General features: G+C 32.8%; 2 protein-coding genes, 3 long non-coding RNA genes and 1 pseudogene across 5 annotated transcripts in view; 3 read left to right on the top strand and 3 right to left on the bottom strand.

Annotated features, from left to right (window-relative positions):
* Positions 1–4074, top strand: part of LOC133198707 (multiple epidermal growth factor-like domains protein 10) — a 6131-nt gene extending 2057 nt beyond the window's left edge. Inside the window, exons 3-8 of the mRNA XM_061334726.1 lie at positions 538–786; positions 1100–1234; positions 1354–1491; positions 2814–2954; positions 3314–3419; positions 3709–4074. Of these exons, the coding sequence (XP_061190710.1) occupies positions 538–786; positions 1100–1234; positions 1354–1491; positions 2814–2954; positions 3314–3419; positions 3709–3877 (938 nt within the window). The 3' untranslated portion in view covers positions 3878–4074. The remainder of the gene's footprint in view (positions 1–537; positions 787–1099; positions 1235–1353; positions 1492–2813; positions 2955–3313; positions 3420–3708) is intronic.
* A 12027-nt stretch (positions 4075–16101) lies between these two features.
* LOC133198708 (multiple epidermal growth factor-like domains protein 6) lies at positions 16102–20263 on the top strand. Its single transcript, XM_061334727.1, has 5 exons — positions 16102–16168; positions 16771–17014; positions 18793–18927; positions 19025–19152; positions 20129–20263. Exons 1-4 carry the CDS (start codon positions 16133–16135, stop codon positions 19093–19095), a joined length of 486 nt encoding a protein of 161 aa, XP_061190711.1. The 5' UTR covers positions 16102–16132; the 3' UTR covers positions 19096–19152; positions 20129–20263.
* Positions 20264–26178: 5915 nt separating this feature from the next.
* LOC133198706 (uncharacterized) lies at positions 26179–27935 on the bottom strand. The gene is made up of 3 exons (XR_009722556.1): positions 27770–27935; positions 26325–26495; positions 26179–26209 (listed from the first exon to the last, which is right to left on the bottom strand). It is a non-coding gene; the product is annotated as an uncharacterized LOC133198706 (long non-coding RNA).
* Positions 27936–54290: 26355 nt separating this feature from the next.
* On the bottom strand, positions 54291–108717 carry LOC133198200 (receptor-type tyrosine-protein phosphatase T-like; annotated as a pseudogene).
* LOC133199022 (uncharacterized) lies at positions 84740–85642 on the top strand. Its single transcript, XR_009722721.1, has 3 exons — positions 84740–84787; positions 85133–85229; positions 85594–85642. It is a non-coding gene; the product is annotated as an uncharacterized LOC133199022 (long non-coding RNA).
* Positions 108718–140877: 32160 nt separating the features above from the next.
* Positions 140878–143986, bottom strand: LOC133199021 (uncharacterized). Its single transcript, XR_009722720.1, has 3 exons — positions 143933–143986; positions 141972–141993; positions 140878–141837 (listed from the first exon to the last, which is right to left on the bottom strand). It is a non-coding gene; the product is annotated as an uncharacterized LOC133199021 (long non-coding RNA).
* Between the last annotated feature and the right edge of the window lie 193 nt (positions 143987–144179).

The raw sequence follows: 144179 nt of genomic DNA, 5'->3' as shown, positions 1-144179 counted from the left end.
ATGATAAAAGTGAAATATCGTTTATTTAAAAAAGAACTTTGCAGAAATAAAATGAAAGAAACAGAATGTCTGTGAGGCAAGGCTCACTAGTGACACAATCGCTCTGATGTGAATATACACTTCCATGTGAATATACACAAGTTCAGTTAAAGAAATAGAGGAAGTAGACATGGGATTCGTACAAAAATGAATGCCACGATATGACATACATGTACAAAAACAAAGGGTGTGCTTAAATTTCAAGCATCTGCCATGTGTAGTTGCTGAGAAAACTGTGACGAAAAATTGTTTCTGAAATTTTGTACGGACAGACGTGATAAACGTGATAAACGTGAAGTTGACATCGGATTCGTACAAAAATGAATCCCACCATATGACATGCCCAAACACAGTTTCTGCCAAAATCTCAAGCATGTGCCTGCATAATGCCATGAATAGTTGCTGAGATAAAAGAGAGACACACACACACACAGACACACAAGGGTAAAACAGAAAAAAGGCTCTGTAATATTTGTTTATCTTTGTACTTCTTTGCAGAAACCCATTATAGAGGAAGATTTGCAGGATTTTCCCTGTACGTATCTAACAGCACAGACCGACATCACGGCAGTCTTTGTTATCATGACCAACAGAACAGACCAGGATACCCGACCCCCACCATGACACTGCAGTGTAACACGTGGGGAAGATATGTCATCATTTACAATGAAAGAAATCCGGAATTCACATATCCTACATTTTATTCAAACATGGCCATCTTAGAATTGTGTGAGGTTGAAGTTTACGGTATTTATCTATTTGTTTTTACAATATCTCTTTTTGACCCATTTACTCTTTATTTACCATTTTTCATTTTTTTTCATTTTTGGGAAAACAAATCTATATTTCGGAAAAGGGAAAAAAAGGTTTAAAGTATTATTGCTATTGTATTAAAGCATAATAGTGTATTTTTAATATAGATTCAGTGGAGTTTTCTTTATATGACGGTGAAGTTAAATCGAATGGCTTTAGAATGTTAGAATTGTAATAGTATTACCTCAAAGAAAGGAAATGTTTCGATACTATATTGTGTTTGAACGCACTTTGTATTTTACTCCAGGTTGTCCTAACACTCTACAGAAGGAAGGGGAGTGCGTGGATTGTCCCTCCACGTGTAAAGACGGTCACTGTAATGAAACAAGGGGCACCTGCTTGTCCTGTTCTAAGGGCTTTAGTGGTGATTACTGCAATGAAAGTAAGGTTTATAAATTGTACACCTCATTTATCAATTACAAAAACATCAAAAACAATTTTAACCATTTTCGTATGCCTGAGTTAGAAAAAAAAACACTATAAATGTATCATTTCAAACAGCTTGTGGACCAGGTAGTCATGGACATCGCTGTTCTGGTGATTGTGGATTTTGCAGAGACGGAGAACCATGTGATCACGTAACAGGATTTTGTTTAAATGGATGCGCAAATGGAATGCGAGGAGATAAATGTAAAGATGGTAGGTTCTAATCGTATTAACTGTTCAATAGGTGACGGTTTCAGATTCTTGTTCTATCCAATTCAAGATGATTAAATTAGAAAAATACATAATCATAATTTCGTTATATAAAGCTTTAAAAAAAAGTTCCTGTAATTTAAAATGGATTGAATATCTTAATAGTTCTGAAATCGTTAATATTTACAAACTTTTAGAATTTAACATCTTTTGTGCGCGAGTATCATTAACAATAGTGGTACAGTGAAACTTGGCTTATCTGTATATTTATTCCAACATCTTGTTCAATACGATATAAACCTTAAGTCCTTTTCTGTAACTTCTATTGTTTAAAATATTGTCTAATCCGAAATATGGTCTTATCCAGCCAATTTCTATGGAACTAGGGGTCCCCGGATTAGACAAATTTTTACTGTAATGTTAATAGATGTTCCATGTTTTTATATTCTTTCTGTAATAACATTAGCATCATGTTTACGGATAACGTATCTTTTGGCGTCTAATACCGATAAAAACTTTTAGCTTTAAAAAGTAAATTGAATTGTGATTATTTTTAGAAAGATATTCATAGAGAATGACTTCAGTTTTTAGAAAAAGGGAATACTTTTTTGATATGCATAACAAATACAAATTCTTTTTTTGTTTATAATGATCATAACCTACATGTTTTTGATGAAATAATTGGAGATAACGAACAGTATTCGAGCTCAAAAGTCCATTAAACATTACAAAGTAAACATAAACCTCTATCACATCAGAGAGCATCCCTGCTGACCGGTCACACCCGCCGTGTGCTCCTTGTCATGATCGGGAAATAGCGGGAAAATCCGTCGAAATTTAAGTGTGTAAATAATGGCCTAACAATTAGTAGGAAAAAAGTCGGTCAGCGTTTGACTTAATGATAGATTGTATTTGCTGACAAGGTCATTGTATCGACCATAGAATTTACGAAATGATGCCTTTAAACGAGACTGCTGATATTCTTTTTACATCAACTTAGTTTGCCAATAACTTACCTCGTTTAGAAATTGTTCTTACGTAGAGCATGCTCTGGCGTATCGAATCAACTGAGAGATATAAACTCCGTATGCAGGTGATAAGGGTATATTGCTGCACAGATAAGGGAAGTTGACGATTGAAAAGTAAAAGTCATCACGTTTATCATAAAGCTTGGTTGTTAGATTCCATTAACGTCTTTTTTCTAATAAAATATCCAAATATGAAACAGATGATTTTCTCAGCTTTCGACTACTGTACGCAAATTCTAACTTACAAGGTAAGCTAAAAAAAGTTCATATGTAATACTTACTTCTCTTCATATATAGTCTGTCAACCTGGCACGTATGGACCAAATTGTACAAAAGAATGTGGGATTTTCTGTAAAAGATCACGTGTTTGTCATCACGTGACAGGAAAATGTCAAAATGGATGTAAACAAGGCTTCAGTGGAGATACGTGCGAAGATGGTAAGATATCCTCGTAGTATTTCTAGATTAATTTAAAAAAGGTCCTTTATGTGGACAAGACCCAAACTTTTCAATTTTAAATACATATAATAAATTGATTTGAATTTAACCCAAACTTTTCAATTTTAAATACATATAATAAATTGATTTGAATTTAACGATTTCAACATTACGAATGAACGTCGAAAACTCTATAAAGTACATAATTATGAACATAAATATTGTAATAAATGATTAATAGTTCAATTTCATGGTAATTTCTTTAAATTCCAACCATTAAATTAATAAGTGAAAAAATAAATCAATACTTCCGCTTCCGGACAGAAAAATTATTTATAATCACATTTTAATATTTGCAGCTGAAGGATTACCTGTCAGTGTTGATTTTATATATGGTTTACTAGTAATGATCATAGCTGTTTTCGTCATGAATGTTGTATTCTTCACTGTGTTCTTGGTTAGGAGGTGAGTCGCTTTTGTGCCTTCATTTTTATGGACTAACCCATTAACATATGATCGCAATATTGTAGTAAATTAAGAATATCTTAATATAAAATTATCAGAGGTTAAGGAAGGTTTACGTTGCATATGACCATAAAAATGACAGCGGGAAAAATTCTATAAAATGCGACAAAATACATGTATTTGTTGACGTAGGATAAAATTTGTATTAAGACACTTTTGTTAATAAACCAAACCCACTGATAATGAACTTCCTTCAATTTGTAATCAGTTAAGGACTTTATCTTTGCAGATTTAGAAAGAAAACTAACCACATCGTAACAATAAATTTTAAACATCCAAAATATACATTTGACAACAAGGCGTTCAAGGACGAAGGTGAAGTTTACTACAGTGAACAACTGCAGGAGCTCAATGGTCTCGTTACAAATATCTACGATGGATATGAAAACACTTCATAAAGCTTTCAAAAAGCATTCATGGAACATTCATGCTCCTTGACAAAGAGTTTATTTCAGTGTATTATAAAAAGTCTGCCTCTCCATGATTTGTATATCTTTTGAGACTATTAATGAAATCATTTATAAATAATTGATTAATTATTATATTATTGATGATACAATAATATATCAGTTGTTAAAAAGCATAAGAATATATGGAAATCTTGTAAGCTTTTAAAAATTTCACATTTTTTTGTGATTCCAATTATCCCTTTTAGATATTTATACGGTTCACATTTTGTTAAAATAACGAATTTTCCCCCTTCCACACACAAACACACAATACATAAATTATCTGTTTTTAAATCAAAAGAATGGGGGAAAAGGTACAAATTAATGGTCACTAAATATCTGAAAAGGTCACTGAATGGCAGTGCTCTGCCATTGTTTTATCTTTCGGTAGCCTTGTAGTCAACATTTAGCTAACTGAATGGCTGAATTTTATCTTGTGGAGCAAGTCGATTTTATCAAGATAACTATTTTTAAAATTGTTTTATGCATTGCCTTTCTTATGATATAATATGTCTTCAATATTCTTTTCAATGAAATGAATTGCTAACATCAACTCCCAAACTGCTTTTTGATTTTAGAAAAAGGTTTCAAGAAGAAAAAGAAAATTATTTATGATATTAAAAACATGAAAAGACAAAAATTCACTTTAATTATACATGTATATTGACTAAGGTGTTGAAAGCTTGAGTCCAGTGGTTAAAGTCATGTAATAGTAAATATTTAAATAATTGATTTTTTTATATTTGCTACACTGCTGACAAAAAGGATGAAAAATATGAACGTTCACCATGTGATTTTTCAATCATTTATTCATTCAGGCTATGGAGGAAGTATTAAATTTTCATTTGCATATTTGAATGAATTACAAAATTTGTGTGCACAGCATATACTTTTGCTTTAAATCATAAATGAGCAATTCTGCAGAATTAATTTTACTTGAATGCATTTTTGAAAGACAATTTCGTAAGGATGTTGTTGTTTCAAAAACAGCATTTTTCGTACCTGGTTGCTCTTTAAAAATATAGATAACACCCCTAAATTCTCCATTGCACTATATAAAAAGCAGGGAGATAGATACATTATCGTGGAATTTTGACAACACCTTCTAACTCTGAATCCCCTTGGTATTCATACTGGTATAATGTTTATTTATATTTGTAAAAACAAAGCAACAGTTTTCCTTTGAAATGATAAAGCAATAAATAAATATTAATTAATTATTAGTAATGAAAAAAGAAAATGTAGGAAAGATCGTTTTTTCTCTTCAGATTTTTAGGTCACCTGAGTCACTCAGGTGACCTATTGCTATCCGTTCTCGTCCGTCGGCGTGCATCGTGCGTTAACATTTGAACATTTTTAGCTTCTTCTCTGAAACCGCTGAACCAATTTCAACCAAATTTGGCATATAGCATCTATGGGTGAAGGAGAACAAAAATTGTGAATTTCATGGTCCCTGCCCCCCTGGGGCCTGAGGGGTGGGGCTAAAACCACCAAAAATAATGCAATCTTTAAAAATCTTCTTCTTTACTCCTGGACATCAAGCAGTCAAACTGTTAGCATCATTGTAATAAGCATTGAGCCCTCTACCAAAATTGTGAAATTCATGACCCCAGGGTCAGGGGTTCTGGCCCCAGGGTGGGGCTATATAGATCATATAGTGAAAGTGCATTATTTCTTTGAAAATCTTCTTCTCTGCTCCTGGGTATTAAATAAGGTAACTAAGTACATAGTTATGATGAGCAAGAGTGCCTCTTCCAAAATTGTGAAATTCACGGCCCCAGGGTCAGGGGTTCTGGTGTTAGGGCGGGGCTTTATTGATTATATAGTGAAAATGCATTAATTCTTTGAAAATCTTCTTCTCTGCTCCTGGGTATTAAATAAAGTAACTAAGTACATAGTTATGATGAGCAAGAGTGCCTCTTTCAAAATTGTGAAATTCATGGCCCCAGGGTCAGGGGTTCTGGCCCCAGGGTGGGGCTATATAGATCATATAGTAAAAGTGCATTATTTCTTTGAAAATCTTCTTCTCTGCTCCTGGGTATTAAATAAGGTAACTAAGTACATAGTTATGATGAGCAAGAGTGCCTCTTCCAAAATTGTGAAATTCATGGCCCCAGGGTTAGGGATTCTGGTGTAAGGGCGGGGCTCTATTGATTATATAGTGAAAATGTATTAATTCTTTGAAAATCTTCTCTGCCCCTGGGTATTAAATAAAGTAACTAAGTACATAGTTATGATGAGCAAGAGTGCCTCTTCCAAAATTGTGAAATTCATGGCCCCAGGGTCAGGGGTTCTGGTGTTAGGGCGGGGTTTTATAGATTATATAGTGAAAAAGCATTAATTCTTTGAAAATCTTCTTCTCTGCTCCTGGGTATTAAATAAAGTAACTAAGTACATAGTTATGATGAGCAAGAGTGCCTCTTCCAAAATTGTGAATGTCATGGCCCCAGGGTCAGGGGTTCTGCTGTTAGGGCGGGGCTCTATCAACTATATAGTGAAAATGCATTAATTCTTTGAAAATCTTCTTCTCTGCTCCTGGGTATTATTTAAACAAACTAAGTGCATGGTTATGATGCATAAGGATGCCTTTTCAAAAATTGTGAATTTCATGGCCCCAGGGTCAGGGGTTCTGGTGTTAGGATGGGGCTCTACTGATTATATAGTGAAAATGCATTGATTCTTTGAAAATCTTCTTCTCTGCTACTGGAGATTATTTAAACAAACTAAGTGCATGGTTATGATGCATAAGGATGCCTTTTTAAAAATTGTGAATTTCATGGCCCCAGGGTCAGGGGTTCCGGTGTTAGGGTGGGGCTCTATTGATTATATAGTGAAAATGCATTGATTCTATGAAAATCTTCTTCTCTGCTACTGGAGATTATTTAAACAAACTAAGTGCATGATTATGATAGGCAAGGATGCCTCTTCCAAAATTTTTAAATACATGGCCTCATTTTTTTGGGGTTCTTGAGGGGGGGGGGGAGGGGGGCTCTATTGATTATATAGTGAAAATGCATTAATTCTATTAATTAATCATTAACTAATCCTGTCTGCTCCTTAGTATTGAGCTGATAAATAAATTGCTTAGCTATGATGAAGATGGGAGCTTCGAACAGAATTTTTAAATTTTGTGGTCCTAGGGTCAGGGGTTCTGGCATAACGAGGAAGGGGGGGGGGGCTTTTGATAATATAGTGGAAAAGTGTTAATTCTTTGAAGTCCATAGTTATGATGATGAGGGTAACTCTTCCAAATTTGTAAATTTCTTGTCAATGACCTTTGGTCTTGGGTTCTGGTGTTAGGGTAAGGCTTTGTTGAATCTGTAGTGAAAATGCATTGTACCTGTGAAATTCTTCTCTGCTTCTGGGCATATCGAAAGCAAACTGAGTAAAAGTTTAAATGATATAAGTAAGCGTATTTCTACCAGATTTTTGAACATCTGGACAATTTGTCTAAGCATTCTGGTCCTGGACAGGGCTCTATTAATTTGTATTCTACTGAGAGAAGTTATTCCCCTTTTCCATTCACCTTTGATAATTAATCACTGTAAATAATGTATTTGAAAGATTAATAGAATAAGATTATTATGCAAGAATGTTTATCGTATAATTCAAAAAGTACTTTCTTAGTTTTAATAATCAGGCAGACCTGTAAGTAATAGATAAATAAAAATGAGGCAAAAATAACTTACCTTATTAAAAGTTCTTCAAAGACCCTAAGAGAGGTCAATGCTAAAGGTCTTAATATGGGTTTAAAAATAGTACAGAAGCACTAATAGTTTGTTAATAGTCTGCATGGTGATAATATTAAGTGGGGGACAGATTAGAACTTAAAGTTATGAGTTGATGCTGAATACTAGACTAATTATTTTGTTGATCCTGATCTTCCTACTTCTCTTGCTTTAGGGCAACAAAGCTTCATCTGTCAGTGTATTAAACTTCTAAATTGTTGTATTATACTCAGGTGACCGTTAAGGACCTTGGGCCTCTTGGGTTTTTTTTTTTGCTACGTCATTTTGCAGACACCTACATATATCCAAAAATGTAGGATGTCAAGCCTGAATTTGTGTCCGGTTTTTTTATTATTATTATTTATTTTTTTATTTTTTTATTTTTTTTTTATTTATTTTTTTTTTTTTGTTTTGTTTTTTTTTTTTTTTTTTGTTTTTTTTTTTTTTTTTTTTTTTTTTGTTTTTTTTTTTTTTTTTTTTTTTGTTTGGTTAGTTTTTTTGTTTTTGTGTAGTGAAAAACAAAAAGTTTTGACAATCATGCTGTTAAAACGAACTAAAAAATCTTGTCAACTGACAGCGTTTTTGGTTTTTATGATTTGAGATTTGTAACCGTTAAATGCCTTTTAACAGGGAAAAGACCAAGATGCACAAAATCTCAATTATAATACTTTCTACATGTTTGATATCTCTCATCTTCATTACTGGTAAGCAAAATTATTTCAAAAAAAGTCTTTTATTGAGAAAGCAAATAATGTGAAATGAACTGTAATAACTATTTGATCTTTCATTATTTATGAAGTGATGCCGAACATTGTTCGTTTACCTATATGTAGCTAGACAAGTAGAAATCTATAATAGATTTTGTTTGTATTCCTATTACCATTAAATTATTTAGAACAATTCATTAGATTTATTACGCCATATATATTTGCAAAATGATGTGAAAAAATAAATAGAATCTTAACTTTCAGAATAATTTTGTAAAACAAATAAAATAAAATGAAATATTAAAATATTCTCCAAACTTCCTCTTCATCACAAAAAAATTACTTATAATGTTGCATATTTTCTTTAAAAAGTAGAAATTAAATTTTAACACACATATTTATTTCAAAATATTGTTATTGTTCTCTTTTTTAGCAATCAGTTTTGGTTACTAAATTCCTGACTTGACTTTATCCTTAAATACTATTTTTGTTTTAAGATCAAAAACAATGAAAGTGATATGTGATGATTTGCAATGATGACATATGCGTTTTACACTAAATATTACAAATGACTTTAATAGAACCTTTTTTCTGTATACCTAGAAATCAATTTTAAAAATATTCCTAATCAATTTTCAATTATAGATGTATTATTGATGCATTCATATAATTTTTCGGAAAATTTACTTGAAATTTGATAAATCTACAAATATAATATGATTAACTACATCGAAAAAAAAACATGGGCATACTTTGTAAAATCAGTGACATTTGTGTACGATTTCTTTTACTTAATTTCTGATTCTCAGAACTTGAGGAACGTGCTACCATGAAAGGACTAAACAGAATCGGAAAGATGTCAAAATATTTACGTACCAATCAGACGATCCACTTAAAACCTTCAAAATTTTTATAAGGAGAACATCGGTATCGGGTATCGTGTACTTTCTGAACTCTGAAGTATATAACACAATCTCATTATTAACCCATTATTTAAAACTAAGAAAATACTAAAAGATGAACACAAGTTAAAAAAAGAGAGAACAAATTATTTCTGATAATTTGTCTCCCACAAGTTAAGGGAAAAAAGAAGATGATTAAATTCAACTTAAGTACCCTTCGTGTAGAATCAGAGTGAGTTTTAATAAAGAAGCTTTAGTGATGCCCAGTCACAGGATTTGACTGTTTCCAAGTTCCTTTTTTTGTTTAAAATGCAGTTGTATTTGATATTAAAAAAGTCTAGTTTTTGATTTGAAATTTATCGTGAGGAATGGTTGAATTACTTTCCTTTTATTTTCATAAAATTGACTTCTGGAAAAAGAAATATTTATATTTTCCAAAAATCTTTGTTGTTTTTGAGAATCATATCTGATTTACATGATTTGTACAATACAGTGTACAAAACAGGCTTAGAAGCATGGTATATTGCAATTATACTAAATGTGCATTTTGATACTTGGCCCCGAACTTTTGCCTGCATTAATTTCTTAAATATTCTATGACATTTTTTTTTAAATATTATTATTTATTTTATATTTTCCTCTAAGCAACTCTTTTTAAGTATTGATTTATCTTTTTTTAAAAAAAAAAAAAAAAAAAATAACGGTAAAGTGTAAGCTGAAGGAAAAACACTGAATTAACAACCTTTGTTGTACCGAGCAGTAATAATCATTTATTTAAATATTTATTGCTCTGCTAAATATGAAAATTTGTGAAATATTGGAAAAAAAATTAACATCGCAAATGTTTTAGAACGCTGGCACCTCAACAATTGAGAACGGTATATTTCATACCTCTTGAAGCTCCGTTTAATTTCACAATTTATGTTTTCGAATTGACTTGATTAATACGAGGGTTGTTCGGAAAGTTCGTGGACTATGCCAGTCTTCGTTATACTATCTTCAAGAAATTAAAGATGAGCACATTACCATTTGTAAAAATATTTAATTTCTTGATGTATAAAGTTTCATTTCATGTGCTTTAATAGAATTCATGTTGTTTAATTTTAAAATCAAAACGTTTTGTAACCACGGAGCGAACTCAACAACACTGTAACGTCAAAAACATACCGACATAATGTTCTTAAAAATACTATCCCTATACATTCCACCGATATTGCCCAATACCAGTGCACTCACTAAAAACGTTTCTCTATCACTTGAAATATATTTTGCTAGTTATTGCTCTAGTAGCATCATTTTGATTGTCAATGTTATATTTTTTTTCCACTGTACAAGTGTGCTTTCACAAGATCAGAATCTGTGAAACGCCAAACTCTTAGCGTAACGTTACTAACTTTTAAATGTTTCGATCAGATTTTTACAGATAATCCATTTTCTCACAGATCACCGTCGTCTAAGCCAAGTAGTCTATCATTCAAATACCACTTGTATCATGTACACACACATGCATGGCTTGCTTTTGACATATTTCCTATTCCTCTGGCATTTTCTGAGTTTTTTTCTGGAGTTTTCCAAAGTATAACACAAAATTGTGTGGTTAAATGCTGCTCCGTCACGTTCTAAGGCGTCATCTTTCTTGCCTTTTTCAATGAGGACTACCTATCTTCTGAAACTGGTTTCTTTTCAACTAAGCAAAATATTATGTAATAATTTGGAATCGGAAACGATGAAACAATTCTTAACTTGAAACGTTGAATTTTTCCTTTTTTGTGTCATTTTACAGAAGATATGACTTCAGACATTTATTTAGTGTTTTGATTGTAAATTACAAAGTTTTGACCTGCTCCAGGGTCCGATTTTCGCATTTTTTGAGTCTAAATAAGTTTAAAATAAACCACGATATTTAAAAAAAAAATAATACACATCATTTGAATTTACTGTAGAAATATATCTTCCAAATTTGGATATAATATGACGTTAAGCAAAAACGTTGTGACGGTAGTCCACGAACTTTCCGAACAACGAACTAATTTGTAAGTAAATGCTTTAATTATTGTCATGATTTTTTTCTCTATAACGGGTGTTTCGATTATAAATATACGAGGGTTGTTTGAAACTTCGCGGACACATTGATTTACGGACACTTTATTGTGTACTTTTGAAAAATGAAGTATGTCTGATTAAAATCTTATATTTTGTTTATTAGTACATGTATGTAAAAAAAAATCAGGCCCGTATACTATAATTTGGAATATATACAATAAATTTTTAAATGCAGTCAAAGGATTCACATACCAAAACCTTGGGGTAACGTGACAACTGTTAAGCTTTTACACAGTTCTAAATATCTTTCTTTTTTTTTTCTTTTTTTTTTTTTACTTTTCATGTTTTTTCCTACTTAAAAATTGAATAACTATAACAGGCCATTTTACTTTTTTTCGCGAAAATCTTCTTCTTTTTTTTTTGGCCTATCGGATGATAGTGATATCTTTAAATCAATATCAAAAACTATATAGGTATGAAAAAATGCAAACCCATATGTGCAAGTCTGTGCGATATGCGAGGCATTGGTTATCGCAGGAGTTAATCATCAAAAGTATCAATCCTTCCATTCTTACAAAGCTACTACTATTTGAATACTTTGGTCCAAGGTACGTGAAGGCAATTCCTTGCAGCATCGAAAACAGTAATGTTTCTTTCGGGTATTTTCCTGTCTGCACAGACAATTTTTGAATAGCTCGATGCTCCAAGACGTTCAATGACGTTGCCTTTCTTGAATTTGTTTTTAAGCATTTATCAATTTTAATTAGCAATAAAACTGTTATAACCCCTTCAGTTTAATTCAAATTTACGCCAAATGACTTTTCATGAATATTGTAGAGACAGGTGAATTATCAGAAATATATATTTATGCGCTACAACAGTGCGAGGTTTTATTTTTAAAATGTGTATGCATTGTAAAAGTGCGAAAAAGGGATATGCTCCGTGAAACAAATTTTAATCTAAATGATAAAGTTTTATATTTTTCAAGGATCATCTGCAAACACCAAATATTTCCATATTAATTGGAAAATACGTATAACTTTGATCTGCATATTATAACTTGTTTCATGCAAATAGAGCGCTCACAATAGAACTTGTCTTCGAACTTTTCTAACAGCCCTCGTATATGCTTTTTTAGTTTGATTGACAATTATGTAATTGGTAATTTAAGTGACCCTCACACTCAATGTTTTATAACTTTACTTAACAAAACCTTTTTATAACCCTTTCATATAAAAGGCTAAAATCTGATTGGTTTACATACACTGAACAATTTGAAATATCATTTAAATATTATAAAATGACATAATTGACGAAAATTAAATTACTTTGTTTGGTTGTTCCTTACTCCTGTATCAGGCTTAATTTTTTATAGGAGGCATAGATCGAAATATGTTGAATGTATGATTTGATTATTAAATCATATGTTTTGTCAGTTATGCTGACTCTTATTAGATTGCTTTCGGTTATGCGCAGTTACAATTTTAAAATAGAAAAGCAAACCATTATTTTATAAATCGTAATTAAACTAATTTTTTAAAACAGATTTTTTTCTGGTTGTTTTAATCACGCCACTGCAACGGCCTCTTACACTTATACCGATGCGTATCTATTTATAACTTAGTGTGGCCTAGATTCATTGACATTTCTGTTTTATATCTCAGATTCTCAGGAACACATGGAAAACCCTCTTCAGTATGTTAAGTGTTGTCTACGCTTATGTGATTGTTTTCGGCATTTTAAGGGATTCCGATGGATTGGGTAAGTTTTGGATGTGGTAAGGAGTATCTTTCTTTCTTAAATTAAAGAAATAATTCTTCAGAAGAATTCTTTCGATTGACTCATACTGGAAGTTTTTTTTTTACCGTTTCTGGTTTAAGGATAAGTAGATTAAACATCAAAAAAAATAAAAAAAAAAAAAAAACTTACCTGCCTCATTTAAGAACCATGGCTGTTTTTATATGCCCGTAATCGAAGGTTCGGGGGCATAAAGTTTTTGTCCTGTCCGTTCGTCTAGCTGTTTGTCTGTTATTCTGTCTGTCCACAAAAACTTTAACCTTGTCCATTTTGATTTGTTGGCACTATGGCTTTTATATTTTACATGATATATCTTGTGACAAGATCTTTCTTGCGGTACCATCACATTTGACCTCTTGACCTGGACCTTGGAATTTGACCAACTTTTGCAAAGTTTTATTAAACTTAACTATGACTATAACTGTTGAACAATTAGTACTAGCGCTTTCGTTCTTCAAATCTGTATTCCGTGTGGTAAGACCTCATGGGGTATAATATGTTTGACCTTGACCTTGGAGTGTGACCCACATTTTCAAAACTTTAACCTTGGCAATAACTTTGAAACGGTAAGTAATAGGGCTTTCATATTTCACGGGTGTATTTCTTGTGACAAGACCTTCCATTGTATATCAACAACTTTGACCTTGAAGTTTGACCTAATTTCGAAAAACTTACACCTTGGTCATAATTTTTGAACAGACGGTGCTAGGGTTTTCATCTATCACAGGTGTTTTCCTTATTACATGATATTCCCCTGGGCACCAGTAATCTTGACCTTGATGTTTGATTTTTTCTTTAAAAAAAACTCTAACCTTTGCCATTATATTTCAACGGTTGGTGCTGAGGCTTTTATATTTCACAGTTATTAGTCCCCTACCGGTGAAACCGGAGGGGACTATAGGTTTTCTCTAAGACTGTCCGTCCGTCTGTCTGTCTAGCTGTCTGTCTTTCTGTCCGTCTGCCTGTCCCTTTGTCAGTCTGTCCCACTTGGTTTTCAGCATTTTTTTTCTAAACGCTTGCATATATTGAGCTGATATTTGGTATGTGAGTTTATCTTGATAAGTTACAGACCAAGTCTGCATTTCCTTCCGCTTCAATGATTTTTGACGGAATAACGACCTTTTCAAATTGTCAGGGTTTTCCGCAATTTTTTTCTACACGCTTGCATATATTGAGCTGAGTATGGTATGTGACTTTACCTTTATGAGTTATAGATCAAGCTTGCATTTCGTTCTGCTTCATTGATTTTTTATGGAATTATGGCATTTTCTATTTTTAAAGGGAACCAGACTAAACTTGCCGGTAGGGGACTAGTATTGCTAATGCAATACTATCAGAATGCTTGTTTACCTTGTGACAAGACCTGTCTTCGAGTAACATTTTCTGTCTCTTGAACCTGACCTTTGAGTTTGACTTGCATTTGAGAAACTTTAACCTTCGCCATAAAATGCCATACGCGTGCAACATTAATTCACAAACACATCTTTTTTTAACAAATGTTGTATATATTGAATTTCAAATAAGATTTTAAAGAAAATATTACAAGTTTACAAATAACTGTAAGCCAATAGCGTAGGACAGTAAAAATTTTATACTGGAAAAATAAATCTGCCCCATTGGTAAAAGTGTTATTCAGTATTTAAGAGTTAGTTGTATCTGTTATAAATGATTTCTCACGTGGCTAAATGCTTTGAAGTAGTTGCTTTAAAAGAACACTTATAGTCATTTATTTGGTGAAAAATATCTGACACAGTTCATAAAGTAGGATACACCAATCAACACACACACAATGAATTCAAAACAACATTAGGTTTCCAGTACAAATTTGAATCTTTTCAGAAGTAAATGATAAATACAAAAGAAATCAATGTATAACTTTGATTTCAAAATAATAAACTTTTTTTTTATTTTAAAACTGATAACACTTAACAGTTGGTATATTTATTTTTACTCTTCCAACAAAAAAATAACCCTTTTAAACGCAGTTACTGATCCTATGAAGTAAAATGCAATAATTGTTTTCCAGAAAATCTAGCTCTGCGGAAACATGCCGTCCAGTCCTCAACTCATCGAATAGCATGGGGAGCCAGTAAAGCCGTGGACGGGGATAAGAGGTCCATATTATAATTCATGTGGTGTGACTCAGACCGGTCAGTCTAATGCTTCCTGGTATGTAGACAGGGATTTATCAGGACCTTCTCAGGGGCCGAAATTCGGCCCCATTCCCCATTGAAAATGAGTTCAATTTTTCCCAATTGGGCAGTATTTTTTCCCAATTGGTGAACAATGTTTTTTTTATTTAATTATCTTGGAAAAAACTTAGTAAAATTGTCAGATTGTCTGTAATTTTCCTCTATTTATCTCATTTAGCAAAGTTACAGTCATAACAAGTTTAAAAACACTGTAAGTAAACATCGCCGACTTTTAATCCGAATTTCCTCCGTTTTTTTTTTTTTTTTTTTTTTGAAAATGATGATATTGTGCAATAATACATGTATAGATTTTTTAAGTTATCTCCACCTATTCAATTGATCTACGAGTGAATGGTAAGAACTGTAGGCATATATTTCAGAGAGAAACATATATTTTCAATGCATTTTTACAAATTAAAAGGGGACTTTGAGAAAATGTGTACTTAATATCATTTTTTGCAGGAGGTTTATAATCTCCAGAAACAGATTTTAATCACCTAAATTGGAGTCTGATACACAGATGTTCTACCCAAGTTGTATAAATACTCTATACTCACTGAAATCAAATTTAGTTTTATTAGTCTATTATTGATAATTGATCTTGTATATGATGAAGTTGGATAATATTTAATTGTCTGTTTGGTTGCCCAAAATTAGAGTTCATGCTGAAATGTTAAATGAATTACACCTGAATACATGACCTAAGCAAGATTCTTTAATTTTTCCCAATTTCAGCAAATACCCGATAATATTTTCCCAATTCCCTAAAAATGGCGTTTCCCAAAATAGGCTGATAAATCCCTGGTAGATCTGGAGAAGGTAGTGGGGACCCATCATGTCACGATTTACTACAGATTCGAGGAAAACTGGGGTAAGAGTTTAAGCTTTATCAATTTACAATTTACTATACTTCAGAGGAAAACTAGGGTAAGAGTTGAGTTTAAACATTACCACCATTTCAATATCCACCACAGAGTAAAGTAATACATAGGAATGACTTCATATATAGATCGTCGTTTTTTTTTTGTTTTGTTTTGTTTTTTGTTTTTTTTTTTTTTGATTTTTTGTTTTGTTTTTTGTGTGTGTGTGTTTTTTTTTTTTTGTTTGTTTTGTTTTGTTTTGTTTTTTTTTTGATATGGAACGTAAAAGTATGCATCAATTAGCGACGGAAATAAAATGTATTTAAAAGAATGTCATGTCTTCATGGAATAGGAAGGGAAAATATCATTGTGTTATATTTTTTTAGTGTTTTGAAATTTTGATTTGTGTAACAAATAGATAAAATACCCTTAGACTGATATTTGAGTGCACACTTACACAAGAAAACAAAATATTATGTACCTTACTGATGACATTTGCTATTCTAGTGTTTGTAATTTTTTTTAGACGTCATGTAGAAATAAAATGAAAGGGAAATTAGTTTTTCATGTTTAAGTGCACTGCACATTTTGATAATATCTGCCCTTTTTTCAGATATACACTATAGTGGAAGATTTGCAGGATTTTTCCTCTACATATCTGACGACACGGCATCACGGCAAGCTCTGTTATCACGAGATACAGAACAGACCAGGAACCCCCAGCCATATCATCATACTGGAATGTAGCATGTGGGGGAGATATGTTATCATTTACAATGAAAGAAATCCTGAACTCACGTATCCGCAATTTTATTCAAACATCGCCATCTTAGAACTCTGTGAGGTTGAAGTATACGGTATTTATTTATTTATTATAGAACATATATATATATATATATATATATATATATATATATATATATATATATATATATATATATATATATATATATATATATATATATATATATATATCAAGAGGCCCATGGGCCACATCGCTCACCTTAGCACTGTAGCTAGGAAAAAAGCAGAAATCAGTTAAAAAATGAAAAGTTTCATATATAGGTGGTCTCAAACTACACCTAAAAGGGGGGTCATGATTTGAAAACCTAGAATCTACACTACCTGAGGATGCTTCCATATCAATATGACCAATTATTGATTTGATATTTTTGAGAAGATTTTTGAAGATTTTTTCCTAAAATATATTCCCTTGTCAAACTTTGATTATCCATTGTTCCCCCCGCCCTACTCCCGGGGATCATGATTTGATAAACTTGAATCTAAACTACTTGAGGATGCTTCCATATACATATGACCAATCATGGCTTTGCTGTTCTTGAGAAGAAGATTTTTCAGGATTTTCCCTTGTGTTCCTGTGAAGAACTTTGATTGTTCATTTTGGTCCCATCCTACTCCCGAGGGTCATGATTTGAACAAATTTGAATCTACACTATGTAATAAAAATTTCAGTTTCAAATTTTCTGGCCCAGTGTTTTTTATTAGAAGAATACCAGGTATTCCTAAAGACTTTTTCCTATATATTCTTTTATAAAAACTTGATCCCCCATTGTGGCCCCACCCTACCCCAAAGGGTCATGACTTAAACAAACCTTAATCTACACTATCTGAGCATGTTTCCATATCAATTTGACTAATCATGGCTTTGCTGTTCTTGAGAATATTTTGACTTTTTTCCTATATATTCCTTTGTAAAACTTTGATCCCCATTGTGACCCTACCCTGCCTCAACGGATTATGATTTGAAAAAAAAATAATCTACACTATATTATAAAAGTTCCACATGAGTTTCTACTTTTCTGGCCCAGTGGTTCTTAAGATTTTTTAAATAATGCCACTAAATTTTCACTTATTCATAATTATCTCCCCTAGAAAGAGGGCGTGGCCCTTCATTTGAACAAAATTGAAATTCCTTTGCCCAAGGATGCTTTGTAGCAAGTTTGGTTGAAATTGACTCAGTGATTGTGGAAAAGGAGTCGAAAATATTAAACGTTTACAGACGGACGTCGGGCAAAATATGAACAGAAAAGCTCACTTGAGCTTTAGGCTCAGGTGAGCTAAACCTACAAACAAAACAAATCTGTTAACAGGCAATAAAACACGATCCACTGGAAATTCCAGAGGTTGAATCAGATTAAGCTAAATAGCTATAATACTCCAAAAGGATTAAATCCCAGTTCTTTTGATTAGTACATATAACACAGAGAATGGAAGTAAGATGATATTTATTGTCAATATGAATCTGGTTGAAAAGGGCAATTTTGTTTTCAGCTGTCCATTAAATAATGGTTTTAAAACTCATTAACCGTCCACCAAATAAAATTTATTTGATTTTCTTTAAAAAATGGAGTTAATATAATTTTTTAATACATGTAGTTGTTACACCTGACATTTAAAGAAAATATCCTTAACTTATTAATGTACTTGACAACTGTATCCAAAACACTATCTTTCCAAATATGTTTCGCAAAAATTACTGTAAAACTAATAGATTTGTAGAATTTTCTTTTTCTGCAAATGATGTTTCAGGAAAAGTATGATTTTAATTATCTTGCAAAATAAAACAAAATTGTCTTCTGTATGTGAGGTATTCGTAGCAATTATTTTTCTTTAGGCTGTCCGAACACTATGCAGAGTGAAGGAGAGTGTCTGAATTGTCCCTCCACTTGTGAGGACGGAGTCTGCAACGCAACGACGGGGATGTGTTTCACTTGTCCGTCTGGGTTCACTGGTGATTACTGCAACGAAAGTGAGATTTGTTAATTATACATCTCTTATGCATGGGCCTTTATCACGTTTTATTATCTCTGAGATGGAAACCATTTCAATTATATAATTTCAAACAGCTTGTGGACTTGGTACTCACGGACATCGATGTTCTGGTTTTGCAGAGACGGAGAACCATGTGATCATATGACAGGCTATTGTTTAAATGGATGCGCTTATGGAATGCGTGGAGATTAATGTACAGACGGTGAGTTCTAATCGTTCATAAGGGTAACAATATTCGATTTTTCTACATTGTAGCTATTCTAGATTAGTGAGATAGAAATACAGATATTTATGAATCCAGGAATATATATGCTTTGAAGAAATTCCTTTAGATGGCGAATCAAAGTTTTACATAGGAATATTTAGGAAAACATCTTCAAAAATCCTCTTTTCAAGAACAGAAAAGGCATTATGGTCATATTAATATGGAAGCATCCTCAGATAGTGTAGATTCCAGTTTGTTCATATCATGACCCCTGGTGATAGCGTTGGGCCACAATGGGGGTTCAAAGTTTTACATTGGAATATATAGGAAAAATAATCTTCCCAAGAACAACAAAGCCATGAGTAGTCTATTGATATGGACATATCCTCTGGCATCCAAATTTGTTCAAATCATGATCCCCGGGGTAGAGTGTGGCCACAATGGGGGCTCAAAGTTTTACATAGGAATATATAGAGAAAAAAAATTCAAAAATCTTTTTCTCAAGAACAACAGAGCATCTTCAGATAGTGTAGATTCAAGTTTCTTGAAATCTTGACCCAGGGGGTTGGGTGGGGCCACAATGTACTATCAAAGTTTAACATATGGATGTATAGAAAAAAATTCTCAATTTTTTTTTTCTCAAGAACATCATAGCTATGTTTAGTCACATTGATATGGAAGTACCTTGAGGTATTGTAGATTCAAGTTTGTTCTAATCATGACCCTGAGGGTAGGGTGAGGCTGAGGCTACGTCTATAAAAATCAGGACCCCGGTGGGGGGATGGGGTCTTAAAGGAAGAAAAGTTTTACATAATATTGTATAATAGAATAAATCTGTTGATGAAAAACAGCAATGCCCACGGGTCTCTTGTTTTAAATATTTTCTCAGATTTTGATTACTGCATGCAAAGTGAGCTTACAAAGTAAGTTCATATATTACTTATTTCAATTACTTCTTTTACTTCATATATAGTCTGTCAACCTGGAACGTACGGACAAAATTGTACACAGGAGTGAGGGATTTTCTGTAAAAGATCACGTGTTTGTCATCACGTGACAGGAAAATGTCAGAATGGACGTAAACAAGGCTTCAGTGGAGATACATACGAAGAGAGTAAGATATATTCATAGTATTCCTGAATTCACTTAGATAAAGGTCTTTCAGGTGCAGAAGATCCAAACCTATCAATTTAGGATATACGTATATCATATATTGATTTGAAAATCACATATTTTCCTTTCAATATTTAGGAAAAAGAGAGTTTTCAATTTTCATTGTTACGTATGAATGTCAGTTACTTCGTATATTACATTCCAAACGATTTCTTCACATCGCAACTTCATACTAAATAAAAAAAGATAAAGTTTAAATAAATACTTCTGCTACCAGCTAGACAAAGTTATAATCATTTCTTTATATTTGCAGTTGAAGGATTACCTTTTAGTGTTGATTTTATGCACGCTCTGTTTGGAATGTTCCTAGCTGTCATCTTTATAAATATTGTATACTTCACGATGTTCTTAGTTAAGAGGTGAGTCTCTTTAGTTCTTACATATTTAAGTACATACGCAAGCTAGTTTTGACCCTTATAGTCTCATTCATTGTATAATTTAAGAGTTCCAGTAATTGAAGGACCTTTGTGCAGCTTTTGTAATGATTTTTACCTTCTCCTAATAAGGTTTTAGGAAATACCATCTACTTGTATATGCTAAACTATACTTTTGCTTATTTTTCCTTGAATATCACAAGAATTTTCTATTAAAAAAATGCATGAAGGTTTATTTCTTTATTGATAAACTAAACCCTCTTATCCTTACGATTTAAAATCATTAAAGGACTTTATCTTTGCAGATTTAGAAAGAAAATTGACAACATCGTAACTATAAATTTCAAACATCCAATATATAGATTTGACAACAAGAGGTTCAAGGACAAAGATGAAGATCGCTACAATGAACGGCTGCAGGAGTTCAATGGTCTCGTTGAAAATATTTACGAAGGATATGAAAACACTTCATAAAGGCTTTATGTAATGGACATCCTGGAGCTTCTTACGAACAGTTTGTTTCAGTGTATTATAGACAGTGTGTCAATCCATGTTTATATCTCTGTAGAGACTGTTGATTTAAACGGCACAACAATATCATTGGTGATACGATACGATATCGGTGATGAAAAGCATTTAGGTATAAATGAATCCTCATAGCTTTAATATTTGAAATGCATATTAGCATTTTAAGTTGCTGAAATATTTTCGATGTACCTAAACTTGATGTGGTTTTTGTATGTCCAGAAATTATTGAACTGCGTAATGATATTTTTGTTTTACTGACCCTTTAAATACAGTTGTAATATCAAAACAATTGAATACTTTACTTACTTGGACATATTTTAACTTGCCAACGGAGCTTTTTTTTTAATGTCAAGGGTGAAATATACATTATGTAGCTTACTATCTTTGTTAAGCTATTGGTCAGGTACATGGCTTCAAATCATCTTTAAAAGGTGTTAATTCACTAAGGGATTGATTTCATGCCATTCTAATCAAATAAAGTAATAACATAAATACAAAACAATTGGAAAAAAAATTTCTCATTTTACACGGTACATAACATGCATAAATTATTTATATATTTTATTAAAAAAAAAAGACCTAGAAAGGGAGACAATTTTAATATTTTTTGTTGTTGATGTGGGGAGATGTAGATGTCGATTTCATGCGTAAAAATACTTGACTAATAAAGTTGCCTTAAAAAATAAAGATTATGTACCAGCGTCATCGGTTTAAGCACAGGTTGCATAGCCCTGTCCGACGTTGCACTTGATTTATAACAACATAGTAAAAAGAAATATATTTTAATCAAATTACATTATTTTTCTATTTCTTTTAGTGTTGTTGAAAAATCGTATATACTAATTTCAAATCAATGAACTAAATACACCAATAATTTCCAGTTTTTATTAATTATATTGTGTCTGACATTGTTTGAACAATAATTAACATAATTTTATGTTTAGACGCTGCTAACTCTGATGGCTGACGTCGCTTTGCCTAACATTTTTTTCATACACAATTTTTACGATTCTGACTATCTGTGGTACTAAATATTCAGAAAATGGCGAAAGTCGCTTTTTGCGACACATAAAACTTTTATTAAGCTTTGACTTGTTTTAAAATAAGAAAATAATCTTTATATAACGAAAACTTTCTTTGAAAAATTATTTTTTTACTGGTCAGTGCGCATTGTGATCTGAAAAGAATTAATCATAATACAAATATCAAGTTCAAACGATTTCAACCCAAATATAATGACTTAAGAGTTTCATAACAAATATTTCGGTATACAAAAAGAATAGCTGCAGAACTGTAGCGTTACGGTTTTATATTTTAGTCGTTGACCATAACACTACAGATCCCGTTATGCAAAAAAATGTGTAATTTACGGCGCAAGATTTTTTGCACACTTTGGGGATGTATTTCGCCATTTTCCAGCATTTGTCAATCAACTACTTTCACTTCCTAATTCTAGACATATTCTGTAACAAATTTGTATATTTTATCCATCTCTTTCCCCTTTCTATTCGTGTACAGACAAATAAACTCGCTTGTTGTGAATTTTATGCCATCCAACAACAAATTCACAACACATCATATATATTAAATTAAAACTCGTGGAAATCAAAAGTATTTACTTGCTAAGAGAATATTCAAAAATTTTAATGAAACACATAAACAAATTGATTGACCTGTTCACGTCCTTCAGAAAGAAATCACAAAATACACTAATTTTGAACATTTTCTTTCATCTAAAATATTTATGTGCCATGTTTTCTTCAAATTATTTAGAATTATATCTAAGGTTAACAAAAACATATTTAATCATGGTTGACCGCATAAAATTTTACAAAACAGTCTTTTGAACATGTAAACCCCAATTTTGGAGAGTTTAACAATCATTACAACGATTACACTCCAATAAAAATAATATAGTTATCTATAGTTAATCATAGTTTACCTTAGTTTAATATATTTAACTAAAGTAAATCAGTTTCAAAGGTATCACTATGTTAAATTAAAGTTTTCAAATTTATAACTATTGTGTCATAGTGATCATTAAAGTTAATCAAAGTTTTCAAGGTTATCACTATAGTAAATCAAGGTTTCCAAATTTATTACTATAGGAAATCAAAGTTTTCATAGTGACCACTATAGCATTTCAAAGTTTTTAAAGTTAACTTTATAGTGTCATGGTGGTAACTATAGTAAAACATTAGTAATGTAAGAGGTAAAAATAACGATCGATCTCAAAAGATCCACAAACAATACAAATATGTGAAGCGGGCATAAAACTCGGACCTCTGGAAATTCAACAGGTGGAACAGATGCTAGGGGTAAGAATTCCCTGTTGACCTGTCTCATCCGCCATGAGCTCTTTTTATAGATCAGGTATAGAAAAGGTAAACGGAACATTCCGGTGTCAAATTCTGTATAAAAACAAACATATAACAATTGGTATAAAACACTCAGCCAAATTACGACCCAATGATAGATTATAATTATGTTATATTTGCTAACAAGGTCATTAAAATGATATTTTACCTGTTCTCTGTATTACTAAATAAACAAGTTTTTTTTAATTAAATACACAGCAGTATCTTAATTGTTATACATCTTGTAATACATATGTACGTGTTAGACTACAGATATTTTAATCTTGCAGTGTGTCTATTCTGGAAAAGGCAGGATTGCTGGGTACAGTTGTGGAATGTGAAGAAGACGGATTACTTACGGTGCATCCCCTTTTCATAAAAACCTCAACAAGTCATTAAATAGAAAATATGCACACACTTAAAACTAATTTCACTTATCGACATGTGCGATGTGCCTGTGAAGTTTATGAAATCATGAATTTAAGTAACTTGACCGCGTCTTTCAGTACTGTATCCGTACTTTGATTATTAAAAGAATGATAATAATATATAAAGTATTCATTTATTGATTTTCTTCTCTCTTTGCTGTTCAAAATGATCATTCTTTAATTGAATTAAATTAGTTTTTGATGTTGTAGGATGTTCTACTTCACACACTTAATCAGATGCTTTAAAAAGATTCACGTTGTATTATTCCTTTATATTCAGATTTTATAACTACATGTACAATCAATTACATTTTCAGTGTCTCTTTATCAATCAAACCAATCGTGATATTTATTTTGTAACAATTTTGTGTACAGTCACTAGTAAGAAAAACATGGAGAAGCTGTACTGTTCTACTTGGATTTGCCAGTGAACCCAAAAATGTTCAAATTTGTGTTAACACTTTAATTTATATATACAAGTGGTCAATATGGAAAACAAGCAACAGTATTAAGTATGAAGATACAAAAAATACTCTGTACTACTTCATTCCTCCAAAAAGCATTCTCGAAAGAAATAAAATTAACACTCCAGCTTAAAATTAACTTCAATGTATATTTTCCCATTTATTCATTATTGCAACACATTTAAGAATCACACCGGATAGCATATACGAACAAGAAATTCGGAACCACCCTAACAAAAAAGAACTATAGTTAACTATAGTTTACTATAGTTAACTATAGTTTACTATAGTATCATAGTTTTTATCATTTTAGTAAATCAAAGTGTTTTTACGATGGATTTCAAAGCGTTATATTTTTGTTCTTCAATTCATACCTGCACATTTTTTGTATTGAATTGAAATATTATTTGTATATTCACACATTATTTCCAGATTTTACATTACTGTTATCGAATTTTAAAGATTTTAAGCTTTGACATCTCAAAAAAAGTTCCACAGTAAAGTTTCATAGTAAATCAAAGTGTCAAAGTTTTCACTATAGTTAACTATAGTAAACTATAGTTAACTATAGTTAATTTTTGTTAGGGTAAATTGAATCCGATAGATACATGTATTCTTTGTTTTGTTATACAATTTAATTAATATACCTGTTTTTAATGTATGATATGAATAAATATATGAGATATTGTATTTAGATATAAAGCACCCTGCGTGATGCTGTAGGGTTTACTATTATATTTTGTTATAGAGGGAGCTTAGTCAGGGCCCCATCCCTGGTAGCTGTCCTATATATCACCTTTAATGTTATAGGCCTGGGAAATAAATGTGAAATAAAAAATCTTCTCTCGACGATATTTAGAGGGAAAATTGTTTTCACGATTTAATAACCACTGAGTATTCTACTTTCTAATAGTTTAAAGTTCCCATGCCAGTGGCTCACACCACTGTTTAAGGTTAATCCTCTCGAACAATAAGCAGGTAAACTCTTTCTTTAAAATGAATACTTATCCTCTTGAACAAAATCATGATTCTTGAGTCCATGATCTAGGATTCGGATATGGTACATTTGGTCATATTAAGTAAACCTAACACGTAGATTTTACTTGATAAAGTCGAGAAATGTTCTAAAAAGCATAAGATTTATTGACAAACAAGTGATTTAATATTATTTTGCAGGGTCGTCAAAAGGTTTGTGGAAAGGAAATACCCCTCCTAAACGCAATGACTGCTTTAGTTAAATGGAACCACGTTGGTGGAATATAATTTTTTTCTTCAAAATTTAAATAACAAAATGTGGCAGCAATACTTTGAACAAATAAACAATTTGAATTTATTTTGTTTTAAATTTTATATTTTCTATTTTATAAATGGAGTGTCGTCACACCAAACTCATTCCAAACCCCCCTTGTCTTCTTGGCGGTCTTGGTTTGCCGCGTTTATATTTACCGATCATGATATAATATGATATTAGGTGATACGATTAAACCATTATGTGTGAAAAATGAATATACTAAAGCAGTATTTTTTTTTTGGCTAATGACTTCTCTTTGCAATGATAAGACGACAACTATCTCTATCATTCCACATTTATTCTTTTTTATCTTTCTTTTGGAATATAAAAAATGCACTTATGTTTAACTTTCATTGAATAAAAACAATGTTTTATCCAACAAAAACCGGACCTTGTATAAAATGTGTAGTTGCTGAGGAAGTTGTAGATTTCATGTGATCTATAAATAAAAAAAAACATTTATAACTTGATTACTATAAAGAGAAAACAGAAAAAGACAACATAAGGACTTTAATTGATAATTTCAAAAATGTGAGATAATACGTAGTTGATACCTGGGCACGGCTGTATGTTACATGCCTCAGATTCCAGGTCCTTGCCAGGACACGGTAGTCCTCCATGAGAAGGTGGCGGATTTTTACATTCCCTTACTCTGATATGTATTCCTCCACCACATGACATGTCACAAGGCCGGAAGCGACCTCAATGACCCCAAATTCCATCAACTAAGAAAATATAGATTTTTGTTTAAAATTCAAACTTCATTTGCGCTGAAATTTGAAAGCAAGTTAATAAGACAGATTAGAATGCAAATAAAATAATCAATTTTCAACAAAGAAGAAACAAGATGTGTCTGTGAAACACTGATGCCCCCATATGGCAATTCATAGCGAAGGATTAAGTTTCTCAAATGCAAGTCAAACTCCCAAGGTCAAACAAAATCAAAATTGTTGGTACCCAAGGTATGGTATTGTCACAAGACATACACCTGTGATATTATCAAGGTTAAAGTTTTTTCCAAAGAAGCTTAAACTCCAAGTTCAAAGGGTCAAAATTGTTGGGACTAATGGGAAGGACTTGTCACAATAAATACAGTGTACATTTTGAAATATGAAAACTCTAACATCAACCGATCAAAAGTTTTGGCCAAGATTATTATTTTTTTTAAAAGTAGGTCAAACTCCTAGATCAAAGTCAGGGTCTTTTCACAAAGAATACACCTGTGAAATATGAAAGCCCTAGTACCAACCGTTTAAAAGTTATGACAAAATTTAAAACTTTAAAAAGTGGGTCCACTGAAAGGGTCAAAATTGTTGGTACCCGAGGGAAACTCCTGTCACAAGAAATACACATGTGTAATATGAAATCCCTAGCTCCAATCATTTAAAACGTATGGCTAAGGTTCAAGTTTCTGTAAACTAGGTCAAACTCTAAGGACAAGGTCAATAGATCAAAAATATTTATATCAAAGGAAAGGACTTATCACAAGGTATACACATGTGAAGTATGAAAGCACCAACCATTCAAAGGTTATGACCAAGGTTTAAGTGTGGTAAAATTCTGCAAAAATGGGTCACACTCCAAGGTCAAGAGTTAAATATGTTGGTACACAGAAGAAAGGGCTTGTCAGAAGGGATACACATGTACACATGTAAAATATGAAAGCCATAGATCCAACCAATCAAAAATTATGGCCAAAGTTAAGGTTTTTGCGGACAAACAGACATACAGACAGACAGATGGACAGGGCAAAATCTATATGCCCCTGAATCTTCGATTACGGAGGCATAAAAGAGAGACGCATTTTTTTCATTAAAAATTACAATTTTGATTCAAATATGATAACCTGGCAAGAAAAGTAAATATATAATCATTTAACTAAGTATAATACATACAGAGAAAACAAATCGTATGCTAATACTTGTTTTCATATCCGTCAACTAATAGTGTAGGAGAGAAGCTTTTGAAAATTGTCTGCAGAAAAACATAAATAAGAAACCTGGACACGCTGTGAGGTTGCAAAGTATGCCTTCCGTTGAGTTTCCTGAACAGTCCTGACCCCCATATTGAGGATGTGGCTCAGAGCAGGTGCGCGTTCTGAGCCGTAAACCTTGACCACAACTACCACTACAATGTTCACTGAAGTTTGACCATGCTGACCATCCTCCATCGACTAATTAATATTGAACGGAATTGTTAAAAGCAGTCATAATAAAATACAGCATTTTTTTTTAAAAATATCATTATTAGTATTTTTTTTCTTTTTTGCTTTTAAAAAGTGTTTTATAAGGTAAGATGAATTTCATGTTATAAATTTTTAATATATCGGGTAGCAGTCAATTCATTTCCAACATGACAACTTTTCATTGTCCATTACATGTAATTGCCACTTGGTAAATCTTACAGGTTAACATACATGTACATATCACAAAGATGGAAAAAAAATGTATCCTCTCTCTTTCTCTCATGAGCCTTTAAAAACTAACGTCTTAGTTTCATAAATTTGATTTCATACTTGGACAGTGAAATATGTTACATCCTATCGCTTCAAGGGAATTGCCAATGCAAGACAGACCACCATTGGCTGGGGCCGGATTTGTACAGTCTCTGAATCTCAGTTTCCAGCCTCCACCACACGATTTATCACAAGTACTGAATCCTCCCCATGAAGTCCAAGATCCATTAACTATTGAATACCAAAGATTATGTATTTTATAATATTTATTTAAAATATAGTTTAGAACAAGTGAAAGTTTGTTTTTAGCAATATGAATGGAATTTTCGTTTAATTGTTGTTTACATATTTCTCAAACTTTCTAATAAAAAAATACCCTATCAGTATGGGGTTTTTTTTATCTGTATAATGTATGTTTAAATTTTTACATACTCGAAACTTTGGCAGAACTGAGAGTTTTGGCTTGCAAGAATGAAAATAGCGATTACCGGTAGGTTTTTCATATTTCATGTAAAATAATACTATTCATTTTGAGTATTTTTTCTGATCACAATGTACACAGTCGACAGGGCCCAATAATATACAGTACCTGGCCATAAGTCTGTGATGATAAAAATGGCTGCCAAAATATCAAAATTCAGAAAGCCATTTTTTTTTCTTTCCATAGAGTGTATACAATAATTAAATGACGTCATTTTATAAAAGTGACGTATTATCTGTCAAATAGTTAGCAATTGACAAGATGGCTACTAAAGGTAAACAAATCTCTACCCCTATGAAAAATGCAATAATAAGTATGATAGTGGATATACCCAACAGGACATTGCTACTATTCTTTCTGTGAGCCAGTCTGGGATTTCCAAGTTTCTTAAGCGATACCAGTGAAAATAAGCATCGAAGCGGACGCCCTAGAAAAACTGATGTACGAGGTGATCGTAAGCTACTTCAACGTGTGAAACTCAGCAGACGGCAAATTTTGTCGGAAATAACTGATGAAGTGAACTTAAAATTACCAAGTTCCATCTCTTCACGGGCGGTAAGAAGACGTTTGCGATTTTTTAACTTTACGAGAAGGAAAACAAGGAAGACTCTGATAATTCAGTCTGTAAACAGCACTCGCCGTGTAAATTGGTGTCGAGGTAAATTACACTGGACAGTGAAAGGTAATTGGAAAAAGGTGATTCTCAGCAACGAAACTCAGGTTGTGATTGTTCAGAATAAGAGAGTTTACATCTGGAGAAGAACGAACGAAGTATGGCGACCTGGAGTGTCTTGGCGTCCGTGGAAACGGAAAGTACTCGGTGATGTTTTTGGGATCTATTACTTATGAAGGAGTCGGAACATTTACAGAAGTAGATAGGATTATCAATTCCCCCAAAACATAAACATTTTGGGTACAGATTTAGGACCTGTTATTATGCGTCATTTACCGAATGGTGACTATGTATATATTCCAGGACGACAATACACTGGTTCACTCATCTAACGCCTGAAAATTATGGAAAACCGGAATGAAATTAAATGTCCAACTTGGCCATCACAATCTACAGATATCAATGTAATTGAAAATGTGTGGAGAACCATAAATAGGTACAAAATTCATAATCGTAAAGACCTTATCATGAAAGTAAAGGAAATATTGCGGTCACTGCCTCAGCACTATATTCAGAGCCTGTACGCTTCAATTCCAAGGCGAATTCGACAAGTTAGTAAATCTAAGGGTCATGCAACTAAATGATAGAGATAAAAGCCTTAGGGTAAGTACTTAATATGTATGGAGTTTTTTTTCATTTTTGCATTTTTTTTATGTTGTTCACGTTACCGTACGTTACGTCAGCCATTTTATGACAGACTTATGGCCAGGTACTCTAAAACCTGCTTATTTTTAGTGTTTAACATCGAATAACAGTGAATGCTTGATCCAAACTTTTAGATTGATGGAGTTTGGAAAGTTGTCTATCCAAAAAAAAATCTCCGGTATTTTGTAATACTTTATACAGGGTTATTTTCACACTGTCACTGATGAAATAATTTTTACCTTTTTTAATTTGCTCAGAAAGGACAATAATATAAGGGGGAAAACGGCCCTTTAAAACTAGCCCATTTACGACACGCGCAAAAGGACTTAAAATATTATAGTGTATTAGGGGATATGAATGTCGTCGTATGCAGAACTCTGTTGAGAAATGAAACAAATACGCTTAAACAGTCACATTTCAAACTTCTTTATTTTAAAGGGATTCTTATTTATCATGAGTATCTGATATAAATAAATTATCTTTGTTGTATCCGACAAATCAAGCGCAATGTAAACAAACATTTCTCTGTATGTACTTACCTGGACATGCCTCTGACCCGCAGTCACTAGACTCCTGTAATACTACATTACTACAACATCCTCTACAGGTCCTATATCTGTGTTGTGTACCATTACCATCACAGGTAACATTACAGGCTGTCCACTCGCTCCAAAGAGATAAAGTCTGATGATAATGAGAGACTCCAGATGCTGGGATAAAGCAAAAAGATTTAGCAAGAATATTCAAAGTATATTCAGAAAATACTGTACGTTTAGGAAACTTATTTCAATCATAAATGTTAATAAAGTTAGTATCAGGTCATCCTCATTAACATTTTAAATTGAAATGTATTCTTTTCTTCTATATTTAAAGATGTAATTCAAACACACATAAGTACACAATGTGCCATTTGTTTGTTCGAGGTATTTGTTTTGTTTTTTTTAAACTATGTTCAATCTCCTCTCGGTCATCGCACGCTTTCTATGTGCAGTAATTTGTATTGATTAAATAATGGCCGTCAGTTGAGCTTCTGTGTCGGCCAGTTTACTCCCATGATATCCGATACAACCTTGCATAAACATCCGCCATAAAGTAGTCCATGTCATTTTTCTGAACTTATCTAATTTGGTAATTGACAAAAGAAAATGCAAATATATGTCTTTTAACTAAATTTGAATATTATATTTTTTGATCAGCAGATAATAATTTCAAAGAACAAGGTACAGTTTCAATACAAATCTGGCCCTGTATTTTTACTCTCTCTATCAAATGTTTCTATCTGAAATCTGAGTATTTTTCTAAAATATGAAAGTCATGAAAGAAATTAAAATTCATGCTTTCTGAAATGTTAAAACTCCATGCACTATGATCAAACAAATTGTTTTTCTCATTTGACTTCCTAGTGTTAATTGTGACGTCATAAACTTGTGCATTTTCCCGTATTTTCTTAAAAAGTTGCAGAAGACATCAATTTTCAGTGAAATTATCTTTCAGATAATATAGACCACATGTATCGCCCACAAAGATTTTGAGAAATATGATTTTTCAAAGAATTTTACACAACATATCAGAATATTGAAGTGGGCGACGGCTGTGGACAGTATTTTCTGAAGGAAAATATCCCCTGAAATGAGTCATTTTGAGCCATTTTCTGCTTAAAGCTTGGAAAAATACGAAATTAATGATGCCATATTTGCAGAATGATCCTCCTTCATGCCATATTCTTTCATGGATTATAACACTCATATACTCAACTCATATATATGCTAATTTCAAAACTTTTTGAAAACATAAATTTTTTAGGGCATAATAAAGCCAAAACCGTACCTTCTTCTTTGGAATGGGTAAATTGTCAAAGAAAAAACTTGGAGCTGTGCATCAATTTACACTACCTTATTTCAGATGGAAATTTCTGGAGTTGAAATTTAAAACTTTGGAATATAAAACACCCATTAAGTTGTGAAAATAAAAAAAAGATATGTTGAATTATGAAATTAAGTACAAAAACTCTATCAACAATTATGTGTCTGGAAAAAAAATGCTTAAAAGATGTGTATCAACTGCTCATTCCAATCAGAGAAAAAAAAGACAATGTAGTGTCTGATGAGGGTAACAAAGGAAAAGGGCGCGTTTGGAAGTTTGCACCAATTTTACAATTTAAGACCCCCACTCTTCAACTCCCATGAGTACTTTCAGTACTTTGTTTTTTGTTGTTTGGTTTTTTTTTTTTTTTTTTTTTTTTTTTTTTTTTTTTTTTTTTGTTTTGTTTGTTTTTGGTTTTGTTTATTTTATTTTTTTGTTACTGGTGCTTTTTTTAATTCAAAGAACATTGTAAAAAATTAATAACCAGGCTTTTTGATATCATAGACAACCCGCTTCTTCAGCTACTAGATGTGTCAGTGTGACTGCCTCCCACCGACAGACAAATTTAAGTTATGTAAAAGTCCAAGCGTGTGGAGTTAATAATGGGTGGAAATAGTGCAAACGTGAAAAAAAAACCCATCGTATTAATTCTCCTGTTTTCTTGAATCAATATTGATTATACCACAACATACCTAAACTTTGCGAAATGTTGATATGTTGATTAATACATGCAAAGCAAAAAAGGCCAAAACCAGTGAATAATATACAATTTTGGACTCTTTCGAGAGTCCATAATTGTTTTATTATATAGTCCGGATTTGAATAAATAAGACATTGAAGGCTGCATGATGATACCACTTCCATTTACGAACGTTTGTCGTAGAAAAATTTTCAAAAAATGTCCAGATTACAAATTATATCTTCCCTGTTTTCCTTTTGCTGTTTGTAACACATCGTAATGTTTAGAAAATAACCCTGCGATAGGCTTGGCTAATGTTTTTCCTGCTCATTAACACAGCTGGTTCCGGCCGTTGCAACCATTGTTTACAACGTTGTTTGAGGTGTTGATTGTAAACGTCACAATGCCTCTGCACGCGCACCGACCCTCCGGTGAATACGGCTTCAAAACCAGTGAATATGTAGTGTTATGAACTGTTTGCATTTGTATAGATTATATAGACACTATAAATAGACTATATAATAATTATAATTAACATATTGAAGGGCCATATATTTCCGTAAAAAATGGTAATTCAATACGAAACTCATCTAAATGTCATTATCTACAACCAAAAATATATTAATATAGAAAAACAAGGAATTAGAACAGTTCAACGTTTATGGACAATAACTTGATTTTCAACGTTTATGGACAATAACTTGATTTGTAAGTCGTCAATATCAGGAGACATGTAACAAATCAGCACATAAACTAATAATACAGACACAAAGGTAAAACAAATGTAATTATAAGAACTTTTCAAAGTCTAAAGACCATTACTTTTGAAAATGGGCCAATATCAATACGCATACCAAACATAAGTTCATTATCTTTAAGCATAGAAAATAAAATCCATACACACAAGTAATCTGAAATTGAATATTAAGAGGATACTGGAGTTTCTCATTGTTAACATCTATTAAGTCTTTAAAAATCGGGTCTTCCAAACAACTATTCCTATTCTAAGGAGTCTCTATTATGATCCTTTCAAAGCCGATCTAAGAAGCAGAAGTTATCCAATCACTTCTACAGAGAAGAAAAAAATCTGGCATTTGCATTCCACTTGACATTTAGATATATCGACCAGGGTTTATCAATTAAACTAGTTACTTTAATGTCGCCATCTTTTCCATCGTCAACTTTTCTTATTTACATGTAGTTAGAATGTAGTGATATTCCACTATCACCTCCATATGGTGTTTATGTCTCCGAGCGTATTCGATACTCAAGAGCATGTCGAGTACAACCAATTTTAAAACCGAAACAGGCTACAGTCAGATAATTTGATGTAACAGGAATTTCAACAACGTCGGTTAAAGTCGGAATTTCGTGAATTGACTTAATATTTGCCTCGGTAGCAAATATAACCTATCATTGGATTATTGAGTCGTATTTTGGCTGCCGTGTTTCATACAAATTGCTAGGCTTTTGTTTTATTTATTTGTTTGTTTAACGTCCCTTATTCACTCATATTGAGAGGCCACCACTTACGGTGGATGGAAGCCACCACTTACGGTGGATGACTGCTAAATTAGATATCTTTTCGATACTTATGTCTTTGGGGCCTGGGTTAATACGGTCTCATGATGGACCGGTCTCCACGTCCACGTGCAACTCCACGTTAGGATCTACTTCTTACTTCGCAAATCTAGAGCAAACGTTCTGCCACTGCGCCACGCGGATGACTGTTAGGTTTTTTTAATGTTAAATTTGAGTATTGAATATTCCGTCTACCTGATCAATATATAAGGTTGACGTAATAAGTTGCTGGTCAAGATGGGATGCTTACTACTCCTAGGCACCTGATTCCAGCTCACCCCTTTGATTTCCAGGGGTCCGTGTTTTATGCCCTCTTCACAAACTGGAATTGTTAGTAAACTTTTATGAGAGCGATCACTGTTCTTTATCTTTTCTTTGTCATTCATTCTAATAGGTAAAACAAAGGAACTTACGGCCTTTTAAGAAGAAGCCGAAAGCTATCTAAGAAGCATGGAGAACAAAGACAAAGAATGTTAGACCATTCCTTTGTTTAATTGGCTACTATAGAATTTTCTTTTCCAAATTTTGAAGAATTACTGCTCCTTTAACTGACTTTACTAAGAAAGGTTTTGCAAATTAGTATGAATTGACGCCATGATGCAAAATTTGCCCTTGCTTAGTGAACTTGAGTGTGTTATGTGACCCATGATTTGTAAACTTGGGTGTATCTAATGTGTCCCCTGCTGAGTGAGTTCAGTAACCTGTATTGTTTTCTTGGCGGCGGTGAGATTTATGGGGATAACAGAAGGTTTTTATTGTTTAAAATGGCACAGCTCAATGACCAAATTTTTAAGCTACTTTTATGGGGTTGGATTGAGTAAATGGAATGACTAGGGTGGGAGGCATATGGTAGAGTTGGGAGGATATGGTACACCATATATGCCATCTTTTCATGTAGATTTAGAGAAAACCTATTTAATGATCCCATGTGGACGTTCATAATGTCTTTATATTACATGTAGATAAAATCATTGTTAACCTTTACCAATCTTGTTCTTTCTTGGTGAACAGAAATCATCCTAAATAAAATTAGTTGTTGGATTGTAAATTTTTAATTTAAACATCACATTCACACTTGAGATCAGCTGTGACAGGACAGAAAATGTATCTATCATCTTAACATACCTATATAGTATTGTCATCCTACTACAATGTACTTCTCTGATACCAGTTGATATTGAAGATAAGAAGCACCTGGGATGTCATTCATATTTAATGACTTTTAAGAAAAAATTAACCTTATTTCAAATCGCATTGCAATATAAAAGAAATTATTATTCGCATATCAATTTTCATTTTTTTAAAATATCAGAATATATTTATAAAATGCACTTTAATTCGGTAGGTTATGTCTACGAGTATATAACGTAATAAAAGCGGCTCAAGTGCTGGAAATTTTCTTATCACCAATCTGAATAACAAAGAGACATAGAGCCAGTTAAAATGATCACATTTTCATTTACGATAGCTGATAGTATAATCAATAACCATATTTTAAGATTTATTCTTGAATTGCTATGATCGAGTTACTCCAAGAAACATTAAAACACTATAATTTGAAAATTGAATATATCTTGTATTTTGCAAACGATTCGTAGTCTTACACTCTATGATGTTGTCACTGCTGCATAACCTGGACTCTACATAAGAGTCTGTAACTATTCAAATCAAATTTATAACATGCAAGAAATGCAAATTTGTTGTTAGAAAAAAATGTTTCTAAATAGTTCAAAACAATTTATGCAATCTGCATACAACGCTCAGTATGCATTTACAAGCAGGATGCCCCAACTCTATTGAAAACAATAGAGAAACATTTTATAAAGTAGACTTTATGTATTTTTTTGGAGACTAGGTCTTCCAACAATCTATTGGAATTCCTATGGGTACCAATTGCGCCCCGTTATTAGCAGACCTTTTTTGTATTCATTTGAAGCAGAATTTGTCCAAAATCTTATACGTGAAAAGAAGAAAACACTTGCATTGGCCTTCAACTCGACATTTAGATATATGGACGACGTATTGTCAATTATCAATGGTTATTTCCATTCTTCTGTCGATACGATATATCCCGGTGAGCTTGAAATAAAAGATACCACAGAGTCTGACACATCTGTTTCATATTTGGATATTTTACTTGAAAAAGACGTTAATGGTAATCAAACAACCAAGATTTATAATAAAAGTGATGACTTTAACTTTTCAATCGTCAACTTCCCTTACTTATGCAGCAATATACATTCATCACCTGCATACGGGTTTATATCTCTCAGTTGATTCGATACACAAGAGCATGCTCTACGTATGTACAATTTCTTAAACGAGGTAAATTATTGACAAACAAGTTGATGAAACAAGAATATCAGCAGTCTCGTTTAAAGTCATCTTCTCGTAAGTTCTCTGGTCGATACAATGACCTTGTCAGCAAATACAATTTATCATTGCGTCAAATGCTAACTGACGTTTTTCATATTAATTGTTAGGCCATTATTTACACGCTGAATTGTCGACGGATTTTTCCGTTATTTCCCCATCATGACAAGGAGAGCATGGCGGGTGTGATCGGTCTACAGGGTATGCTCACTCCTCCATGGCACCTGATCCCACCTCTGATGTTTTGGAGGTCCGTGTTTGCTCTGCTCCTATTTTGTATTGTTTAATGGACTTTTGAGCTTGAATACTCTTCGTTATCTCCATATATGTCATATGGCTGAAAGCAACATCGTTATAAAAATGAATATCGTGGTTGCCATGGTAACACAACAAAGCCTAACAAAATGTCTGGCTTACTTTGATTGATACTGCCGTCTTATGCTATAACATAGAAAATTGAAACTGCAAGATGTGAATTCTAAAAACTGTGACATATAAAGCACAATATTTAGGAAATTTTTCCTAAATTATAGTTACCATGGAGACAACAAAGTAGTATATTCAAGAAAATATTTCTTACTACCCTAAAAATTTAGCTAGCTTATCCCGAACATAATTATCTCAACCATTTGAAATTATATTAATTTAATAAAAAATTAGTTTAAAAAATATAAACTGACAGAGTTTGAGAAGAAAAGAATATTGTTGCTATGATTACTAAAAATACATTTCGAAGCAATGAAATATGTGGAGATAACGAACAGTATTCAAGCTGAAAAGTCCATAAAACATTACCAAATAGGAGCAGAGCAAACACGGACCTCTAAGACATCAGAGGTGGGATCAGGTGCCATGGAGTAGTGAGCATCCCCAGCCTTATGTCGTAGCTTCTGGCATCTAGTTAAGATACTGAATAGTCTGAACTGAAAATGTTGGTTGTTTATAGATAAAAATTTTAGCTTTAAGGGGATTTACATCCAAAAGTACTTGTAAGATTTTTAATGTATGTTTTAATTTCATACCATTTCCAAAGTCACACATTATTCAGACCTGTTTACTCTTACGATTTCGCCGTATTTTGTACGGATTTTGAGTCCAAAATACGTCTCACGTTTTGCTATTATGAAAATACGGCGATCGGAAATCCGTTTTAGTTTGACGCTTTTTAATCGCTATAAAAAGAGATAGATTTCAAGCACTTAAGTGATGTCGGATTGCCAAAACGCGGTGGTTTGTTAACTATGATTTTCTTTGTTATTAATCCATGTTTGGGTAATCAGAAATGTAGTTGTTCTCTATTAATATATGTAAAATCAATGGAACGTGAAATCTTACTGACAAATGCAAATCTAATAAAAAATACTGAGAGACAGCAATATGGGTAAACAGGTCTGCATTATTTTAAGAAAAAAATTTTGAAATGTACAACTTGGGGCCATCCAATTACTTATAAAATGTAAAATAACAAACAATTTGGGTCTGAAATAATAAATTAAAACTCGAAAGTGTAATAAAGGTAATTATAAGCTGAAAATGTACCAAATAAAAGCGAAAGATCCATGCAGCATATTTTAAAGCTGAACTCGATTTATAAAAGGAAGAGGTTTATCTTCGTTCGCCGTATTAGTCTTCTCTAAATTGAATTCTCCAGCCCGAAGTGCTCATCATTTACTTTTCCATAGGAAAACTTGCCAACAATTGTTAATTATCCGAATTCATTATGTACTTGTACAACTCAGAACAGATATTAAGAAATATATAGAGTTTTTCAGGAATGAAGTAGCTATTAATAATTCATCTGATCTGTGTCAATCTCTGCACAAAGCATACTTCTATATAACAGGTTAATTTCAACCTTTTTAAGTTTATTAATCGGAGAAAATACATGTAATTTAATTAATTTAAATGTTGACACCATTGTTCCAGGTAAAACTTAAATAAAATAATAAACATGATTTAAAAAGATATAAATCTACTCACGACAATTACATTGCGCATACCCATAATTTGATCCTGGGTATGTACACTGACATCCTTCGCCACAACACGAATTCGTTGAGCAGTACCCTGTTACATTTTCTGTCAACACTATCATTGAATGATAAATAATATTCTGTAGTTTTGGTTTGCATGCACTCAAGTATATCATGTATATAGAACTGATAGAGTAAGTATATAAAAATGTCTTAAATATTATCTGATTTTAAAAGGAAATAAAGCAGATCACATTAAAATAATAATAGTAAATAGCATCACAGGTAAAAGTTGCTTGAACATTGATTAAATAATAAATTAGTGTTAACATACCACAAATAGTTATAATAATAACGCACTGCAGACTTGTCATATTCGATTTCTATAAATATATTTTGATAAGATAAGACGCTACTGAGCTCCGATTATTCAGTTATTGTACAGTTATAATAGCTTTTGTGGACACCATTATATAAGTAAAGTGTTTAATCTAATACTTTTAAAAGAATACTAGACTTTGACCCGTGCGTGCACGGGTTGACATTGTTATGAATGCATCAATGTGCATATCGGACATTTACAAAATAGATACATCGACACATTCATATTGAAAGGTACTTTTGAAATAAACAATGAATGTGAATATAATTCTGTTTTTTGTTTGTTTGTTTGTTTTTGTTTTTGTTTTGTTTTGTTTTGATTTTGTTTTTGTTTTTGTTTTTTTTGTTCTTAAAATTGGTGCGTAACGGCGTAGCGCAGAATGGGTTTGACCCCCCAGTTAGCTATAAATCAAGTCTTGAGTTGGAATCACGCAAGAGCTTACATAAATTTCACCTTTCCAAACAAATTTAATAAAAGAAATTATGGATATTTATTGAAAATATGACAACAACAAAGAGTTGAGCACTGCTGATACATATCAAGCAAAGTAATGAAAATGAAGAAATGTGCTAAGGTGGTATTTTAATTTACACAATCAGTTATTAAGCTAAAGGTGTAAAAAAATTTGTAACAATTTTAACACTGCAGATCTCAACTTGTTCAAAATATGACCTCAACAATAAAAGAGTTATTAAGCACTGCTAATACATATACTTTATATATACACAGGTAATAGACATGTATATAATCTGTAAAAGCAGAAATGAAAGTGGACAAATGTGCTATACTGGTATTTCTACACAATTTAGCAGATGTGAAGCAAATCCCACCCACCCACCCCCCTCCAAAAAAAAAAAAAAAAAAAAAATACTGGTTGTTCAAGAGATCATAATAAAAATTAAGAATATCAAATGTACTTTATCTAATATATGATATAAGAAAATGCTCTCATGACTGTCTGTTTTGATAAAAATTAATGTAATATCCTTAAATTAGTAATAGTTTGGATCGATTCGATTAAAACAAAAACCTCGGTTTTTGAATAATTTTGATTCAATTTTTGGAAACAATATTTTTGCTTCAGTTGTGTTTAAACCTGTTATAGTTATTGAAAATTCGAAATAAATACAATGTAGTAACCAATTTGAAAGTTTTTTTTTCATCTTTTTTGATTCAACAAATGTAATTTGTTTTACTTTTTAGCTCACCTTAGCTGAAAGCTCGAGTGAGCTTTTCTGGTCACATTTTGTCTGTAGTCAGTCTGTTCGTCTGTCTGTCCGTCTGTAAACTTTTCACATTTTCGACTTCTTCTCCAAAACCACTGGGCCAATTTCAACCAAACTTGGCACAAAGAATCCTTGGGTAAAGGGGATTCAAAATTGTTAAAATGAGCTACCACGCCCTTTTTCAATGGGAGATAAATAAGAAATATTGAAATGTTTTGGTAAATCTTTAAAAATATTCTTCTCAAGAACCATTTGGCCAGGGAAGTTGAAACTTTTGTGGAAGCATCCTCAGGTAGTGTAGATTCTAAATTGTTAAAATCATGACCCCAAGGGGTAGGATGGGGCCTCAATGGGGTTGAAATTTTACATAGTAATTTATAGGAAAAATCTTTAAAAATCTTCTTCTCAAGAACCTTTTGGCCAGGAATGTTGAAACTTATGTGGAAGCATTCTCAATTTTGTCTAAATCTTATCATGACCTTTCATGACCCTTGGGGGGTACGGTGGGGCCACAATGGGGGAGGGGTATCCATGGGAGTATTTATAGGAAATTTTTTTTATGAATTTTCTTTTCCAAAACTATTTGACCAGAGAGGTTTTCTGAAATATAAATTCATATAATGTACATTCAAATTTGATGATGACGATCACAGGGGTGATGATAGGGTACAACCACAATGGGATGGGGGAGGGGGTGACAAAATATTTACTGTAAATTTTACATATGAAAATCTTTGGAGAAAAAAGTTAGAATATGTTTCAAAAATTTAAAATAAAAAACTAAACAGATATATCTGATTTGTTAAAGCTGTTTGGGTTAGAATAATTGACCATTAAAATTAGTTGCCCATGTGAGCGGTGTGGCTCATGGGCCTCTTGTTTATGCTAAGTTTAAAATATATGGGATACAAAAATTATCATTATCTTAGATAAGCCAAGCAAGGGTATCCTAAGTAGGAAAGTAGGAACTTGAAGGTACTTCTTGCTGCTTGCTTCTTGAAGTCTTTTCCGGGAGGGGAGGGGGGGAGGGCGACAACTCTTTTTGGATCATACAGCATCACTTCCATTTTTTAATTGAAATCATACAATGTAATCAGAAACATTTTAAAATAAATGTTTCTGATTTAATTATTCAGAGCATAAATTTTTCCAAAATATTTAATATAGTCTGAGTTTAGCGCAAACTTTAAAGTTTACTGACCTTGACCGATTTTATTATGGGACAGCCAATGAGAATTTAGGAGCGGATCTTGAACTGAATATGGGAATTTTTCTTACTTTATACGTAAATAATGCAGCAAAATAAAATACATACCTCATAAACATTTGTATATCTATTTAGTGATAACAAAAATTAATCTACTGCAGTATTAAACGTTTTCAATCAAAAGTCATTACATCACATGAGAACTGTCATGGCTGCTGAAGAGGACAGCTTGTTTTCACGCTGGTGTATTTTTTCTTGTGGCGATTTAATAAAACATAAGTTTGTTTGCTACGATTAAATATAATTCATTTCATCATTGAATAAATATTTTTACGATCTTAATTTTGTCCCACTTCATAGTTTTGAGATTTACTATGCATGGACTATATTTTACAAACGATCGATATTTTAGCAGCATTGATAGAATGAACTGTACGGGCCGCAAGGGCTGACTTCAGACTACCTATCAAGCGTAGTTACTATGACCTTTACATATTTAGAAGATCTAGCCTAGAACAGGCTGTCCCTTCCATATAACGTACTGAAGATCAATAACAATAATTTACATATTTCACCCACTTTTTTTAAAGTTTAATAAATTTTTGGAGGTGAAGTTATAAATCTCAGCAGTGAAGGTAATAGTAAACATGGCGAACAAATTCAAGTTGCAATCATTTAGACACATTTCAAATTGAAAATATCGGTTTTATTGACGTTATTTAATTATTTCGATTTATTTAAAAGTTAAGAAATGAAAATAATGTAATTGTAATTTTTGGCGGATTCAAAGAATGCTCACTTCACCAAGATGTGATTTTAGGTGGAGTTGTAACACCCCCCCCCCCTTTCCCCTCAAAAAAGCATAAAAGAAAGGAAGGATGAAATAAAATCAGGTAATTACCTTAATATTGCTTCTACGATTATGAGCTTTTTGCGTTGAGATGGCCAGTGACATAAATAACATAATTATAATAAGTGTATCCGAGATGGCGAATGATTCCCCACGTGGCCACAATATCAAATTTGCATGGATAAACTCAGAAACAATGATACATTCATTGGAAATTTGCTATATATTAATGATTTCTTATCTATACTACTATATTAAAATAATAGACTCGAATTTACTATATATTTTGTTCATATATATTTATGATTTCTTATTAGAGAAATTATAAAATAACAAATATATATCTACTTAGTACAAATTACTTTTGTCTTCTCCGATTTGAATATACCAGTCTACGATTTGAACACCCTGATTTAGCGTGAATGTAATGCGCACGCGCAAGATTGTAAAATCCAAAAAATCCGGATGATTTCCGGAATTTTTTTAGGAGTTTTCGTTGATTATTAATTAGCAAAGCTTAATTGAGAAAAAATAAAAACAAATTGGTAATCTTCAAGTACCATTGGTGTTTAAAATATATAAAACAAAAGACAGTACTCTTCCGATTTATCGGTATTAAAGGCCAAAAATTCGAGTCAATTATTTTAATATAGTAGTATAGATGCAACATCACAAAAAAAGCTAAATTTGTATCAGAAGTAATCAATCAATTTGGAAGAAAATCCACAGTTCACATTTTTTAGAAGATTTTGCGTTTATGATGATTATAAAGTTGTTTGCCTGTTAAATACCCTTTTTAAAAATTTTATAAGGAGTAATATAATTTTCAGGGTATCACTATCCTACCCGAACAGTGGCATTAATCTGGTAATCCTAGACAAATATTGGGCTAGATTTTTAGAATATTTAAAAGGCTTTAATGTATTCATTGTGATATTGAACAGTTTGTTTACTAGACGTACATGAGACAAGAAAACCATTTATAAAAGATCAGCCTTAATCCAAATACATGTAAATTACTTTTTGAAAGATTTTTAAAAATATTTTAAATATTATACATTTATTAACTGTGTTCGAGGGCAACTTGCGTTTTGTCGGACCCAGGAACCAATTTTTTTGCCCGAGAACACAGTAAATACATGTTTTGTTATACTGTTTATACTCTATTTACATACAAGCTGGCTTTCATGATGTAAATTTTCTTTACCCGCTTTACCGGGTTAAATAAGATTTAGCTGATCCTGCCCACAGTGTGACTTGAGCGGTCTAATATGTCATCGCCAGGTCCAATATCTCACTCTAAGGTCAAACAATCGATTTTATGCTGACCGCTCAATAAAACATTGGAAATGTTAGACGTTTATAAGCATAAATTCATATAGGAAACAATTCTTAAAGGTATAACAAGTATTTGTTTTAAATCGTAAGAGCAAAAACAAATTTGAAAAAAAAATACGCATCATAATTTCTGATTGACATAGTATAGCTTTACAAATAGATGACTGTTATTTGTAAAGGATCGGTGCGATGTGTTGTACAATATCCCTCCATTAAAGTATTTCACCATCACATGCAAAGGAAGTATACCAAAAGCTGGATGTTCAGGACATGCTTAAAATCGGTCAAGTAAGTGCATTTGGTAGTCAAGTTAAACTGATTTTACAGCGATAACATCACAAGTAAAAGTATGCATTCCTGTGCCCTGCGTTGTGAATTTAAATGACAAGGTATGGTAACAGCCGACTTTGGCCCCTTATTTGATGTAAAAATCAAAACACAGTTAAAATTGTGATAATTTGCAGTTGAGAACTTAAAATGTTGTTTGTTTTGAAATTAGTAATAATTTTGATTCAAAGAGTGCAGGGAGGCCACAAGAGGGTGCCAAAGTTGGACATATTTCCGAATTTTCTCAATTCTGATGGAATTTTGTCAAAGTTGAGATACTTTTCACTTTGGGAAACATAGAGCACAAGTTTGCCTATCCGAGATTTTTATACACAAGAAGCATCTGATACTAGTGCATGAAATATATAAATCTGGTAGATAGGCAAGCTTATGCTTTGTGTTTTCTGAAATAAAATGTGCTATAAAATTGATGAAAATTTGCATAAAAATGAGAAAATTCGGAAATTGACATATTTTGTGACCTTCCTATGACCTTTGTGTACTCCATAACTTAGAATCAATATTCATTTTGTAAGAGGGATGACAACAGGTTAGTAATGATGACCTGTTGCCTCGCTCCTGGAAACACCAGAAATCAGGGGCCAAAAAGGGGTCTTAGCCTATCTTGTCCTTTGTGTGTGACGTTGATTTGATGATCGTGAATTGAGTTGCACGGTAAGTAACCAAGAGTTTGATTGATTAATTAATTGATTTTGTGTTGTTTTACGTCCCGAAATGATGAGTAAGCGTGCTTCTTTTCAAATGTTGAATTTTATGGCCCCTGGTTGGGCGCTGTGATGCAGGGATCTATTTAATATACTGTAAAATGCATTTATTCTCTTAAAATCTCTGCTTGTTGGTACTTAACTGATAAACAAATGTTTGAATCGAAAGTACTAGAAATAGTTAGTGCAACATGGAATTAAAGAAGAAATACAAGACAGTTTTTTCATTGTGTGGTAGCTGTAAGGCAGTTGGCAAGAAAGATATTGTCTATCGCTTATATGGCAAGCCCAAACAGAAGTAAAGCACCACACAATGGTAAAACTGTTTTGTATTTCAACCAATTCATGTGAATTTGTGTATAAAAAATTCAATAAAATAAAAAAAAATCCTACCTACCAACCCTATTTTATTTCAGCATGTAACAGTTAACAAACATATTTTTTTGTTTGGCCTTAAGAAATTGTATGGCTTGGAGTCTTTTTCACTTCTCTATAAAATTTTCTGTCTGGATGATATCCAGCATAATATACACCATGCAGTGAGGATTTTAGTTCACCCGAGCTAAAAACTCGAGTGAACTTTTCTGATCAACTTTTGTTTTGTCTTTTGTCCATCAAACTGTCGATCCATCAGTGAGCTTTTCACATTTTCAACTTCTTCTCAAGAACCACTAATTTTAACCAAGGTTGACACAAAGTAAGGATATTTTAAATTGTACAGAGGAAGCACCCCCCCCCCCTCCCTTCACCCCAAGAGGAAATGATCAACTCTTTCAGATATTATTGATATGATCATTGTTGAGCAACTTATCATTTTGTAACCTGTAGACTTTATTTTAAGAATAATGAATATTTGTTTAAGAGTCCTTTTGTCAAGGTTCAAAGTTCAGTTAAAATTATTTTGTGATACATGTATTTGAGGATTTGAGATATCATGAGTAAAATATTTAAAGAATACTTCCAAATTACTTCGACATATCTATGGTATTCTAGATGCCAAAGTTCAACTGTATGGCTATGCTAAAGTAGTAAATATTATAACTTACAAAAACTTTCTAACATTGAAATATGTTAAATGAAACAAGACAAAAATGAAAAATAAAAATTTACTGATTTCTGGCTGGTCAGTATTTTCATGACTGTAATTTCTAAAATATTGAATGAAACACTTTGAAGCTTTAACTGTAGGTATATGTTAACTAAATATACTATTATAAGGTAATATTATATAAATAGTGCACGTTTTTGAGGGTAACAGTTGAAATTGACACCCCAAGGAAAACCATTGTCAACCGACGCGTCAGCGGAGGTTGACAATGGTTTTCCGAGGGGTGACAATTTCAACTGTTACCCTCAAAAACGTGCACTATTTATTTTATTATACTGAATGTCTTATTGATTTCGGATGTCAAAAGAAAAAATCGGAGATCGTCGTTAAGTTCACGCTTAGAAAGCTTTCAAACTCCCCGCTTCTATTTTTCTCAATAAGAATGCTTCGGAAAAGATTTACCAACCTCTTTATTGTTTGTTTGCTACTCAAAAATCCTTTATCGTCTAAAGTTTGCACTCGCAAGGATGTTTCGTCTGTCGTTTATTGTTTTCAAGTAAGCTACATCGGATACAAGCTTTTATTGACGTCGTTTATTCGGCTTCTTTCAAACGCACAACTGACGCTTTGAGAATTCTACGGTGAACCGTACGCGCATGATTTGAACGCATGTGACATTTTCGTAATGTTACCCGTTGTCAGATGTGTTGCTAACGCTGAGGGTAACATTACGGATTGTTAAATGCGTCTAACCCAATCAGATTTTAGTATTTAACATGAAAGTATAATAATTATAAATGAGAAGTTTTGAACAAACATTACAACTTGCTTGTATGTAAATTGGGGGTAAAAATTGGTTACCGGTAATGGCTATCGCCTTAATTTTCAATGAAATAAAACAAGATTTAGAATGTAGGTAAATAATACTAGTATGTGTCTGTACATATGATATAGCATGTAGAACTTGTACTGAATGTTGATTAGCTAAATCTTGAATGGCTGATATATTGGTTATTTTTGATGAAATTTAGATTATTTGTATGTAAACTGAGTGTACATGCAATATGAAATTATTCATAAGGTATTAAACATGATTAAAACATGTGTATGCAATGCGACATATGATGAATTCATATTGGCTTGTATGGATATAGCTTAACATGTATGTGTATTGTTTTTTTAGGGTCCTGTTCTGCAGATGCCATGAGATGATCTGTCTGTCCATCTGATACATGTATCAATTGTCCTGAGTATATTTTTTTCCTCTTAGCCCAATCTCACTCAACTCATAGAGTGCCAGTAGATGGAGGGTAAAAAGTGACCTTGGACCAATTATCAAGGTCAAAGGTCAGTATCAAAACGCACTATATATCTTTATTTAAAGTCCTTGTCCAGAGCATAATTTTTCTCCCTTGGTATGATCTGGCTTGTGTGCCATGGGATGAAGGGTTTTTAGTGATCTTTAACAAAATTTCTAGGTCAAATGTCAATAAGAAAAAAAGAAGATTCGTAATATCCTTGTCTAAGCACATTTCTCTCCAATGCACTCAACTAAAAGCAGTGTTCTACATGTACAAGAAGGTCATATTCTCAATCATACCTGCTTTAATATTAATCTGGCTTAAAACCTTACTATGTAATGTTCATTATTCGGATTTCATGTCATTAAATTTAAAGACTGAAACTAATTATAATCACTGATATTGGTACATTAAAGGACATTGAGTGATCTTGTAAGATTTCTAAATAATATTCAAGCATATAATTCTTACATCAAATAATAATTTTATATGAAAATATATTGCAGATCGCAGATGATGTGAAGAAAATACAAAGGAAGCTGATGTTGAAAGAAGTATAGAGTATTTAATGAGGTTTTTATGAATGGACTTAGATGTGAAAGACTACTTCATTGTGTACCAAGATATATGATTTTATTTATTTTGATATCATTTTCAAATAATGTTTTTGCACATTAAATGAATTATTAAACATATGATTTGATAATGCTTTTTCCTTTTTATACATTTTCTTGATAGATTATGAAAAGAAAACACAGTTTACCAAGGAAATTAATATATATTTTGATAAAAACCTGCTGTTCTCTTTTCACATTCTAGACAAGAAAGATTTACCATGGAAAATACAGGGATCCTTGAGCTTCCAGTTGCTTGTCAATCATTTTCGAAATTGAAATGCTCAACCAACCCTGTAGTTTCCATGGTATGAAACTATTACACCACAATTACACATTGCTTCCCGTCTCAGAAAAATAAGGGAATCTTGAAGTTTCCTTGTAATTTCCTTTAATGAGACACCAGATAATTCCACCAAGTTTCCATCACACGGAAACCGCTACGCTCCAATTCCATATAGTTTCCTGAGTCATGGAAACTTGAGGAATCACGAGGTTTCCTCTAGTTTCCATTCATGGGAAATCTGAGGATTCCATCGAGTTTCCATTCCATGGAAACCACTACGCTCCGATTCCACAGTTTCCTAATTATGGAAACCAGTGGAATCTTCAGGTTTCCCATTATGGGAAACTACACGGAGGCTCGGGAAACTTCACGTTTCCTGAGGTTTCCGTGGTTCGGGATACCTTATGGAATCGGAGCGTAGTAGTTTCCGTGACACGGAAACTTGACGGAATAACCTGGCATCCGCTGCGGAAACCACTAGGAAACATGATGTAAACATGAGGTTTCCATGTGGTTTCCATATAGTTTCCCATGACGGGAAACTGCTTATTTCACCCAGTGTGTTAGTGCAGGGCTCTATTATATAGCATATAGTATTTACAAATCTGAAATCAACACACGTGCATGCATGTTCGTGCATTGATTTATAATGATTGATTGATTGATTGATTGATTATTATTGTTTAACGCTGAGTCGGCAATATTTCAGCCATATTTCGGCGAGATTTATAATGATTGAATAATAAGGAAATTTGCATTACTAACATATGCTCTGAACTCATCTCCTTTTTTTTGTTAACAACTAAGAAAGTTATTTATTTTAGCAAACTTCCGTGTATGTATTTTCTAGATTTCTCATTTATACATTCTTATAGTGCCTTATAATATATACTAATGTCTTAAATTTCAAAGAATTATACTAAATAGTAAGAGAGATACAGCTTATGAAGTATTAGCTCATCAGATTTTAACACTCATGTATGCATGTTCTTGAATTCAATTTTGATAGTTGCATGATGTAGGAACATATTATACCTATCTAACGTTCTAAATTTTATTCTGTTTGGTTGAAAACACAAGAAGTTATAACCATTAAAGTTTCAGCCAATCAAATTGCAGCACACGTGCATGCTCCTGTTTTCAAGAATTTCCATATAAATTGTATTATAGTACCCTATAATATATACCAGTTCCTTAAATTGGTAGATTTAAGATTTTTCCGGGCTTTTGTAGATCATGACAAGGAGCACACGGCGGGTGTGACCGGTCAGAAGGGGATGCTCACTCCTCAATGGCACCTGATCCCACCTCTAAATTTTGACGTCCGTGTTTGCTCTACTCCAAATTGTATCGTTTCATTGGACTTTCGAGAATGAATACTGTTTGTTATCTTTATATATTATTTAATGCCAATCACATCATATTCAAACAAATTCTACCACCAGATAAAGGGGGAGTTTCGATAAGGCCGCTCAGCGGCCCACTTTTTTTCATAAAAATAAATTTCAATTTATTTTTTTCAAAACTAGTTTAGAATTCAAGATAAATATGTTAACTTCTGTTATTTTTATTTCAAAAGTTAATATGAGATGAATTCACACCGTAGCTGATACATACTTAGATGTACCCTCAAATCCCTTAACATTAGGCTTATGGGAAAATATAAGAGGGTGACATTTATAAATCAATGTTTAGAATATGAAGTGCATGAGGGACACAGGCGTAAATTTGTTCAGTAATTAGATATACTCTGCACACTAATTTCTTGAAATATGATGAGTGTCGCGTGTGCACTTCATATCCAAAAATTGAAAATTGCATAAAATTTGCATATCTAAAATTAGAAGCTCCTTGTTTCTTGATCTGACTGTGTATTAAAATACCAAGCCAAAAGAAGCATATTTTTTTAAATCAAAGAAGATTCTCGATTTTTTTAACAGTAGAAAACATTATTCTATCCTATCTTCATTTCAATACTTTTTTGTCGCCAACGTATAACGTTAACGTCACATTTTTAGCTCACCTCCTCGAAGTTGGGGGAGCTTTTGTAATACCGGCGGCATCCGTATTCCAGGTTAAAGTTTTTGAAGCAGATTTTTTTTTCAAGTTTATCTATGCCCTATATTAATCAGAGTCACCTGATCCAGCGTGTTTCCTTGTCACCAGTCAGGTTTCAGATGCTGAATTTTTAGCCAAAGAATGTCCAGGTAAATGTTTTAAAAGCAGGTTTAAGTTTTCGGAGCAGAGCAGCTGTAAGCACTTGTTGACCAGACTTGCTTCAGGATGCATCTACGGATGCACACTACTAGATTGCTTCAGATGCTGGATATGACCTACATTTCCTTAATGAGTGAGCAGGTTAAAGATTTTGAAGCGGGTATCGTTCTTACGTAACTATAAGCTCTATCGTGACCAAACTTGCACTGATGATGCATCTAGGATTGTTCACTACCAGACATGGTTCAGATGCTGGATCTTTCTTCCATTTTCCGACTGACTGAACAAATATGTATTTTCTTGTAAATAGAAATCCACGCTCCAACTTGCTAGAGAAGCGCCCATATATTTCCGTGTGGTTGATATAGCGAACGTGGATTGTTTTAAGTCTGGATGTCTAGGCGCATATGTCTGCCTGATTAAAGATTAAACACATATCTTTGGCGTTTACACATGTATTTTGAACTGCGCTCTGGTCTGGCAAATCATAAATAATGAATTCTAAAACTCTCTAAATGCTCACTAGAAGTGACTAGAGTTGGTGAAGCAACTTAATTATCTATGGAGAGTTTGGAAGCGAGAGGAAATTAGTCCTGGCTGGGATTTTCTCAGCTATGCTGAAAACATATAATTCTGTTCTGTGTGGGCAAATACTTCTGGGTTTCATAATGAAAAGGAAACACTCTATGTATTATAGATTTTTCCATCATTTGGCTATTCTACGGAAGCCGGTAGGTGCCAGGTAGAAAAATATTTTATCTGGCAGCCGCCAGATAAGTTTCTGGCGGCCGCCAAATAATTATCTGGCGGCCGCCAAATAAGTTTCTGGCGGCCGCCAGATAAAAAGATCTGGCGGCCGCCAGAAAAGTTATCTGGCGGCCGCCAGAAATTATCTGGCGGCCGCCAGATAAGTTATCTGGCGGCCGCCAGATAAAATATTTTTTTCTACCTGGCACCAACCGGCTTCCGTACTATTCACATATTATGTATAATGATAAAATATTTTTCACTGTAATTAATATTATTCATATTATCAAATACATTGCAATTACTGAAGCCGGTAGGTGCTAGGTAAAAAAATGTATTATCTGGCGGCCGCCAGATAAGTTTCTAGCGCCTGCCATTGAAATATCTGGCGACCGCCAGATAAAATTGTAGTGTTTTTGCCAATCAAGTTGTAGCAACCAGTGATGTATCTTAATGTACTTGACTGACAGAGGTACACAGACCAGGTATTTTTGAAGGCGGTGCTTAAAATCTCTACCTTTAACGACATCTACAACTTCTGTTTGTAGTCAAATCTGGGAGTTTCATGCCTTATTAGCAAAGATTAAATCTACACTTTACACAAAATTTCACTTCATAAGGTCTTCACCTCATAACTTTAAATTTATGTTTTATTAGATTACATGTCTACACCACAAGAAACTTATTTGTCGGCTTCTAGTTATCTAGCTAGTTATAGAAAAACTATTTGGCACCCGCCAGATATATTTTTCTAGAGGCCTCCGAATAATTATGTGGCGGCCGCCAGATAAAATATTTTCTTACCTTGCACCTAGAATGTACCGGCTTACGGAGCAATATGATGCTTTTAAATAAACTTTATTCGTGTATGTATATAAAGTTGCATTTATTGTTTAATCTTTTTTTTCCAAAACATTTTATTTAATTTCAATTTTCTGATATTAAGGTATATTTTTATAAAACATGTGGTTGTATAACCTCATTGATGAAAATGTATTGCATATACATGTATATGACTTGTTTACATTTACCTTTCTCATGTCTACATATCTTTTCATTTGCATTTTTCGTATGGGAAAATGTTAAATATTGATTATAAAGTTTATGTATAAGCTGTCGATTAATTATGATGTTAAAACTTTCTATATATGTTTACGTTTTATAAGTTAAATTCATCCTCCTTTAAAGAAAAGTAACATTTAACACACCAGAAAAATATCGCACCTTAAAAAACATTCGCATAAGAGAATTACCATTTTCCGTAAAAAAAAATTGTTGAAATTGGTTAATTTATGCCTTTATTAATATTTATCCTACTTCATTTACGATTTTGACGGTTAAAAAAATCCACTTTCTCCCTATAAAAAAATATACGAAAGGGGGTATACTTGAATTTTCAATTATCACGTGACCGGAAAATGCGTCACATAAATTATTTTCATATTTTTAGGAAGATAAGGAGTTTTTCTACAAAATATTAAAATTTCATAAAATTTCGTGAGGGGCCGAAAAACGGCCTTATCGAAATTCCCCTTTTCAATATTATTTGTTTTAAGAAGTTAAAAGCTGGTGCCTCCAAATGTAATTTTACCCAATTTCATAAATGTTTTTTCTTCAGGAGCTCATTTGAACTTTCGGGGCGTGGTTACAACAATGACCCACATTTCATTTGACTTAATAGTCAATGATGCGTGTGTTCTAGATATCTGTCCCTAGATATTAAGCAAAAATACTAAGCGCATGGAAATGATGAGCAAGCGTACTTCATTTTTAAATGTTAAATTTTATGGGCCCTGGTCGGGCGCTGTGGTGTAAGTGCAAGGATCTATTCAATATACTGTAAAAGGCATTTATTCTCTAAAAATCTCTGCTTGTTGGTATTCCAACTGATAAACAAAGGTGTTAGTGCAAGGCTCTATTATATAGTATAATGTGTGTTGAAAAATCTTCTCTGCCATTGGGCTGCAGCTGGGGTAGGGCTGAACTGATCTTGTATCGAAATCTGCACTCACGTGATAGAAGTTATTCCACTTTGCTTTTCACCTCTAAGATTTAATCACTGTCAATAATGTATATGATAAAATAATTGAATAAAAGAATTATACAGAAATTTCTAATGTACAAAACATGAAGTACATTCAAAATTTTATAATGTTCAGGTACAATTGTAACTAGTTATAATTGCTATGGAGACCGTTTTGGGAAACATCTGTTAGGGTCCATTTTAGATTTAAAAGAATTGCACTGAACACGTTTACTGTACAGCAACATGAATATTTACAAATCTGAAACCAACACAGGTGCATACATGTTCTTGTATTCATTTATAATGATTGAATAATAAGGAAATTTGTATTATTAACATATGCCCTGAACTCATCTTCTTTTTTTTTGTTAACAACTAAGAAAGTTATTTATTTCAGCAAACCTCCGTGTATGTATTTTCTAGATTTCTCATATATACATTCTTATAGTGCCTTATAATACATACAAATGTCTTAAATTTCAAAAAAATATATTGAATACAAAGAGAGATACAGCTTACGAAGCATTAGCTCATCAGATTGTAACACACATATATGCATGTTCTTGAATTCAATTTTGATAGTGGCATAATGTAGGGACATATTATACCTATCTATGTTCTAAATTTTATTCTGTTTGGTTGAAAACACAAGAAGTTATAACCATTTAAAGTTTCAGCCAATCAAATTGCAGCACACGTGCATGCTCCTGTTTTCAAGAATTTCCATATAAATTGTTTTATAGTACCCTACAATATATACCAATTCCTTAAATTGGTTGATTTAAGATTTTTCCGGTTTTTTCGATCATGACAAGGAGCACACGGCGGGTGTGACCGGTCAGAAGGGGATGCTCACTCCTCAATGGCACCTGATCCCACCTCTAAATTTTGACGTCCGTGTTTGCTCTACTCCAAATTGTATCGTTTCATTGGACTTTCGAGAATGAATACTGTTTGTTATCTTTATATATCATTTAATGCCAATCACATCATATTCAACCAAATCCTACCACCAGATAAATTTCAATATTATTTGTTTTAAGAAGTTAAAAGTTGGTGCCTCCAAATCTAATTTTACCCAATTTCATGTTTTCTCTTTAGGAGCTCATTTGAACTTTCGGGGCGTGGTTACAACAAGGACCGATATTTCATTTGACTTAATAGTCAATAATGCATGTGTTCTAGATCTGTACCCGTCCAGTGAGTAAAATTAAAAGAAATGAAAGAATATAATACATTTAAAAATATATTACCTTTATTATATTTATCATAAATAAACTTTGAAATAAATTTCAATGAAAATATAAAAGATTTAATGTTTGATGTTTCATTACAAGACATAGTATCCCTCATTCCAATTCTCTGTCTTAATACTTGTCAAAATAAGTATTCAAATATATTCAATATTTTGTTCACACAGTCAAGGTTTATTTACAATATCGTCAGGTGTAAAGGGCATCCCTTTATTAATTTTCTTTCACTTCTAACAATCCAGTCCCATTTTCATTGATTGTAGTAAATATTCTCCTCCGTGTGACCCTGGTGTTCCCGGATCCATTCCAGAATAGCTGTGTGGATCATCCTGTACTCTTCCTATCAGAAACAAAATACATTTAAGATAAAACTTCACGGGTCCCTTACAGAAGATAACTTACGACTTAGACCAACGATTTAGCTTTTACTTGCATCTTGCGTACCTTATACTTCTGGTAAACATAGATTTTTAAAATATCTTTCCAAAGTCTTATAACATAAGATTATCTGCTTTTTTAAGAAGAATGAAAAGAAGAAAGATGGTTCTTTTGTTTCAGTGGGTCTGTTTTATTGCACATTTCATTTTCTTTTTAATTTGTTTTACTTTTAGTAAGGTAATTCGTTATTAGCTGTTTAAGAGAAACAATATCCAGACTCACCATAGAAGAACACAACTCCGGACGTCTGATTTGTAGCTGTCGGACAGCAGAGAAAATGTCCAACTCTTCATCCATAGACAACTGTTGCACTTCGTTGTATACAGCACAGAAAACCTCACACAGGCCTGCACCATCACTTTAAGGTAAAAAATTATATTTGGTTATGATTTTTAATTTTCTATTTAAAAGTCGTCTATAAAGAATATTAGACTTGTAAATAATGTATATTTAGACGTTTTATTAGAGAAACTAACAATTACAGTATGTGGTAAACTGGTGACGTAAACTTTTGCATTCAATTATTTATCTAGCAATATGTTCCAAGATCACCTGCATGTTGTATTTATGTCTCTAAATTGATTTGATACATATTTTTTTTACACGATCAATTTCTAAATTTCGACAGGATTTTGAAAAATTAGTAACAAAGATATCAACAAGCTCATTTAAAGTCAATAATATCTGAGGTTAATATACATTTCGTTATGGATGTCTTTGTAAAAACAAACTGTGGTAAGGTCAAATGTATCATATTAATTAATCGTTATATAAATTATCATTTTACTAGGCTATAATATAAACGGTTTACCTGCTGACGACAGTGACAGGTCCCTCTGTTTCACTGTCCATTACAAAGGACACCAGCTTTAATAGTTGTGATGTCCCCTGATCTGTTGACATCAAACTACACGTTGGCTCCAAAATTGAAACCAAGTATGATTCATCATTTTGCTGTAAAAAGTATTGTAAAGGATACGGTTACCTCAAGGGTTAATTACAATTAGCTTTTCTAGTTGTCAACAAAAGTATTTCATTCATTATTCCCTGGTATTCAAAAAATCATGACAGGATTTTCTGAAGATTATTGAATACAAGGGATGATATTCTAAATGTTAAATATCTATTCAAAAGGTATATGTTTCTAACAAAACTCGACTGTTATACTGACTCCTTGTAGAATTCCAATAATGGAGTATTTCACGTCCTTTGAATCTTTCTTTTGACAGTAAACAGTAAATGGAGCCACAGTTTTCGATTCATTTATGTCTGGCATCCACTTCTTGCTCTGGAAACAAAAATATCATATATTGACACTTATTCCGTAAGTGTTTAAAAAAGATTTTACCAAAAGACAATGCAAACCAATGCGATTAAACTCTTTTTTTACCGTACGTTCTTCTCTCGGTGTTAACAAGTACTGATAGGATTATATAACATTGTATAATATTATACTTTCATGTAAAACAGTTGAATCTGATTCGTCGAATAACAATTGTTAATTACCCTCTGAATAATGAAGCCACGCCCTCCAGCGTAGCAAAAGTCACCTCTGCTTGACGACGGGTGATATTCCAAAAAATAGTGACTGCGCAAAATTTATGCGTGCAAGGTTCACTGTTATATGTACTTGTATAAAACATTCAGTATAATATAATAAATATTGCATGTAGTTGAGTGTAACATTGAAAATTTTCACCCCTCGAAAACCATTGTCAACTTCGGCTGCGCCTCGGTTGACAATGGTTTTCTTGGGGTGAAAATTTATATAATACCTTTTCTATATCCGATGATTTTTAAAATACTGATTCCTTACTAATATACGATATTACAATACCGATTCTACTTTAGGTAGAGGATCCACACAGATCACAACTTTGCATTCGTGGTCAGTGAGTAGGCGCAGGAAGTCTACAGCGTCCTCTGGCGGGGGATAGTGCGTCACAATGAAGGCTTTGTTGTTTACATACGACTAAAAAAGGAAAGAGTTGTTATCTTTAACACATCTGAAATCTTGAAAAAAATTCTCTCACGTTGTATTTATTCATTTATTGCAAACAAACTGGACTGTAACCAAAGAATATCAATTACTATATCTTTTAACAAACACAAAAGCAGTTTATTTATAAAGTGATCATTCCAAACTATATTTAATACTCATATTCGAAACATTCTGATGTAATGAATCAATATTATACATAGTCGATATGTTTAAACAAGAAATACATACAGGAAGTGTAACTGCATTTATGAAAGCTCCACGCTTCGGTACATTTGAAGACAGGAACAAACTGTATCTATCAACTGGAATAAAGTAACTCCATGTCAAGGGTCTGTTGAACCTTACTCGTATTAAAATTCTCAGAGGTAAAAAAAAAATGCAGTTCGATCAATGTCCTTATCTTAACAAGGGAAAATAAAAAAGTTACTTTCGTTAATTTTGACATGATTTTTTTTTTCAGATTCTCATTGCAAGTTTGAACCACTCTTTATGACTGTCATTAAAATAAAAAAAAGTAATAATAAGCACAATTTATGGTAGAAGATAAACCTTACAACAATTTAGGCGAATAAATGACATACGTGGAAGAATTGGGGATCTTTTTCCATGTCCCGCCTGTATGGCAAGCTTATAATCGGCTTCTGTGTAAGAGGGCCGAACTTTCAACAGAGTCTGCAATTTGAGTAGTACTTGGTATATTACCTGAACTATTTAATGACCTTTATAAATTTCTTACAGTTCTCAATATGATGTTTTTAATAACTTTTTAGTAACATACAAATATTCTTTAATGAAAACAATCAGACTCATTAGCATTTCTTTTAACCAAATGTTGCTTAGAAAAGAATCCGGAGAGGGTTTGAAAAATGAAATGCGTCAGCGATTCTTTTTTCCTTTATAGTTTATGGAATATGAAGATAACGAACAGTATTCAAGCTCAAAGTCCATTAAAACAATAAAATCGGGAGCAGAGCAAACACGGGCCTCCAAAAACATCAGAGTTAGAATCAGGTGCCTTGGAGGTTTGAGAATTCCCTGCACCGGTCACACGCACCGTGTGCTCCTAATCATGAAATAACGGAAAAATCCTACGACAACATGTATTTATAAATTCACATCTTCATATCATCCATATATGAAAAAATCTGAAACTTCTTTCCTTGTTAAGTATGATTGGCTAAATTACCTGAAACTCCCGTCTAAGTTCACTTTGATTGGCTGGTTTATCACTCGTCATCGATTCCATTTTATTGATAAACTGGGATTTTTTTAAGACAGAGGGACATGCCTTAAACATTTGGTTCAGAGCCAGAAATATTGTTTTGTATTGTTCCTGTAAAAAGCATTAGTAACAAACAGATCCATCATAAAAAATAAAAATCATCGGATAGTTATGACCTAAGGTTCAAAGTTTACTTCGTCTTTTTGACATTTTGAGATATTAGATATACACTTGCTAGTTTTTTTTATATAGAGGGCAACTTAACCTTTCAAAAGTATACTTGTCTTCACTCTGCATATCAAAGCAAGAAATTAAATCAATGTGTTTTGAAAAGTTAATAATCACCATTCTGCTAAAATTGCATGGACTCTGATTTTGGAGTGAAAAACAATTAACTTTGTCCTCCAAAAATCATTTTAAATTTTTAGAGATTGTTGTACATGTCGAATAAGTCTAAATTTTGCTCTTTTCATACATTGAGAAGCAAGAGGTTTCAAAAATATATAACTAAAGAAAAATTAGAAATACCGTAATATGTAACAATGTGGAAAGCACATAGCATTATCAAGCTGGTTTAATAACCAGTGCGAATAAATAACCGGTTATTCTCAAACTCTCGTTCTTAATTTTTGCTTCTCATTTTCAGGAGATAAGGCTTTCCAAATGACTTTGAAAAAAAGGAAGGAGAATTTTTAAACCGGTTACTAACGATCATTGGTTATACAACCTGTTTCTCCCATTATACAAACACGGACTGGTACATTTAGGTTCACTTAGAATGTGAAGTAAGGCAGCAAACCAGAATCGTCAGAGTTATAATATAATAATAATGATAAAAATATTATGAACACTTAAAAGAAACATCGCGCAATGGGGATGAAACACAGTTGATTATGGGACAAAATAGGTTTTTAGGCTGGTATATATATAACACTGTGCCGGATAAATCTGCCACCTCCAAAGTGGCAAATTGGCGCCCGCCAAACATTCAATTTTCAGCAAATTCAAAGATGTCATCCGATAGACCTTGATGTACAGACTTCATATCTACCTTTTGCAAGTGTGTATCTCACCTGTCAGGTGAGAGACTCACCTTTGAGTAAAAAAATCCCTTGGGAGAAAAAAATATCCTGTAGGAATAAAAAAAATCCCTAGGGATTTAGATGAAATCCTGCAGGATTCTGAAAAATCCTATTGGATTTTAGTCAAATCCTACAGGAATTAGTTTTCCCAGGGGAGATTAAACTTTCCTAAGGGAAATAATTTTCCCATGGGAACTAAAAATTTCCCTGCAGGAAAATAAAATCCTACAGGAGAAAATAATTTTCCTAAGGGATTTTATATTTCCCTTAGGAAATAAATATCCTATAGGAAAAATATTCCTATAGGAAATTTGAATTAAATCCTGTAGGATTTATCTTTAACTTATTATTACGTGATTTCAAGTAAATGCTTGGCCCTACTAGCTAAACAAAAAAAAGATGTGTTTGTGAAACACTGATGCACCCGTATTGCAGCTTATAGTGAGGGTTGAAGTTTCTCAAATGCAGGTCAAACTCCAAGGTCAAAATTGTTGGTATCCAACGGAAGATCTTCACACAAGGAATATATCTGTGAAATATGAAAGCCCTAGTACTAACTGTTCAAAAGTTATGACCAAGGTTAAAGTTTTTTTAAAAGTAGGTTGATCTCTAAGATCAAGGTCAAAAGGTCAAAATATTTATACCCTTTGAAGGGTCTTGCCACAAGGAATACTGGTATGAAAGCCCTAGCACCAACTATTCAAAAGTTATGAGCAATATTAAAATTCGAAAAATTTTGGTAAAAGTGGTTCAAACTCTAAGGTCAATGTCAGGAGGTCAAATATAATGGTACCCTAAGAAAAGTCTTGTCACAAGGAATACACCTGCAAAATATGAAAGCCATAGCCCCATCCACTCAAAATTTATGGGCAATGTAAAAGTTTTTGTGGACATACACACAGACAGATGGATGGACAGGACAAAAAGTATATACATGTACCCCCAAATCTTCGATTATGGGGGCATAAAAAAGGGGATCAGAGTTTGCCTAGTTAAAACTATGAAGTATTTATTTATGTTTAAGGGATATTTGAAAAAAAAAATCACAAGCAAAATTCATTTTTAGAGTTATCTATAGCAATATTCCTCCCTTGAATAGATATTTTTATATTAGTCTATGAGAATTAATTATGACAAGATATTCATGATAGCATGTTTCAATGCTTATTTTACGACTCTTAAAATAATAAAAATTATGTGCATAAGGAGGGGAAAAAGGAAGCTAACCATCCTACCTACTCCTGTTCACAATCATTGGATAGCGTTATTTTCGACATTAATTCATATTTAATCTTCTTTAATGCAAGTCAGGTAGTGCTGATCAATAGGAAATGATCTACTGACCAGTATCTGCAAAATGCGCTATGCCTTGTGGGGGATTCTAGTTAACTTTAATTCGTTCATGCATTTCTGTCCATATCCATGCATGTTGCACGATACAATCTTTCATAGTTTATCCCCAACTGGCAAGGATCACTACCGTCTTTTACTTCTGGCCTTGTTGGTGTTGTTCTGTGACTGTGCTCATTCATCTTGTCTCATTCCGGATATACATAGGTAAAAGTCACATTAAAATAAGATTTTATCCGGAATAAATTCGCACTTTTTAAAAGAGTTGTGTCCCTTGGTCACAATCTTTGGATCAATGACAAGTTTCTTTTTGTTATTGTCGTTTGAGCAAAAAAATTTTTTTTTTTTGTTAAAAATGCATCTTGTATATTTATAGACCAAGGAGAGGGCTAGTCATACATGGAGAAAAAAAGAAAAAAAAAAAAAAAAAGACAGTAACCTTGCTTTCTTGGCAGTAAAAGGCCCACCCATGAACAACATCACTCAACTAAGCACTTTGACTTGCTGAAAGCAGAAATTAGTTGAGTATTGAAAACTTTTAATAAATAACCCCCTCCCCCTTTATAGAGACAGGGGAAGGGTTCATGATTTGAACAAACTTTAGTCTTCATAACAAGAGGATGCTTACCTAGAAACATGACTAACTATGACTTTGCTGTTCTTGAAAAGATTTTTTTTGTTGTTGTTGTAATTTTTCCTATTTAAAACTGTGGCCCAACCCTAGTCCTATGGGTCTAAATTTGAACAAATCTGATTTTACTTTCCATGAGAATGCTTGTATAACTGAACCTTTGTTGATCTAAAACAGACAAACTTGATATTCTTCCTGCATACCTGGGTCTCAGCTTTGTTGTTGAGATTTAAAAAAAAATCTTCCTATCTAAAACTTTGATTGCCCATTGTACCCCCCCCCCCTTTCCCAATTTAAACAAACTAAAATCTGTACTATTTAAATTTTAAAAAAACTTTCACATGCTTAGCTTTTCCGGTGTACTGTTTATCTATAAGAGAATCTTATTTTAAAAGATGACCTTAAATTTTCATCAATTCATAATTATCTCCCCTTGAAACTGTGTCTGATCATTTGTTTAAACAAAATTAAAAAATACCATTCACCAAAGGTGCATTGTGGCAAGTTCTTTTGAAATTAACCCAATGCTTCTTTCAAAGTTGAAATTACGCAAGTTTACAAATGACAGGACCCTGACCCACTCCTGTAAGGAATGACACTTGAGCCTTCACCTCAGGTGAACTAAAAATCTTTTGACCCTTGTTGTTGACCCCAAAAGGGGACTTACTTTTTTTGCAGGATGGATTGCACTATAATCTCCATTCTGATCTTTGAACCATGTACTTTAAGGCTGTTTACTGATTACTTATTTTATTTTACGGCTTGTTCAAACTCAGTGAACTTATCAGCTTCAACACTTTCAATTTAAAGAAATTTACAACACCAATTCTTCCATGAGTCAATTTTCCAAAGGGTTACCCTTATTAAACCTTAAACAAACATTTCCTCCTCATAAATAAATTGAATTTCTCTCTTCCGCTCCTCAGTTAAGAAAACAAATGGTTTTTGGATTTCACACTATTTTTTCTAAATGTCTAGATATGTTACCAAGTACTCTGTCTCAGATAAAACATGAATTCATCTTGCAATTAGGCAACCATTTTTTTTAATTCTTGGATTATATAAACAATGTCCCTAATTTACCGTTTATAAAAAAATAATAATAAAAAATACACTTCATAATTCCTTTTATTTCTGTCGTATCTCTCTTGAACAAAATGTTGACAAATTTTAAAACAAATTTAAATTATTTGGTCCCACTTCGAAAATTGTTTATTTTCATACAAACCAAATGTAAATAATAGCAATGGTTACATTAGACAGAAATGAAACACAACACATACTGATTAACAATCTCGCAGATGAGATATTTTGAATGGTATTATAAAAAAAATATTGTGTAAGTCAAAATAGAGACTAGCCAAACTTTATGATTGTTGAGATGATTGGTATTTAAAAATTATGTACACCAGTGACTTTGCTATGCCAGTACTTGTCCTTGTCAATTTCAATATTTAAGTGTAATATAGACTTTACATGAATCATGTTTAATTTTATTACTCCAGACTTATCTTTGTAGAAAAAAATCCCTTATTCTACAAATAAATAAGAAATGTGGCCTTTGAAACAAAAACAGAAAAAAGAGATAATTTACAAAATTCTCATCAATTAAATTGGCCTGAACATCTCTACCAATAGTGACAATACACAATATATGAACTTTATTAGTGACTTGTAAAGAAAGGTACAATCATATTGTATTCAATAAATATTCATCATGAGTGCATCTGCCATAAAGTTCATTAACCTGTTAGACAATAGCAACAGTAATATTACAACACAATAAAGACACCACATGATTATCTGTGATGTGTTATGTATAGTACACAAAAATAAAGAATATCCAGAAGTATTCAATTCAATCTAATAATTATTTATCCTTGAAAATAAATAAATAAATAAATAAATAAATAAAAGTCAATGATGCTTTTACATGAATGAGAGTATTTTCATACCTTTAGCCTCTCTTGGTATTTTAATTATATTTAGTTTACAAGGTAGTCTTCTTTCATTTTACTTATCTGTTATATACAAGTACAGTGGAATCATCATTGTTCTAGGGGGGGTCAATGTTAGTGTATTTTGTGGGTCACCCTTATCCACAAATTATACACCACCACGAATGTTTATTGATTCATAGAATCTACCGTATAAACGAGTAACCCACGAAATACCCCCCCCCCCCTTTCAAGTTAAATTTTGCTTGCTCACGAACATTAACCCCCACAAACTAAAATGATTCCAAAAGTATATCCATCTATCAAAATTTATGAAAGTACTTTTTGTCTTATAAATTAAAAATTCCTGGACAATGCTTTTATCAATTTACACAAGAAGTACTCTAATACAGTGGTAAACTATCATGAATTTCACAATTTTGTAAGAGGCATTCCCTAATCCTGATCATCATAATTATGCCTGCTAAATACTCAAGAATGTTGGTTTCCCCTTCCAGTGACGTGTACCCTGCTGGAACGTTGTAGCCTCTCCATGTGACGATTTATGGCTCCATGGAGGTTTGTCTCCAACACAGATTCTGTTCGAGGCAGCTCACTGTAAATTGGCAGGCTAGATGGAGCGAGGGGCAAGGGACGGTCCTCTTTCTTCTTTTGCATTGTAGTTAGGTAGCTGTTCCACCAGTCTACCTCTGCTGTTGTCAGCCTTCCAGTTTCTGCCCACCTAGGGAGATCCCGCCGCATGTCTTCTGTCATGCTGTTGATTTTGACGAAGTTTGGATCTACAACCTCTGGCCCACTTGCAATGTCTGGCACCAAGTTGTCAAGGTCAACCTCTCGGTACACTTCTTGAGAAATGGGCCAGTCTTTGTAGGACAGCATGACTCTCCCAGACTTCTTGGAGATCTTGAAGACATGCGGCTCCTTTATTCCCCTCAGACTTCTGTCCATGGCTACCATTCCTCTGAAATTCCAGAGATTGTCTAGATGCTGGACATCAGGTTTAGGGCAGAAACTTTTCTCCACCATCTCATGAAGATGTTTCAGGGTGATGATTTTCTGGGTGTGGGCCTCCCTGCTAATACAGCTGAACATCTGATCGATGTCCTCATGGGTGTGGCCCACCATCAGAAATGTCAGCTTTATCTACAATGTAGAAAATGTATTAATACCATTGAAAGAATTATAACATAAGACTTCCAGCTTTCTAAGTAAAATGTTTTTTTTTTCTTTTATAATAAAATAAAATGTTACAGATGTGGTATGATTATTTTTTTAAAGTACTATAGTATTTGCTTTTATGCAAGAATTTCTTATATCTACAAGTAAAGTCATCTACTGATCAGTAAAACTTTAAAATTATAGCCCGGAGAAATAAAAATAGCATTTGAGCCCTGAATCTGCAAATTAAGACTATACTTTTTTAAACAGAGAACAAATATGTTACTCATATTTAAACTGACCAGAATAATGTTAAACATAAAAATTACATAAATTTAAAGTAGTAAACTGTAATTTTTTAGTCAATAAATGGTGCTTAGTTGTACTTCTAAAAGGAAAGTAAAGTATACAGAGGTTTGTCAAGAATCATTATCTCAACCTAATTATCTGCAGTGGTACGTCTTACCTTCTTCAATATATTGGCTTTAACCAGCATTGCCAGAAACATGATAACAAACTTGTTCTTGTTATCTTTTGGGGAATTGTCTGCTTGCAGGTACAATACCGGAGGCAGTGATCCATTGTTAATCTACAAACAATGTATACTAATAGTTATTTATGGAGATACTTTTTTAATATGTCTTACTTGTACTCCCTAAACTTTTTCAAGTTTAATCAATCTAATAAAATACCAAATGTTTAAATCCTCTTTGATGGCCAAAAAAAATTAACTAGATATCATGGAGAAGGTGGCCATTTCAAAGGGCCCCACTTTCAGCGATGAACATAAAAATGTAAGGTAGCTGAAAAGGGTTTATTATGAAGAGGAACATTTGTGTACTATTAAGGGATGTGTTGTTTGAGTCTAAAGGGCTTCTATGGCATCCTTATTATAACAAGAGGCCCAGGGGCCACATCCCTCACCTGAGCACTCTAGCTAGGAAAAAGCAGAAATCATTGCAGTCTTAAAAAGTTTTGATATAAAAGTGGTTCGAGGGGGGGTTGATTTGAACTAACTTGAATCTATACTTCATATGGATGTTTTTGAATTAATATGACAAAAATGGCTTTCCTGTTCTTAAAAAGCCAATTTTTATTGATATATCATTTGTATTCCTTTGTATAACTATGATCCCCTGTTATGGCCCCTCTATTCTCCGGGGGGGGGGGGGGGGGGGGGTGATGATGCTTTCGTATAAATATGACCAATCATGGCTTTGTTGTACTTGAGAAGAAGATTTTTAAAGATTTTTCCTATATATTCCTATGTAAAAATTTGATTGCCCATTGTGGCCCCACCCTTCCCCTGGGGGTCATGATTTGAACAAATTTGGATCTACACTACCTGAGGGTGCTTCCATAAAAGTTTCATATTTTCAAGCACAGTGGTTCTTAAGAAGAAGATTTTCAAATTATGCCATTAATTTTTAACGAATTCATAATTATTTCCCTTTGGAAGAAGGCGTGGCCCTTCATTTGAGCAAACTTGAATCCCCTTTACCCAGGGATACTTTGTGGCAAGTTGGTTGAAATTGGCCAAGTGGTTCTTGAGAAGAAGATGAAAATGTGAAAAGTTAACAACAAAGATGACGACAACGATGATGACAATTATAACAGACAATGGACAAATTTCGATCTGAAAAGCTCCCTTGAGCTAATAAAAAATGGCACGCAAATAATGAGTGCTCCAGACCCTCTATCAAAAAACAGCAAAAAAAACACAAATGTTGCATCCTCTATAAAATTGTTGCATATCCTCTATCAAAATATGGAAGGAAAATCACAAATGTTCCTTACCCTAAGTCAGTTGGTAAAGTTTGAGGCTGACTGGACTTAAGGGAAAGAAATTATGCACTGAACAAAGATTTTAAACAGAGAGGCTATTTGTGACCTTGACCCTTGACCTAGAAACTTCGTTCAAGGTCACTGCACATCCACTGACCAGTGGCACTCTGTGAGTGAAGTATGAACCACATTAGACCAAGAGGAGAGAAGATATGCTCTGGACAAGGATTTTTCATATAATTCTGCTATGACCTTAACCTTAGACCTAGAAACATGGTTCAAGGTCACTGCACACCCTTTACCTAAAGACACTCTGTGGGTGAAGCATGAGCCAGATTGGGTGAAGAAGAGAGAAGATATGCTCTGGACAAGAGATCTCGGACGGACAGACGGACAGAGAGACTGATCACTATAGGGTGCCCGCAGAGCGGGGCCCTAATAAAAAAGAGGCCACAACACTCACTCTAGTCATTATAAGCCCTGCTTATCTCCATCAGCAGATATTTTCCAATCCATACTTATAAATAACTGAATAAAATTATGCAAATAACTTTGAATTGACTGCATCACGGCTCATGCTTACTTCTCTAAGAATACATTAGGTATAATGTGATGTTTTTACATTATATTTAGATGAACTTGCCAAAAAGACATTGCTTAAAAAGAAATGTCACATCCTCTGGTTATCAGTAATCATTTAGTGAAATATACAAAACTATGTCACAATTTTAAAAATTTAAGTTCTAGTGACCTAGACCTTTCCAGAATGACCTGGGTCAAAGTCATGACAATCTCTCAGGTCATTAAAAAATCTTTTAGCAATAAGAGCTTCCAAATTCTTTGGTAATCTAAAACAAGCATGTAACAATAAATCACATGTGACTTATATAACCCAAGAAATGTATCCGTATTTTTGGAGGATGGTTCCCATCTATCAAATGTCAAAGGAAAATGACAAGAAAATTTACAGCTAACTCGGATGACCCTTAAAAGAATTATGTTCCTACAAATAACTTACCATTGCTGCATCCTTCAAAACTAGCATCAAGCAGTTCAATGTTATGTTGCAGTCAGAGGAAAACTGATCAGTCCAAGTATACACATAAGATTTGTTGATGCCATGGTTCAAAACTCCTGTCACATGGTGATGAATGTGCATCAGTCCTGTCTCACTCTGAAACATTATTAAATAATCATCAGTTTCAATAAGAAATGTACACTAATTACTCATGTGATCATTCGTCAGATAAACCATATACACAGATATACTTTGTCAAAAATTTTCAATGCATAGCAGCTTCTATTAGTTTCTACATAACAGTACTATAGGTAAATGTATAAGGAAATCATTAATACCTTGAAATTCTCAGGAAATCTTGGTAAGTTGGTTTTAGATTGATCCATGTTGTCTATTATCAGACTGATGTATTTGGCTGGATTCACTCTGCTTTTGCTTCTGTGCTTATAATATTTCTCTCTTGATAGTCTGTTATTTGATAAAAGAAATAAAATGTATTACTTCATACAGCACTCGTATTAAATTTTCTAAAGATTTGCATAGAGTTTTTAATGTTAAGATTATATCAATGTCACAGACAAAACATCATAATATGTAGTTTATCAAAATACTCTGTTGAACAATACTGTATATATTATTTTGGACAATACACTGGTTTTTATTTTAGATAAACTGTTGAAGTTAGTCTTCCTATTCCTTTATTTCATTCATTATCAGCCTTATACATGTAATTATAAATAGTTAATTATTTGCTTACTCTTGAAATTTCAAATGAATTTGTCGTTGAGCCTGTAGCCTCAGTCTTTCTTCCTTGGTGAGCTTCTGAGAAAGTGCATCCCTGAAAGTTGTGCACTCATTACACTTTGAAAACTTCTGAAACTAAAGAGGAAAGGCAATTCTCAATTAAAAGGATACAACCCAGTCAAAAATATTGAGTTGAATGTGGCTGTGAATTCTACTTAATTCTTCTAAAACATTTATATGCAAGAAAATACTAATACATATGTGAAAAAATATTTCAACTAAAAATTGGCATAATAAAAATCTAAAAGACATGATCCCAAAAATTTTTAATTTCATGTGAAATTCAGAATAAATTAAGATGATTATTGAGCAGTTCTACTTAATTATTTTGTCTATGTATGTGAACATGCAATACAGACTTTAAAAAATGAAGCTTGCACCAAATTTTTCAAATTTTCTTATATTAGGCCACATAATATTGAAATTAAGGTTCTCATGCCCACAAACATCGATTTTGAGATAGCCACATTCCAAATTTTTTTGTATTTTTGATTAAAAAAAAAAGTGGAGACCTATCCGGAAAAAAAGTTCTTGCCCTCATTTTCTCGTAGTTTAGTACTCAAATATCACTTCTGGTAGCCATTTTCAAGAAACTTGGCTACTTCTTTGAAAAAAAAAAAAAAAATTTGAAAATAATGCCTATGATGTTCACACATTGATAAGCAATAGAGAATGCAAACCCATTGATCAGACATGGAAAGTATATCTATTAACAAAGAATTGTAATCATTATTTTAAAGAAAATTTGGGTATAAAAAATGATTTTTTAATGATTTAATCATCTACTTTATTGCCAATAAAATGATAAAAAAAAAAAGCCTTCCTCCCGCATCTGTTCTGGAGAAATTTTGCCTGAGAACCAATGAATTAAATTTATTTAGCCTTACAATGTACATTGATAAAATTTACTTTACCTTTCTGATTTTAACATTGTTGAAATGTTCTCTCCATATTCTGTAGAAGCTTCTTTTGGACACACAACGCAGACCTCTGTCTTGAAATGTTTTTTGATATTCCTCGTATGCAATTGTCTTGTTTAGGCAACATGGAAGGTGGACTTCTCTGCAGTCTGGCTGCTGGTCACCATATCTCACAGCAGTGGTCTCTACATACGTTTTGGCCTGTAAATACATCTCACTGGCATATTTCAGTCCACTTCTTCCATCCTCAGTATCCATTGACTGATATCCTTCCTTCACTTTTGCCTTTATTATCCTATACCTACAATGTATATATATATATATATATATATATATATATATATATATACCTACAATGGATTGTTAGCATGCATAAAGTTCTCTAAAAATAATTTACGTGCTGAACAGGATAACTTCCAAGAATACCCAAGGAGTAGATACAAAGGCAGGAATAGAAGAAAGAGCCATTTTTCCTCCTTTATTGACTGTTTAAGATGCGAGCCATTTATGTCCTAAACTGAGGATCAGATATCCTCAAGACTAAATTTACTAAATTAAGACTAAATGTTAGGGATGGCAATCGAATGCAGAATTGCTAATCAGTTAACATCAAGACGTTCCCACCAAATAACAGGTTAATTATATCAAAATACACATATTATAGATTTTTTTTTTTCAAATTACATGTAGCTCTTTCTGTATGTACACAGAAAGACTAAAAAAAGATGATAGAAGTTTAAAACATTCCATTTGTCTTGATTCTGTATCAGAAAACTACACTTTTTATTTCAGTTTCAAAATAATTTAGAAAAAACAACTTATGAAATCCTCAAGCTAATTTTTAGAGCAGATGTAATGCAAGGTAAAATTGTCACAATAATCAAAATTAAGTCTGAACTGTACCCCATAATTTACAATGTTTGTCTAATAATTTAATTTGATAGAGAACTGAATACACCAAATACTGTATACCATTTCACAGTGGTTTCAATAATTTAATTATTATTAAAGAAATACAGGACAGTCTGGGTAACGGCATGGTGATTGCACAATAATTAACGCTACGCAAACCATTTACCCCATGGTCTCAATCCTGATTCAAATCAGTTTGAATAGTTTTGTTAAATGCTTAATTTTCAACTCTATGTGCTTTTAAAAATGAATTTTAAGAAAATTATGTTCAATTTTATTTCTTTCCAACTAACCCATTACAAATTTTCTAAATGATTGCCATCATTCCGACCGTGTAATTGGTTAACCGGTTACAAATTGCCATCCCTACTAAATATATTAAGTAGTGTTGTAAAATCGGATCAAATTTACAATCGATTATCAAATTGAATCGGTAGCATACAATCAATAATATGATCCATGATTTGAACTTTAGTTTCAAGGCCAAATTAAACAACATTAACCATAACATTATCAGATATCTTTGAAAATGAAACTGATATTTCAATACAAATCTGTCAGACCAACGTCAATTACCGGTAATGCTTAGGCAAAAAAAAAACATAAAAATAAGTTTGTTTCCTGTCACATACACGATCAGTAGGGTTTTTTTTTGCTAATGTACAATCTTACAAATTGACACATAATAAAGTTTCAGCTTAAAACATTTATTTTTCACTTTCCATCAATGGCTCAATAAATGGGGGCAAACATCTGCGGGCTGAATTAACCAGGTGTGATATTTACAATGGACACCCAGCATGGCTGTCTTGTGGTAGAAAACAAAGTTCAAAAAGTTGTGGGGGAATTGCTAGATTATATAATAATGATCATTATTCTTCATATTTAAGGTGAATGTTTTCTAGGTTGAAATATTTCATATCTCAAATAAAGCTACAATTAACATTCTTGGTAAAATTGCATCAGCTGGAAAAAAAAGTCCACCCTGCTACAATTTGAGAGGGTTGCATTTTCAAGTATAAACAATTTTGTTTAAAAAAAACATTTTGAAAAAAACAAACAAAAAAGCAACTATCGATTTTAAAACTTTGTCACCGACATTCTGTCCTCAGAGATGATTTTTGGATAGCCAGTGACTATCATAACAACACTAATACTAAGTATTCAGCCCATATTTATCTGGTAATGCAATCAATTTCATTGATTCTGAAGTTATTATCATGATTACTTATCACATACCTTAAGAAAATATTTTTCTGAATTCAGAAATCAACCATTAATTTTGATAAGGCCTAGATAAATAAATTGTGTGTTTCCAGTTCCCTAATATATATGAGCCGACCCTGAAAAATTTATCTAAGATATATTTCCAGGAGTAAACTATTCCAGTTTCACTATTAGAAATCCTAATCTCGATCACTTCCGTGTTTCAGAAAATGCATATCCTATACACATTAATCAGAAATGTTTTGACAGAGATTTCCCCGGGGAAAAATGGTAGCGTGCTTGCCAATAAAATGTTAAAATAAAATAAAATGTTTCCCTACCTACCTACCGTATTTTTTCTCAGGTTGGAATAGGAAACACACTATGAAATCCTACCACTTTCCAGTAATTTGATACTTTGTATCAGACTTTTCATACAGCATCCACCATAAATATATTTTTAAATGTGTGAGAAAAAATAGTTTTCACTAACCTCCTTGGTTTGATGCCATGCAGAGCTCTCCATCCAGTCTGACACAGTCTTACTCCAAATGCCACAAATGTTACTTTGCTTCCTTTTTCAACATGGGCATAACTGCAGCTAAAAAGCAAAATACATCATTAATATCATAGTGCAAAAATTGTCTTGGTACTTACCTCTTTAACATTAATTTTTTTCAAAGTACCTGTAAATAACCTGGGCCTTTTTTAGTCAACCTGTTCTTCAAAATAATTGTTTTAAATTTACTTTTATTAAATTCAATAAAATATTTTTTGTCAAGATAGTTCCTGAATGGACATAATTGTAAAATACGGGTCAACAAAAACTGTCATATACAAAAGCTTAAATTGTTGATTGGTCAAACAATATCAATTCATTAAACTAAAAACTCAAGAAAAATCCAGACTTTTAATAGCTCCATATGCCCAGGGTTTGTGATAATAGTAGCCAATCAGAATTTTTTGGATAGGAAAGATGGAGTGGTTTCAAAAAGAAAAAAATTAATCTTTTTTCTACAAACATACGAGGGGTTATCAAAAAGTTCGTGGACTAGCGTCATAAAATTAAAAGCGCTTTAGGTACATCAATGAATTTTTACACATTTAGTTAGCATCATCTTTTTTATCTATAGAATAAACCATAAATCATAATTTTTATTTTTTAATAAATTGTTAGTGTTTTTGTAAGCAAAGGTATGTCCAGGCGGCGCAACCTCTAATATGACGTTTTTTCCTACCTGAGTGTAACTGAGAAAAACTCGTTAGATATGAGTATTTGTCATCAAAAAATCTCGTTAATTCAGGCTTGTGGTACGACACATTTGTTCAGTAAAATTTGCAATTTTTACCCCATTCTGTAATTTCTATGAAATTTTATTGTAAATTTTATATGGAGTGTCCAAACAATTATGGGCTTGAAAATAACGTCAAAAAGGGGGAGGGGTTTCTTTTTCAAACACTCTATAGAGTTTCGCTCCTGGAAAAACTGGTATTGACCTCAGGAATGTTTAAACTGGCTACAGAAAAATAAAATGCATCCAGAGTACTTGTTTTTTAATGCCCAAAAAGATTCAGAGAGATGAAATATGCACAGTTAGTTTCAATTTGTAGTCAGGGTGTCAAAAGGCAGTCACGTCGAAAAGTGACGTTGATCATGTGTGGTAGAAATTGAACTCCAACAAGCTAAGTATTCTGGCATAATCAAGTGAGGATCTTTCCCCATATAAAGATCCATTTACAATATTATATGCATTGAAAACAGCTGCTCACGACATTGTAAATTCATATAAATAAGACGGGTTTAAGTCCTTACTTAACTTCAGGTAATCTCATCAAGATAAGTGTATGAGGTAGAGAGAGCGGACATTAAGAAACAATGACGTTAGGCGGACGTCATGACACTAAACGGCGACAGCGCCGGGTGATCACATAAAGTCTTTTTAATTTTAGAATAATTTGGCAAATTATCAACGTATCAAGCTAAAATTTTCAACATTTCTTAAACTTTTGTTGTTTTATGTTCCGCATAAATTTTGTAAGCAAAGACTACATATTATTAATTTTATCGCGTCAGTCCACGAACTTTTTGATAACCCCTCGTACATTACATCTAGACAGACTAACAGACATTTTTAACTTTGTTACTTGAAAGGAGGTTTAACAACATTACCTCATATTTACAGGAATTTCAGTATTAATTCACAATTGGCTAAAAGTGTATCAATAATTCAAATAATATTGAATTTTTAATTCAAGAAAAATATATTTTGAAAAAGTTCTTGCGAGTTAAACATGTTTAAAGGGGAAGTTTTTAACAAATAATTTCCAGAAAACAATCATCTTACCGAAGACTACTGAATATGAATTCTGTCTGCTCATCTTGTTTCTTCATGTAAAAGTCCCTTCTTGCTTGCCCAATGGTCTTCACATCTAACTTCTCTAAGCAGAGTTCCCTGCAACACCTTAGGTCTTTAATTTGGTGGACAGTATCAATGCTGGTTTCCTTGCTCTCTAGACGCCCCCCAGATTTCTTCATTCTTTTACGTGCTGAAAATATATATGAAGTGTTTGGTTTCATAAATAAACAATAGTTTTATATCACCATTCAAACATTTGATCAAATCAAATTTTAGTCCTTTTTAATGATTTTTAGAGCAAAAGAAATTTTTATTTGAAGTCATGTCATTACAGATAAAGAAAATTTAAATATGATAACTTACGTTGTCTGTTGTCTGGTTTACAGTGCGACACATTCAATGTCCTTTCTGCAAAATATTAAACTAGTTTAAGGTATCTGACCCAAATTGTTTTTTTTTTAATTTAAAGCAATGGGGAATAACTCTTCAAGGACAGCACAAGGTCATTATTAGGACACATTGCACCCTTACATTCTGATACAAAAACATGACAATAACATCTTAATATACTCCATATTTGGCCCATATATACCTGCTATGCATTTAAGGATATCTGATCCTCAGCCAGGAAGGATAACTCTTAAAGTTATTATTTCATTTAAAAAGTCTCAAAATGAAATTGAGGTCTTTTTGTGCAACAATTTTCATTTTATGCATCTTACTATGATTCAAGGTTCTTTGGAGTCTTGTAAACGGTCTTGTAAAAAGTTGGAATTTGTACCCCGTAAAAGAAAAAAAATAAATTCATTTTAAGAGAAATCAAATTTCCTTTAGTCTAGCATTAGATACCACTGCTTAATAGCATGATATGAAATTAGATGCGATATGTGATGTCTAGTACAAGCTTTTTACACTACGTATCATATGACAACTGAAGTAAAAAGAAGAACTAAAATACTAAGGGTGCAACGATAAACCGTTTGACGGTATATCGCGGTATATTTTTCCACGGTTCAATTCACGATACGCTAAACTGATATCGCGGTTCGGTTCAATCGGTCCGGAAATATCCATTTTGTCCGCTTTATTTCCTTTTTTACTATTTCAAAATGGCTTCCGCGCAAAGGTGATGTCGCTGATAACGCATTTACGGCAGTTAAACTCATCTCCAGCATCTTACAGACCTCATATTTAACACGGAGAAGGACTTAATGTGATTATAAGTTATAGGTGTTAAGACAAATGATAAACCCTTTAGATCTAAACGTATTCTTTGGTAATACACGATATTTCATCACGGTGTGTATTTCGATGAAAATTCGCTGTCTTGTTGACTAAAACATATTAACACGAGAAATATGACAACTGGTTTTCTACGTAAATAAAAGGAATAAAAGAATGAATGTCTTCCTTTTTCATACCAATTTAAAAGGAAGATTATTAGGAAAGGTCCCCGTACTTCCCTGTAAATGTTCATTATTGGTTTAGAATGTTGTCACAACTCAATGATCTACCTAACAATCCAATTCAAGTTAATAAAAAATTAATGTTATTTTAATTATTATTAAAAAGTATGAACATTTTGTATAACCCTGTCAAGTTTTAAAAAAATATGATGACAAACTTGAAAGACTTTTTAACCTTGTCATGTATCGTGATACGTATCGTATCGTGAACTGAATACCGTGATACGTATCATATCGTGAGGTTAGTGTATCGTTGCACCCCTATAAAATACTATATAAGCATAAAAAAGGTGCAATTTTCTCTAAATGCCTGGCTAACTATATTTCTATTCTAGATTATATTTGTTGATTTAATTTCAATTAGAAAATGCATAGCTGGTGTTTTTATTCGCATTTCCTGAATATATATTTGACATTTGATAATTTTCCCTACATAATAAGATTAACTATAATGATGAACTTTGAAGAAATTCCATGGCTGAATTCATGTTACTATCATACTATGTGACGTCAGAGACATTTTTGTGAGCATTGATTTTCAGAACCTGAGGATCATACTACCATAAATAATTTATTTTCATTGAATTTGAGGCTATTGTGGGTCCGGATACCTTAAATAAAAATCAACAATTGACTCATGGATCTTGAGGATTTTGTGAGTCTCACAAATTTCTCATTCTATGAGCACAATTGCCTACCTAGAAATGAAACTTAAAATATTATTACACAAGACAATTTTTTCTCCTTTATCTTCATTTTTCATTTCTATTTCAAAAATGATAAAAAAAAATCTAGATATCCAAGTGTGTAAAATATTAAGGTTATAATTAGTAAGAAAAATGTGCTTGGGACTTAAGAACCCACTTTGATATTTTAATGGTGTTAGAGATATTAAGTAATCAATGTTCAATATACTGAATTCAATTGTAGAACCAACTGGGCAAAGGATACATAATCATGATAATCTTGAAAACTGAAAAATGAAGCACTCTCTGTTGGCAGCCATCCACTTTCCATTTGCCCTATTTCAATAACTTTTTTTCTGATAGTAAACCCAGTTGAAAACTTCAGTTAACTTTTCATTAACACGAGCCTAATGAACTATTCTTTACATCATAGAGCTTATAATATGACCTTTAAATGATGGCAAAACACTATTTAATTATTCTACCTGATAGTAGTGGCCTGTTGCAATCATCCATATCTTCTTCATCGTGGTCAGGACAATCAGTGTTTGCCATCATGAAAAAGTCTTCATCTGAGGAGAAATCTGGGCAACTCGGCAACAAGTCTGGTACACCAACTAAGGAAAAAAAGAAACATTTTTTTTTTAATTACTACAGAAATTTCAGTGACCAAAAATTAAAATTATCAAAAATCTATAATACTGAATCTTTAGTGAGAAAAGGAATACTATTCATTAGAAAAATTTATACCCTTTACTACTTCTGGATCTTTAAAACTAACTTGGAAAGAAGAATATTTTAGTTCCAAATTTCCAATTCTTTTTTTTTTTTAGATACCTTCTAAACTCAATTAAAATTTTCTTAGTCAAGTTATATACATCTTATTACCACTGTCATCATGGCCAAGTTGTCTGCAGGATCTTTTAAATAAAATTCTGTCATCTTTGAATTCCTCATCCGAAGAGTAAACAGCACATTTCCTTTTGCCAATTGGATCTGTTGTGGGATTAATAAATATATATATTACGAAAGTGAACAATCTGAAAAGTACAACACAAGAAGACAGACAAACTGTCATGGACCACAAAAGCTGGCATTACAATACTCACTGATAAACTGTAATTGAACAGAGAATTTTATTTAAACCTTTGACACAGGTAACTGAACATAGAGTAAATACTTCAAGGAGGAAAAAAATTACCAATGTTTTCTTCTTCTGAAGAATAACATCCTCCTTCATCAGATGAATAATGATTCCTTGCCATGACATCACATGCAACTGATTACTCTGAAGAAAAGAAAAAAAAAACAAATACAAATCTGTCAGACTAATTTATTTTTATCCTCTGCTGAAAGTGCGGGATATTGATTTCTGTCTGTCTATTAATCCATCTGTCCGTCCGTCTGTCTGTAGCACTTTTGTTTCCACAGGATATCTCGAGAAGCCTTTGAGCTTTTGCAGTGAAATTTTACACAACGACTGCCTATGGCCTAAGGAAGATTCCTATTTTGAGATCAAAAGGTCAAGGTCAAGTTCATAAATTCAAATCTTTTGTCTGTTTTAACACTTTCGTTTCTGCGCAATATCTCGAGAAGCCTTTGAGCTTTTGCAATGACATTTTATACTGCAACTTCCTATGGCCTAAGGAAGACACCTATTGATTTTGACTTTGGCCCTACTGTTCTTCACCAGATTTCCTCTTGTAATCATTGTAATACCTAGTATGGTCCCTCTCTACCCACGGGAGGTCATGATTTCAACAATGTATAATCTACACTAACTCTGGATTTTTCCACGTAAGTTTCAGCTTTTCTGGCCCAGAGGTTCTTGAGAAGAAGATTTAGAAGAAGATTTTTAAAGGTTTTTTTTTTTTCAAATACATTTCAATGTAAAACTTGGATTCCCTATTGTGACCCTGTCCTACCCCCTGGGGGTCATGATTCGAATAATTTAGAATCTACACTACCCAAGAATGCTTCCACATAAGTTTCAGTTGTTTGGGTCCAGTGGTTCTTATGGAATTCAATGTATAATTCAAGACCATATTTTGTACCTAATAAGTGGATGGTCCAATATTTTTAATCATGGTAGCATTTTGAAGGTTTGGCCCTTCATTTTAACAATTTAAACTTCCCTTCACCCAAGAATGCTTTGTACCAACATTAGTTAAAATTGGCCCAGTGGTTCTTGAGAAAAAGTTGAAAATGTGAAACGTTTACAGATGAACAGCAGTGTTTGAAACTCATGGTAGAATAAGCTAGACATGCAGGGCTGACTGCTGATGAAAGTTTTCAGCCCTGCCAAAACTCTATAAGCCTGAGAAAATAAAAGTCTTCTATAAATTTGTTTTTAGCAATAATGTGAAATGGGGCAAGATCACCATAACTTCGGTCCCGAATCTGTAGGCTGTCTAATTCTACCCCTTTGCTTGTTACAGTTAGCTGCCGATACTATCGATACTATTAGTTGATTTGAGAGATATTTATCAAATATATGAATTTTAATTTATGGCAAATTTTAACACATCCAGCCTTGCTTTGATACGTACAAATCTGCTAGGTAATCGTGATAACTATTAGTGTAGATAGTATTACAATGCTAGGCTACCATTAACTGGAGAGTTTGTGTGTGTGTTTATTGTCTCTCTCAAAAATTCACTCATGGAGATTAGCCTCCACTTGCCGGTGGAGAGCTGCAAATTTTATATACCGTCTGATCCACAGAACCGGTCTCCTTATCCCACAAAGGGATTCGAACCCACGCTGTAAGGATCACCCCTTACTCCCTGACTCTAGAGCAGATGCTCTACCACTGCACCACATGGGCGACAAATGGTTGATAAAAGAGGGAGTAACACTTCCCAGAGGAAAAAAACAATGGGGGAATAACTCTTTCCAGTATTGCAGAATTCAAAGTACATTGTAATATTGAAAATAATCAGTATTAAAGCTTTAATTTTCTTAATATACAACATAGTTAACAAAATTTTTCAAACTATTTTGAGAAGTTAAATCAAGCTTTAACCATGATAACTGTATTTTTTTGCTATATCAGTCAGGGGCATAATGCAAACTTAAATAAGTTATTTTACACACACAGAAATTTTTATAATGATAAATTAACGAGGCTGAGTCTAATTATTTCTACCCTAGATATTTTGATCAATTTTCCTGAATGAATTTTTACTATTATATTAATTATTTCAAGATAAAAATATCAAATGTTTCCCATCCCAATTTCTAAGAGAGCCATCTTTAAAGTTGTCAAATTTTACTATTGGACCCTATGGGAATTTGTTGGAAAAGTGTCAAATTATCACATTTTCCCCACATTTTTTGCATTTCTGCCCTAGGGATTTTACCAGAATGAACTTTGTGAAAAGAAAAAAAAACTCAAGTTGAAAAATATAGTCTGTATCTCAATTGGTAGTCATATTAATGTCACTTGTTTTGTGGCTATCTTTGAAATCCTGTGATTTCTTTTAATAATTTTTCTGGCTCTCTTCAATTGATTTTATAACTGTCTTAATTGTCAAGAAGTTTTATACTAGAACAATTATTTAGTATATTGTCTATCAATCACCATTTAAAAAAAAAATGGTAAGTTATAGGATTTAATTTTTAGACTTTAACATTATCAATAATAAAAAAAAAACCCTCAATGGCCTAGCTTGCTTTGTTTAAGATTCAGAAATAAAAAGATATTTAAAATACAAAATGTAATTGAAATATAATTGAAAAGTAATGGTCATTACTGACATATTTTTTAAAGTAATGCATTACATTACAATTACTTGTAACTGGAAGATGGATCCATTACACATTACACCCAATTACTTTGAAAAGATGTAATGATTACAATGCATTACCATTACACATTACCATTACCCCAGGTCTGTTAAGAATAAAATTGAAAATATGTGAAAGCGCATGGGTGTGTCAATCCAACGCGTCCAGAAATTTGAGGTTTTAATAACTTTGAGATGATATAAGATTTTTATTATATTTTAGTATGAAATGCTATAGCAACATATAAGTCATGAAACCATACAGAAAATTTGAGAAAATATTAACTTCAAATCTGTGTCCAAGCACCTTTAAAAATGACTGATTTAAACAGTAACTAAAGATAGAAAGACTAAAACTGGATTGAAACGGATAATTTTTCCTGGGTGAAATTTACAATGAAAAAAATCATCATTTTTTCACTCGCAATTTGGATATTCCAACTCGCTTTTTGTAAGTTGTACATATTGAATTTTAATTTATTTTTAACCTTACATTATGTTCCTGTAATATTATCCCCTCACAAAAGAGTTGAGGGGGGATGGATGTGGTAGTGCGCTTGTGTGTGTGTGTGATTGTTCCAATCATAACCCCCAGGGGTAGAATAGGGACAAAAGAGGGGTTCCATGGGATTTTTAAAGAAAATATCTTTAAGGTATTCTATCCCTAAAAGCTTCAGATTCAATGAATTTGAATACATAACAGATGTGTACAGAATACTCGGTATATTTAGACATTATACCCATTTATTACCATTAGTATGTAAGAATGGAAAGTGTCCTAATTTATGACCTTGACCTTTGTTGAAGAGTTATCTCCCTCTTTTTTTAAGTAATAAAAATCAATTTTAAAAAATCCATACGGTAAAAAAAAGTTTTTTATTGTCATTCTTTTTCTAATGAGTAAATGCATCTTTATTGATATTCTTATTATTCGAATATTTATTTTTTTAAAAATCGCTTGTCTCGATAGACTTCAATGCAATATATGTTAATTAATTACTGCTTAGTTAATTACATTTTGGAAACTTTCTCTTGGTAAATCCTTTTCTACTGTAAAGTGCTTTGAATTAATATCAGAGTATTATATACATTATGGATATTTAAGGATAGAGAATTAGGTCCTATTAGGGATGGAAAACCTTCAACATCTTCTCCTCAAGAACAACTAAGCTATGTAATCATAATTATTTATGACAAATTTAAAAGGGAAAAGAAAGACGTGGTAAACTAAATTTATGATTTCTTTCTCAGAAGCAATGGCAGAATGAAACCAAACCAGCCCACAAAACAAAAATTTCTCAGGCCATCTTTAAAGAAAAATGTTTGTTTGACCTCTCCCTATCAAAAACTGCACAATTTTTCTTGATTTTCAGGAAATGTTTATTTTTATTCATTAAAAACTACTTCACACTTTCATTTTTTAAATAAAAAAAATGTGACCCTACCCAATTTCTTTAATCCTTAGTCATGGAACAAGGAAAAATGTTTAGAAAGATGACCTTAAAAACCTTACATGCAAAAGTGTTTTATTATTCTGTAGAATGAGAAGAAAACTGTGCCTCTGGAAGCATACAAGACTGTGGAAAGTGGATTTAAAAGCCTGAAGGACATTGCATCAAGGAGGAAATTCTGTGATGAGCTGAATGCTGTTTTATCCAAACTGAAGATAGTTTTTGCTGATGATGTGTCACCTTTAGGTTAGTACATTTTTATATTAAAAGATCTTGTACATACTTCTTTTTAAATTTCCTTAAACTATCAATGTGCAAGCTTTTTTTGTGAAAAGTCGAAAAATGTACAAATCTCACGGGATTTCTGGGACAAACATAACATAAATATGTAAACAATTTGTAAACAATATGATGAATTCATGTCAATGAACAAATCCTAACAAAAATGCAAATGAAACATTGTTGTGGACTTTATATGCATCAAGAATAGAACCAACAAAAATATCAATTTATACCTAGTAAGTATTGTTGATTGTATGTATATATCTATTTATTGCATGGTAAATCTGAATCATTACACATGCCTGGGAAATGCCATATTTTTCTAATGGATGATAAATTAAGGGTTCTGCTCTTTTATATATGTCTATTAATTCATCTATTCTTTAATTGTAATGACAAATACATTTTACATTTAAAATTAGATTGAGATTGGCATGTTTTGTATTATCTGCAACTTTATGCTGTCTCAGTCAGACGACCAAACAGACCTCTAATTTGAAGAGTTCCAGTATTAATGGAAATCAAACAAGTTTTGAACATTGATTTTCATAAAAAATAAACGTATGAGAATAAAGTTAAATTAATTCTATATCTAAGAATGATGTGAAGAAAAGAATGAAAAATAAATTATTATCATAACATAAATTCCAAATTCTAAAATGTGTAAAGGTTGAAAATCTCTAACAAAATAGCAGCACCAAGTTCATTGTAATGATATTGGACCATCACAATGTTGCAATATTTAATACCCCAGTAAATTGAAACTCCTTAATGTCTATACTACAAGTTGGAGTAAAGTCATTTATGAATTTAATGAGAATTTTTTTTGTAAAAAATCTTCTTGTCCAAAGTGCATCAGGTGAGCAATGTGGCCCATGGCCCCTTGTTTCAAAAGGCATAAGGACATTTTTTAAATTATTTTTTTCCAAGATCTAAAAATGGTCACTTATGATCCATAAACTGAAGGAAAACATACAAATGCAATGAAAGACCTTTTGCATACTCATAGAATAACGATCTGTCAAATCACCAAAACCAACCATAAACATCTTTTTTTTTCTTACACTTATGCTTCTTTGGTAGAATATGTGCACTCTTGTTTGGTCAATGGACATAAAAAGTAAAAGCCTCTAAAAGGTGTGTAAGTAAAAAGCTTATAATGATAAAATTAATGATAAGTATTATGTTCAGTAGTTGTGTGTTTGTCATTCAGCAATTTGAGCATTTGTGACCTCAACTTACCCAATGAACAATGAACATCTTACTGTATATTTATAGTATATACTGATTGTTCTGATTAATAAATACGGAAGAGTAGATGGCAGCAAATTAGGAATAGGGAGTTCTTGCAAATTTTTGTATTGTACCAAGTGACATGATTTTTTTTTCGTGCACACTTCTCTATTTATGATATATAAATATATAATTGATGGGCATATCAGGGCATGGAAGTGCACATTATTTTATTTTTGAAACAAATGTGACAAAACAAGCTATACAGAACTTTATCAATAAAGAACCTCATTTACAAAAATATTTTCCAGATTCTTAGGATTTCAGTCATCATAATATAATGTGTACCAAACATTTTATAGACTCCTCTGGTGAGCTGTTTACACCATCAGAGTCCATTCTGCATACTGATTCAGAGTTGGACTCCACAGTTGAGGATGGTAGACCTGAAGGTGTAGCTTCATCTGAAGATGTACCTTCATCAGCATTGAGGAAATATGTGCATAAGGAGTTAGAGGAAGAGGTCAAGGTACAACATGTCATTATCAGGCATAGAAATTTGTATTGAAAAAGTTTTACATTTATTGATATTTTTTTTAATCAGAAAAACAACATTGTTTGATCATTACCAGTAGTATTTGTTCTTCAATATAATATTAATTATCATCAACAATGCTCTTTTTATCACAAAACTTTAGCATATAATTCTTGAAAGTATTTACTTCATTTTTAGATCATGCGAGATGCCCATCCACAGAGTGGAAAAGTAGGTAGGAGGGACTTTTTGAAGACTGGAGATGTAGCCTGGAGAAGGAAATGTGAGGTGCTTTTAGCCTTCAGACCAAAAGTGCATGTAAGAATATAACTGATTTCATTTTGTGTTTTACTCATTATGGCATTAAATAATATTCTACCATTTTATGACTCTTTTTAACATGTTTAAAGTACTGATTTAAATAAATTACACTTAAGTGTCTAAAATTTTAATTATGTATAATATTTTTGCTATAATTTTGATTTTTGACTGAAGAAACAGAATCCTATAACAATCAAATGAAAAGAAAAATACAATTAGTTTAGGTAATGATTTAAATTTTAATTTGATTTAGCTTTCATATTTCTTTACTTCAATCTTGTTTAATATAAGAATGAAAGTACTGGTAATCAAAGATTCCTCTTCTAGCTTACTAGCCTTATTGGTTCCTTTTCAGGCTGGGACATTTGGAGGATCATTTCGGAACAAATCTTCCTTGCAACATTACCAGAATGTTGTTTTGAGGAGCTGCAAGGCATTTTTGCAGCATTCAAAAGAGGAGACATCCCTACCATGCGGTGAGCATTGATGAGTTCATTTTTACATTATTCAGACAATCCAATTATATCAAGAAAATTCTTTTCAATTCAATTTTGTAATCTTTTATGTAGTTTGAATCCTTATTTTATTAAATCTTCAAAAGAAACAGGTTCTCTTTTATTATCTGTTTCTCAAATATTGTATTGCAGGAACACCAAGTCAATAAAGCCAGGCCTGTTTGCCCTTCTAGTGGGAGAGAAGAGAGAGGTGGAGGTACACCACCAACTGTCCAATCTGGCCAATGGTCTGGTCTCCCTTGACCAGTTCAGAAAGGACATTTCCTCCTTAAAGGTAGGTATCTGAGAATGGCATAAATATAATTTTTAACATTTTCAATTTTGTAGTCCTGTACTTTATACACAACTATTGATGTCATGTGCACTGATGACTGCTTATATTACAGAAAACAAGAAGTAACGAAGAAAATCTGCAGGAAATGAAGGTATTATGAAAATGATGCATATAATCATAACTATTTTTTTTTATTTGAGACTCTAAATTCATATATGTTATAGCAAAACAGAGTGTAAAACTGATTATGTTCAAGTATTTTTGCTTTATGTATGAATATAAAAAAAGATGGAGAGATTTTTTTTTTTACATGTATTGACAATTTTACTGTTGTTTTGACAGAGAGAAAATCGCAGACTGAAAGAAGAAAATGCAAAGCTGAAGTACCAGTTGGAGGAGATGCAGCGGAAACATGACACAGATCAAAATGAGATGGTATGGATTTTAAAGATTAATTAAAAAAGAATGGAAAATGATGGGACACTAAAGCACCTCTTAATATGATGTTTTGATTTATAGGATCCATTTTCCTTTGAAGAAGAAGTCAGAGACCAGGAGGAAAATACAGTGGTAAATAATAATTTTTAAAAAAGAACATCAGATTTCTCTATATTGTTAAATTTTAAAATGAAAAAATTTGATTTTGGAATCAGAATTAAATAGTATGTTACTCAAAGATATATTATAAATAATTACTATTATAAATTTTAGAGGCCATTGGACCCTCAGCAGACAAGGGTTCAGGACAAAGACAGAAGAAAAGAGGTTCAGTAACACCAAATATTTTTTATGTTGAATAATAAAAACATCAGTCAATCATTCTGCTATCCATTGAAATTTTAGTAGATATACATTTAAAACTTACAAGTAATATGTCAAAACAAGTGTACTTATTACAAAAGAATTGATACTAAGTTGATATTTTAGTAAAACATGATGTATCACAACAATTTTAAATGGTAATATAGTTTAACTTCCAAAGAAGTGGATGTTCTAATGTATATTCCTGCTGCAAATTATACAATCTCTAAATAAATGTTGAATTTTTTCAGACTGCTGTACAAAGAAAAGAATCGGAGGTAAATGACATACTCAGATAACACATCCTCTTGCTGTTCTGCCAAACTTTACAACTTTATATATATATTATATTTTACTAATCAAGAAAGTTTTGTATATAACTAGATAAGAACTGGTAACAGTATTTGATAATTTTTTATGGAAGTTTGAAGATCTTATATTAATTTTGTATAGATTATGATCATCATATTAATAATCCTTTATGTTTAGTTGCAGAATGCATGGGTTGTACTTGAAAGGATCCAAGAAGAATCCATTCAGACAGAATCTGTTGTAAGCATATATATATTTTTTAATTTAAGCTTTAACATATATTTTATCCTACTTGATGCTTAATGATTCAGGATAATTAGGATAGAAACATTTCAGACTGAATGTTGACAGAGACTTCAAAGGTTTTTATATATATTATATGGCATAAAATAGAAAACCTTGCAGATATTTGATCGAGTGAAATATGTAAGCGTATTAAAAACTCGCAAGGTCACTTTGTAATGAACTAATTATTAATGATAAGATAATAATGGTGATAATGATAATATTATAGATCACAATTAAATCAAGACAAAAAGGAAGACAATTTATAGAAGAAATTCCATTGTGTTTTCTATGTTTCAGGTCACATTTAGTAAAGGGGATGAAGTGGAGGCCTTCTACTCTCCTGAGAAAACATGGTACCGGGCAAAGGTTTTGGGGAAAAGGAAGAACCCAGAAGGTATCTTTTATTAATAATTTCTAAAAAAAAAAAAAGAAAAAAAAAAGGTATGTCATAACTACTTGGCAAACCCTTTTTCTATCTGTAGCTGACATAGTCTTAAGCAAAATGCACTGACTTGTACTATCGGTTAAACATTTATACAGTTAAAGCATACAATACTAGATAAAGTTATTTAAAAACTCAACTTTCAACTTTCATTTGTTTGGTGGTTACTCATGCAATAATTTTTTTATTGAAATAAATTCTTCAATTTGTACAATATAGGTACTCTTCTATAAATCTCTGTAATTACTAGATATACCTCTCTTACTTAGACCAAGTCTAACCTTTCTAAATTATAAAATATTAATCTATTCCACAGGTTACAGAGTGAAGTATGTGTGTGATAGCTATGTAGAAGTTGTAAAGCCTGCACATGTTAGGAACCTCCCAGATTGATTATGTGAAAAGGATAGATGCCAATGGACTTTTTTTTTTTTAGAATGACATGAAAGTGAATCAATAAATATAGATAAAATCATACCATTTTCATCTTTCATTTCAGTTTCAGTTAAAAGGGATTCTTTATATATGTCTGCTTGTTGCCAAAATCATTGGTGATTTATTGGCGTATATTTAGGGAAATTTGAAAATATTGCACTTACGTGTCTAAAAAGTATTATGATCATTACAAGGTTACATCCATTTTGAAACACAGAAAGATCAGAAAGTATGAAGTTTAAATATTTTGGTCAGAAAGACCAGGAACTATAAAGATTGAATATTTCATTAATAAATGCATTTTGTAGAAAACATAGCTATAAGAAGTGTGAACAGCATAATAGAAAATATGATGAAGTTGTCTACCCCCCCCCCTTTCCATTTTTGCTGGTAAAAAGAATACTATAGGAAAAATAGCTACTTTATGCCTTTGCCCCCTCAAAGACCTTTTTCTTGTCAAGGAAATTTGAACTTTTGTGTCTCCCGTAGCTAATATCATGAACTGATTACAGTTTTAATCCGGAAAAAGCAAGGTTGCAGAATAATCATCATTTACCGACCGAAACTTATTTCCTGTTATTACACCGTCAGACAAGCAATCTGAACGTCATTCTGAATTCATGATGATTTTAGTTAAAGATTTGGATTAGTAAAACACTCCTGCAATGAGAAACAGGTTTGAGGATGACAGGATGACAGATACAAGTGTATAATTCTAGTAGTCTAACAGAAATCGTATTCATAAAGTACCACAAGGTCAATATTAAGAAGCCCAAAAGGACAGTATTCAAAGTACAGTATGTGGCCATAAGCGACTCACAATTGCATTTTAACTTTATATTTTATTGAAAATATAATTTTTATAAATCAGATAATAATTATAGCTCAATTTCTATTTTTTTTTTCCACTTAATCATCCAGAATTGCTTTCTTTTGTCTTAAAATGAAACACAATGAATGATAATGATTTATGAAATCATCAAGGAAAAATTTTTTACCTCCTCAATTTACTATGACTTCTTAATAAATTAAAATTTTGATTTTGCATTTGATTGATGATATAACTGAAAATGCTAAAGATAAAATTATTTTGACGTATAAAACAACTGCAAAGAAATCTACACTTTCAGAGTATTTAGCAATTAAGACACAATTAACATTGCAATGTATATATATTTTTTAAATTGCATATTTCAATTAAACAGATAGTGGAAAAATAAAATTATGTCTCGATTATGGCCAGGCACTGTTATAAAAATGAAAAACTGCAACATTAACAAAATTTTGGGATTAAGTTGCATTGGACATAGAAAAATACGCATAATTTTGAAAATATCCTTTAGGATTTTTATTTCCCACAGGAAATTATTTTCTATTTAAAAAATTCCTACAGGATTTTTTTCTCCCTTAGGAGTACCTAAAAATCAGTTAAGTTTGGGGCAATTCCTATAGGAAAAATGTGTAAAGAACTTAAATCCTATAGGATTATTAAACTTCCCAAGGGAATATTTATTCCTGTAGGATCTTTGAGAGCTCCTGTAGGATTACAATTTCCTACAGGAAAAGTATAATTCCCTTGGGAAAAATAAATCCTGTAGGATTTGACAAAATTCCAATAGGATTTTTCAGAATCCTGCAGGATTTCATGTAAATCCCTAGGGATTTTTTTTATTCCTACAGGATATTTTTTTCTCCCAAGGGATTTTTTAAATCAAAGGTGAGTCTCTCACCTGACAGGTGAGATACACACTTGCAAAAGGTAGATATGAAGTCTGTACATCAAGGTCTATCAGATGACATCTTTGAATTTGCTGAAAATTGAATGTTTGGCGGGCGCCAATTTGCCACTTTGGAGGTGGCAGATTTATCCGGCACAGTGTTATATGCACATTTTGATGTTTAACAATCTACGACATAATATAATTATTTAGATAATGTTACAGTACATACGTAAGTCTGGACCATATTCATCCTATTTTCTCTCATTCTTTTGACGTATTCTGCGATGTTGATTTTCTTCTCTTTGTTACCAGCTTTATACAGAGCATCTAGAGCTATGTATGTACCCGTACGGCCTATCCCTGCGCTACAAATAAAAACATACTTTCATGTACAAATAAAATCAATATGAATCTTATTCATAATTTTGAAGGTTGTAGTTCATTTGCTTACGTCCCTTTAAAAGTATTTTACTCCTGGTGGAATATTGCAAATTTTGACCTGTATATGCTACTTTATTAAACCCCTTGAGTATTGAGTGATTTTTTTTGTACCAGGAACAGTCACCCAAAAGACCGGTTTTACGATTCAAAAGAGGAATCGGAACACGTGATGTAAGGATCAAATCCTCACTCTGCGACTCCAGTTGAAACCAGACTTGTGTTGTAACCACTGCACTTTTCCTTATTAAAACATGCAGTCTCCTTTTTGCTTATAAGATAACTGTTGACTATCAAATACGTGATGAATATTTAGACAATCAAAACGTTTGTCCAGCTTTATGTTAATATGCTGATTAGCATACCTGCAGTGAACCAATATGGGATCATGATTTTGTTCATTCCTTGTCACTTGATCATGGAATACTACTAGACAGAGCGGTTCTGGTGTGCCGTGGTCCGGCCATGCAGTGTAGTGATATTGAGTTACCAAACTTGCCTTTTTTATCTGGTGGAAAGTTATATCATTCAATAAAAGGAGAGAAGGTTAGGAGTGGTGGTACTTTGTAAAGCAATATTTAAACATTTCCTTAACTTATTAATGAGGTTTATAACTTGTTAATGAGGTTATCTATATTTTCGCTTACAAATACAGTTTACTATCAAAGTTTTCTTATAAATAATTAAATATACAAACTTTTAAAATATGCTTCACAAACTGTTGTTGGAATAGTTTTAATAGACTTACATCTTTATGAGTTAGCCTTAATCTCCTGATGACATAGAAGGCGTAGATTTTCTCTTCTATATTACAGATAGTAAAAGACCCTGTGGATATGGCCTTATTTAATTCTGGCCAATATTGCACACACTTTGCCTAAAGACATGGAAAACGACTTAATATGAAAATCAAGCGAAAAACACCTGTGTAACTGCAATGTTTTTCAGCGAAGGAAAAAAATTGTATAAGAGTCATAAATAAGGCTAAGATAATATACTTATTAATCACGCGTTTTTGGGACCATTAATGCATTTTGAAATTCTTAAATGCAATGATGAACAATGTTACATAGGCTTCAATCCCCCCCCCCCCCAGAACCTATAGGACTAACCTTATTTCCCTCTTTAAGGTTGGTCAGCATAACGATTTGTGAGACGTGCTCCTGCCAGGTCATCGACCAGAAGTCTGCCAGTGTATTCTGCTTCGGACCTGTATAAAGTAGGGTGGGATGTTCTGATAAGTATCTATATCAACTGAATTTATCTTGACTTTCTTTATACTAGGGCTGTTCAATAAATTATGTTTTGAACTATTGGCCCTAAAAAAAAAAATAAGGGCCAGGTGACGATTTACTAGGCTTTCTCGCATTATTGGATCTTTAATCAACTGATAACTGTTTTTGAGACTAGGTTTTATCATATAGGTATAGTGTGAGAGGCTTAAAAACAAAGGCTAATCGAGACACTGCATGAAAATGACTGGTAAAGTCATGTAGATGTACAACAGGTGTTTGATATTAATCCAACTGATAAAGACATATTACAAGTGTTAAACATAAATTCAATTTATGTAGAAAATAAATGTAAAATATTAAATATAAATTAAGACAAATTAAGAAGCTCCCTATGAATCCAGTTGATTTAAATGTGTAAAAGGTTATCTAAATTACCGGCTATTTTAAACAAGCTAATGTAGATATATACATAACATGTTTTATAGACAAGCCCAGCTGATTGATGAAAATGACGGAAAATGTTTTAATAATTTGGATGCAGGCTTCTTAAGGAGTTAATGCTTTTCATTGAAAAGTTTTATGCTGGTACCAAATTATATATCAGATTAATAATTTAATCGTAATATTGTGATAAATATAGCAAATATATTGTGGTAGTCAAGGAAAAAAATAGCCCCCGATTTTAGCTAAAAGGTAACACTTTTAAAGTATTATCTAAAAAAATTACATTATAGACCATCCCTTTAAATTTTACTTTCTGAATATATATAACTTTGACCATTTCGTTTAAATGCAGTTAAAAATTAAGCCTTTAAACTAATTTTATTGCTTGTTAAATTTTTAATGCAAGAATAATGACATTTTCTGACTGCAGAGGGGTCAAATTACTGATCAATCGAAATAATTTTAAACCTTTTCTTTTTTGATATATCTATTCAAAATATTATAAGAATGCATTTTTTCTCACGATTTATTTGGTTTTAAAAGTACTGGGGTAAAATTCGAAAATAAAGAGATTTTGTGCAAGATGCAATTAAATTGCAAAAGGTCATATTCAATGCACGATAGTGCCCAAACAAGCACATTGACCCCATTTTATGTTTTAATTTGAATAAATTATGCGTGTACCGGTAGATAATAAAAAATTACTTCACAAAAAATTCTTTAGCATTTTGAAAGCAAGATCCAACCTCCTTCAAAGCATCAAAAATAACAAGAGCATCGAAAAACGAAGCTTCCCCTCTCAACAGAGCATATGAATTATTACTTAACCCGCTTCCGTTACCCACTCACAGTCACTCACTTTCTCATCCACATATCCGCACGTTACTGTATTCCCTCCAACTCAAAAAATAATTGATAATCGATATAATCATTTGAAGAAAAACAATTTAAACTATATTCACCTTGAGAGGCTATATATTCATTTTCTTCCTTAACGCCCTGAAAAATATCAAGAACTGTGTGAAGAAGAGCATCATCTCTCGAGATGTACATTCCATCAATTTTGTGTCCTCTACAAGGTATGTATTTATTTTTTAATCAGTAATTTTATGTTCATATATAGAAGGACTCACGTGAATGAAATTGGCATTGATGTAGTCGGACTGGTTATTTCGAAGTTTAACTCGAGAATGGTCATCTGAAAAATTCATTCTTTTGCTACCGATCACCAACATTTATTCCAACCTGTAACTACTTAAATATTCCTTATTTGATGATCAACATTATACAGAAGCCGATACAGATATAAAATAGACTATTCCTGAACAGATATGAAAGAAACAGAATTATTTTTGGTATTGGTAAGCCAAAACTAGATAATTACCAACATTTTTAAAGTATTTTTTTTAATTCCAACTCTTTCCAAACCTAACGATAATCAATCTTTCAATCAATGTTCAGGTTATTGTTTATTGAACATTTTCTTCTTGATAAAGTTTTATATATGTATCTTTTTTTTATATTCCCACTATTAAAATAAAATTAAAGAAAAGAAATAATCAATTAAGCAAGACCTAAATAAATTCAAACAAATTCATTTAAAAAACGTACAAGGGAATGTTGTTTTGAACCTATTCTTTGTTAGATTTTCAGAAAGCTTCCCCGCTGTACAACTTCTTCTTTCGCCATAGGGAAGAGCCTTAAATACAAGAAATATCTTTAAATATAATTTTAGAACCAATTCATTTGGTATGTTTATTATTAAGATTAAGTCATCAGTTAAGTACATTGACCCTTTGTCAAGATAGATTTCTCTCAATAATTAAAATAAAGATTCCTTTACAAAATTGTCAAATGTCTCCCTGTAAGGTCTTCAGACAATGTGTGTAATTTTAATGAGTTAGATTACTTATGGAGAATAATTAATATCAAAGCAAAATTTTACATGATTGAAGAGGGGAATGAAGAGCTTTCTTTTATCTTCAGCTATATCTAAATCTTTCTTACAGCATATTCCCTCTTAAAGCCATCGTTTTCATCTCTCTGTTTCTCTTTTATAACTGTATCCAGGCTGTCTATTGCGATGTCTGGAATCAGCACTTCATTGAGATACAAGTCTCCATACGGATTTTCCTCGTGTATCTTTTCATCGATGTCAATATCATCATTTTTATCGTTGTTTTTGTTTGATTTACTTCTTCTTGTTTTACTACTTTTAACAGTAGGCTTGTGTTGATTTCCATTCGTTTGTTCCGTTAATGTTTTTATATTTGCATATATGTTTTTGAAATCCGAGCTGTTTGATTTAGCTGTCAGTAAGAAATATAAAACTTTAAACTATTTCCAATTTGAATACAAATATACAAAAATCATAGTTTCATGTCCTTTACATTTATCTCTTTGAAATTAAAGAAATGAAAAGAAACCTGCTCTAGATAAAGACTATTTATCATTTCACTCCATTGGATATAATGTACTTCTTTTTGTGAAAATCCATATAGATTCAGATGCAGAAAGAAAAAAAAAGTTCTTACCGGTAAAGTTTGAGTTTTTCTGAGGTGTTTTTCGCAAAGATTCCCGTTTACTGTCTTTTTCAGCTCTAAATCTATTAAAGAGGAATCTCCTCAGGAGTTTAATATAGAAATAAATCTTTTTTCATAAAACCTTTATAGTTTCCTTTTTTTCCAATCAGATATTTAGAACAAAATACCTATTGCAAATTTTTTATTACTATGATTTGTTTTTGGATTAATTTTTTTTTAAATAAAAATGTGACATTTTTTTTAGAATTTGCTCATCTTTTTTTTTATTTTCATGGTTAGATCTCAACCAATTTACAGTCTTTAAGGAAAGGAAAAGAATTTTAGCATGAATATATCAGAAAAAAATTACGGCCCTAGTAATGAGATTGATTTTAACAAACCTTCTCATGAGAAGTAAAATTACAACAGCGATAATAATTATAAAGAGTGCAGAAAGGATTCCAGCAACGACAGGAAGTGCTGATGAAGATTCGTCCTCTGGTTGTCCCTGAAACTACAAGTAAGAAATCTCTACCAAAAACACTTCATCCTTTTATATACCGGTAAAGAAAGCAACAAATCCAGCTTCAGTGATGTGAATGTACAATTACGAAATTTGTTTTCTCGTTCTGATATTATAATTTCTATGTATAGTCGACAATACATAAAGACAAAAACATAATATTTCTCAGTGTTACATTAAGTTAATATTTATATCAATTATTTATCTGCATTTTAGAAGTAATAAAATTTAAGGGGGAAAAAATAGAACTCTCAGAATTTCGAAGACAAATAAGTATTAAGAGAATGCATGAAAAAACACCAGAAAAGATGAAATGTTGACAAAAGGTCTTCATCTTCATTCTTCCAGTAAAGCACAGGATAGAACTGCACCAGTCAGTTGACTGAATGTGCAATGAAATATATGAAAAGGTGAATGAACAGGACAGAGCTGTGCCAATCAGTCGACTAAACGAAATATCTGAAAATGGGTGAATGAACAGGATAGAAAATGGCTGAAAAGGTGAATAAAGAGGATAGATCTGCGCCAATCAGTCTACTGAATGTGCAATGAAATGTATGGAAAAAAAGATGACTGAACAGCAAAGCTCTGCCGTACAGTCTTCTTTCTGTAAATTGCAGTTTTATTTAACTGAATGGTGTGGTTTATCATGTGAACATTGGCTATTTAACTTTGTTAATTCAGATATTGTTGTGTAAAGTGACTTTTCCCTCAAGAGGTATTATATGTAATGTCTTTTTAAGTGTCTATTGTTATTACTTTGTAAACGCATGCATTTTTATTGTTCAGGTTCTTTTCATGTCTATACTACGTTTTAATACTATTGAATGCCTTTGCATAAATAAAGAAAACGAGCAAAGTGGGTTTTTATTCTTTATTAAATCACTAAATCAGACAAGGGTTGATCTAGGGAAGAGATGAATCTATACCTTTGATTGATAGCACATCCCCGTCTCCGGTTCACACGTCTCATTTACACAATTTGTGCTGCAGTTCTCAAGACAATTCAATCCCCATCGTCCGTCGTCACATGCTAGATAATTTTAATGATTAACTAATGATTAACATTTCATTATAACCTCTTAATGTTTTATTACACAGTAAACAATCATTATGTTAGTTTATCAAGCTTTGTTTACAGGTAGCTGCACGTACGGTCTAAACAGAACTCCCCAAGGTATCCAGGAGAACAACCATTCAAACACGTCCCGTTGATATGATGACATTGTTGATTATCCAGACAGTGACCACAACTCTGGTTACAGTGTATACCATACATTCTACCGTCACACTCTTGATAATAGTCATTCAAAAAAGTTGTCATCAAACTTGTAAATGTTAAATTACAAAATAACTGTAATGGGAGATTTTTTAAAATTTTATTCTTGCTGATTGTAAAATTTCACGCTTAATTGATTACATGCTGCCCCAAAAGAATATAAGAAAAAAGGATTACGTAAACCTTTGCTGGCATATATTTGTTTTTCCTTTTATAATTTTTATGTTTTTAGATTTATAATATCCTTTATAAAGTTACCTTCATCACAGCCAGGAGGCTTCCATCCTGCTTTACACCCTCCATAACATTCACCGTTAAATCTGTTACAGTCGTTTAAATGTAAGCAATTTTTACTACACGTTTGTCTGCAATCCTTTCCATATCGTCCTTTCTGACATTCTGTTAGAGCAATAATATGCAATTTTGAAGATACACCATACTAATAATAAAGTAATGACACCAACTTTTCTTAGCTCCCCAAGAGTTTTAACTATTTCTCCTCTTTTGAATTACGCATACTTACCGAAATTGGCATTTCTTGTCTGTATTTTTTTAATTTCATTTCTTTAAGTTTTTTGAATTAATATTGTCTCCATTCCATTTCATGATTAGCCTACCCATATACAGACAAATATTTTTTTTAAGATGCAAAAATATTTAATACTGATGAATCATTCTAATTCGAGGGGGTCAATGGGGGTCAAGCAAATTTTACTTGTGTGTTGGGACGTATATGTAATTTCGTGGATTATTCCTTTACACAGTAAATCCAATCAATATGTAAACAAAATAAACCTTCCTGTGGATATAAATCCGTTTTAAGGGTGAGCCACGAAATCCACGAACATTAGTCCCCCACGAACAATAATGATTTCACAGTTATCCTTAGTCAATGTACAATAATAAGACCAACTCGAATAAAAAGAAAAAAAATATGCATATATCCAATCGTACCTTAAAAAAGAATACCAACAAACCACAAGGTGAAGAAGGGAGAATGGCAGAATTCTATAACATATTGTTTTACGTTCTATTTGAGAATTTTCCACTCGTATAGAGACGTCACCATATAACGGTGAAGGGCTTAAAATTTAGACCTTTATTTGGCCAAAGTTAAAATTTTTGATAAGTAGGTCATATCTAGTAGGTTAATGCCATGAAGTTTAAAATGCTATACCTTTCTTAAAGGTGTTGTCATAGGTAATTTAAATCTTAATGCCATGAAGTTTAAAATCCTATACCTTTCTAAAAGATGTTGTCATAGGTAATGTAATTCTTAATGCCATATCTTCTCTCATGCAAAAGTTATTGCAAATGTAAGATGAATTTGACAAGGACTGTTGGTTAAAATTCAAGATCAAGGGACGAGGTCTGAAACCAGAGTATATTCGGAACGGTCTTGAAACAGATAACGCGCCTGTCAAATGTAAATGCTTTATCTTCTCGCAATCAAAAGTTATCAGCAGTGTTTAACTTTTTAAAATTAAGTCAAACGTCAAGGTCATGGTCTTGGGTTAAAAATCATAGTAAATTTAGATATGCTTTTCACAGTCAATGCACGTGTCAAATATGAATACCCTGTCTTCACTCCTTCAAAAGTTATCAGGAATGATTATATATTTGAAAATTAGGTCAAACTTCAAGGTCACGGGCTCGAATAACATAGCACAGTTGGAAACTTTTTGACACAAGTAATGCACTTGTCAAATATTGACACCCTATTATCTCTCATTTAAAGTAATGACCAATGTTCAAGTTTGTGGAAAATTAGGTCAGATTTCAAGGTCAAGGGTAAAAAAAATCACAGCATATTTGGAAAAGTCATGTCTTACGTAACGCACGTCAAATATGAAAGCCCTATCTTTCTCATTCAAATATATCCAATATTAAAATTTTTGAAAAGTAGGTAAGCGTCAAGGTCACAGTGTCAAAAATCATAGTATGTTTGGAAAAATCTTGTCACAGGTAACGTACATGTGATGAATGCCTAATCCTTTCTCATTCAAATTTTGTAACCAATATTAAAGTTTGTTAAAATTTTTGAAAAGTAGGTAAAACGTCAAGGTCCAAATTCATAGTATGTTTGGAAAGGTTTTGTTACAAGTAATGTATATGAGAAAATGAAAACCTATCTCTTCTCATTCCAAAATTATGACCAAGGTTAAAGATTGGTGACAAACAGACGGACTAACAGACTGACAGATTAATGAGATTTAATGCCCCCTCGCTTTCGCAAAACTGGGGGCAAAGAGTCTAACCATCTTGGCATTTGTCCCCTTCCACGCCTGCATCACATCCACTGATACAGGTTCCGTTGACATGGTGACAAGAAACCCCATCACTACAGTTGCCACATGTGGAAGAACACTCTAAACCGTACTTCTGATTGTCACATACTAGAAAGACATAAAATAATTGACTTACAGAGATTTATTACATTATATTAAATACATTTTAGAAGACTTTTAAAAATGTTTGGATTTCCAGTTGTGGCCTCATCCTACCTATGGCTTTGCTGCTCTTTGGATTTTTTCCTAAATTTTCCAATGTAAATTTTCAATCGCCGATTATGCCCCCACCCTTCGCATGAGGTCTTTGAAACAAGAGGCCCAGAGGCCATCGCTCACCTGAGCACTTTGGCTAGGAAAAAGCAGAAATCAGTTCAGTATTTCAAAGTGGTTTGGGGGTATGATTTGAACAAATTTGAATCTAAACTTCCACAAAATGCTTTTGAATATGACACTAAATGACACTAAATGGCTTTGCTGTTATTAAGATGACAATTGACAATATCTATGTGGTGTTTGGAGACCAGGTCTTCCAACAATCTATTGGAATTCCCATGGGAACCAATTGCGCCCCGTTAATCGCAGATCTATTTTTGTATTCATATGAAGCAGAATTTGTTCAAATTCCTATCCGTGAAAAGAGGAAAACAACTGCTATGGCTTTCAACTCGACATTTTGATATATCGACGACATATTGTCAATTAACAATGGTTATTTCTACTCTTATGTCGAAACGGTATATCCTGGTGAGCTTGAAATAAAAGATACCACAGAGTCTGACACATCTGGTTCATATTTGGCTATTTTACTAGAAAGAGACATTAATGGTAATCTAACAAACAAGCTTTATGATAAACGTGATGACTTTAACTTTTCAATCGTCAACTTCCATGACTTATGCAGCAATATATCTTCATCAACTGCATACGGGATTTATAATCTTCAGTTGATTCGATACGCAAGAGATATCTACGTACGAACAATTTCTAAAACGAGATAAATTGACAAACAAGTTGATAAAACAAGAATATCAGCAGTTTCGTTTAAAATCGTCATTTCGTAAGTTCTATCGTCGATACAATGACCTTGTGAGCAAAAACGATTTATCATCAAGTCAAATGCTGACTGACGTTTTTCATACTAATTGTTAGGCCATTGTTTACACACTGAATTGTCGACGGTTTTTTCCGTTATTTCCCGATCATGACAAGGAGTACACGAGGGTGTGACCGGTCGGCAGGGATGCTCACTCCTGGATGGCACCTGATCCCACTTCTGATGTTTTAGAGGTCCGTGTTTGCTCTGCTTCAAAATTTGTATTGTTTAATGGAATTTTGAGCTTGAATACTGTTAGTTACCACTATATATTTCATTTATTGATATATCCTTTATATTCCCTTATATAACTTTGATCCCCTGTTATGGCCCATCTATTCTCATGGGGGGATGATTTCAACAAATTTAAATCTACATTACCTGAGGATGCTTTTATATTATTATGACTAATCATGCCTTTGTTGTGTTTGTGAAGAAATTTAAAGATTTTTGTAATGTAAAACTTTTGTCGCCAAGTTTGGTCCCACCCACCTCCGGGGGTCAAGATTTTAACAAACTTGAATCTTTACTACCTGAGGATGCTTCCATATAAATATGACTAATTATGGCTTTGTTGTTCTTGAGAAGAAGATTTATAAAGATTTTTTCCTATGTATATCTTTGTAAAACTTTGATCCCCAATTGTGGCCGCACTCTACCCGTGTGGGACATGATTTGAACAAAAGTGAATCTAAACTATCTCAGGATGCTTCCATATAAATAATGACTAATCATGGTTTGTTGTTTTTGAGAAGAAGATTTTTAAAGATTTTTTCCTATGTATTCCTATGTAAACCCAGGGATCATGATTTGAACAAAATTGAATCAACACTACCAGAGGATGCTTCCATATAAATAGAACCAATCATGGATTTTATGTTTTTAAGAAGAAGATTTTTAAAGATTTTTCCTATGTATTCCTATGTAAAACTTTGATCACCCACTGTGGCCGAAACCTACCCCCGGAGGTCTTGTTTTGAACAACAGTGAATCTACACTACCTGATGATGCTTCCATATAAATATGACCAATCATGGCTTTTATGTGTTTGCGGAGACATTTTAATGATTTATCTTATGTATTCCTATGTAAATATTGGATCACCCATTGTTGCACCACCCTACCCCTGGGGGTCATGATTTGAAAAAATTTGAATCTACACTTCCTAAGGATGCTTCCATATAAATATGGCTAGTCATGTCTTTGATGTTCTTGAGAAGAGGATTTTAAAGGTTTTCCCTATGTATTCACATATAAAATTATGACCGTCCATTGTGGCCCACCCCTGGGGGTCATGATTTGAACAAAATTGAATCTACACTACCCCAGGATGCTTCCATACAAATATGAGCAATCATGGTTTTGCTGTTCTTGATAAGAAGATTTTTAAAGGTTTTTCCCTTTATTTCATAAATAGAACTCTGATCGGCCATTGACCATTGTAGCATCACTATTCCCCGTGGGGTTATGATTTGAACAAACATGAATCTACACTACCTGAGGATGCTTCCATATAAACATGATTAATCGTGATTTTTCCTGTTCTTGAGAAGAGGATTTTTAAAGGTTTTCCCATTGTTTTCCTATGTAAAACTTTGATCCACCATTATGGCCCCACCCCACCCCCGGGGGTTATAATTTGAACAAACATGAATCTACACTACCTCGAAATGATTCCACATAAGTTTCATACTTTCAAGCACAGTGGTTCTTGAGAAGAAGACTTTTAAATGATGCCTTTAAGTTTTCACATATTCATAATTATCTCCCCTTGGAAGAAAGCGTGGTTCTTCATTTGAAGAAACTTGAATTCCTGTTAAGCAAAGATACTTTGTGGCATGTTTGGTTGAAATTGGCCCAATGGTTCTTGAGAAGAAGATGAAAATGTGAAAAGTTTATGACAACGACAGACAACGGACAAATTTCGATCAGAAAAGATCAATTAAGCCTCTGGCTCAGGTGAGCTAAATACATTGAATCTACATTATGTAATGAAGCATTCATTTAAGTTTCATATTTTCTGGCCAATAGTTCTTAAGGATGTTGGATCCTGTTATCAAAAGTATTGAGAATTTTTTTATCAAGTATTAGAATGTATACATATAGTATACACTTAATTAAAAATCAAAACAAAAAAATGGGTCAATGCGTTTCTTTTGACGCTACAGAGCATTTAATATGACCTTTCTGCACTGTAATTACGTCTAACACATAAATCATTTTTTCATAGTTTTTCCTTTAATTTTGTTGTCCAAATAAATCATTGGTACAAACACAGTCTTTTTTTCAACTTGAATTGTCATATTAAAATTCATACCAACAAAACATTTTGGATTACTTAGCATAGTGAACTATTTGACCTTTAAGCACTCTAAAAATGTCATTTTTCTAGCATTAAAAATAAAATAATTCGAAAGTAATGACATTTTTTTTTTAATATTAAGCAGAATGGTTTAAATTATTTTAAATATCCAGAAAAAAATTGAAAGTGGTGGTTTGTGATGTGAATTTTTAGATAATACTAAAATAGTGTTAAGTACGACCAGCATTAAGCATTTCACTGCACAAAATAACTCTGTGTGCAGGTTGCATTTAAGAAAAAGAATCCAAACTTAACAATACTGTAAAAACTTCGAAAGAGAAAAATTTGTTCATTTTCTTCTAAGAAAAAAAAGCCTTCCGCCACAAAAAATAGTTCCTCACTTGCTTTCAGGTGGATTTTAATCATTTGGTTTTAATTGAATTTAGTTTAATTAGCATTGTAGAATCCAAATTTATTGTAAGATATATAGAGGATATTCAATGTTTTGTTGTTGGATATGGAATTTATTTCACGAGTGGGACAGGATTTTTGGATACTTTCACGAAGAGCGAAGCACAAGTGAAAGTATCAAAAAAAAATTCTGTCTCATGAGTGAAATAAATTCCATATCCAACTACAAAAAAATAAATTTTCTGTTTATTGCATTTTCTTTGATTTCTTTTTGCCCCTGTCTTTTCTTAACACAGTGTTATAGGCTGTGGCGTCATCAGACCTGTTTTCTCTTACGATTTTGCCGTATTTTGTACGGATTTTGAGTCTAAAATACGTCTCACGTTTTGCTATTATGAAAATACGGCAATCTGAAATCTGTTTGTTTGGATTTTAGCAGTTAGTTTTCCTCATGATTTGTCTTAGTTTGACGCTTTTCAATCGCTATAAAAAGAGAAAGATTTCAAGCACTTCAGTGATGTCGGGTTGCCAAAACGCCGTGGTTTGTTAACTATGATTTTCTTTGTTATTAAACCATGTTTGGGTAATCAGAATTGTAGTTTTTCTCTATTAATATATGTAAAATCAATAGAACGTGAAATCTTACTGGTAAATGCCAAATCTCACTGACAAATCTAATAAAAAATACTGAGAGACAGCAATATGGGTAAACAGGTCTGCGTCACAGTTGAGCGGTTGAGACGTCATAGCTTAGCAATTGTGAGTTTGAAAACATTTTAGCAATATATTTGGGAAAAAATTTACAGTTTTTTGTCTATCAAGATAGTTTTGTTACTATATCTTATGACAGGCTAGAAATCATTTTTACTTACTTTGATAACCTTTCACACTATGACAGAATATCATTTTGATATCCTTTCATACTGTGACAGAATATCACTTTTTTTTCAATAAATAAATCACAGTCTTTCCACTATTGAAAATGTAACAAAAAAATTATGCAGATTTTTTTTAAATAGAGGTCAGAACAAAAATCTGTTCAAAAGCTCAGGAACGAAGACGATTTTTAGAAGATACCATTGTTTTGTATATCTCTAAATCAATTGAACAAACTTGAATCACCCTTACCATAGAATGTTTTGTGGCAGGTTTGGTTGAATTTGGCCAGCAGTTCTTGAAAAGATAAAAATGTGAAAAATGTACGACAGCGACTTTGACAACGACAGACACATTTCGATTAGAAAAGATAACTTGAGCTTTCGACTCAGGTTAACTAAAAAGCAGATTTACTCCATCATTTCTTTTTTTTTCACAAAATATATTGATCATTTTTGATAAGTTGTATGGGATACATCAAACCTGTACTTCTTCATTAAGGAGTACGCTATTCACAAGTCATGTGGGTTTTTTGAAATCTCAGTTTGGAAGGAATGTGACCGGATGTTCCTCATCTCTTCATTCGTTAAAAAAAATACTTCCACAGAATTTTTTTCTATACATCTAAATATCTTTGTTTGATCTATTATGAGTTTTTTGTTAAAATGCTGGTGTTTATGTACCAGAAAAAAATAAATAAATCGTTATCGATGACAGCATGTTGCTCGGAGGAATTCAAAATAAAATATATGCACTGGCTTTAACAAGGGTCATGTTTCCAAACAACTATATGATATAAGGAATACACTGACGTTTTACTTACACTAGGAGCAGTGTGGACCTTGGTAACCAGGTTTACATCCAAGACAGCTTCCTGTCGTTAGACATCTTTGTTCCTGACAATTCACCGGACATAACTGGTCACAGTTTTCTCCATGGTAACTCGGATTAGGGCATCCTGTAGGTGATTAGTTATTAGGTTTGTTACGGTTCACAGAAATATTAACGGTTGTTCAGTATATGTGTTTTATTTTGTCGACGATCAATAATGTTAACAAACCTACCAAGATCAATCACAATTAATGGATTGTCTCATCAGTGCAAATCACCTATACTCGTCATTTTGTTGTTTACTGATTACGTCACTGAAAAGTGGCGCTACTCTAGGTTTGATCGCTGCTTTGCCAAATCGGTAAGAACGTAATGAAGTTAGATAATATCCCTTTTTTAAAGAGGTGAAAATATCTCTTGGATGAATTTCAGTTTGATTTGGATGACATAAAGTCGTTTTATCCGCCATATTGCCTCCAAAATTCTGTTACTCACTGCCCAAAGAAATAGTTAAGGTATCCCCATGACGTCCATTATTCAATAACAGAGCGTCATTTTAGTCCGAAGCAAAAGGAAAGAAAACCATGCACTGAAGGTTTGTTTATATGCCTTAGAAATAATATTAGGATATTCAATTGTATAAAAAACAGATAAATGAGACATACAAAACTTTTTCTCACACTAACCATAAACTTCGACTTCACATAATTCGTTGAAGGCATCTAGAGAGTAGTAACTTGGGTATGTAACATCCGGGTTCCCACGCTCGTTGTAGTATATAACATACTGTCCATGTATAGGACAGGTTATTGTCTGGTTTTCTGTTGGGGTTCCGTTAACTTGTTGCAATTCATGGAAACAAAGGTAACCGTTCTCCTTCATTGTAGTATTCGAAATGTACACGAAAAAACCAGCAAATCTATCATAGTAAGCACCAGGGCCTTCAAACAAAATAATGATACAAAATTTTAATTTGATTTTTAATTGATAAAAATTCTAACAGGTGAAAAGGAAAGTATGAAATGTGTTAATCACTTGACAAAGGTATGAAAAAGTGTAGCTTTTTTCAAGACCTATAAGTGAAAAAATGGACAAAAGCGAATGACCGCTTCAGTGATTGATTGTATATTGTTTAAAGTCCCATTCTAGAACCTAGAACTTTGCACTCATAAAAGGCGTCACCGTATGCCGGTGAAGGGCTTCAAATTTAGACCTATACTCAGCACTCAGGGCTATTGAACAGCGACGGTTCTATATCTTGCCAACGGCTACCATGACACGGGATCGCGGTTTTTAAGGTCTCATCCGCCCGTGACTTTCACTTCTTATGCCGGGCTCTTGGCGAAGGAACAGTCACTACGTACATGTATGTTTCATCTGAGGTTTGACGCCACGCGACGATGAGAATCGAACCCTGGTCTCCCGATCACGAAGCGAGCGCCCTACCCACAGTTTCAGTGGAATCCGCTACAGTGATGTTTCCGAACAAATCATTTTCATTTTTTTCACATATTTAATGTTTCTTTGAATGCATCTATTCTGTATTTGTTATGAACGAGTCTTTTCTCTCTCTCTCTCTCTCTCTCTCTCTCTCTCTGCGCCCTGTTTTCAAAACATTGCCTGTTTCATAAATGATCCATATTAAAAGTTTTGTCTTTGATGATTTAGTTCTATTTATTTTTAATAAGATTTGGATATCATATAATATCAAGTTTAGAAAAATGCATTGGTCGTGATTCTAATTACAGTGTTGTTCCATTGACCATCGCAAACAAATATTTCTTGTTCTGAGAAAAAAAAAATCGGTAATACGAGTAATTCACAATTTACTTGTATATTAAAAAAATTTAATTGAGACTGTTCAATCTGACATATCCGTATAAGTATATAAGAGGAATCTCGACCCCGATGCCTAAATCTTTTGGTGACATTTCCATCGTTTCGTGATTGATTTTGACTTCATTCATTTGAAAATGATATAGTAATATTTCTTATAGAAATATTTCATGTTGTTACATGTATCTTTATATGGAAAAACGCTTTAAAATTAAATTAGGAAAAGAAGTATATAATTGTTTATTTTATTTTTAACCAGTTCAAAAATATTTTTAGAACCCCCTTCTCTCTCTCTCTCTCTCTCTCTCTCTCTCTCTCTCTCTCCAGGGCTCGACATTAACGCTTGTCCGCTTGCCCGGTACCAGTGAAAAAAAATTACGGACAAGTGAATATTGCTGGGCACTTGTCCGATTAGACAAGTGCATTTTAATGTAAAGGAGTCTCTAAATAATAATAAGAACGACTGTGAAAGTTAATCGGTAGTTTCAAGACGGAAGCTGTACATAAAAACCGGACTTCGATCCCGATAGGGATCGCTATTAATTGAGTTCACATTGGATCGGGATCGAAGTTCACTAATAAGGCATGGAACTTACGAACTTAACGAAGTTTGGTTCACTTGCGGACATTTATGTTGTCAGGACAGAAAGCCTAGATAAAATTTCGTTTTATGTGTTTGTTGTAAATATCAATAACATCACTAATTAATCAAGCACATGTCATGTGTAATGGACTTTTAGTTTTCAAGTTAACAGTATTAGATCTTTATTGAAAAATTTTTGGACAAGTGAAGTTGAAGTTCGGACAAGTAAATGTCTTGGTCACTTGTCCGAATGGACAAGTAGGGAAAAAAGTTAATGTCGAGCCCTGCTCTCATTAATAGAGTATTTTATTGTTTCATTCTCAACTTTACCTTTACCTGTACGAGACATATCCATCCGCATATCTCGTCATCACAAAATTGATAGAACAAAATAAAACTTTGAGTATCCGAGGATTCGAGTTGACAAAGTTTAACTGTATATGTAAATAGTACTTTATTGTAGATTGTTGAAGTGTATCAAGTGCAGGGTTCTCTTTTCCGCCAAAAAATAACCCCGGATACATTAACCGGGAAAGATTAAACCAAACTGCTACAAAAATGGGTGGGGAATAGGATTTTCTGAAAATTTCAATCTTTATTTCTTTTTTATCATCCTCTATAGCATTTAACATCGCGTATTTGATAATCAAAATTCTCCAGAGAATCTTGGGATAACTAGAAATCCCGGGGCGGTATGAAACCCGAAATTCCCTAAATTATTACCGTAGTCGATAGCTGTCTCCGGGGTTTCAGAGAGCTTGAGAATGAACTACAATTTTTGAAAGTGATGCGATTCACGCAGTATTTCTCTGGAGTGATTCAATACTTGTTGAAGACGGAGATAATCAATCTTTATCTTTGAATTACTCTATTTAAAATTATGTGCGGTATGGTATTATGTAGCGTGTTTGGAAAGTTTCGTTGAAAGTCACGTGGTTATATAGAGTATAAATAGTAAGGCCATGTGGTAGCACGGCACTCTAAGCTCGCTCGCTAGGATTTAAAGATATGGCTGATAGTGATGCAAATCCAATGGAGTGCAATGAATTTGGGCTATACAGTTGTATTAATTAATGTGTTATGGTTATGCGTTAGCAGTATATAATGGAATAAAAGCACTAGCGAGCAGCGTTCCTACTTAATATGTGTTGTGTTTTATTAATTTAGCACTTCATTGATTTATATTCGGACGAACGAAGTGAGGGAGAATATAAATACATATAAAATAACTCTTTACACATATTAAATACTTTTATGAAATTGTTCATTGGGCTACAACACGGTAGCTCAGACGGTAGAGCGCTCGCTCCGTGATCGGAAGATTCCGACTCAAGACCGCGACTGACCAAAGTCGATGAAAATAGGTAGCAACTATTCCTTCGCCAAGCGCTCGGCACTTTGAAGTGAAACTTGCGGGTCTTTCGGATAAGACCTCAAAAACCGAGACCCCGTGTCACGGTAGGCGTTGGCACGATAAAGAACCCTCACTGCTCATATGAATAGGTTGTTTGGCAGAAGGTCTATAACTCTTTACTAATACATATTTTGTAATTAATTAATGAAGCATAATTATTCATTTATATGTTCTGCAACTATATATAAAATACCTTGATCATATGTTACGTTAATAATTGTCAGTTATCGTTATAATTTTAAATTTTGAACGTATAGCTCAACAATTTCGAAGGATATTCAGAATAATTCTCTTCACAATATGAAACCTTTCAATTTTGCTATAAAAAAAAGATGGTCAAATTTAAGACTAGAAGGGCTGGTCCCTAAATATTTCTTTCATAGAAACGAAAAAGGAATTTCTGAGTAGTTGTTGAGCAGGGAAAAAGAAATGTTCCAAATTTAATTGTATATCAAGAAGAAGGGGCAAAACCTTCAAATTAGGGTCAAATTAGGGCTGTATCAATATATCGATAAGTAACGATATTAAAGAATGTATCGTATCGAAAATATAACTTCCAATACGTATCGTACAGGCAGATTTTCTCATAATTCTGTGAAAAAGTTGGGAATTTTAATCACCAAAGGTCATATTTTTACTGTTTTGAATTAAAATTGATAATAATGAGATAATGATTAAGGAGATAGCACATATATATAACATACTTGGCACACCATCCGTTCTATAGTAGATATTGATGTGACTGATGCTGGACACATTTCCTAGATCTACCCTCCACGTGGCTGTAAATTTTCCGGTTGCCGATATTGTACACTGTCCTCCTCCAGCAGAACGGTCAGAATATTGTCCGTCTACAGCGTTTTCTGCTCCCCAGGGTAAATGATCCTCTGGCCATTTATTTTCTTCCCATGCACTTTTATTAAAGGCAAGATTTTCTGTGGAAAAAAGATGATCCAATAATCGTTCTCGAAAGACCAAGACAGATGATTCGAGAGGGGAAAAAATAACAAAAGGCCGAGGGGCCTATATGTTCACCTGAGATGATGATTAATCAAAGGGGAATAGCTTTTCGCAGATTTACGTAAAAAATAAAAATCTCCCTACATAATCACTGCAGCCCTGTCCTAGGAGCAGAACCCCTGACCCCTTGGTTATGAATTCATACATTTGATAAAAACATCACTGATCATTACAACTATGTACAGAGGAACATCCTTAATCCGGACGCCGATGAAATAATGTTCCGGACGATTTCAGGGGGAAACCAATTTTTCTAAGGTTATATTATCTCAGTAAGCGGTTCCGGATGGTTGATTTTTAAACCAAAGAGTATTTCTCAATGAAAATAGCTTCAGTAATACGGACGATGATTTTTAAAGGTCAAAGGAATCCGGACAGAGAGACAATTACTTACAATGAAATGAAAAAAGTGAAGATGACGAACAGTCATCGATCTCAAAAGTATCTACTAACATCACTTCCGATTTAGTGAAAACGGAAGGATAGATGGTTCGCATATTGCCTTTTAACTTCCTATTACTACTGTTTAAAATATTTTTTAAAAAAACACTAAATCCCTTCTGACAAGGTGTTCAGGTTTTCCCTTTCATATTTAGCCCAATGTCTGGCTTAATCTTCGACAGAATTCATAATAGAAATGAAGTTCTGTCGCCACCTGAAAGATAGGGGCTCCCTGTATTTAGGACCTTTTTAGATGATTGCTGATGACCAGTATTTTGCTTTAGATGTTCAATATATAGGCACTGTAAGTTTTGTTTATAAATGAAAAGTTTTGACAATAGTTTGGGAAAATCTGTTTGGAAATACATGGTGTAGACTTCAAATTGAAATATTGTAGAATGCAAGACTTCTTTAAGAAAAAGAATGTTACTAATGTTCACAGCATCTATTCTTTTGTTGTCAAATTTAACTTAATGCCTAGAAATAGAGAAAAATTTTAAAGTGCGCACTTTATCTCAACTAACCCAAGCCAGAACCCTGGTGCCATGAATTTCACAATTTTGAAAAGGTCACTCTTGCATCATAACAAGCACTTAGTTTGTCTGCTAAAAAGAGAAGATGCTGATTTTTAAAGAACTGATTTATTTTCTCTATACAAGTGACTCTCGATGGCTCGAACTCCGATCTCTCGAAGTGAACCTCCGGTCCCGTTTTTTTCCTCTATATAACTAAGCAAATTTACTTCCGATCGTGTGTACACGCCAATCAAGCGTAAAATCAATGCAGCTTGGACTTACCTGGTTAACAGTGAACGCCTGGGGCTGGCATGGAGGTGTTAATTGGGTGTTTACATAGATGACACTATACCTGTGAGCATCCGAGTGTTGATATAAATAATTAATTGGTTATAATTGGTAAATCATAAACGAATTGCTTCACAACTTATTTTGACTTGACAGCGAGACGAAAATTTTTAGAAAATAATTTAAGAGGCGCGTCAATAATTTTCCATAGATTATGAAGTTTTATTAGTGTACATAATCCCAGTATGACAAACATTGCCCAAGAAATCATATCTCAAGAATTAAATACCGATTTAATACGAGAAATCTGGTTAAGGAACCGATCAAGCCCGGGGGGGGGGGGGGGGGGGTAGTAGCCACACCGACGATTGCTATTCAGGTTTTATGTAATCATGAAATGAGAACAAATAAATATTGAAACTTAAAGAGATCGTTTTATTTATTCAAAATACGATCATTGTTGTTGAAATCAAGTGAATTACCTGTAAAATACGAATGAAAACGTGCAATGACATTATCAACATATATCTGGTATTAATAATAGTAGAACAATGATGATCGGAACTGAAAATTCCGGATTTTATTCACTTTTTATTTCTCGAACCCCTCGATCTCTCGAACTTTTCTTGCGGTCCCTTGAACTTCGAGAGATCGAGAGTCACCTGTATAATCAATAGAGCCCAACCTTAACTCCAGAACCCCTGACCCCTGGGTCATGAATTTCTAAATCTTGAAAGAGAACTATCGTTATTTCATGATTAACGTTATTAAAAAAAGAACATACTTGAGTTAAGCATGCAATTCACTGATAAAGACGTGTATACCTTTCGTCAGTGAAAAAGATTGAGAAAAAGATTAACGTAGTAAAGATTTTTTTTAAGCCTTACCATAACCTTCTGTATCAAACACAAGCAGAAATAACAAGGTGGTGAGGACAATCATTTCGAAATGCATCCTTCTGATCTGAAAAAAATATCTTTAAGTCCTGTACATACTTTCATATGATTTTTATATTTATCGAATGAATCTCGGCCGTTTCATGTTTGGCAACATTTATGATATTGAAGCGATAAACTTTACTTTTGCTTTGTCACATACTGACTTGTGAAATTTCTTTCTTCAATTCTGTTTTTTTTTTTAATTCAGCGTGCAGATGTAAGATGGTTGCAATTATCGGTGTTCGTTTTACAAAAACCTACGTTTTCAATGGGCATATTATGCCGCATGGTGTATCATCTAATGATACCTCCTTAAAGTCTCTCATTTCCGGGACAGTATTATAAAATGAAGCATTGTATTTATCAATCTTTTTTCTTCAAGTGTTTTATGAAACACATAACAAAATTTAATGTTCTCACGTACAACTTCCGGTACACGTGTACTGTGTAGAGATATATTACTACAGATTTTTAATCGTCACATGCACTTTTCTCACTAAATTTGATATAAAATGATGAAAAAAATAGTGTTAACACAATTCCATTTCTTTTCGCCAACACCTTCCTCCCCAACAATTCAGTTCTTGCAAATATTATTATGCGCAAAGCAGGAACTGATATTTTTTTTAATAATTTTGTCATTTTTTTTAAAGTCCACAAATTTGTTTTGTGTTATATTTTTAGGCAATTGTTTTGACAAAGAATAACAAAATCTCTGACCAAAGATAAAGAACAATTATTTGAAATATGGTCAAAATACATCCATGGAGATATTTATTAAAAACAAACCTAATACATATAATGTTAATAACATGTTACTGGCATTACTTCTTGTAATATCCTAGGAACAACATACAACATATGCATACTCGTACTTAAGTATTACATTTCTAAAAACTAAAATATTTCATGAACTCATGTTTGATATTGATAGACTTCGTACATGTAATTGATGATTTTTACAAAGGATGCGTATCTTACCATTAAAATCGGTATTGGTTGATGTCACGCGGAAGTAAAATGCATTTAAAAGAAAACATAAAAAACTTTGAGAGCACTTAAGTTTATTGACATGGGAAATTTCCTCAGGATGTATTACATATTCGTTGTTCATTTACTTGTAAACTCCTTGATCTATCAAGCACAGATCAAGGTACTATAGAATAAAAATAATCAAGTAAAAATAAAGCACTAATATTTTAATACGGGGGGTACTCGACAGAACTTGTTAATATTGAAGATGTTCGGATCAATTTTGTTATGTATTAAAGTGAAAGTTGCACTGAAATGATATTAATCAGAGAAGGACACTGAAAATATACGGATTTATTTTCCTTAAATATTTATCATTCACCTGACTCTCAAAATTAAGAACAAGCATACGATGTTTATTAGAAAATATCGAGGAGTAGTTCTATTCTTCTCTGAGCAGGCAATTCACATCAATTTATTAAAGTCTGCTGGATAAAAAAAAACACGGATATTCTGCAATAAATAAACGATTTTTTTAAAAAAAAATTTCGAGGATTTTAAAAAGAAATATACAGCTGACTCATTTTTCTGCACTTTTTCATTACTAAGACATTTTTGAAAAAAAAATTCAAACTGCAATGTTGTAGTGCATTAAGATTTAGGATATTTAATATGTCGCTACTATATTTATTAAACGTAACTTTGCGAATTTTTCATTTAAGTTGGATAAGTTATATACGTTTTATTATTGGCGATAAATGCGTTGAAACAAAGTCAAAAATGTCTACGTCAATAAACGTCTTGGACCACCTAACTGTTTATAAATCATATATGCAGGCAGGAAAATGCCAAAAGGCTGCTCGGGATTTCCTACACGTAACAAGGGCCAATGTGTTCAAACAGTGGCAGTTTTTTAAGGATGGGAGGATTGGCATTTTTGATGATCATATCTTGCAATACCTCACCTATGGCCTGGAAATTTACAAAACAGGATATCGCCCGTGTGACGCAGTGATTAGAGCGTCTGCTCTAGTGTCGGAGTAATGAGCGGGTTCGAATTCACTGCGGAACGTGGAGACGGGTCCTTCCGATGAGACGGTACATCAGGTCTTGTGTCGCAGTAGGTGTTGACACGAAAAAGATCCCTCACTGCTCAATAGTCTTGAATGCCGAGTATAGGTATAAATTTGCAGCATTCCACCGGCAAGTGGTGGCGTCTCCATATTAGTGAAAAATTCTCGAGAGGGACGTTAAACAACAAACAAATACACAAACCAAACAGGATGTCCAAGGGCCTTGACGATCACCTGAGTATAATACAAAGTAGTATGATCTGGGATTAACAAAATAATTAGTCCAGTACTCAGTATCACATCCTATAGTAGATACATGAACATATACTTGCTAGTACTTGCCCCCATATGTCCTATCACCATGTAAATTAAACAAAACAATAGTTATGCAGTATAGGTATTCCGCTTTTATTGCCTCTCACATTGCCCTGTTTTAGTATTTCAAGAACATTTAATGTACAAAACTAAGGCATTTTGTTTCATTTTAATTGATATATTATTTACAAGTCTACCTGATCCTTACAAATAACGGATGTGTTTTTTGTATTGTTTACCGGGTACTATAATGAGAGACCAAAGAGCTTTACCGGTCGTCTGGGTATAATACAACACTGTTAAGGATCAACTGAAGAATGAAATAAAACAAAATATACTGAGATGAAGATATTTTGCATCACAGCAATCGAAATAGGATGACCATGGATCTACAAAATAGTTAGTCTAGTACTCAGTTATAGTAGATCTATTACTTGCCAGTACTTATCACTAAGACCTGAACTGCTGAAACAGGGGCCATGAATTTCATAATTTTTGGCGAGTCAACTTTATCTTCATTATCGTGCATTTAGTTTGTTAGCTTTATACCCAAGAAGCAGAGAACAAGAATTTCAATGAATTAATACATTTTCACTATATAATCCAGTAGAGCCAAACCTAACACCAGAATTCCTGACGCAGGGGCAATGGATTTCAAAATTTTGGTACAGGCACCCTTGCTCATCATAGTTACGCAAGTTTTTTTTCTGCTAAATACCCAGGAACGGAGAACAGTTTCAACAATAAGTGCATTTTTACTATATTATCAATAGAGTCCCGCCCTTACAAAAGAACCTCTGACCCAAGGGTCATAAATTTCATTAACTGTTATTAACCTCCAGGAAGCAATTATTATTTTTTTATGTATTCTGGAAAATAGATTTTAAAAATTTATCATTGAAATTGATATGTTCTGAGAAAAAAATTCTCACCTACCTACCCACCCAATTTTTCATCTTGAGTCGGAAGAGGGCAAGCAAACATTATTTTAAAGTGATCTCTAGAGCCCTTCACGCAGGGGCCATGTATTCCATTTTAGGTAGAGTGTTCAATGCTTCTTTTGCTTATTACAATAATGCCAACATTTTAGCTGCTTGATGTCTAGGTGTTAAGAGGAAGATTTTTTAAGATTGCAGTATTTTGGTGTTTTTTTAGCTCCACCCAGGCCCCATGAGGCATGGCCCATTGAATTCACAATTTTTGTTTCTGTTCAAACATAGATGCTGACTACTAAAATTGAATGAAAATGGCTCACATATCAAATATATATCCGTGATCGGAAGGTCGTGTCTTCGAGTCACGGCCGCGACTGACCTAAGTCGATTAAAAATAGGTAGCAATAGTTCCTTCGCCAAGCCCTCGACACTTTGAAGTGAAAGTTGCGGATCCTTTGGATGAGACCTTAAAAACCGAGGCCCCGTGTCACGGTAGGCCTTGGCAGGATAAAGAACCCTCAGGACTCAATGGCCCTGAGTACCGAGTAAAGGTCAAAATTTGAAGCCGTTTACCGGTATATGGTGACGTCTCTATATGTGAGAAAAATTCTCGCACGGGACGTAAAACAACATACAATCAATCAATATATATATATATATATATATATATATATATATATATATATATATATATATATATATATATATATATATAATGCCCCATTTCATGAAGGTTTTTGTAAATTTATTTTTGTAATAGAACGCATCTTTTTATCGTATATTCATATAAGAAAAAAAATCGGTTATTGTTGACTTTGCTAAAATACGGGGAATTAAAATTAAGAATTAAACAATTAAAATTAAAAAAAAAAAATTATTACCTTGTTTTAAAATCCATTAAAAATGCATCAGACATGATGCTACAATATCCGGCAAGTTATCGCAAAGTCAACTACACAGTCACTGTTCATTTTCCTGAGTAATGTTACAAAAGGAAGCAACATATAGTAAGTGATAAATTAAGAGCTTCTGAGAAGAGGGAACTTCAATACCACCGTGTTTACATAAAAATACGTTTATTACTTAGTAATCTTGATATAAGAACAACTGTTTTAAATCTGCCAAAAGTTAAATGTGCTTTAAGGACACGTAAAAGATAAATATTTACCTAGCTAACAGTCAGAGTCTTTGGTAAGGACCTTTAATCATAAATGCATGTATGTAGTACATTTTATGTACGCTCATTAGAGGGTTTCACTTAACCCAAACAAAAATGTCTAGTTCACCGTCAACTAAATACTCGGAACCAGGGGGTCGTAACATAAAGCTTGCTAAGTTTTTGACTTAAGTAGGGTCATAAGTATGTTTTAGGTGCAATCTTAAGACCTGCCTAAGTACTACTTAAGTATGTCTTAAACCGTAACATAAAACGGACTGAGGTAGGTCTTAGCTAAGTCAAACTTATGTTCAAAATATTTGTTATGAATCATCCTAGTTTTTCAATTCATTTATATATATATTTGTAGAAATGATTTAGTTACGTTTTTAATCACATATATATTAATGCTGACGTCCTTACCTATCGGATTTAGTTAGGTTAGATAAATTTCGTATTTAATTAAAGTTAATTCTGTTTAAATTATTCGAAATACAATGTATTTGAAAACAAATATTGCACGGTCACAAAGTGGCACTAGTGGTTCATTGTAAATGCGTGAATATTGTTTATCACCCGAGACTGCGATGTTTTCAGTTTACCGTTTGTTGTTATTCTTTCATTTGACAAATGTTCACGTGCTTTCAAATTGTCATTCTCGCAGACATGGCACGATAACCGAACGTCTATGTACTTGAAATTGAAACTCTAATTTAAAAAAAAGTGCAAAACAATAGGGACATTTTGAATTTTTTTTCCTCCCATATCAGTAAGCAGAAACTGTGGACGTTTTATGATATACTTATTTACAATTTAATGAAGGATGGAAATTAAAGAATTGTTTTCAGAAAATAATTTTTCGTATATTTCCAATTTATCAACAATCTCTCTCTCTCTCTCTCTCTCTCTCTCTCTCTCTCTCTCTCTCTCTCTGGAACGTTAGTGAACGGTAGTGAACCCTGTCTGAACCCTCGCTTGTTGCGTTCTATATTCAATCTAATTTACAGAAGACATACTTAAATCACCTCTACCGGCCGCCTAAGTTTTGCTAAGATTGTCAAATCTTTGCACGTTTCTAGTTGCGGTCTTAAGTTTAAGACTGTACTTAAGTTCTACTTAAGCATGGTCTTAGACTTAAGTACCCTTTATGTTACGACCCCCAGCTGACCAATACCCTTCTCAATACCTTTTAAAATGTATGCAAGAAGTCCAAGGGTCTTAACAGTACCTGGGTATAATGCAGCACTGTAAAGTTTCCATAGAGGTATAAAATAAAACAAAATAAACTTTTATGATAAGATGTGTTGTCCAAAAGCAAAAGAAAAAAGATACACAGGGATGAACAAAATAATTAGTGTAGTAAACCTAAAGAATATATATTTATTTGCCTTTACTTGCCCCCATATGTCGCTATTAACATGTAAACTTAACGAACAGCGCTCGAGCAATATTAGTAAACTCATCTTAATCCCTCTCACATTGACCTCTCATTGTCTTTGATGAACATTTAATTACAAAGATAAGGTATTTTGTTTCATCACTATAAATAATTTTAGAGAAAAAAAATCTTATGTATCGATTCGTAAAAGTTCTAAGAACAATTCTAAGCTAAGTTTAATTTCGACTTAGCGCATAGAAATTTGCAGCAGCGTTTACAGGCACAGAAAAACTACCCGTTGGACCGGTATATGATCTTGCTTTGCAATAATTCTGCTCAACGTCCCTGAGTGAAATTGTAACATAAAAGTTACCATTGATACTCCTTCCTTGGACTGTAGGTACGTGTTTTACTGGACCTCTGGATAAAACGAAAATTATAAAAACACTTGAAGCTCTTGCTTCTCTTTTCAATAATAGGACGACAGCGGGAAAGACTAGTTTTTCCACATATCAAAATCATATATTTAATGTGAGTTTTTCAGTTATTTTCGTAATGAAGTGCAATTTTCACATAAGCCCTCCTTTTCCCTTTCTTGGGCAAAGATAATTTTTAATCAGTTTTTAGCTCAGTGTACATACAGTAACCCTGTTTACTTTAAAAGTAAGTCCCTCTGCAGGAACAATAGGAAAAGTTCGGGGTTTTCCGAAGCTTCAAACGGATCAAGACTTTCTTACTATTAAAATCATTAATCTTTTCAAACAATTTATAAATAGATGAGAATTTCATTGTGCCCGTTATCACTGCTAGTTAGGGATTCTGTACTTAGATCAGGAAGAAGGAAGCGCGAAGAGAAGCAACAATAGAAAGATGGAAACACAATGATTATGCTTAAAAATTCAGATTTTTCTATTCGTTGTTTACAAATAGATTAACATGATTAATGCGCTGATATCATTTACACTTAGCAATCATTATCGCTTCAAAAAACAAAGACTCCTCCCCCTCTCTCTACCTCGATCGAATTAAAACACTCGTTACTGTTAAAGTCATCATTTCGCAAGTTCTATGGTCGATACAATGACCTTGTCAGCAAATACAATTTATCATCGAGTCAAATGCTGACTGACGTTTTTCGAATTCATACTAATAGTTTACACACTGAATTGTCGACGGATTTTTCCGTTATTTTCCGATCATGACAAGGAGCACACGGCGGGTGTGACCGGTCGGCAGGGGATGCTCACTCCTCCATGGCACCTGATCCCACTGTGATGTTTTGGAGGTCCGTGTTTGCTCTGCATTTATTTTGTAATGTTTAATGGACTTTTGAGCTTGAATACTATTATTCGTTATCTCCATATATTTCGTTATTGTATCCAGTAAGTGACGTTTGTATCGGAGATTAATGATATACACGAACTGGAAGCAGTGGTGGTGAATTCCGCAAAATGCAACACTGTGACTCCATATGGAGGACAATGTAATGGATTTCGTTGGTTCGGGTAGGATGTTTTTTTCTACGCCTACTTTAAAGCTTAAAAGGGCATCGAAAAATTTCATCACTCCTGGTTTGATACCGATGAGCCAAGTGTTGTAGATGCTAAATATATCCCCGAAGACCCTGAAGGGCGAGTTAAACTTTTAAAAGAGAAGGTGAACATGGATGAAGTAGTCAGTGGATTTCCAGAGGTGATCGCTCCAGCTGGACTCTCAGTGGAAAGACGAAGTTATCATTTCAAATGAAATCAGAGTTTTTACTTCATTGCAAAGATTTGTTGTTGTGAATGAGTATATATTTAATATGAAATATTTGATTTATTCCGTATTGTGACGTTACAATAAGTGAGAAACTATAGTAATTTTATTTTTATTTTTGAAGACATCTTTATTTTGTTTCAGATTTAAGTTACCTATTGACGCGGAAGTTAGAATATATCTTAATCTAAAACTCATAAAATATTGGCCATACGGTTGATTTCTATCCGACGAACCTAGTATATTACAGCCGATTAAGTCATTACAGTGAAATATGGAGATAACGAATAGTATTGGAGCTCAAAGTCCATTAAAACAACACAAATCGGGAGCAGAGCGAACACGGACCTCCAAAAACATCAGAGTCGGGACCAGGTGCCATGGAGGAGCAAGCATTCCCCGCCGACCGGTCACACCCGCCGTGCGCTCCTTGTCATAATCGGGAATTAACGGGAAAATCCGTCGACAACTCTGTGTAAATAATGGCCTAACGATTAGTATGAAAATGTGAGAAAATCTGTTTTTCTTTTAAATTTATCAAAAATAAATATTGTAGTGATATTAGATCAAAGAATAAATTATGGTACTCTTCTGTGAGGGGGATAAATTTTGTCAACATGAGAACAAAACTATACCGTACGTGTTTCTATCATAAATATTTTTTTAAGCTATGTAGTTCTCAATTCCCGTGTTCGATTTACAGTATATTTTATTTTTTTTATATTACATTTGTACAGTATATTTTATTTTTTTTATATTACATTTGTGGAGATATGTATCGTGTACATAAAACACTACCCCAAAATCGGTAACATCTGGCTTAAATTTGTTAACTTGAACTTGTTTAAATCAAGTAATTTAGTTCATATGAGTGAAATTGCAACTCCATAAATGTTGGTTTCAAACTAAGACGGCTCATTTGGACGCCTGCATGTTAAATGATGATCATCGTCATCCAAATTCTAAGTCAGACGTCATTCAGATAGATGAGAAGACACAGAGCCGTTGCAAGACTACTGGCCTGATAAGAAGAGAGGTAATGAAGCCATTGACAATAGCGTGTGTGTGTGCGTGATTGGAGGTGGATGAATACGCACATGTAAATATTTTATCATTTCCTTTTACACGTAATTCTATATTGCATGTTAACTGTGTTAAAATTAAAGATATTGCATGACTTTTGGTGTAGGCGTCAAAAAGAAGTGTATGTGACACAAATCCATTTGATAGGTCACATTTCTGTGCATTATGTTACAGTTTTGATCCAACTTATAACTAGAATTTTTTATTGTACTTACACATTTTCTTTTCTATCCTCTCTGTTTGATCGCTTCGTGATCGGAAGGTCGTGAGTTCGAATCTCGGTCGCGACTGACCTAAGTCGAGAAAAATGGGTAGCAACTGTTCCTTCGCCATGCGCTCAGCACTTTGAAGTGAAAGTTGCGGGTCCTTCGGACGAGACCTTAAAAACCGAGGCCCCGTGTCACGGCAGGCGTTGGCGATAAAGATCTCTCACTGCTCAATGGCCCTGAGTGTCGAGTAAAGGTCAAAATTTGAAGCCCTTCACCGGTGTATCACCCAAAGTCAATAAAATGGTGCAATTCAATATATTTTTTCTTTTAAAATCGACTTTTCCTTATCCATCTGCTAATAACATTTTCGAGTAATTCAAAATCTCAAGTTTGTATTCCCAAAGTTTTTTCAAGTTAAGTTTCGGGGTTTAAAAACTACATCAGTTTGAAATAGAGGTGTGTTAATGAACAATATTTGCTGAGAAACGTACGTTACGTCATATGCACCAGTTTTCATTGAAAATTCTAGGTTGAATAAATATAGATTGTAATAAATCTTCAATGACAAAAGCAAATCAGTTTATGTTCTTTAGTGATAAGACAAAAGATTTTCATTGTCACTGCGTATTTTATGAATTGATGCAGTTTTAATGTTGTTCTATTTTTGTTCTCCAAATAAATATGACCTATTATTAAGTTGTAAGATTTGGGAATACGCTGCAAATAATATCACCACTGTCCAGTACAATAATTGGTTCAAAATAAATAGAGAGTAAGTCTATAGAAACTTTAAATAAAATGTTGTTCAACAATTGTGAATTTGTTCCTATTACACTTTCAAATGTAGTGCCATTTAAATGTAACGAATGTTTCAAGAGAATATATATTTTTTTTATAGATTAATTTTAATAAAATGGGTTTGTACATAAAATGCAATATCAGTTCTTATTGTGTCGAATTATAAATAATTTAAAAATAAAACATTATTTGAGCTGCATCATGTATCTTCTTTTCATATTTTCATTGAAATGTACTATTATGTATTAACAAAGAAGAAATATATGTAAAATTGCCTGTCTAGACCTTTTATTAGAACTGAAAACAATTTAAAGAACAGTTTTGCTAAACAAATTTAGCCTAAAACCATTTCAACATCAATTGAAACCTCAATAAGCAGTAAACGTGTTGTATTATTGGAGTCACGTATGTTTTACATAATATCACGTATGTTACGTATCTTGAAAAAAACTCAACAAACGATATAACATCATCCTAACTAGATTGCAGAGAACAGACAGTTCAGCCATGAACCACAGCTAAAATCAAATCAGCTGTAATGTTCCAATAAAATGAAAGTTCAACATGATTTATAACATTAGTAACGCATGTTACACATTCTTGAAGGGCGATGACTCTACTGTGTTAAAAGCTTATCAACATTGTTTTGATCTTCAATGTCCATTTTGTACATCCTCTTAGATTTTCCGGATGGTTTTAAGGGGCTTAGTTGGCAAACGATATCGGAAGGATTGACCCATATCTTTTCTTCTGTCCTCGGCCACTGGAAAAAAATTTTCTTCTGCTCCATGAAACTGATCTCAATTTCTTTATCACTTTCATCAACTGACATGATTTGTCCAACATACCAATTCCCTTCATACATAGCAGCGACAAAAGAACCGACTTCGTATTGCTGGGGGATTACTTGAGAATTAGCCATATCATTTGCTTTAGTACTATTTACTATTTCTTATGATGGCATTTGATTATTAAGCGTGTCACTGTTTGCGCTAACTGTGGTTACTTCGCTTATTTGATCATCATATGCTGACGTAATTGACCAGTTTTCACAATGAAGGTGCTTTAAGCAACACTCGCAGTAACAAGAGGTCTGGGCAGTGACCAACAAGTTCATGTCTCCCTTGCATGCATGGAGATTCATTGTTCCCTTTACAGGTTTGAGTTTGCATCTCTTCGTTTCATCAAATTTTTTCTCACAGTCTTCTTTTGGAACGAAGAAGAAATGAACTCCTTTCATGCTTGATTGTTTTGCCCATGTCATAAATTCTTCTGGATCCTGTATTGAAACCCTAGATGAGTTGACAGCTTCATCAGCCATTCTCTTTACGGTTCCGCCGACCCCATCACAAGGTCCCTTGCCGTGGCCGGCTTCAAAATAGTTCCAGGTCGCATTTGATCCATATATTTCTCTTTGTGAGTTAGAATTGCCTCAAAAATTTCTGTACTGGCTTGTTGGAGAATCTGTCCAGTAATGAACATGTTCAATAGCAGCACACTCATCAAGATTCAAACCGAAAAAGCATCAAGGATGGCTAACACAGTAGAAGAAGAGTGTTGCATGCAGTCTGAGATAGCAACATAGCTACGATGAGCTAAACACCTCAATAGGGTGTAGTGTAACCTGGCTCTGGTTCCAATATGCGCTCTGTATTTCATCTGCCGTTTTACAGCTATAATTTTCCGCAAAGTCCATATGAAGAAGAATTTCCTTCTCTGGTAGGTTTTCTTTAAGTTGACGAAGCTGTGAATATTTTGTTTTAATTTTGAATACATTTTCTTTGAATTCATTCTCTTCTCTTTCCCATAATATGGGAAAATCAACACTTTTCATAGTTTCTTGCACAATTTTCATCTTTTTCTTTCCATTTCAAGCTGAACTCTTTTCCACAACGAAAACGTGACTTCTTCTGGGAGTTTACTTGTTTCCACTGCTACATTTTTACGAACATACTCCTCTGGGTTTGTTGATACCTCGATTCCTTCTTTTTTCAGCATCTTCAGCTTAAATACGAAGTTTTGATGCTTAGTGCACAGACAAGTATTTCTGCTGAGAAAAGTTGTTGGGAGAATATATTTCGGTCTAGCTCTCTTAAAAGTAGACAACGAAACTGCGATTTCTGGTTTTTCTGATCTGTATTTGAGGTACAGATTATCAAGGTAGTCTGTCAATACTCTAGTTTGAAGACGCTCACTTCCACATTTCACTGCATCTAGCTTCCCCGGCTGACTTCTGCTGTTATCCTCCCTTTCAAAAAACTGAATTATGTCTTCTCGATACTTAGCAAGTGTTCGCAATCGTCTTTGCTTTGTGAAGTCTACGCCCCTCTTTATTGCTCTGGAAATAACGTTTCTATGCAAATCTGTTGCTTTACTAAGCTTAGAAATGTATCTATACTTTTTAAGAAGATTCCCAACGACTTGTCCGTACACAATCTTCTTCTTGCCAGCTTTTTTATCTTTCATCTTTTTATTTACTTCATCTATAATAACATTGCTCATCAATAGTTGTTTTCGTACATTTGTTATCCTCCTATGTAATCCATGTTCCTTCATCATTTTATTAGTTTTGCTCCTTGGGGTTGAAGGGGCCTGCTTATTCTTCATTCTCTGAACTCGTCTTTGAATTGTCTTTACCTTCCTTTGTAGATTGTCATTCTCTGATTTCAATTTTTTTTATTTCCCTATGGGCTTTTGACAAGGCCTTACTGAGACGTTTGGTCCATTCCTCCTTGCAGATAAAATGGGCAGTCTAACTTGCAAAACTGCTCTTTCATTAATAAAATTAGCGCTCATACTTTCATATCCACTTGACGAGGGTAGGTTTTCTATAGCATCATCTTGTAAGGGTATTTCCTGCCTTTCCTTCTTATTCTTCCTATGTTTCCGAACTCTTTCACTTATTTTGCTATTTCTTTTCTTTTGGGCAGAGGATGATAGTAGAGCTACCGGAATATAGTTTCTTCGTTGTCTCTGTCTTTCTTTTTCAAGATATGTCTCTCCTTCCTTTTCTTTCTTTCTTCGTCTATAGTTCCTTTGTATTTCTGCTCGTGTCAAAGCCATACTGGGCTTAAAACTATTCAAAACAAAATATTGAAACTTATGTTACTTAAAATGAAACGTGCGTTTAACAGTATGAAAGGTAAGAAATAAACCCAAATGTATATTTAAAAAAACAACTCAAGCTTTCATTTACCTCATATTATGATTCAAATTAAAAAAAAAAATTCAACATTAACACAATCATTTTTTCTTAATAATTAATGTGTATGTTTGATAGAAGTTCCCCAGAAAATTATTAAATAGAAAATTTATGAAATTTCTGCTTTAAATAATACAGTTCAATCATAAAGTTTACATTTAAATAGTTTATCATTGAAAAAAAATACTCAATATTTTTAAAGTTTCCATATATTGTTTGAGAAAATTTTCGTAACATACGTTACCTTTAGTAACGAAGGTTTAAACACTTATGATGAGAAACAGAGGAAATACGGGTAAACAACGAAACTGTTTGCATATTTTTTGTCGTTTGTGATATATATATATTAACAGTCATTTACAAATTCGATTGATTTAATTCATTGTTATTGCATTCTAGAACATAAAACTTACCAGCACTGTCTTGAACTAAAGAAAACTTTTCAAAGAAATGTCGTGCCACCTCCGGATGTCAGAATTAGTTTACTGGCGCAAAATATTTGACCACGTGAATGAGCTGAAGGTGCTCAAACCCGAGAATTATTTCATTTTAAGAGGTCAAGTAACGAATGTTTCGGTAACGGTTGTTACATTGATCTACTTTCTCCCGCTTAGTAAGCCAACAATAATACATGATTAAATTATTGTTAGTGTAAGGATTACACTTCATGGACAGTAAAATAGTACCATATGTTAAATCTTGATATCACTCCTATATAATCTATTTAATGAATATAACGAATGTTTCATGCCTATCCATACGCATGTAATTTTGGCAGATAGAATGTAATTTCAAAGTATTGTAAACAGATACAGTGCTTCATGCAATTTATTTATAATTTACAAATAGTTTCTATCAAAATAAACGTATTCCAACAGCGCGGGCATAATATATAGGATACATATCCATTCTTGAATAGCACAGTCAGTTTTTATTTTATATCTGGCGACATAGGGATATACAATCAGAATTTTAAAAGAAATGATGTTTATGCTCTATAATTTAGTTCAAACATTTCATAAATAACAGTTGTGAAGATAGATGACAAGTTATAAAAGATTCAACTGATATTTTGTCAAAAAATTATCACTTTAGTGTAACTTATCGGGGTTGGCGCAGTAACGTACGTTTCAAAAAGTCACTTAATGCCAGATGTAATATCTCAGTATGGATTGTTCACTTCATTTTTGTATATTTGTTTAATAGTTTACATATTCATCGATTCATTTGAAGAATATTATCTTTGACATCTCATTAATTTTTACGCTTTACACCCCAGCGACATTGTTTGCACCATTTTATTGACTTTGAGTGACATGGTGACGTCTCTATATGAGTGAAAAATTCTGGAATGTTGTAAAACAACATTCAATCAAGCACTCTTTGTTTGATGTTTGTGTCAAGATTGTTAAGGAAGAACTCAAAGCACTTGTGAATCCGTTTTACACATATTGACGCTCTTACGTATCATGGCCAACCATGAAAGAATGGAGAGACATTAAAAACCGATAGCAAAAACTGCCCTATGCAGTAGGGAGTCGTCGCTGGAGCCTCAGTCAAAAAATATGTTAAAGCTAAAACAAGAAATACACTTTTCAGCCCATTTGGTATATCTGCTCTGGATTTCCTGAACATCTATTTAACTTTGAATGGTAGTAGAAACGTGTCGTTTCCGGATGAATATAATCTACTTGGAAACAAAATTGACCCAGACAGACAGCCTATTGTTACAAGGCAGCAATTCACCCCACTTAACCCGTTAATTTTACAAAAGTACCAAAAAAATGAACAGAATTGTTTCAAAATATAGATCAGTAGTTGAAATATCCATTGGTAAGAGAGTTTATCGTGTTCATAGTGACATCTGAAGGCACCTGCAAAGAATTTTGACATTGTTGCTGGGTTAGTTTAACAAAAATATTGCTAGATAAATAAAAACCAAATAACTGATTATACTTAATAAATAAATAAAATAAGGCATCGATATCATGTCGTCTTTGTTTATTGGGCTCTTATAGTGCACCATACTTCAGATCCCTCGATAGTCGCTAAACGTATCGAAGTTCACTCATGCGTTTCAAAGTATTTTTATCAAAACCTATATACTACCACATTTGGGGGAGAGGGTTAGGGAGGCTATTCAATTATATTCACCTTCCACATGTAATTTGCTTATAGAGTGTGAGGAAAGCTGTCAGGTGTCAAGCTGAGGACAGGTGTCAAAAGATTAAAGGTCGCCCGCGTGGCGCGGTGGTAGAGCGTCTGCTCTAGAGTCGCGGAGTAAGGAGTTGATCTTTACGTCGCGGGTTCGAATCCCACTGTGGGACGTGGAGACCGGTCCTTCGGATGAGATATAAACCGAGGTTCCGTGTCGCAGTAGGTGCTGGCACGAAAAAGATCCCTCACTTCTCAATGGCCCTGAGTGCCGAGCATAGGTCAAAATTTGCAGCTCTCTACCGGCAAGTGGTGGCGTCTCCATATAAGTGAAAAATTCTCGAGAGGGATGTTAAACAACAAACAAACAAACAAACAAAAAACAAAAGGTTAAAGTGTGCGTATTATTTTGACCTCACATACTTGAACGCCGTGCATGGAAGTGCAATGTCATCAATCAAAAAATTACGCTCACATTGAACAGAAGCTGTTGCGATGGCTCTTCCATTAATTGTAACTTACTCGAAGGATAATACAGGGATTTTAAAATATAAATCAAACAAGGCAAGGAGTTGAAATTAAAAAACTTCATTGACGTCACCCATTGTTATTAGTCTACGTATATCTTACCGATTCAGCCAGCACTAGTTGGATATTTAAAGATCCAACTGGCCATCAGTTGGATATTCAAATATCCAACTACCCATCGGTTGGTTATTAAATATCCAACTGTGCATACAAACATAATTAAGCAATGAAAAAAAGAGATAAAAGAGTTTAAAATGTATTTCCAATGCAAATAAAAAACAATTACTCCGAATTTGTCACACTTTTAGAATTTGTCCAATGCACACAAAATTAATCACTTTGCATTTATCACATTAGAATCGTGTTAAAAATGTACTTCCAATGCTCACAAAAATTACAGCTCCTCCGAATTTGCACACTGTTAGACTCTTGTCGTCAATAAAATATCCAATACTTATCCATGGTTTTTTAACAGAATGTTTCCGGTCTTAAATTTTGAAAGTATCACATTTTGACACGCTTTTAAATACATTTTCACCTTGAACCTTAAACAACATCACTTCCTGTTGCTGAATATTATTTCAGGGGTCCGTTATCAGCAAATCCTCTCGGATTATTCGAGGTTCATCTCTGTTCTCATACCTTTCCAGCATAATTCCCAAAACAATTTAATAAATTGACGGCCCATCTTTTTCGATACCTTTTTTATTGCAGATCTTGATATGGAATACTTTTAAAGCAGGTTCCGCATAACACCGACAATCTTTTCATCTGTTTTAGCACTACTAGAAGTATTGTCCGAGTGGAACTCCATAAGATTCAAACATTTTTCCCCAACAAATCATCATCTTAAATGTAATGATAGATTTCCAACCTTTTATCGAAATTCTGTAGTTTTCTTCTGCTTTCAGGTCAAAAGTATTCAGAACACTATATTTGAACCGCTCTAATTTTACTTTGGATTTAAAACTATTCTTCATCTGAATTCACGACTGTTCAGTACAATGGAAAGGTTTGAAATGACATTAACACCATGCAGTTTCATGCTCACTAGTCCATGAATAAAAGGGGTGTTCGATTAGGCTATTGTATTGCGCTAGATCCTATTAAATTACAGCAAAGTTGGATATATGAATGGGTAAATGTTTCTTTGGGGTCCACAGTAGGGAAGTTTTTTAAGTAAGATAAATAACTCGATAGTGTTGAATAGTTTAGAGAAAACATCCCCTCCTCGGGTCTTCGGCCCTCGGAGGGAATGTTTTCTCTAAACTATTCAACACCATCTCGTTATTTATCCATTACATAATCCTTTGAAAGATATAGTCTCATGACTGCAACGGTGTGTGAAAACAAATTTTGTATGAGACTATATCTTTCAAAAAATAATGATTCAATGCTTAAATGTCAGTATTTTCTGAATCTGACCTTCCCTGTGACCTTGACACCACTATTCCTCATTGTTCATTAAAGATAGTGTCAGCAAACATCAGGCAATGATACAAATTCAAAAAAGCTAACTATTTCAAAATTTCTGATCTTGACCTTTCCCATGAAATTGACCTTGCATATTATTATTTTATATTTAGAAAAAAAAATCTTATATTGACTTCCCTATATCTTAAATGTAACTAGTTACGTTTTAATATGTAAAGGATGGTAAAAGCCATTAAACTTTGTCATATTTTTTACCCTGACCTTCCTTACTTTGACCTTGCCATGACCTTGAGCGTCACGTTCGAAGAATTTTAATTTACTTTAATAAGCTGGAAACATATAAGTGTTGTTTTGGACAATAGGAGTGTTTGACCATACTGTACATCAAAAATTGAAAGAAAAAAAAGAGCAATCATTAGCAGCAAGAAACTCTTCTTGGAAAAACAGTGGGAAAATGTGAAAGGGGAAAGTCCTTTGATACGCCGAGCAGTATAATAGTTTATTGAACTAGTCGTTTAATACCGTATAGCGGGAATTTTTAGAGGGGTGCTAATTTTGGCTTATTTTAGCGGCTTTGAAGATATCCGCTAAAATTTTAATCGCTAAATTTGCACCCTGTGTATAAGTACTAAACGAAAAGAAGTAAACTTTGATCCGTATTCTGTCTCTAACAATGTATCTTTCATCTGGTATTAGTTTTACTTAAACTCTTGTGTGAATCGATATCAAAAGTAGATTGAACGTACTGAAAACTCATCTTAAAGATGAACTTTCTTTTTTTCTCTCTCTCTCTTTTTTTTACACCGTAATTGAATTGAGTGTCCGCCAAGAAAAATTTCCGCTCAAATTATTGGCAAACTTTTCAACAAGCAAATGTTGCACCCGGGGAGTAATAGCATCCATAATAAGGTCTGTTATTCGAGCAAGCTGCACACTTGGACCAAACTTGTAAAGATGGTGTATCTAGGGACGCATTGCTTATACATAGGATCCGAAGCTGGATCTGGCCTCCAATTTTGGAAAAGTGTTTGGAGCAGGTCCATTCTAAACAAATTAATTATCTTATTTGACAAGTTTGGAGGAACAATGAACCTGGGGATGCACTGTAGCAACCTCTAATGATAAAACGCCGCTTAATGATACAATTATCATTAAGCGTTGCAATTGCAACGCTTAATGCCATAAATTATTGCATTAATAGCTGACGTTCTCAACCACTAATGCTAAATCGCCGCTTAATGATAGAATTATATCATTAAGCCTCACAAATGCAGAGCAACACTGACGCTTAATGAAACAAGCAAATATCGACATAATCGACGACTAATGATACGACTAGTGTATCATTAAGCGTTGCAGTTGCAACCTTAAATGATATAAAATTTAGAAATGGTTTGCAATATCTAAGAGAAACACACATCCACCTTTCCTGAACAATGAGATATCACTTGCCAAAACATTTATATATGCCCTTGTGCTATATAAATGGTAATTATTGGAGTTTTACTATGTTTTCTAGCTAGTCAAGGGAACTTCTTTAAGCTCCGGATGTTTAAAAGACAGACAGTCAGATAACTGAGAGAAAGAGATACAGACAAAAAGATCAATAAAATGATATTCAATTCCTTTTAAAAGAACCATTTTTTTTAAATTGAAAATACAGAAATAAGCAAATTCCTTTTAAATTGATACAACGATTTGAATAGTCAACCTAAAATATGTATAATATATTTGAATATTTTTTATCGAAACTTTGTATTTTAGATTTGATACAGCTTAACACATGTCACTGTTAACGTTTCAGATATACATATCGAGAAATAAATTTATAATGTGCACTTTTGTATTATAATCTGCTCCATTTCTCCAAATTTCGAAAAAGAGAGACATCAATATTGACAACTTATGTTTAAGGATACATAACACAAAAAATACAATGTAATACATTGAATAATATATATTGTTTTGAGAAAAAGGTTCATTTATCCTTTATTCGTGATCAGAGTTACTTGAATACATTACTGTTGCATGATTATTTTATTATCATTTTTGAATTTATATCCAATATAAATATAATATGGGTTTTTCATGTTATCAAATCTCATAAAGCCTGGGCCGAGGAGCTTCTTGTTGAAATATGATCATGTACCAATCGTGTTTTTATCCCTTTTGATGTTTAAAAATAATACATGTGCCTTATTACTGGTCGGATATAGAGTTTCGGACTAAAATTTACCCCCCATAGACGATTTATAGTCGAGTACAAACGGTACTTATAGGAATACTTGTGACTGATTTTTAACAAATATTTGCAAAGTATAGTTTTTAGCCCATGAAATGATTAAATTGTCAGACCTTTGTGGTTTATTTTGGACTTTGTTGAACTTGTTGTTGAATACTTATGACGTCATTGTGAATCACGTCGATCATTTATAATTTAACAATGAACTTGTGGTCATGTGGGAAACCTGTCTGTATACAGGGTTAAAACGTAACAATGAGATAGTGTTGTGCAAGAAGAAATATTTGCGAAACAATGTAAATATTGAGGAATACAGTGTATAAATTCCACTTTTTCTGTGACTGAAAATAATGGACCCGAAGCGAAATTAATAATCCTAATCCTATAAAATAAATGTATTCTTTGTCCATTTCATACTTCGTGTGTGTGGTACGCATTGTAATCTTTTATTGTGTGTCATACCAATCCATCCTTATGCTAACTGTTACATGTTACTTTTAAATGTTTCATCATTATCATCAGTGGTGGATCTAAGAATGGACTAATAAGTAGTAAAGATGATTATAAAGATTTCAGTTTGCTTTACTTTAAGTCTTGGTTACAATTATTAAGAGATATACATGATTTATAGCCAGTGTTTGCAGGCTGGGTGAAAATATTTCTTTTAGTCATAAATCAATGACATCAACAGAGTTAAAATGGTCGGTTTTTAAACCAGATATCTTCTAGTTCAGACCAATTATTATCAGTCGCCCGAAGACATATCCATGCGTGATGCCAATCCGAGGAAGCAATTATTCTTTTGATCTCTAAAACCAGTCCACTAGACGAACCCGCAAATCTCATGAGTCTTCTAACACTTATGATTGATGGTATATTTGTTAAAAGACTTGGTGAAATATATACTCTTGGGCCTGGTTTAGCATCAATGATTGAACGAAACAATCCATCAACGTTCCTGATACGAAATCTGGAATAGGGATCCATTTCCAAAACGAATCGGAATATTTTACTCCAAATTTTCCGAGGTAGGCAAAATGACTTATCTCTTTCAGGACTATTGCAATAAGGAGGCGTGTTTTTTTTTGCAACTTCTTGACAGGACTGCTACAGTTGTTAAGCGTGTCCTCGTTTAGCTTCTCCAGGATTAGTACAGGTGGGAGGTGTTTTGTCGCCAAGATTGTCGACTAGACCGCCGCTGTTTAGAGGTAAGTCTTCTGCTAACACGTCGACAGGAATGTTACAGTTGGGATGCTTGTCTTCTTGCAACTCATCCACAGGACTGCTACAGTTGGTAGGTTTGTCTTCGTCCAAATTGTCGAATTGAATACTACAGGTTGGAGACATATCCTCGTCGAAGTCGTCGATAGATATGCTACAGTTAAAACCGTGTCTTATTCCAACACGTCCACAGGAATTCTACAGTGTAATGGTGTGTCTTCTTGCAACTCATAAACAGGACTGTCACGGCTGGGAGGCGAATCTTCCTCCAAGTTGTTGACAGGTGAAAAGTCTCGAGATGCCTCATCAAAAGATTCAATATTTTGCAAAATATAAGAGACTTTGTCATGATGTACACTAATGCTTACGTAATGCTCCTCCCGTCCCTCGGGGAAATATTCCAGACAGAGCAATGTTAGGATTGAATCATATTTTCCGTCATTGGATATCATTCTACAATGACTCAAACCGTCTGATGAAACAATTAAGAACTGTAAATTGAGCTCTCGAGCCAATGCTTGCAAAGTTAGGTTATCTCCATACTCCCCATCGTTTGACACATTTTTAATATATTATGAAAAGCTATAGCAAGCGTAAGATCCCAACTGTAACATTCCTGTCGACGTGTTAGCAGAAGACTTACCTCTAAACAGCGGCGGTCTAGTCGACAATCTTGGCGACAAAACACCTCCCACCTGTACTAATCCTGGAGAAGCTAAACGAGGACACGCTTAACAACTGTAGCAGTCCTGTCAAGAAGTTGCAAAAAAAAAACACGCCTCCTTATTGCAATAGTCCTGAAAGAGATAAGTCATTTTGATTACCTCGGAAAATTTGGAGTAAAATATTCCGATTCGTTTTGGAAATGGATTTCGTATCAGGAACGTTGATGGATTGTTTCGTTCAATCATTGATGCTAAACCAGGCCCAAGAGTATATATTTCACCAAGTCTTTTAACAAATATACCATCAATCATAAGTGTTAGAAGACTCATGAGATTTGCGGGTTCGTCTAGTGGACTGGTTTTAGAGATCAAAAGAATAATTGCTTCCTCGGATTGGCATCACGCATGGATATGTCTTCGGGCGACTGATAATAATTGGTCTGAACTAGAAGATATCTGGTTTAAAAACCGACCATTTTAACTCTGTTGATGTCATTGATTTATGACTAAAAGAAATATTTTCACCCAGCCTGCAAACACTGGCTATAAATCATGTATATCTCTTAATAATTGTAACCAAGACTTAAAGTAAAGCAAACTGAAATCTTTATAATCATCTTTACTACTTATTAGTCCATTCTTAGATCCACCACTGATGATAATGATGAAACATTTAAAAGTAACATGTAACAGTTAGCATAAGGATGGATTGGTATGACACACAATAAAAGATTACAATGCGTACCACACACACGAAGTATGAAATGGACAAAGAATACATTTATTTTATAGGATTAGGATTATTAATTTCGCTTCGGGTCCATTATTTTCAGTCACAGAAAAAGTGGAATTTATACACTGTATTCCTCAATATTTACATTGTTTCGCAAATATTTCTTCTTGCACAACACTATCTCATTGTTACGTTTTAACCCTGTATACAGACAGGTTTCCCACATGACCACAAGTTCATTGTTAAATTATAAATGATCGACGTGATTCACAATGACGTCATAAGTATTCAACAACAAGTTCAACAAAGTCCAAAATAAACCACAAAGGTCTGACAATTTAATCATTTCATGGACTAAAAACTATACTTTGCAAATATTTGTTAAAAATCAGTCACAGGTATTCCTATAAGTACCGTTTGTACTCGACTATAAATCGTCTATGGGGGGTAAATTTTAGTCCGAAACTCTATATCCGACCAGTAATAAGGCACATGTATTATTTTTAAACATCAAAAGGGATAAAAACACGATTGGTACATGATCATATTTCAACAAGAAGCTCCTCGGCCCAGGCTTTATGAGATTTGATAACATGAAAAACCCATATTATATTTATATTGGATATAAATTCAAAAATGATAATAAAATAATCATGCAACAGTAATGTATTCAAGTAACTCTGATCACGAATAAAGGATAAATGAACCTTTTTCTCAAAACAATATATATTATTCAATGTATTACATTGTATTTTTTGTGTTATGTATCCTTAAACATAAGTTGTCAATATTGATGTCTCTCTTTTTCGAAATTTGGAGAAATGGAGCAGATTATAATACAAAAGTGCACATTATAAATTTATTTCTCGATATGTATATCTGAAACGTTAACAGTGACATGTGTTAAGCTGTATCAAATCTAAAATACAAAGTTTCGATAAAAAATATTCAAATATATTATACATATTTTAGGTTGACTATTCAAATCGTTGTATCAATTTAAAAGGAATTTGCTTATTTCTGTATTTTCAATTTAAAAAAAATGGTTCTTTTAAAAGGAATTGAATATCATTTTATTGATCTTTTTGTCTGTATCTCTTTCTCTCAGTTATCTGACTGTCTGTCTTTTAAACATCCGGAGCTTAAAGAAGTTCCCTTGACTAGCTAGAAAACATAGTAAAACTCCAATAATTACCATTTATATAGCACAAGGGCATATATAAATGTTTTGGCAAGTGATATCTCATTGTTCAGGAAAGGTGGATGTGTGTTTCTCTTAGATATTGCAAACCATTTCTAAATTTTATATCATTTAAGGTTGCAACTGCAACGCTTAATGATACACTAGTCGTATCATTAGTCGTCGATTATGTCGATATTTGCTTGTTTCATTAAGCGTCAGTGTTGCTCTGCATTTGTGAGGCTTAATGATATAATTCTATCATTAAGCGGCGATTTAGCATTAGTGGTTGAGAATGTCAGCTATTAATGCAATAATTTATGGCATTAAGCGTTGCAATTGCAACGCTTAATGATATTTGTATCATTAAGCGGCGTTTTATCATTAGAGGTTGCTACAATGCACAATATAAAGTGTACAAATAATAGCGTAAACTTCTAGTACAATGTGCAATTCATTTATTGATGTAGTTATCGATGTCTGACAGCAAAACCTAATGTGGATTTTACCCCTCTCTGCCCAACTGTTTAATTCTAAGTTAGACATTGAAACTTTGATATAACCTTTTAGGTTATGTTATCATTTGCTAAGGTGAGCTCCTTAAAAGAATTCCCCTGGCATGGTTTGTGGTTGGATATCATTTTTTATCAAACTCGTTGTGAGTTTGTATCCCCTCTATATATGTACAGGGTATTTACAAACACCACAATTTATTATAATTAGTCATATCATACACATATAGATATAGAAATACATAAGTAAACTAATTTGTCGTTATGGGACCGAAATCAAGTTAATATATACAAGTCTGTGATTGAAAAGGAAATATTATTGCATAAGATTTAAAGAAAATTTAAAAACTTAAGACATTTCCAACAGAAACCGGTGTTGCTGTCTAATAGTAGCCGCAACATAATTTTCTCCGCATAAAAACGCTTTTGTTTTTAAGAAACCGATTAAAATGGGTAATTCTATAAAATAATCAATACTTTTTACAAATATATACCAATCTGTCGATTCATTTTTATCAAATATCTAAACATTTCGACGCTAATTAAATATATTTCTTATATGCATGACAATGTGCTCGAGGCATTCGATAGTTTTGACCTATACTTCAACAATTCTTTTATTCATTAAAAATTTTGTTGAGCTAGAGAAGAAAAATACTTACCATTTCGTCCATTTCTTTCCAGTAGCAACCGCACAATTCTGGGATAGCAGTAATGTATGCATATTTTTTCTTATATCAACCGTTTAGGGACTACACCGTTTCCAATGTTTCATAACCTCTTGCATTCATGTTAATACACCCCTATTACGACGTCACTTTGTGCTACATGTACGTCATAATCTTCTTAATTTTGAATGTTTCTTGCATACAATGGCGTATATTCCTTATTAGCAGAAAGGCTGTAGCCTACACATCGTTTTGTCAGGGATAAAAATTTAGTTGAAAAAATGGGAAAGGGGAGTTGATAGTAAATCTTACCTATTAATATTATTTTGTCTGATTTTTGCAAATGCCAAAAAAGCATTCTTAGCAATCCGCACTTTTATACCTATACAATGTAAATTATGTTTAGTTTTGCTTTTTTAAGCCGAAATTCAAGTGTTTTATTAAATCTTATCAGACAAAACCATCGACAGCAACAGGATAAGTGCAGGAAATGAAATTGATAACTGGAAATATTTTTGGTTAGTAGGAAGTTAAACGTATTTTCTAAGCAGAGGAAAAGGATAAGAGTTCTCATTTTCGTTAAGTGGTCTTCATATCATGATATAAACTGGAAATATGTTTACAATATAATTTTCACTGGTCAAATTACAATCCTAGATTTTTTTTTTTTTTTTTTGAGCTTGCAAAAATGCATGCTCTATTTGACCCCCCACACCACCCCAATACCTATCAAGAGGGGTCCCTTGCCTACCCACACTTTGCGCCTCCGATTAAATCTTTGACGTCACACTAGTCTACAGATCAGCAGAAAGGAATATACGACACTGGCATTAGGAATAATGTACAAATAGTTTCAGAGAATTTTAGTTGAATGAAGGGGGAAAGTTGCAAGAAACTATTTTAGAAGAATTATTTTGTTTACTTTTTTTTTTAAGTGTAAAATATTTGAAACTAGGTTTATATATATATTATAATATAACGGCGTCTGTGGCTTAATCGGTAGCACGTCGGACTGACAATCTCGGGGTTGTGAGTTCGATCCCCGGCGTGGCCGCTGTCGGATTTTCTTCAGAGAAGCCGTGCATTATTTCGGCACAGTATGCTTACGCTATATAAATGCTTAAAACACTATGAAAAAATAGTTGGGTATTGATTATTTAAGAAGTAAGGTATCATTTTTAAACATTTATCGGGATATAAATACGGGTTGGTCACGAGATCAAATCGGGCTTTATGGTAAATTTGATCTCGTACCAACCCGTATTTATGGCCCGCTAACCCGTAGTTATAGCCCGATAGATGTTTTAAAATGATACCTTATTACTTATATTTACATTTGTGACTTATGTATACTTTATTTTTGCCTGATTATAATCTTTAACGCGTTAAATAATTTATTTTTCAAATTCAACGGCACGTGTTTGATCCATTGATTGCGCGTCGATCCTTTATGACGTTACGTCGAAACATTTATGACGTGAGGAACCCGTGTTGATACGGATATAGATTCGCATTGCTTTTAATAGTGCTATATAAAAGAAGACATTTGCAAATGTGAATATGTAGAGACAAACAGACAGGAAGCATAGTAATATAAAATGATTTCTCTCACTGACACACATTACGTCATATACAGATACAAATTGATACAAAAATAAAAAGTTTTGACACACTTTTTGTGGATTTTTGGAACAAATCTGTACTTAGATCGGAAGCATTTAAAAGTTAACAAAATTGTAGTTTGTTTGGAAATTCGTATTTATAATATATATTTCAAAACTTCAGTCCATTATTCTTAATTTTACTTAATTTTACTTGCATTTGAAATTTTCTTGTAGTCTTTGATTGTTTTAAAATTTTAATTTAATTCATTGTTCTATAGTAATTTTCAGAAGCAGAAAAGGAGATATTTTCATACGCCGCCGTTCAACCAAAAATATAGTCCCTGCTAGATTTCAAACTCAGTTTACCATTTCTATTTAAAATTGCACAATTTTGATTAGGAAAGAAAAATATTATATTTTAAATTTCTTACATTTAAATTTAAAAGACATATAAGCAAATCATCTAGTCATAAACTAGACAAGAATCCCTCCTTAACAAAGGTGCGGAAAGAAATGATACAGTTTTCTCATAATAACGTGATCGTATGTAAATGACGCTGCATTAAGATTATCACACATCCTCAGATTATAATTTTTTTTCGGTTAAGTACGAATTTCCTATATTTCTTCTTTTTTTTTTTTTAAATATGAAAAAAGAATTTTTCATTTTTTTATGCAAGTGACCTGAAACCTAAATCACGCCTGACAAGTTATCTCTTTTTTTACAGTAGCTTCCACCATTTCTCAATTATAAGACAGGAATGTCATTTCATGACACGAATAATGGTTTTTTGCTAATTAATTTGAATTTGTACAAATTACCTTGGGTCAAAACTCAAAGACACAGGTCATAAATCATAAATTAACCTGTAAAAATTGAAAATATGTTGTTGTTTTTTTCGTTAAAACTAATGGATTGCACTTGAGTTATACATTTTTCTTCCAACAATCATGACATTATCAAGATGACATAATACTTCTCAGGTCATACGTTATTTGTGTCCAGAATCTGGGGCCTGATTTACAAAAGAACTTACGACTAAGACCAAAATTTAATTTTGCGTATGTCTTTTTATTTTACATTGATTTGGAAATGGTCTGAATATTTTTAAAAAGAAATAAAGAAGATATTTTTATGCTAGCGGTTTTGAATGTTGAACAGAATCTTTAATTTTGCACGAGTTTTCTACCAACTAAGTTTTTAGTCTTAGTCGTAGGTTCTTTTTGTAAAGTGGGCCCCAGATTCTTAAAAAAGAAATGAAAAAGGATTCTAAGGTTTTCTTAAAATTTTGTTTGAGTTTGTGGTTGTGGGGGTATTAATATTATTTCTAGATGTACAATTATAACAAACAAGCATTATGGGAGCATTGCATGTGCTAAACTGAGTCAATTAAGGGCACTGGTATCATATATCCCCTTAAAACTTGAAGCAGAAAAAATCACATTAAATGTATTTGTCTCCAAGCTTTTCAGAAAAAAGTCCGGAAAACTTTTGAAATTTAGTTATATATTTACGTCCAATGACTGTACATGGGAGTTAACCGGGGATTTAACCTCGACTTGTAACTCGGGCAGGTAGACTGGTAAAGCAAAAATTTGCTGTGGTTTCAAAGTTCCTAAAGAGGTTCGTTCCTGAGCTTTTGAACATATATTAATTTTGTCTTGACCTCCAATAAGAAATTGTGCAAAAGGTTTTAGTCCTTACAATAAATTTTGATTCTACAATGCTGATTTAACTATATTTAATTAAGACCCCATTATTAAATTCCTTACTAGAACCATTTGTAGTGGAACTATATTTTGTGGTTGATTTTATTTTAGAAGAAATTGATCAATTCTTCTCTTTCGAAATATTTGCAGTATTGTTAAGGAGGGATTCTTGTCTGGTTTCTGACTAGATGAAATATTCAGTATATTTGCTCATATGTCTTATATATTTAGATGCAAGGAAATTTAAAAGATCATATTTTTCTTCCTCATAGTTGTACAATATAAAATAGAATAAAATGGTAAAATAAAAATAGAAATGGTAAACCGAGTTTGAAATCTAGCAGGGTTTATATTTTTGGTGGAACGGCGATGTATGAAAATATCTCCTTTTCTGCTTCTCAAAATTACTATAGAACAATGAATTTTGTTAAAATTTTTAAACAATCAAAGACTTTTAGAAAATTCAAAGGTAAGAAAAATTAATAATAATGAACATAAATTTTAAAATACTAATAATGAAAATAATAACATCATCAAAATCAAAAACCAATAAAAAGAATTATGTACCTCAGTGCCATCTACATGTGTGCCAAGTTATATTGAAATCAGATCAAAACTGTAGGAGGAGGAGCGTTTTGAAAGTATTTCAAAGACATTTCTATTTTTAGTAACTATGGAAACACTACTCATCGAAATCCGAAACCGATATACAGAATTATGTATTATAGTAAAGTCTACATGTATGGCACGTTATATTAAAATTAGACTAAAACTGTACGAGGAGAAGTGAATTGAAAATATTTCACAGAAATTTTTATTTATAGTAAAAATGGCAACTCCCTTCTTCGAAATCAAAAATCGATAAACAGAATTATGTATATAAATGAAGTTTGTGTGCTAAGTTAAATTGAAATCGGACATCGTTTATCGAAATCAAAAACAGACACACAGAATTATGTATCTTAGCGTAGTCCACTAGTGTGGCAGTTTCTATTGAAATCGGACCAAAGCTGAAGGAGGAGTAACATTTTCAAAAATTGATTACAGACGAAGGAATGGACAGACAGCTGGACGGACGACGGACACCTTACTATCGCATAAGCTTTTCTGGTCTCTGACCAGTAGAGCTAAAAATCAACATCACAGACTTCCACTTTTAATTTTCTTTTATGAAATATATAAAATAATTCTAACCGTTCTACTTAAGGAATGTCACTCGTCAGCTTTTTAGAAAAATTCAGTCAGAACCTTTAACTTTAAAACTATTTATTACAATTCAATTTTTACAACATATTTAAATTAAACAATGCAAATTATTCAACATTCAATAAAAAAACGCTTACAAATTCATAAGGAAGCAAGATTTATGAGGGACTATTTCTTGTGGTGGAAGGATATTTAGAAGAAAATTCTTTATATATACACTTTTGTTAAATTTAATATCTTGGAACTTTAGCCCCACATATTTTTACTTAAAGAATATTTTCCGTTATGATATGCTAGGGATATTAACTATTAGTCTCAATTTATATTTTTAAAACAAATTTTACACATTCCCTCAACAGACTTTGCCAAGAAATGAAGATATTTTAAAGAAGTCAAGATAAAAAGTTTCTTACGCTACATAGAACTTCTCCATTTTTTCTCATATTCTTTAGCAATGCATATTAATTCTTCAGCCCTTTGGCGTATGAAAATATTTATCGGTACTACTTATCCATATATCCTAGTTGAGCCGTTTTTTGCTTGAAAATCGCACATTTTTACCCATATCTCAAAATTTACATCACTGACCCCAAATTTTTCGTTCATTATTTTAAACAACACATACTTCCAACCGATCAGCACTTAAGTCTTAAAAAGTTTGATACAAGAAAATATTTTATTGTCTATTTAGATTTTTTATACCTCAAATGTGATACTTTTTAGTGCAAATATGTCACACTATAGTTTATGCGCATTAATTTTCATGATTTGTTCAGTGATAAATATTATTCAGACTATTTTACGTAAAATAAGATTATATTTATTGCCATAATTACATCTGATAAAATATGATAAAGATTAAAGTGATTAACCAAAGCGTTACAATTTAAGTGCAAAAAGGTCAACTTAATTTTACCGTAGCCCAGTAAGATGCACATTGACACCCCACCCCACCCCCCCATTTTCTTTGCAATTTTGAGTCATGCTATATGAATACTTATCTAAAATGTACTTCTCAAAAAATCCTTGATATAACAATTTTCACGAGTGACATACCTTAAATTCAGAAAAAATGTCAGTACTTTGAAATTATTTTATTGATTGTTAATAATGATTTTTTTTAGTTCAGAAAGGTCAAATAATTGAGTATGCGAAGTAATTCGAACGTTTTTTGTATCACAAATTTTAATGTGACTATTCAAGATGAAAAAAGACTCTGTTTATTCCCATAATTGATTTATGTGTTAGATGTAATTACAGTGCAAAAAGGTCATATTAAATGCTTCGTAGCGCCAAGAGAAGTGCATTGACTCCCACTTTTTGTTTTTGTTTTTAATGAAGCTTTGTGTGGAGATTCTAAAAATATACCTGATAAAAAATTCTCAATACGTTTGATAACAGGATCCAACCTCCTTAAATATAATATTTAAATTTCCCCATTTACGTGCAATAATATCAATTGATATATGAACAAAATGTGAACATGATTAGCATCCGAACAAAAAGACTATATAATATCATCCCTAAGTTTTTATGCAATAAAAAAATTGTCTGGGAAAATTTAATAAGTTTTCTAAATTTAATACAATATTCCGCCAAAATCGTCAAAGAGGAGCAATAAGCTAACTTTACAGGTTACTCATCAAGGTTGACTGAATGTCATTGCTGGTCTTATACATATTCGTGTTCTGTCCAATCATATATCTCCTACTTTCCATGTGGTCGAGGACGTGCCTCAAATGAAGGCAGTTATATTTAAAACCCCTTTAATATTTATTAAAAAATTAATTGTGTCATTTACAGCTATGAAAATTGTTTTTCTCTTATATATTTTATCTGTTTACTAAATAATCTGATTGCTTACCCCGGGATCGTTGTGCGCTTTTTGCATGTGAGAGATTTTAAACACAGGGAAACAATTCCTTTTATCCCCTGGTCTTGACCAGATTGACCCAAGTTAGTTAGGTTAATAATGTTCCTTTATTTCTCAAAATGACGCTCAAGTTTGGATCAACTCTTCCAAGGATTTACTCCCTTCCTGTCCATAGCGCATCACAGGTTATGGGGAGTGGCCCTGTTACCCAACCTCTATAAATGCAACCAGAAAAAGACAAAATCCAGCAGACCACTCTTTATTAATTTGATATTTACAATTACAAAGGATAAACAATACACAATATAATAAACATTACTATTAAATTAGAAAATATATTTACCTGTAAATAAATAGAGCCATCTGAACATATTACCCCGTTTACAAAATTCGCAGAAGTCTACAAAAATATCTTTACTGTATAAATGCAACCAAAAAGAGACACAATCCAGCAGACCACCAGCTAGATGTGTCTCACTGAATTACATTTATACCCCTTTATGCCCTGCATATTTGATTATTTCTTCAAAATTTGCACTAATGACTTTTAATCTTGCTCTGAATTTCAATTGACATGATCCGTCCTCAAACCCTTTTTAAAATCTTTAATTTCACTTTAAAAGTCATGTTGGACCTTTCGCATAATCTTGATTTTTTTATTCCCTGTAGATAATTTATAAGGATGCACACCTCTGATCCCTTGCATCAACCTCTTTGATTGGTTACACCCTTATTCTTGATCTAACCAGCATCTTATAAACAAGTTCTTAATCTACATAGTAAATCTCATGGAGCTTTTTATTAGCGCTGAAAAGTTCATCCTGCAATCATACCCAGCATCTTTTTTCTTCTATGAATGAAATATATGGAGATAACGAACAGTATTCAAGCTCAAAAGTCCATTAATCAATACAAAATAGGAGCAGAGCAAACACGGACCTCCAAACATCAGAGGTGGGATCAGGTGCCATGGAGGAGTGAGCATCTTCTGCCGACCGGTCACACCCGCCGTGTGCTCCTTGTCATTATCGGGAAATAACGGAAAAATCCGTCGACAATTCAGTGTGTAAATAATGGCCTAACAATTAGTGTGAAAAACGTCAGTCAGCATTTGACTCAATGATAAATTGTATTTGCTGACAAGGTCATTGTATCGACCATAGAACTTATGAAATTATGACTTTAAACGAGACAGCTGATATTCTTGTTTCATTAACTTATTTGTCAATAATTTACCTCGTTTTAGAAATTGTACATACGTAGAGCATGCTCTTGCGTATCGAATCAACTGAGAGATATATACCCCGTATGCAGGTGATGAAGGTATATTGCTGCATAAGTAAGGGAAGTTGATGTTTGAAAAGTTAAAGTCATCACGTTTATCATAAAGCTTGGTTGTTAGATTACCATTTACGTCTTTTTCAAGTAAAATATCCAAATATGAAACAGATGTGTCCGACTCTGTGGTATCTTTTATCTCAAGTTCACAAGGATATATCGTATCGACATGAGAATGGAAATGGCCATTGTTAATTGACAATACGTCGTCGATATATCTAAATGTCGAGTTGAAGGCCACAGCAAGTGTTTTCTTCTTTTCACGTACAAGATTTTGGACAAATTCTGCTTCATATGAATACAAAAAAAGGTCTGCTAATAACGGGGCGCAATTGGTACCCATGGGAATTCCAATAGATTGTTGGAAGACCTGGTCTCCAAAATCCACATAGATATTGTCAATCAGAAACTCAAGCATCTTTTTAATGTCAACTTCAGAGTACTTGTGTGAACAATCAGAATGTTTTTTAACAAAATAATTTTGCAAATGACCAATGACAAGGTAAGTATATTTACGAGTTCCATTTTTATTGAAAAAGCACCTGTCAATGATATCAAAAAGCCGGGACTTTAATTTATCGTGGGGAATGGTTGTGTACAAAGTTGAAAAGTCGTAAGTTTTTAAGCTGTTGATGTTGGTAAAATCTTGTGATTTCAAATTTTCCAAAAGTTCCTTGGAATTTTTAAGTATTCACATCTGATTTACACCACTTCTCGAATATATTGTTGCACAGTACTCTTGAAGTTATTTCATCCTGCGTGATCGGCTTAACTTAAATACATTTGCTACTTTATTCCCGAGCTTTATAAATTCCATAATTTTCTAATTGTATGCAATTTTTGTTATGATATAATCCTCATTCGATCGAACTGCCTTTAAAAGAAGCTGTATTTGAATAATTTTTTTTTCCAATTAAAAATTAAAAGGAAATCTTAACATAAGATCCACTGTTCGAAAGTTAGGAATAAACAACTCAAATGCATGGGTGCAGTTTGTTGAAAACATAGGAGTATGTCTGCTGATAATGACACTTTGTAATTTTCTACTTCGAGTAAACTGTACCTCTACATCAGATATCCATATTATATTTTATCAACAGCCTCGTTATAATGAGAGAGTTCTTCGTAAGTGTTTGGTTTTTCAAGGACTTCTAGGTCTGCATACTCAGATCCTTCCCTAATTTGAAAGAAAACATATAAAAGATATACACAGAATTTTAAAAATAATAAGCATGAAGTCAATTGAAAGTAACAAAATATTGTTTAGAATAAAATAAAATCAAGCCAGAGAGGATATTAAAAACTACGAACCCTCCTCCAATAGTTGGTTTTCCTGAAAAAAATAAATATGATAATCTGTAATTGTTATTGTCAGTCATCTAATCTCAAATATCATTCGTATAAATTGACATTAATTACAGGAGTAAAAACCGAAGACGTCATAATAAAGTTACAAAGTTATATATATCCTTTAGATATACGATTTAGTATTTCAGTCATAAAATTAAGAGAAATTATGCTTCATAAGATTTAAAGTTTTTTCTGTGAATGAGAAATACTTCGACGTTTTACATGTTTTGAATACAAATTGTTTGCTCGTGTATTGCAAAGAAATTCAAAATCATTCATATTACAGGAAACAGTTTATTGCTTGTTTCAAATATAGATATATAAAAAGGGCACTGCAAAATGCAAAGCGAAGCATCCCCTCGCAAAAGAGCATACCGATCCTGACATGAATTATTTCTTGCATAACTTCCGTTACGAACGCACTCACTCACTTACACCCCCCCCCCCCACACACACACAAGCACACATTAGTGCGTTTCTATATAACTCCCCTAAAAACAATCTAAATTTCCGTGAAAAAAATTGTGGGCCCATCGTGGGTCCATCCTAGCCCCAAGTGGTCATGATATAGTCAAACTTAAATGTACACTTTAAACCCAACTACATTGGGATTCTGGATATCAACGTGACTACAGTGGCAAATGTAAATCTGCACTTTAATGAGACGCTTGTATAATAATGTGAGTGTTTTTGACATTTCTGTTTTGAAAATTTATTTCAAAGATTATTTCTTTCCTATTTATTCCATGTAAATATTTAAATATTATCGCGGGCCGAACTAAACCCAAAGGCCATGGTTTGAATATATGTTAATCGGTGCTATCTAAATAGTGTTCAATCGACTCTAAAAAGGCACGGAAATCCAAGAATCGGACATTTTATGGTACAAGAAAAAGTAATAACAAGTATTCTGTGCATGCCTAATATTTATTAGGTCTTGAGATGGTTCTTTATGTTTTTTTTTTTTTGTTTTTGTTTTTTTTTTTTTTTTTTGGCGGGAGGTACTATGTTATGTAAACGAATAGAATAGAATTTTTTTTTCTATGGAAAAGAATCTATCTAGTGAAACTCATCATATCAAAACATTATGGTTTTAAAATGATGTAAAGTTTATAGGGTCTTGAGGTGATTATTTTTGCCTGCATCTATTATTGATTTATGTAAACAAGTACAGTAAAAAAAAATCGGGAGGGGGGCACTTGAGAAAAAATATTGTATGTGGCATTATTTTTCTATGGAAAAAATTTATCTAGTAGAAACTTGTTATATAAAAAAATATAGTTAAAAATTTACGTAAATCCTGTTGGAAACCTCTTTTAGAAACCTTTATCCCACGAGTATCAACTTTAAAGTTTGAACACGGCATCATTAAATGTAATTGACTTAATACCTTGTTGTTTTGAAGCTTTGAAGTTTTGAATCTCATCCAACTTTAAGTTCTAGTACAATGTAAGTTGATTTATTTTATTTGAATATCAAATCAGCAGCCTTTTTTCCACTTCTGCAGAAAGCGCTTACAGTTGAATTGATTATTCGAGTCTTGTGAATCTTGTTTTTTTTTTCATTGGATATATATATATATATATATATATATATATATATATATATATATCCAGATACAAATTATGTAACTTCCGTCAGGCACACAGAGACAACCTAACCAACTCACTCACAAGTGCATTACTATGCGTATATATCCCATTCAACTCTGTAGCGAGGGGATAAAATTATTTTTAAAATTTTTACTTCTTCTTTTCTTGGCAATTAATTCATGCATGAAAATTTGGGAAGACTGAGATTACCTTAAAGCCAATATTATATTCTTTCCCAAATGTTTATTTAGAAAAGATACATATGATAAATAAGGTATGGTTAAAGAAAAAAATGACATTGAGCTTTATTGGCCCTAAAAGCAATCAGACCTGCACCTTCAAATGCATTCACTTTCTTCCTCTTTGTCTTTAGAACGTTTAGCTATAAAACAGAAATAAAGAAAGTCCATAAAGTACATCAGTACGCCTAATTATATGAATTGTAAAAAAAAAAAATACGCAACACCAGACAATATTCTAATTAAATTTCATATTGAATCATATATTTGAGGCTCACCTTTTCAGTCTTTGCTAAAGAAAAAAAATAAATATTTTATCTGGGTATTGATTCAGTATC

This window comes from Saccostrea echinata, unplaced genomic scaffold (genome assembly GCF_033153115.1).
Source record: "Saccostrea echinata isolate AGI-Se365-2 ecotype Australia unplaced genomic scaffold, CSIRO_AGI_Sech_v1 ptg000033l, whole genome shotgun sequence".
Taxonomy (NCBI): Eukaryota; Metazoa; Mollusca; class Bivalvia; order Ostreida; family Ostreidae; genus Saccostrea; species Saccostrea echinata.
The sequence above is the reverse complement of the archived record's forward strand: the minus strand, read 5'-3'. Positions and strand labels throughout refer to the sequence as shown.

Excerpts from the sequence above, each read along its gene's own strand:
- LOC133198708 (XM_061334727.1), top strand. The coding sequence starts at position 16,133 with ATGTCACGATTTACTACAGATTCGAGGAAAACTGGG. Across the intron at positions 16,169-16,770 it reads CAGATTCGAGGAAAACTGGG|ATATACACTATAGTGGAAGA; the intron begins GTAAGAGTTTAA and ends CCCTTTTTTCAG. Across the intron at positions 17,015-18,792 it reads CTGTGAGGTTGAAGTATACG|GCTGTCCGAACACTATGCAG; the intron begins GTATTTATTTAT and ends ATTTTTCTTTAG.